General features: G+C 38.1%; 13 protein-coding genes, 1 non-coding gene and 2 pseudogenes across 17 annotated transcripts; 8 read left to right on the plus strand and 8 right to left on the minus strand.

Annotated features, from left to right (window-relative positions):
- The first annotated feature begins 7,283 nt into the window (after positions 1 to 7,283).
- On the plus strand, positions 7,284 to 14,913 carry LOC121794435 (ARM REPEAT PROTEIN INTERACTING WITH ABF2-like). The gene is made up of 19 exons (XM_042192594.1): positions 7,284 to 7,603; positions 7,963 to 8,126; positions 9,057 to 9,229; positions 9,303 to 9,423; positions 9,500 to 9,574; positions 9,665 to 9,759; positions 10,748 to 10,823; positions 10,951 to 11,058; positions 11,775 to 11,903; positions 12,036 to 12,104; positions 12,220 to 12,279; positions 12,536 to 12,659; positions 12,791 to 12,930; positions 13,210 to 13,273; positions 13,354 to 13,433; positions 14,053 to 14,117; positions 14,224 to 14,341; positions 14,433 to 14,557; positions 14,641 to 14,913. Exons 1-19 carry the CDS (start codon positions 7,333 to 7,335, stop codon positions 14,732 to 14,734), a joined length of 2,151 nt encoding a protein of 716 aa, XP_042048528.1. The 5' UTR covers positions 7,284 to 7,332; the 3' UTR covers positions 14,735 to 14,913.
- A 101-nt stretch (positions 14,914 to 15,014) lies between these two features.
- LOC121794434 lies at positions 15,015 to 18,769 on the minus strand. Its single transcript, XM_042192593.1, has 9 exons — positions 18,144 to 18,769; positions 17,676 to 17,822; positions 17,502 to 17,591; positions 17,342 to 17,419; positions 17,150 to 17,239; positions 16,805 to 17,029; positions 15,879 to 16,336; positions 15,467 to 15,798; positions 15,015 to 15,405 (listed from the first exon to the last, which is right to left on the minus strand). Exons 1-9 carry the CDS (start codon positions 18,661 to 18,663, stop codon positions 15,135 to 15,137), a joined length of 2,211 nt encoding a protein of 736 aa, XP_042048527.1. The 5' UTR covers positions 18,664 to 18,769; the 3' UTR covers positions 15,015 to 15,134.
- A 1,304-nt stretch (positions 18,770 to 20,073) lies between these two features.
- LOC121794437 (DAR GTPase 3, chloroplastic-like) lies at positions 20,074 to 24,880 on the plus strand. The gene is made up of 10 exons (XM_042192596.1): positions 20,074 to 20,274; positions 21,046 to 21,188; positions 21,305 to 21,422; positions 21,929 to 22,072; positions 22,162 to 22,248; positions 22,898 to 23,013; positions 23,292 to 23,473; positions 23,676 to 23,733; positions 23,906 to 24,025; positions 24,740 to 24,880. Exons 1-10 carry the CDS (start codon positions 20,134 to 20,136, stop codon positions 24,747 to 24,749), a joined length of 1,119 nt encoding a protein of 372 aa, XP_042048530.1. The 5' UTR covers positions 20,074 to 20,133; the 3' UTR covers positions 24,750 to 24,880.
- On the plus strand, positions 24,787 to 26,496 carry LOC121795613 (dnaJ homolog subfamily B member 8-like). Its single transcript, XM_042194150.1, has 5 exons — positions 24,787 to 24,885; positions 24,996 to 25,073; positions 25,151 to 25,226; positions 26,269 to 26,369; positions 26,425 to 26,496. Exons 1-5 carry the CDS (start codon positions 24,787 to 24,789, stop codon positions 26,494 to 26,496), a joined length of 426 nt encoding a protein of 141 aa, XP_042050084.1.
- A 401-nt stretch (positions 26,497 to 26,897) lies between these two features.
- Positions 26,898 to 28,908, minus strand: LOC121794436 (cyclin-U4-1-like). Its single transcript, XM_042192595.1, has 3 exons — positions 28,614 to 28,908; positions 27,500 to 27,948; positions 26,898 to 27,408 (listed from the first exon to the last, which is right to left on the minus strand). The coding sequence occupies exons 2-3, from the start codon at positions 27,895 to 27,897 to the stop codon at positions 27,150 to 27,152; spliced, it is 657 nt and encodes a 218-aa protein (XP_042048529.1). The 5' UTR covers positions 27,898 to 27,948; positions 28,614 to 28,908; the 3' UTR covers positions 26,898 to 27,149.
- A 4,242-nt stretch (positions 28,909 to 33,150) lies between these two features.
- LOC121794014 lies at positions 33,151 to 35,470 on the minus strand. The gene is made up of 5 exons (XM_042192025.1): positions 35,336 to 35,470; positions 34,181 to 34,549; positions 34,034 to 34,111; positions 33,876 to 33,947; positions 33,151 to 33,511 (listed from the first exon to the last, which is right to left on the minus strand). The coding sequence occupies exons 1-5, from the start codon at positions 35,390 to 35,392 to the stop codon at positions 33,302 to 33,304; spliced, it is 786 nt and encodes a 261-aa protein (XP_042047959.1). The 5' UTR covers positions 35,393 to 35,470; the 3' UTR covers positions 33,151 to 33,301.
- An 8,656-nt stretch (positions 35,471 to 44,126) lies between these two features.
- On the plus strand, positions 44,127 to 50,502 carry LOC121797124 (preprotein translocase subunit SCY2, chloroplastic-like). Its single transcript, XM_042195854.1, has 13 exons — positions 44,127 to 44,287; positions 44,553 to 45,068; positions 45,168 to 45,256; positions 45,801 to 45,880; positions 46,006 to 46,095; positions 46,368 to 46,459; positions 46,815 to 46,898; positions 47,533 to 47,674; positions 48,845 to 48,961; positions 49,227 to 49,356; positions 49,452 to 49,575; positions 49,655 to 49,761; positions 50,034 to 50,502. The coding sequence occupies exons 1-13, from the start codon at positions 44,242 to 44,244 to the stop codon at positions 50,121 to 50,123; spliced, it is 1,707 nt and encodes a 568-aa protein (XP_042051788.1). The 5' UTR covers positions 44,127 to 44,241; the 3' UTR covers positions 50,124 to 50,502.
- A 1,309-nt stretch (positions 50,503 to 51,811) lies between these two features.
- Positions 51,812 to 51,884, minus strand: TRNAF-GAA. The gene has a single exon. It is a non-coding gene; the product is annotated as a tRNA-Phe (tRNA).
- A 926-nt stretch (positions 51,885 to 52,810) lies between these two features.
- On the minus strand, positions 52,811 to 56,614 carry LOC121795634 (annotated as a pseudogene).
- Positions 56,615 to 60,038: 3,424 nt separating this feature from the next.
- On the plus strand, positions 60,039 to 60,572 carry LOC121795637 (annotated as a pseudogene).
- A 3,126-nt stretch (positions 60,573 to 63,698) lies between these two features.
- On the plus strand, positions 63,699 to 70,957 carry LOC121794438 (DNA-directed RNA polymerases IV and V subunit 2-like). Of its 2 annotated transcripts, XM_042192597.1 has the most exons (8): positions 63,699 to 63,878; positions 64,237 to 64,752; positions 65,308 to 65,535; positions 65,882 to 66,762; positions 67,052 to 67,349; positions 67,920 to 68,867; positions 69,660 to 69,931; positions 70,346 to 70,957. In XM_042192597.1, the coding sequence occupies exons 2-8, from the start codon at positions 64,237 to 64,239 to the stop codon at positions 70,845 to 70,847; spliced, it is 3,645 nt and encodes a 1,214-aa protein (XP_042048531.1). In that variant the 5' UTR covers positions 63,699 to 63,878; the 3' UTR covers positions 70,848 to 70,957. The 2 variants fall into 2 exon arrangements, with proteins under 2 accessions (XP_042048531.1, XP_042048532.1); XM_042192598.1 differs by lacking the exons at positions 63,699 to 63,878; positions 64,237 to 64,752 and adding an exon at positions 64,845 to 65,225.
- Positions 70,958 to 71,533: 576 nt separating this feature from the next.
- On the plus strand, positions 71,534 to 72,709 carry LOC121794441 (probable phospholipid hydroperoxide glutathione peroxidase). Its single transcript, XM_042192602.1, has 5 exons — positions 71,534 to 71,590; positions 71,882 to 71,958; positions 72,037 to 72,098; positions 72,218 to 72,332; positions 72,424 to 72,709. The coding sequence occupies exons 1-5, from the start codon at positions 71,534 to 71,536 to the stop codon at positions 72,698 to 72,700; spliced, it is 588 nt and encodes a 195-aa protein (XP_042048536.1). The 3' UTR covers positions 72,701 to 72,709.
- A 386-nt stretch (positions 72,710 to 73,095) lies between these two features.
- On the minus strand, positions 73,096 to 79,564 carry LOC121794439. Of its 3 annotated transcripts, none has more exons than XM_042192601.1 (9): positions 79,416 to 79,564; positions 78,918 to 78,974; positions 78,567 to 78,726; positions 77,598 to 78,409; positions 77,171 to 77,344; positions 76,943 to 77,056; positions 75,809 to 75,988; positions 73,958 to 74,004; positions 73,096 to 73,577 (listed from the first exon to the last, which is right to left on the minus strand). In XM_042192601.1, the coding sequence occupies exons 2-9, from the start codon at positions 78,963 to 78,965 to the stop codon at positions 73,271 to 73,273; spliced, it is 1,842 nt and encodes a 613-aa protein (XP_042048535.1). In that variant the 5' UTR covers positions 78,966 to 78,974; positions 79,416 to 79,564; the 3' UTR covers positions 73,096 to 73,270. The 3 variants fall into 3 exon arrangements, with proteins under 3 accessions (XP_042048535.1, XP_042048533.1, XP_042048534.1); XM_042192599.1 differs by having other exon boundaries at positions 76,943 to 77,059; XM_042192600.1 differs by lacking the exon at positions 79,416 to 79,564 and having other exon boundaries at positions 76,943 to 77,059; positions 78,918 to 79,397.
- Positions 79,565 to 82,769: 3,205 nt separating this feature from the next.
- LOC121795639 lies at positions 82,770 to 83,204 on the plus strand. The gene has a single exon (XM_042194181.1). The coding sequence runs from the start codon at positions 82,770 to 82,772 to the stop codon at positions 83,202 to 83,204; it is 435 nt and encodes a 144-aa protein (XP_042050115.1).
- Positions 83,205 to 84,596: 1,392 nt separating this feature from the next.
- On the minus strand, positions 84,597 to 97,405 carry LOC121794442 (protein HUA2-LIKE 3-like). The gene is made up of 12 exons (XM_042192603.1): positions 96,972 to 97,405; positions 94,989 to 95,065; positions 89,235 to 91,241; positions 88,727 to 89,138; positions 87,546 to 87,654; positions 87,333 to 87,442; positions 87,050 to 87,234; positions 86,513 to 86,969; positions 85,961 to 86,402; positions 85,699 to 85,875; positions 85,088 to 85,140; positions 84,597 to 85,011 (listed from the first exon to the last, which is right to left on the minus strand). The coding sequence occupies exons 1-11, from the start codon at positions 97,089 to 97,091 to the stop codon at positions 85,115 to 85,117; spliced, it is 4,122 nt and encodes a 1,373-aa protein (XP_042048537.1). The 5' UTR covers positions 97,092 to 97,405; the 3' UTR covers positions 84,597 to 85,011; positions 85,088 to 85,114.
- Positions 97,406 to 108,034: 10,629 nt separating this feature from the next.
- Positions 108,035 to 110,332, minus strand: LOC121795640 (extensin-3-like). The gene has a single exon (XM_042194182.1). It carries the CDS (start codon positions 110,330 to 110,332, stop codon positions 108,035 to 108,037), a length of 2,298 nt encoding a protein of 765 aa, XP_042050116.1.
- Positions 110,333 to 122,033: the final 11,701 nt, after the last annotated feature.

Below are 122,033 nucleotides of genomic sequence, written 5' to 3' on the forward strand. Positions count from 1 at the left end.
AGTTTCTTCGTGTATGAATAGATCAAGGAATTTGATGTTTTTTTGGCTTCTTTTTATTGTTTGTTCTACTTCATAGATACTAGTACTCTGCTGTTGTGTTAAAAATGGACTTGAATAATACTGAAAATGTAGTAGTATTTCTGTTTCATATCACATTACTTTCACAATATCTGTCTATTCATAGATAAATCAAATATACAAAATTCTTAAATACTAGTAGTAACAATTACAAGATAGCATGTTTCTATCAAAATTCAAGATGATCACCATCACTTCCACAAGCTAAAGGTATATCTCTATCATCAATATCTTCACTTCCACAATCTGCAAACTGCTCAAACTAACATCTTCAACGCGTCATCTATCTATCTTCCCGGATAGGATAGGATAGGATAGGATAGGATAGCAGCATTATAAGTAGACGCATGCATTCGACCTCAGCCCTAAAGAATGAGCAGGATGCGGCGTGAACGCCCTGAATGGAGCTAGGCAGGAGTCGAGAGCTGGCGATGACTCCGATTAGAGAGAGAGAGAGACAGAGAGAGAGAGAGAGAAATCGTGAGACGTGAAGAGTTTTCCCTAATTAAATAAGAAAATGGGCTTCTTTAGATTGGGCCTCTTATTTATTGCGTTGGGCCAATTTAAATATTCCTCTTGGGCCTAAACTAATTAATTATTAAATTCTGATTAAAATAATTGCTGGTACTTCAGTTTTCTTGAATTAATTTAAAGTACTAAGTTTGCTTGATTTGATTTAAGTAAATTCTCTGATTTATTTAATTAATTTCGAATAATTAAATTTCATGATTTAAATGAAGCAAAAGAGCTATCACTTAAAGAACAAAAAGAGATAGGATGCATATTATCCACTTTTATTTATGTTTTGAAGCAAAATAGCTTATTACTCTCCCCATTCCTGTCAGGATGTTCATCTTCATTTTTTTTTAATTTGTCCCACTTCAGGTGTTCATTTCCACATTTGAAAATAAATTTCTCTCTTTTTTCACCTTATAAAAATATTCAATCACTTTTTTCACTCTACTTTATCACACTCAATTAATTCGCCTAAAATTTCGTGTCATTCAAGAATGTGGACATCTTGAATAAGACGGAAAGAGTATTACTTTCTCTAATAAATGCGAGTGCAAGGAAATTATATCCCAAACAGGAAATACTATATCAAAGTTAGAAGGTTTAGAGGTGAACTTTTATTAATGTGGAAAAACATGTGAAATATTTTTGAGATGGTATTTATTTATGCAAATATTGATATCTTGCCATAAATGATTTGTTTTAAGTAATGATGCATATTTGTTTGGGTTATACTGAAGGTGTTAAGCTTAAAATTACTAGTCGAATTCGGGTTCCAATAAGGAGAGAGACTATATTCATAATATGTTACATGTGGATAGTGTGTCATTGAGTGAAAAAAAAATTTAGACTACCAGTTGAATTTCAGCTCATAAAGAATTTGGACCATGAAGGGAGTATTGAAGTATTACTATATTTTAAACATTTTTTGAATGTTTAATATGATAATAAAATTTAAGGCAGGGTAGAATTTTTTGTTATTTATGCATGTGAATATATAAAAAACAGTTTAAAGCATGTCATGAAATCCCCTATCCCTATCGTACATACAAATAATATAATATGTGAGGACCGTATACTTTGGGGAAAGTTTCCATAGTTACCGATAAGGAATATATTTAGATTTACGTTCATTAATTTTCATATGTAGGTATTTCTACATGGATCCACTTGTCAAAATATTACTATTGATTATACATGCCAAATTATATTGACATTTTGTATATAAAAATGTAAGTTGACTTTTATACTAAACTCAAACTCATAGTAGTGTAAATGTCGTTTACCAAATTATATTGACATTTTGCATATAAAAATACTAAACTCAAACTCATATTAATGTAAATGGCATATCAAATAGTGATTTTACTCCAATCACACTAAATTCAAACTTAAAAATATTATTTATCTTATTATTTTTTTTACTCATAAAATTTGAAAAAGACTTTGGTTTTGTTTTAAAGTAAACCTAAAAATAGGATTAGTTTTGGAGTACCATTAAAGCTAATTGTCTACTTCATATTAGGTTTTAGTGTACCATTAGAGATGGTTTAACACTCAAATAGTTTCAGGGGTGTATTTTCATTTATTTAACATTAATTACGTTTAATGTTTTTGTTGTAAAACATCAATATTAATTTTGCAGTATAAGAATAATGGTTTCAAATTAAAAAGCATTGCTCAATACCAGAGTCCAGTTGAGATCCTCGGCCCATAAATATATGGCCCAATATGTGAGCCCATTCAACTAACTGACGGATAACGATCTCATTACGTGGTATAGTAGGGTGGTGTTCAGTTTTCAAAATAAAATAATACCAAGATACCATCTAGGATTGAGTTGTGAGATTATTTTAGTCATAAGGGACTAGCTATGATTAATTATTCCATGATTATCCATCTAGGATTAAGTTGTGGGGTTGAATCTCATGAACCAAACACACTACAAATTTAATCTCGGATACAATCTTGCAAACCGAACACCCCCTAGGAGTACTAGCTCAGATAGAGCAATTATGATCCTTAAGAGCAATTATGATCCTTAGATAATCTCAAATCATACATCAAATTTCATTTTTTGTACAAATTTAATCTCGGATACAATCTTGCAAACCTAACACCCTCTATGAGTACTAGCTCAAATAGAGCAATTATGATCCTTAGATCATCTCAAATCATATATCAAATTTCATTTTTGGTGTAGAAAACTTATTTAATTATACTACAAATTCAACTTTATTTTTGCATTTTTTTTATGGAATAGCATCAAATAAGGGTGTATTGAATTTTTTTTGAGATGTATACTAAAAAATGGTAAAAAAATATATATATACTTGATGTAAATAATTGAAATAAAATTACTTTTTGTTGTGACCTTTGGTGTAAATGGTTTAACTCATTTTTTTGGTTTGATGGTTTTGTACCATACTAAAATAGTAGGAGTAACTTGGTTGATGATTGATATTGTTGGTGCCGTGGGATATAAGAAATTTTAAATGAATAAGTTATTAGTGAATTATTTAGATTTTTGGTTTTATAGATCTTGTTTGAGTTTAGTTGAAAGTTGTTAGCTAAATAAATTAAGTTGAGTTTGACTATATTTGGTGGTTAGATCATGAGAAAACTCGTTAAGTATTTTAGTTTTGATAAAATTAGACTGTATTGAGTCAGTAGTTATCATATTGGGAAACTATTTAAGACTTCAAGTAAAAAATTGTGCAAGTTTATGAGCTTGAATTATTTGGTGAATAAAAATGCCAATAATGAATAAATCGTCAATATTCGATGATTCTGGTATGGACAAAAGGGCTTTGAACTAAAATTATGGTTAAACTCATAATGTTTATTGAAATCAAGGTTTTATTACTTGTCTGGTTTGTATTATGTCTCTAAAATCTTCGAGCCACCCTTCATAAATTATTACCATGGGTTGTTTGTTTACTACTACTATTAAACAAGGCAGATTATCACATGTTGTCTTTTTTTTTTGTTATTTTTACCCACCTAAAATTGGTTTTGCCGAAGTAGTAAAAAAATTCGTAGCTTATGAATAGCAATTGCCACATCACAACCATAGCAATTGCTTGAGCAGATAAAAAAATCAATTAACAAATTACTAATAACAATATGTGAGAAAATCACAAAGAAAAATCTTTAAAAATGATTGGTGCTTTGTAGTAGGTAGAATGATTTCATTTTTTTTTATATGCAATAAGGCCATCCACAACGCTGTCACTATACCGTCCCTTAAAACACTATTTGCAGGCTCCATTATACTTTCTTACTCCGTCTCTTAACTAAGGAACGGAACCTGCAACCCTCCGTCTCTTAATCGTCCCTTAAATTACTATTCATTCAATTTCATTTTTTTTATTTTTTTCCACCAAATTCAATTAATAAAAACACACTTCATTAAAAATAAAGTAACATTACAACATAAAATTCGTAAAAAATTTAAAAAAACATAATTAAAAATCCTAAAAAAATTTAAAATACATAATTTAATTTCCCCCACCAAAGTTTGCCCAAATGTGCTCCATGAGATCATCTTGGAGTTGGGCGTGGGCGGAAGAGTCATGTGTCCTTACCCGAATAGACAACCGTTCTTGTATAGACGGATGCACTCCACTTCGAGACGGACTACTGGCGGTTGAGCTTCCGGGGGCTACAGGGTCGAACCAATTTCCCGCCTCGGGTCCTTCGTCTTGGACAATCATGTTGTGCAAGATTATGCACGTATACATGCTGTCGACCATGTTCTCCACGAACCACGAACGAGCTGGGGCTTTGATAATGTTGAAGTGCGCTTGGAGAACCCCGAACGCCCGCTCCACATCCTTCCGAGCAGCCTCCTGCTTTTGCGCAAAAAACGTCTGCTTTGCGTTCACAGGCCTAGCGCACGTCTTCACGAAGGTTGGCCACTTCGGGTAGATGTCGTCGGTAAGATAGTACCTCATTCTATAGCGCCGGTTGTTAGCGGTAAAGTTGATGGCCGGCGCTTTACCATCCAAAACTTCGGCGAAGAGGTCGGATTGCTGGAGCACATTTGTGTCGTTGTTCGAGCCGGGGACCCCGAAGTACGCATGCCAGATCCATAGCCGGTAGTCGGCGACGGCCTCGAGTATAACGGTGGGGTGGGTGCCTTTGTGGCCGCTCATGTACGACCCCCTCCACGCCACCGCGCAATTCTTCCATTGCTAGTGCATACAGTCGACGCTGCCAAGCATCCCGGGGAAGCCATGCACTTGTTCGTGAAGGGGAGAAGGAACTGACAATCTGTCGTGCTTGAATTCCGGAGAAATTCGTCGGTGAAGGCTGCCCGGACGCCTTTGCAGAATTGGAGCAAGCACATTCTCCCAGTGCTGTCTCCAATGTGGAGGTATTCGTCGAACACATCCGCCGTTTGTCCAGTCGCAAGCTGACGGATTGCTGCAGTACATTTCTGCAGTGTCGTGTGGCTGGGACGGCCGACGGCGTCGAACCTTTCTTGGAAGAACTCTTCCTGGCCAGCCAATGTATTTGCGATGTGGAGAAATAGCGGTCGCCGCATGCGGAAACGGCGACGGAAGTAAGTATCTCCCCACACCGGATTATCGCAGAAGTAGTCACGGACTAACCTTGCTGCGGCTTCCTCCCGGTTACGATGGATGTAAGTCTGGGAGCGTCTTTGGGGCGGCGCGGCTTCCTCCGCTTCCCGACGTCGATCTTCTTCAAGTGATTCTTCCATTATTTGACGCATTTGCTCATATGGATCCATGAGATCGATTAAATTTGGGGGAAGAATAAAAGATAGATGATTTGAGATGAAAATTGGAGAGGAAATGAAGATGATTTGGGAAGAATAGATGTGTAGTTGTGTGTGAAATAAGGATGAATTATGAGTATTTATAGAGTAAAAAAATGGAAACGGCTATAAAAAACCGTAACATTACCGTTTTCACAATTTAATTTTTTTTAAAAAAAATGAATTATTGCGTCAACGTGACGAATCCCACTCGTGGGCCGGCGAGTGGGCGTCACGCATCGCCTGGGAGCTCGCCACGTCGCCTCGGCGCGTGGCGAGACGTCACGCGATTGGTCACTGAGGGACGGGTTGCGGGACGTGCTGGGGGCGGGCTGGTGACGGGACGAGACCCTGCAATGCGTCCCGTCCCGGTTCCGTCACTGCGGAACGAAACACGGGCCACTCGCGTAACGCGTTGCGGGTGGCCTAATGATTTCAATGTTAACTTAGAAGACAACTTTATTTGAAACAAACTTTTTGATATATTGGTACGTAAAGATTGACGCGATCAAATTATTTGAAATTTAACAGTGATCTCATTTAGTCACCTTTAGATTAAATTTAGTTGAGCTTTAATAGTGATCTCGAGACACACATAAAAATAAATGATAGATCTCATTGTATTAATATGTGAACAACCACATAATTTCGAAACTTTCACCCCAACTCTATCAAACATTCAATTATAGCACTCGGATTTATATTCCATGGGCATCAATAAATGTGATATCTCTCTATAAAAAAGGTTGAAATGTATATAGTCTAAAAACAAAAAGTACGATTAATTTGGACAACTTTTTAGAAGTACAATATTGAACAATTTTGAGTTTGTTTAGTACATCTAGATTATATAATACTCCCTCCGTCCCTGAAAAATATGAACTTTCTAATTTTGGAAGTTCATTTCTAAGTGAGAGCCATTCTCCATAAAAAATACTTTAAAAACTTTTTTCTTTCTATCTCTCTCTTATTTTTCCAATTATGCGTTAAAAGTTAAAACCCGTGACGAACCAAATGTTTATACTCTCTGGGGAAGGAGGGAGTAACTATTACCGTGGACGAGTAAAAAAGTACAACTTTGAAATAAAAATTATTGATGATATTTAAATTCTTAACCTCTCGTTATCACATCATTGCGCGAATTATAAAACAAAGATGCAATGAAAACCAAATTGAATCAAGGATATATGCATAATGATTGAAATTCTTGTAGAAGTTCAAACTTCAAATTATATGCTAGCCCGTGCTTCATCAATTAAGAGTTTTTGAAGCCCTAATTAATTACTACTTCTCAATAGTCTAACTCTAATTTAATTATTCCAATCATGAATTAAGCTCAGTATCAAATTAAAATTATAAGATTAAATAATAAGAATGAATGAAGTACCGATCTTCCAACTAATTATGCAGCAAATAATACTTCCACTTAGATTGTACAGTGATAGAGTTATTATTGTCACGTGCCACATTGCTTATCACATGGGAAAAAAAATTGAGTTTGCTATAATAAAGGAAGCCGAGGCCACAAGTCAATACCTTTGTCTTGTCAATCACACCTCAAAATATGTTTCTCTTACATTAAAAAACAAGTCATTATTAGTAGAATTGAAATTGAGATATTTTTCAAAATTCAAATATCCATTCAAAATATTTTTAGATTTTAGATTGTAAATATGTAAACATATTAGAAATGGAGTGGTAATAGTAATATTTTTGCCTAGTTTTGAAGCTTTATATCTCCGCTTACGCAGTAACGCGGGAGAGAATGTTTAAATTATCTAAATTAGTTGGGTTTGCTCTATAATCATAGAACGATTTGTTAGATTAAAAAGACTTTAATTCCGAAAATACCCCCACGAGAACCCCACCTCATCAAGTAGATAAAATTAAAACTATTTCTTTCACTAATAATCAATTTTCTCTCTCATCAAATCCATTCTTTTTCATTTTTCCCACTGATGGAGAACCAGAGCCAGAACTCCGGACGGCGCCTCCGCGAGCAATCATCCTCACCGTCCTCGCGACGTAGCCTGAAGAGGAAGCTCGAAGAGGAGTACGGTGAAGATCGTGCAAGTGTCGGCGGCGAATCGCCCGCAGCTTCGCAACAAGATCTCATCCGAGATATAAAAGCGCAAGTTGAGATCCTCGATGCTGTTTTCTCAGCCGCCGAGCAGGATCGCGCGTCGGCCAAACACGCCATCCACGTCCTGTCGGAGCTCGCGAAGAACGGTACTGGAACGATGGGGAGCGGAAAGGAAATGAAAAAACAATTAATCAAAGCTTACTTATCTTTTTAAATCTAATTTTGTGTAATTAGCCGTTTCGTGCGGTGTGGTGGTTTAATTGAGTGTGCATGTGCTGGATTTTTAGCTTAGGGCTTAGATCTGTGGTGGATTGATCCGTGTGGTGATTGTAGGTGATAGAGATGAGTGGAGATTATATTTATGTTCGGTTTATTGTGATAATAAATTCAACGAGGTCTGCTTGGGCGCGTCTCAGTTTTGTCCTTTTGCTTTTCTAGGGTGCCTGTGCTGGATTTTGAGTTTAATTCTATGATTCGTGATGAAATTATGTGTGCTTGGTTGCAGAGGATATGGTGAATTTGATAGTTGACTGTGCGGCGGTTCCTGTATTGGTAAAGCATCTTCAGGCTCCGCCTCCTCTGGGGAGGGACGGGGAAGGTGGTTTGAGCTCATACGAGCATGAAGTGGAGAAAGGAAGTGCGTTCACTCTGGGACTCCTAGCCATTAAAGTAAACTCCAGTACTGCATAGTTCTGAGTCTATATGCTTTGTTTTGTTTGGTTATTTTCCTCTCTGAATCAAGCAACTTTAATTGTTGTCTAAGTTGTCGTTTGCCAATTACTTATGAATTTAGTCTTGATATTAAGATATTTGGCTGAAATTGGGACATTCCTTATTAGGTAATATGCCAAAGATATGATTACTTTGATTCAATGAGTCTGATGACTTCACTTTTCTGTTAAGTGAATTAGTTTAATTTCTTTTATGGAAAAATTTCCTGTCCTTATTTTTGCATTAAAAGGATAGTAGCTCCCCACCAAATGACAAATGATCATGGACTAACATGTAGGGGCTTGCAAGTGAATGATCCATAGAGGAATGCTTGACTGTTTAAGGAATGAACTGGCCTTTTGCTATTTCAGCTTTTCTGTTTTTGGGTTATTTTCTTAAGTGATCTTGTAGGGGAATGATCATGACAAATATTTGTTAGCTTGTTAATTATTGAATTTGGTGATGTTAGCGCCATGCTGCTGATATCTGTAACACCCTATACGTTCATTTGCATAGAAGTAGGTTTGTGTATAATTCTCAGAAAACAATAGTACTATAAAAAAGTGTATAGAATGAATATTGGAAATTTATTACTTAAGCAAATAAGTGTTGTTGTAAACTTTCATTTCATTGAGAAGACGGCTTATTGATAACTAAGAGTAAACAGTCAGTATAGAAATGCTTATGGAATGGCTTGGGAAACTGATGTTGGGTTTTAACAGAAGGTTTGTTCTCCTGATATGGGAAAGTTTTTCGTAATTGTGTTTTCATGGAAGTATGATAGAATCATAAAGATCTCGTGACATTTATTTATCGTTACCTGAATCCAATCTTCATGACATATACTAACTTATAATAATTTGTTGATCTGTCCCTTCTGTTTGACAGCCAGAGCATCAACAACTAATTGTTGATGCGGGAGCCTTACCCCATCTCGTGGATCTCTTGAAGAGGCATAATGATAGTCCGAACTCTCGGGTGGTAAGTGGTGTCATCAGGAGAGCGGCTGATGCAATTACTAATCTTGCTCACGAGAATAGCAGCATTAAAATACGCGTTAGGTTGGTACTCTTGTGTGCTTTGTGGTGGAGTATAAAAATTTCTGCCTTCTAAAATCTGGAATCATGATTTCAGGATTGAAGGTGGTATCCCTCCTCTTGTTGAAATGCTTGAGTTTTCTGACTCGAAGGTGCAGAGAGCAGCCGCAGGAGCCCTTCGTACTCTTGCCTTTAAGAATGACGAGAACAAGAATCAGGTATTTGTCTTCTTCTTTCTCTCCCTCTCTCAACTCATGTGTTATGAAGTCTTTACTAATTGCTTGCTAATTTTAGATTGTGGAATGCAATGCTCTACCTACACTTATTCTAATGTTGCGGTCCGAGGACACTGCTATACATTATGAAGCGGTTCGCTCCTATCTTATATTTCATTTATCTGGTTATATTTAAAAGTAATTGTCATGTTTACTCATCCTTATAGTCCCTGCAAATTGTCAGGTTGGTGTTATTGGTAATCTGGTCCACTCGTCACCAAATATTAAGAAGGAAGTTCTTGTTGCTGGAGCTTTGCAGCCTGTTATTGGTTTACTTCGGTATGACCGAATGAATTTTAGAAATGCTGTTATCAACTCAATACTTATTTGCAGAAGCCTTTTCTTTTCTCGTAACTTTATCAGTTCACTTTACTTAGAGAATCAAAAAGCTACATAAGATCAGGTATTTTCTTAGTGGAAAAATAAATAATGAGTGGAAATTGTATCATCATGTTTAGATGTGCTCATAGATGTTCATCCCTGACAAACGCTCTCATTATGCCCCCCTCCTTTTGTGAAGGGAATACTAGACATTTACTAAATTGAGTATCGTTTCTGCTTTGGTATTTCTATCTTCAGAAACATTTTCCCATTTGAGTTCAAATTTTAAAGAAAGAGATTTGGGGGGGGGGGGTGTTAGATATAACTAAAATATGATCAAGTGTTCTTTTTTGGTTGGTACTTGACTTATTATAGCTCCTGCTTGTGTGAATTGATTAGTTAGCTAAACAGATTTGAGCCCTGGATGGATTTATAAGATGCTATTGGGTTATAAGAGGTATTTAGACCAGGTAAATACACTAAAGGAATGTAGCGGCTCTTGAATATGGTTCTCATATAAGGACTTAGCCACCTTGTGGAATACACTGTTCCAAAATTGAATGTTGTATACTTGCATTACCACTTTGTGTTTTTATTTTTATTATTATTATTATTATTAATTTATTATTGTTATTGCTATTTTTGTTGTTGTTTTTGTTGGTGTTGTTGTTGCTATTATTATGAGGGACGAAATATAATTTTCCATAGATGTGTAATCAATCAATTTGGCTGATTCCTTTGGCTAAACAAGCTGGAGTAACTCTGCCTTAAGCTTTTTCTTTGAAATCCAGTGTTTGTTGGATGTCTGTGCTCCTACTATATTCTGCATGGTTATACTAATTATTTTGGCCAGTTCTGATCTAGTATATATGTATAAGGTCTCAGTAAAGTAGAAAATGTATTTATTTATTTGAATTTTGATTTGGTTGACATCCATGAATAACAGCTCCTGCTGTTCAGAGAGTCAAAGAGAAGCTGCTCTCCTTCTTGGGCAATTTGCTGCAACAGATTCAGACTGTAAGGTTGACAGATAACTAATCTTTCCATTTCACCTGTAACTTTATTTATGAAATTTCACAAAAAATCTTTCTCTAGAGTAAAGTCCCTAATTTATGTATTACTAAAAAATCCGGTGTGATATCTCTGTAGGTCCACATTGTTCAAAGAGGTGCTGTTCCTCCACTTATAGAGATGCTCCAGTCACCAGATGCTCAATTGAGGGAAATGTCAGCATTTGCCCTAGGGAGGTTAGCTCAGGTAACATTTTTCTCACACCACCAACACTAGCCTAAGACAATCTTTATATATATAGGGTTGTGATCAAATAATAACTCATTTCCAGTACAGAACGCATAACTTCCAATTCTATATATTAAAATTATTAACACAGAGACATAACTTTATCAACATAACATGTAAATTTGAATATCAACACAAATACATAAGTATATCAACACAAGATAGATGATAAAGTTATGTCTTTGTGTTGATAATTTTAATATACAAAATTGAAAAAGTTATGCATTCTGTATTGAAATTAATTATTATTATAACGCGAACCTATATATATATATATTATTATATATATATATATTATTATATATATATGTTTGTGTGTGTGTGTGTGTGTGTGTGTGTAGGGAGGTGTTGTTCTGCAAAGAACTCTTAGGCTATAAACTAGGAACCATTTCCAACCCTCAGACCATGAAGATCTATGGTGGATTCATCTCCCTGTTGAATTAATTCATGGTCCTAGGTTCAAATCTCAAAGTTAACAAAGTTTTTTATGCTTGACTTCATAAATTTTTCCAGTGATTTCATACATGGTCAAGTCATGGTTTGTAGTTAATAGTTATCTTTTAAAACTAGTTTTAATTTTAGCCGCACTATGTATGTATGTATGTATGTGTGTGTGTGTGTGTGTGCGAATTATTTATGTCTTTGGTGCTTAACACTATTTGTTCCTCTTGCAGGATCCTCATAATCAAGCCGGTATTGCCCACAGCGGTGGAATAATGCCGTTACTGAAGCTTCTTGAATCAAAAAATGGATCTTTGCAACATAATGCTGCATTTGCTCTTTATGGGCTTGCAGATAATGAGGTATAGCAAAATCGCTGAGTTATCTAGTGGTTGTGCTCGTAAATCTTTGGCCTTTTTTATAAGGTCATTTCTTATTTGGTCACATGATCACATTGTTTCTTACTGTTATGTTCGGCATTCTTGTTGTTGTAGGATAATGTTGCAGATCTTATTAGGGTGGGGGGTGTTCAGAAACTTCAAGATGGTGAATTTATTGTCCAAGTACAATCCTAAGCCTGACTGAAATTTCTGTTATGGAATATTTGTAATTGGGTTGGACAAATGTTACTTTTTTTTTCAATCAGAGATATATGCCCGGTTTGTTAATTTTTTGCAGCCTACTAGAGATTGTGTAGCCAAGACACTAAAAAGACTTGAAGAGAAGATTCATGGGCGGGTAAGCTACTTTTAGTTGTTTGTAGGATGTGAGAAAACTGATTCCCTAATGCTTCACTCAAAAGACTAGATTTCATCAGCATTGAGTTTGTAGAAGCAGATGATGGTAGTATGTAGAATATTTAAGCATGAATTATTTGAAAATGTTTATGTGCTTTTGGTAGACTGACACTGCACACTTTTAGCTCTAGACGTGGCCTGCTCTAGGTGCCATTTTAATATGGATATGCAATTTGGTTAATAGTTTTTTTGTACAGGTATTAAGTCATTTAACATACTTGATGCGTGTGGGAGAAAGAAATGTTCAGAGACGCGTGGCTTTGGCTCTTGCTCATCTTTGTTCTTCAGATGACCAAAGAACCATTTTCATTGATAACAATGGTACATGATTTTCGAAACTACTTCATAAAGTCAGTATAACATCTACCTAAATCAAGATTTTCTGCAGCGAGCATGCCACATAATCTTGACGACAGCTTTCACTTTCCTGCCTCACTCTTGTATATTTGTAGGACTTGCTTTGCTTTTGGAACTTCTGGAATCAACTAACTCAAAGCATCAAAGAGATAGTTCCATGGCATTATGCAGGTTGGCTAATAAAGCAAACTCACTTTCTCCAGTCGATGCAGCTCCTCCTTCCCCAATACCTCAGGTGACTGCTATTTTGTGTTATTGTTGTTGTATCAGTCAATCAGCTGATACATTGTCATCAAACAATTATTTTGAACTAAACAAGAAAAGGGGTTTATAAGGATTCAGTTTTGGCTTCTGGGGGTTTGAAAGTGTGGGTATTTTCTGTATAATCATTTGGCCACAGAGTAGGAAATTAAGTGGAAAAACAGAATTCAATTACTTTTCTCTTGAAGTCACAGATGCACTGAATGTGTTAGTATTGTTTCCGCCTACTAAGTTATATGGAATATTACTGCAGGTATATCTGGGGGAACAGTATGTAAATAATCCAACATTATCTGATGTAACATTTCTGGTTGAAGGTAGTGATTTTTGTCAGATCTTGAAATTTCCAAAAATACGTATCGCTGCTAATATTTTCATTTCCATTTTGGATTACCAGGAAGACGGTTCTATGCACACAGAATTTGTTTGCTTGCTTCTTCCGATGCATTTCGAGCTATGTTTGATGGTGGCTATCGGGTGAGCATGCTATTTGATTCCTGTTACTATTTTTTTTTCTGTGTGCTTGGTTGCTCCCCTTTATGGCCTCACTCTCCATGATGGAAGAAGAGACTTTTGTGCTGGACACTACGTTTAAGGCCTTTCATAACTGCTATTTCCCCCTCCTTAGTAGTGCGCATATCTTATTGTAGAGGAGTATGATTCCCTTTTGTGAGTGCTGTTATACGATTGTACTAGTAAATTGAGCTGTCCCCTCTGTGGTCCCTTGCTCGACACTAAAAATAATTGATCAGTTTGAGTCAAACGTTTGTCTCATTAGAATTACACTATTGACATCACTCCATACTGTTTACTGCCACTGTTTAGTGTTTACTGTTTACCCATCAATTAGGAAATTTCCCTGAAATTAGAATCTCCACTTCCATTAGATCTCCACCTATTTAATTTCATTTATGTGTCTTTATGTCTTTCATCTCTGTTTGCCCATAGCCCTTAAGCATCTATTTGAAACAAACTTCCAATGCAAAGCTGTACTCAGGCCTCAGTGTAAATATTATGGATATGTGAGACTGAATAGCAAGTAAGTCCTTGTCTGGTTGGTTTGTTAATACTCTAAAAACTTGACATAATGTTGCAGGAGAGGGATGCCAAAGACATAGAGATCCCAAATATCAGATGGGATGTCTTTGAGTTGATGATGAGGTAAATACTTTGGATTGTACCCTGACAAAGTCCGGTCATTGTAAGTTATGAATCAATTATATCATTCTATAGATAGATACTGAAACTGGTCTGTTATTGGACTTAGATACATATACACGGGCTCTGTAGACGTCAACTTAGAAATAGCACAGGAACTTCTACGGGCGGCTGATCAGTATTTATTGGAGGGTCTAAAGCGTCTGTGCGAATATGCCATTGCACAGGTAAGTTCACATGAGAAATTTACTGATTTTTAATGGATTTTCTTCTGTTTGTGATGCTATCTCATTTACCTCCCTCTCTTTCTCTCTCTAGGACATTTCAGTTGAAAATGTATCCCTCATGTTTGAGTTGTCGGATGCATTCAACGCCTTTTCTTTAAGACACGCTTGCATTCTATACATTCTGGATAACCACGACAAATTGTCTGTGATGCCCTGGTATGTTTGGTCCTCAACCTCTGGTTCATTGGTTACTACTATTTTCTCTGTGCTTTACTTTATCTGTGAATGAACGAACGCAGGTACTCGCAGCTGATCCCTCGCATTCTGCCAGAGACGAGAAGTTACTTTGTGAGAGTGATGACCAGACCTAACCATGCTGAATTAAGACGATGAGTTTTGTGGTAGCAATTTTTGAGACTGATCATTGACCCATTAACGACGGTGAGAATGAATGTACAGAAAAAAATTGATTAGGTACTCATTTGAGTAGCTGTGGAGTCTCCATTTGTTGTCTTGGTGTGAAAGCACCGTTAATGGAAACGCCATATAATTATGGTTTATTTTGTGTTCAACTTCTTCTAGAACTTGAATCTCGCACAATTTTGTTGTAGTACTTTGTGGTGCTTCAAGAAAAAAAAGTAAAAAATGAAGAGGAATTAACGAGGACAACCGGTAGATAGGTGAGCATAAAGTATTTCGTAATATGGTGTGCACACATTATGGAATGCAGTTACAGAGGTACTAGTATTTATTCCCAAACGAAACATGGCAAACGGGCAGGGAAAGAAGGAAACTAGTCGTGTTCGTATACTCTCTGAGGCGTGGACCTGGCAGTAGCTTTAACGAGCTCATAGTACATCGGAATCTGCCAAAAGGCGTAGAGTGCCACCGGAAAAAGTGTGGCGGCATAGAGCGAGAAGGCCGTGTATTTGAAGGTATCCTTTATCACAAAAAAATGTGCTGCGCAGAACGATACCAGCACTGCCGCTATTGATATTAGCAGCGACGTCAACTCTACCAGCAGCTTCGCCGGCAGGTTCGTCCCGTAATCTTTCTCTCGATGCCTGCCAAGAAAAACTAAATTAAAACATGAAAAAGAAATAATAAGTAGGACAATTTGTATACCTTGAGGTGAAGAAAGCCATGAACATGACAACCGAGGCTATGGAGAAGCAGAGCGCAACCAGTGAAGCAATGGCGAAAACATTGAATGCGGGCTGTTTCTTAAGCACGGGTGTGCCATTGGACTCGATGCCTCCGGGCACGGTGCTGGAGGCAGTGAAAGCCACAGTGGCGATGAGCACAGCCACGACGGAGCACGATTCCGACGTCTTGTACAGCCACTCGCTAGCTTCCTTGGCCAGCTCTTTGTGGTTTTCGGTGAACATTTCCCAAGGTGTTTCCCCATCTTGGTTACATGGCATAAAGAATTTCGCAGGCATTGATTTCTCCACAAACTGCAACAAATTATTCAATTTCATATAGTTTCACATTTATATTCACTGCCTAAGTTCTTTTGCAAGATGGGCTTAATTACCTCATACCACTTGACCTCCCACTGCATCTGCAAGGCGGGGCCAGGGATGAGCCAGTTCCTCCGGTTAGCGAGCATGGCGGCAAGATGCAGGGCGCTATTACCGTCGTTGTCCGTCTTGTAGAAAATGGTTTGAGTTAGAATCTTTTGTTTGAGTAAGAAGTTGTAGACATGTGGTTGCCTAGATTCCACGGCCAGCAAAACTATGTTCTTCCCATCAACGTTCTCGTTGTGAACGGCCAAAGGGTACTTCTCAAGTATGTATTTCACCATTTCTATTATACCATGCTTCGTTGCAAAGAGCAGAGGGGTTTCCTTTTTAGGGTTTTGCTTCAATGTCTTGTTTCCTTTCTTATCCTCTTTGTCTCGAATAGTTATTCCGAAATTTCCATTCGTTTTTTCCACCATTATTGTCACTTCTGGCTGCGATGCAGCTGAAAATGATATCTCCTCTCTTCCATCTGCATACAATATTATGTATAGCTAGTAAGTAGTTACGGCCGGATACATAAAAGATGATAAAACTGTTAAATAAATCACAAAAGTTGGTCAAATCCTAGTCATCTTTCCCTTTTTCTGAGGAATTACATGTTGATTTGACAACCAGTTTAAAACACCCAGACCATAGATTGGGCAAAATGACATAAGCTAATTAAGTTTTACCAACTGGCACGTCAATGTGTAATTCACCGGAAGAGGGAAGGATGAGATAATTGAGAAAATCTCAAACTTCGTGATTTATTTTTCTGACTTTGAAAATTGTGGGGCAGATTAGAATTCGACCATCTTTCGTGATTTATTTGATAATTTGTCCATTGAAAAAATAGAGACAGACACCAAAAGTGTGAATAGGATCCCATGTTTAGGAAAATTACTAGTACAAGATTCCTACTTAATGAGAGTTGGATCGATGAATATGGTTAATTTACCTTTTTGGACAATGTTGGACTTTTGATGCTCAAGATCTTGCAATTTGACATCACTAATATCAAACACTCCACCATCTCCATCTTCGTTGATCGATGGAGGAGGCGATCTCACTTCTATTTCAAAATCGTAAGAAGACATTCTGTTAACCAATTCTTTCATGATCTGGACCGTCCATTTATGCTGTCTCTTTTCCTCTATAACCTTTTGTATTTGGTTGTTCATCCCTAACCATCAATACAACATTAATTAATAATTACATAGTCATCAAAGGCGATATTAATATTTAATACTTTCTTTGGCTATTTTATAGTGTAGGGCTTGATTTGGATTAAAATCTGGGTTACCTAAGGTTAAACATGTTACAAATTTGTGAAATATAAGTGATAGACATTCGCCAATGGGTGCGCAGAAGGAAGCATAGTCCGAGTCCAAGCCTGGATACGTAGTAGTATAATCATTAATTTTCAAATGAATATATATATATTCTCCAGTGAAGAATGAAATTAATAAAAACTTAATTAATTGAAATAGTTCACCTCCTTTACTACCAAATTCCAGGGGTGGTCGTCGGCGATCATTGTTTGGATTCTCTGTATCCTTTTCTTGGCTCGAATCTGTAAAAGAAATAAAAATATATTGGATTATCCATTCATATAATTAACATATATCTAGCTGAAAAATATGTTTAATACTTACAGAGCCATGAACGAATGTGGCCGCAAAAGGTTAGAGATTGCTTAGGATCTTCTTCGTCCTTATGAAACTGAAGCTTTCTAATGTATAAACCTTTGAAAGATAAGTAGATTTGGTTGTGTTGTGGTCACAAATATATGAAAATAGATGATAGATTTTTATAGTTATGAAACTTACAGTGATAGACAATAGTTCGAAGAATTCCCATGCGGGTCCCACTTTTAAAGGCGGATGGCTTGGTAGCCAGAAGATGAAGCGGAGTGATTCCATTTGCATCGTTCCGGTTTAGCTTCGGATACATATGGATTATTTGAAATGCCAATTCTGCCCACAAAATCATTCACAATTTAGTAGTAGCATAAGTACGTACTCCCTCCGTCCCAGATAATTTGTCCCATTTTTTTATTTTGGTCCGTCCTACATAATTTGTCTCATTTCACTTTTTACCATTTTTGGCAGTGGACTTCATATTCCGCTAACTCATTTATACTCGCATTTTATGATAAAATTAATATATAAAAGTAGGATTCATATTTTACTGACTTTTTCAACTCACTTTTCATTACATTTTTTAAAAGGGTCAAAGTGAGACGAATTATCTGGGATGGAGGAAGTATATTTGTTTATGAAAATGAATGAACTGACCGAAATGCCCTCCCGAAATGGCGGAGTGGAGGATGGTCCTGCCGTCGTCCTTGCCGCAAAAGCCCAAGCCAAGGCCGTTCCGCCTTATGATAGTGTGCATGCAAAGGAAGGCCTGTTTGCGGCCGTGGGCGACGGCGAGGAATATAGGCGTCTCGCCTTGTTTGTTGCGCTCACCGATGAGGTGGGGGTGGGCGTTGGCGATCCAGCGGCACACCCTGGCGTTGCCGAGGTAGGCGGCCACGTGGAGCGGCGTGTTACCGTGATCGTTGGCGATGCGGAGGGCCTCTTTGCTGGCGAACTCGAGGAGGCGTATGACGGTGAGAGAGTAGTAGTCGGAGTCGGAGATGGCCATGTGGAGGACGGTGTCACCGGAGCGGGTGATCTTGGCAGTGGAAGCTTGTTTGTTAAGTTTGTAGGTACGGACCACCTGCCACCAGTCGCGTCTCATGGCGTGGTGCAGCAGCTCCTTCTTCACCTTCTCCAACTCATCATCTTGCCCGGACTCCATTGCTGGCCTCATCTCTCTCTCTCAATGCTTATTTGCTTATACTAATAGATATTGATTGTTGTTTGGTGGTTGCATGGAGATGGAGTCTCAGTTTATATACATGTGCTTTCTCTGTCTCAGAAATCAGAATATATGGTCTGGGCCATATGTATCATTTTACAGCTAACTAATATTCTTGTACTAATATTACTCACTCGAACACGCCATTCAGTAAAGTACTACCACTACACTTTGTGTATCTTACATAATATAGTGTATAAATATTCTTTTTACTTGATTTATGGTATAATTATATTTAAGTATACATGTGTAACATGACATTAGTAGTAGTATATCTTTATATAAATTTAAGCTGTCAAGGCAACAAATAAAGATTCCAATGGAATCGACAATGTGTTAGGAGGCGGCATATAAATTAAAGAGGGAAAAAAATTAAAGTGTGTCGATCTATGATAGGATAAACCTCCTATCGGGCTGATCGATAAATGTCTGTGGCGGGTGAGTGCCCGACTCGCCCGTCGAGCACGACGGTTGTCTCACTTTGGAGAAGATTATGTTCTGATTTACTCTCCATCTCTCTACTGTACTATGTTTTCATTTATTTTTTCTCTTTACTTAATACAATTTCCTTAAATCTCATGTTCAAAATAAAAGTCTCTACAACAGAAGAACAGAGAGTCTTATTTTCCATTTAGAAAGTATTTTTTAAAATCAAATACTCATGTAAATATTCCATTTCTCACCCCTCCATTCACACATCATTACATCAAGATCATTTTCTACCTTAAATTATTAAAATATCTTCTTCTTTTTTTCTTTTCTTTTTTAATTTTGTCGAATTAGTGAATATGATCCTGGAAAACCATGAATCACGCGTAACGGATGAAATGGGTCAAAATATGTTTAAACTAAAGTTGATAATGGATACCACTTTAACTCTATTTATGACCTTTACGCTTAAAAAGAGAGTGATAATACCAAAAACAAACTACAATTTGCTCTATTTTGTGTTCAATACTCAATAGGGCTAAAGACCTCAATTTTCTTGAATCTTTGTTGCCGTGAGAATTTCGACGTATGAGAAAAAGAGAAAGTAATCAACTTTAGATTTGATTCTTTCGTTAATTTTAAAGAAAATAATTTCAGAAATACTTTTAACTAGAAATAGATATTTACCTAATTTCATAATTTGAAAAGGAAAAAAGATGGTCCTATTTTTCTCATTGTTATTGTTGGATAAAACATTGATACATCAACGATTTAATTTATGTGTTAAGCTAGCCCAATTGAATATGGGCCTTATCTACATAATTGATGGCGGCCCTAATTTTGACACCTTGGCCCAGCTAGTCTTGGACGAGCAAAATCGTTGAGATTTCATGAGCGATTCTATTAAGACATTAAGCTGAACGCGTTTCTTCTCCACAATCAAAGATATGAACAATGACTGCCTAAAAATTATCCTTTCGCAGATAATCATTGATGGCCGCTCAGCTCTCCGGCGTCTGGCTTAACAGCTCCGCCGCCTCGCTCACCGGCGAGTTACTCCACCGCCGGTTTAGCCGTTCTCCGTTACCGCTGGTCTCCGCCGTCCATCCTTCTACTTCTTCGCCCACAATCCAGGCACGACACATTGCTCAGTCTTGTTACCCTATTTTTCTCGTCAGTTCATTTCTGATTTTCATTGCGTATGTAGTGATTTGGCCTGCGTTTTGATTTTATTGAATAAAAGCGTGTAGCTACTATATGCTACGCAGTATGTTAAATTACTAAATTGTTCAATAATATGTAAATGCATTCAATTTATTAATTTTTTCTCTCAGTTGTCTATGTTGTCCGAACTGTGGAGGTTTTAGGGATTTTAAGTATTTTCCCCCTCAACTGTCATATGAACTACTCTCTCCGTCCCAGTTAAGATGGTCTCTTTCTTTTTTTGCACGTGTTTAGGAAAATGATACTCCACCGTTCCGCGTTAGTGGAGGCGTTTTCTTTCGGCACACGATTTAAGAAAAATTATGTTAAGTGAGTTAAGTAATTGAAGAATAAAATAGAAAATGAAAAAGGTAGAGAGAGTAAGATAAAATAAAGTAAATGAAAGAAATGAGTTTACTTTTACTAAAAAGTAAAATGACTCCACTTGAGAAAATAAAGTAATTGAGAGAATAATATAGAGGAGTCTCTTCTACATCATTCTCTCTTACTTTAATTTCTTCCCACTTCAACTATTTATTGTTATTTTTCCAAAATAAGAGCAAAAAAGAAAGGGGTCATCTTAACTTGGTCAGAGGGAGTAATACTTAGCAATATGCAATCGACATATGGATTGTCCTTTAAAATATTATATGGATCTATTTTGTTGAAATACCTATCACTTATAGCAAAAGATGCCTGCAGATTGTTGGTGGAGGAAATTTGGGATGGAATGGAATGGACAGCTCAAAGCTCAGTAGCACTTTAGATGTTGATTCTGAAGAATTTGACTGGGCAGAATTAGAACGAGACCTTTATCACTGGACAAAAGTGTTACGTCCAGTTCAGGTAGGAATAAGGTGTGGTCTTAACAACCAATCTTTGGCAACTATGCTTGATTCCCATGGCATCTATTGAGGCTGAATTTTTTTTTGTGTGTTTGTAATACTGTTGGAAAATCATTGTGGTATCCTGGTCACATTGCGAAAACAGAAAAAGAACTCAAGGGCCAGCTGAAATTGATGGATGTTGTGATAGAAGTCCGAGATGCTAGGATTCCAATTTCCTCCAGCCATCCACAGGTTAAGATCTTCGTGATTTATTGTGTCTTGGGATCCAGGCTACTTCATATATTTTCTGCTGATTCTTAACCTTGCAGACCTATGTGAAGAAAATTATCTGCCTTTGCTGTTAAGTCTTCACACCACTACACGTTTACTAATAATATGAATGGAATCATAATGTAGAAAATGTTTATGGTTATGACAGATGAAGATGAAAGATGTATGGCTGTACCATTTTTGCACGACCAAGTACCATGATCTTTTGTGGCATATGGTCTCTTAGTATATGAAGAAAGACATTCTAATGTTACAGAAACTTGATGAATGTAAGGTCATAAAATATTGTGAACGTAATGAAGCCCTGTCTGGCTGCTCTAAATTACTAGTATAAAATTACAGCACCTTACAGCCTTAATATTAGTATTACTAATGCAAACCTTCTCAAGGCTGATTTTTCGAGCCTTGCTGTATCGTTCCTGTGTTTCTGTGCTAGGTATTCATTTTTGTTAGACTTTGGTGAATAGATGGATTCATGGTTGGGGAATAGGAAGAGGATTGTTGTTTTGAATCGAGAAGACATGATTTCTAAAGCCGACCGAGATGCTTGGGCTAGTTACTATGCAAGGCAGGGGACAAAAGTTGTCTTCTCAAATGGACAGTTCGGATCGGTACTATTGAACTATCCACCTAAAATAGCTGACCTATATCACTGCAACAGCTCATTTTTTAATGATTACTCTTAATTTGGGAACATCAGGGTACCTTGAAGCTGACTAGGTTAGCGAAGGAATTGGCAGTTGGAGTTAACACAAAGCGCAAATCCAGAGGGCTGCTTCCTCGTCCTGTGAGTTTTTTATAATTATTCTATTTTCTATTGCTATCATTCTGTTAAAAATTTTGGTCATTTTTGTAGCAAATGTACAAGCTATTATTTCTAGATGGAGTACTATGTTTCTTTGGCAAATTTGTCTTGAGTTGAGCTTATATTGGCCTTTTGTTTAAGTCAATTATATAACTGTAAATGTGTATGGACTAGGAACTCGAGATCGGTCACTGAAATTGATGCCTATTAGTTGTAATATCTCTGGCCATGATTGAACATAATGTGCTCTCATTAGTGGGTATTCAATAGTAATGCTCCTTTCATCTCATAATAATTACCATCCTTAACATTTGAAATTTACAATCTTTCTATTTTTTATGAGTACACAAGGATATACGATTAATTTTTTATAATTACTTTTCCAAGTACATTAGATCCATTTTTAGTTCTTAATATGCATGAAAAGGGAACAGATTATATTTTTGGGGCAAAGGGACTACATCCCTTTTCACCTATTTCTTTAACTAGTAGTATGTTAGATGTGATCTAGTATTTAATTCAGTTACAAGAAGACATAAGTAAACAAGGTTCTAACTCTTTAATTTTATAGCATCTGTTATGCATGTATAATTAATTACTACTATCCGAGGTTCATGCATTTCTTTTACAGGTTCGAGCTGGAATAGTGGGCTATCCAAATGTTGGTAAATCATCTCTGATAAACCGGTTGCTCAAGCGTCGGATGTGTCCTGCAGCCCCAAGACCAGGTGTTACAAGAGAGCTCAAGTATGTTCTATCCTTGCGGTGTTATCTATATAAACTAGACTCTGGAAAAATAAAAAAAAGAGTACATGTGCTTTGGTGAAGTTTCAGAATCTTGACTGGCTATGATGAAATTCCAGGATCAGGCTCCATTTGCTGCTCCTTAATATAGAAAATAGGGTAGCTATCATCACCACTATCGCAATACAAAGTACAAATAGTTTCAAATTAATAGAAAACACAAGATGCCAGTCTTTTCCTCCTATGTAACATAGATTCTAATATTAATTTTGGTATAAAAGGTGGGTTCGGTTTGGGAACGATTTGGAATTGCTGGATTCTCCTGGCATAATCCCAATGAGAATCGACGATCAGTCAGCTGCGGTTAAACTTGCCATATGTGATGACATTGGAGAGAGGTCTTATGATGTTTCTGAAGTCGCAGCCATCCTTGTACAGACTTTGTCTAGGCTGCCTGAAGTGGGTATGTCATGTATAATTATTTCTCATAAACACTGACATGCTAAGATTCTGATTAAGTGATTAGGAAAAAAAGTTAAGATTTCTTATGGAGGTTTTCTAGATGAAAGAGACGTTTTCACATCACTCTTCATCAAATATGACCTATTAACTTGAAAAAAAAAGAGAAGTATCTGCTGTTTGCTCATCTTATTCGTTTGAAACAGGAAACAAAGCTCTTCAAGACCGTTACAAGGTGGAGACAGATGGTCGAGCTGGTAGAATGTAAGTTGCTTTGCATGATATGTAGTGCGTATCACATTCTGTGCTATGCTTGTTTGCCATTTCTGCAGAAAACATGCAATATTTGAGAGCCTTTGCCATAGTTTTATGTCAGAAGTAGTTGTTGATTGCTGCAACTCCGTATTTTGATGGATTTCGTATGGCTTGATTGCAGTTTTGTTCAGAAGCTTGCTCTTCGACTGTTCAATGGGGATACTAACCAAGCATCATTCCGCATCTTGTCGGATTTCCGGAAAGGAAAATTTGGTTGGGTAGCTTTGGAGAGGCCTCCAAGGTAGATGATTATATTTTTATAAGTAATCTTGAAGCTTGATTGGAGTAGAAGTTTCTGTATAGATAACATATTTATAGCTTGTATGTAGTCTTGTACTAAAATTTTATGGAAAATTCATTTTTCGGGGTGTTTTTGTCTTCGCTTAAATCTAGTAGTGTATTTTGTTGGTTGGAATCTGATTATTTGAATCAAAATAAATCTAGAATTTTCGTGTCATCCTTAAAGCAGCAATATAATTGAATTTTAGGTTTTTATATTTAAACTCGATTTCTGAAAATTAATTCATTCAAACTAATCTAATATTAGTACATATCATTATTCTGCAATAATTTAGATAAATATCAACTTAAATACATTAAAAAAATTACTTTTTCATTAGATATTTGTGTGATTATATCCAGATCAAATTGATTTATAAATTGGAAATCATGTGCTAATGTATCATAATCTTTTAATTTAAATCTTTTAAAATATAATAAAAGCATTTTAATAAGAGCATTATATAATTAATACTCCTACTACTAATAAAATTGATTTATGTAAATTGATCTGATTTAATTTAAAATTTTTGGTATATTAAGTACAGTAGTATAATTTATCCATGTTTATCTCTAAAATTTATTTTATCATGTATATATAAAAAGGGCATTCATTCATCTCATAATTTTATCCGTTTCTTTTCCGCCTTGTTTTTGGCTGTAAAAAAACGCGCAGGCGCAGATAGAGCTGAAAAACTCAATTTTGTACTGCTTCGTGGAAAAATGATGTGCGAAGAGTCGTATGATTTTAACCACAAGGAAGAACCTGAAGATAATTCTCACTTCAATTTCGGTTTTTGCTCCCTTGTATCGAAACCAAAGGTTTAAATTTCCCCCTTCTACCTTCGTATTGGTAAATATCAAAATATAGATTTTTGCAAGCAATGTTTTGTAAACGATTTTTGTTTTCGCAATCCCGCCTTGCCTTGCAGGACTATTACAAGATTTTGGAAGTGGATTATGATGCTTCTGACGAAGCTATTCGATCCAACTACATCCGTCTTGCCTTGGTACCTCACTTTCTACATTCTTCTTATTTCAGTATATTTTATTTTTTTTATTAACTTTTTACTTTTTTATTTCCCAGAGATGGCATCCTGATAAAAAGAAGAGCGAGGAGACTGCCACTTCAAAATTTCAAGAAATCAGTGAAGCTTATCAGGGTAATTGCAAATATGAGTTTATTTATTTTAAAGAAATTTAGTTTTACTGTCATTATTATTATTAGTATTTGGAAATTTGGGATTCTGATTTCGGTAGTATATATCTCGATCTCAAGCTTTTATAGTTTTATATATGGGTTGGCGAGAACTTCATAATATGCAAATTGTAGTTGGCTTTAATTTTTTATTGAAAAGCAGAATAAATAGGGTTCATGCTTCAGAGCTTATTTAGATACTACTACTCCCTCCGTCCCCTAAAAGTAGGAACTTTAGAAATGGCACGGGTTTTAATGCAAAATTGATATAGTAAGAGAGAGATAGAAAGAAAAGTGTGCTAGCTGAAAATGAGTCTCACCTCATTCGAGAGAAAGAAAATTCCTTAAATAGAAAGTTTATATTTTTAGAGGACGGACCAAAAAGGGAAGAGTTTCTATTTTTAGGGGACTAAGGGAGTACTATACTGTTGAAGTGCATGATTGATTAATCTCTCAGGTTACAAGCCAAACACTTGACTTAATATTGAGCCAAAACTAACTCTGAGAGTTGAATGGCGATATTAGGAAAATGTCAATGCACAGAAGCTCATTATGTAGATTCCAACTCTTTTTGGATGAGAAAATATGGTTATGTCTAGAACTGTTGAAGAAGAATAACCAGTGTTGGCAATAGTTGGAAAAGGCTCCAATAGGAGAATTTTTTACCAATTTAGAGATTGTGGTCTGATATTTTCACCAATCACCGGTAAGAGTCATTCTCTTGATGGCTTATAGTATGATAAGAGTTTTCCAAGCAACTGAATTCTGTGTACATGTGGTAATGTGGTGACCTCTAGTGAGCGCATCGTTCCTTTCTGTGCAGAACATGTTTTAAGTCTTAACTTGTTTTCAACCAGAAAAGATATGTACTACCGCTTGCTCCCATTGCTAAGGGAGTTATAAGATGGGATATGTATATAACCTAAAACCTGACTTCATTTTCTTTATAAAAAGCTACCTGTATGCTTTGAAATCTCACATCGTTTTTTGTTAACCTTGTTGAACAGTGTTGAGTGATCCTGTAAAACGACATGAATATGACAACATGGGCATGCTCTATACGCTTGACAGCAACATAGCGGTGACCTCTCAGCATCCATTCGATATAGTAAATCCTCAAGAATTTTATGATGCTCATTCATTACTAATTTTGGGGAATGCAGGATTATCTTAATCGCTACAAGGGCCTCATTCTCACGTGCAACGGCCTTGGTATGAAATGCTCGATGTGGTGATTTTAAATCTGTCCTCCCCAGTGGATAGACTCCAGGACCCTCTTGAATGCAGCAGGCTTTTTTCCATAACTGGAAGCAGAGGTTGGATCAGAATGCAGTTTTATGCAATTTTAACAACCCATGGCCAGGCGTAGAGTAGTGTAGAAACCTCAAATAGGCATCATGTGATATGTTTTTTGATTAAGTTATGGAATTTGTTAGTGCTTAGTGTAGTTAGTACAGGACATGTGCCTTTTGCCATATCTATCTCTAGATGAAATGACCAACAATGGTTATGGCCTTCGATCGTTGTTAATTGTTACCTTCAACCTCGATCATATCGGCTGTTGTCTAGTGATATTTGGAAGTAGGATTCTTTATCTTAACCTTGAGGTATTCACATGTGCAAAATTGAAAACATCTATCAAATGACATTATCAATTAAAGAATCGTAGTTCCAGTTTTACTTTCAAGACTGAAGAATACAATATATGGGACCACCAAACAACACGAAAAAAAGGAGGGAAGCCCAGAAAAATCTATGTGCCAACAGAAACTACTATCAAGCCCTCATTTTTATCAAATAGGGGTATCTGTTACAGTAGGCTGCAATTAACAGGTGGAATGAGCCTTGTCTCCTCGATGCTGAATGTGCATCAGCATGTACAAGTTTCTCATCGAGAGACTGAACCAGAACAGAGGGCGCCATCATCATTGCTGCTTGTGCAGCTGTCTTCCGTTCCACATATGGGGATGGAGCGTTCAATGAGTCCACATGAGGCTTCCTGCTTCAGAATCGAGCAATATTTCTTAAACGTCTGCACGGTAACATGAAGCTGGAAATCCACTCCAAAGAGAAACTTCATCTCTAGCTTGTTCAACTCTCTAGTGGAGACGCCTCCCACTCTAGCATAATATGCATTGTTGAAGAATCTGTGGAAGTCATTTTACATTTACTTTACATAATGATTTAGCTTAAAAGGTGGAACAGTTCCTCAAGCTTGAGTGAGTGAAATGAACTTACGCGTCATCAATGAACTTTGCTGCCACCATTACACTGGTGATAAGAAGGCGGTGGATGTTGAGGGAATTCAGGCATAAGTTTGTCCGTTGAATGAATCTGTCCAAGTATATATGTGCAATAACGAAGCAGGAAGGGCTGCAGTTGGAATACCTAAAAATGCGATCAATGTATTGCTGAATGCTCAGAGAAGGCGCTCTCGTACCATGGAAAACAGTTATGACATCTTTGGCTTCTGATGTCACGAGCATCTCATTTTCGTCGACAGTTTTATCCAGAATCACTGAAAGAAGTGAAAGGATCCGGGGCTTTCCCAGGTAGTCCTCGATGGGGTCCTTGAGCCCTAGAGTCACATAATCAAGTGGGCAGAAGATTGTTGGTTCAAACGACAAAGCTCCCATCCTCAGTTATAGCAATGCTCGGTTTTAAATGTCAAAGATTTGCAAGCAATGCTGCAAGAGGTGATAGACTAACATCAAGCACTAAACAACTTACTATATCATTTCCTTCACAAATCACAAGGACACAACACAAAGATTTCTTCTAGCAAATAAAGAACACTAACCAAGAAGTGATGCAGTGGCAATAAAGTAAAGCAGGAATTCTATCTAGCTCCAGTTCAAGTGAATCAAAATGGAATTTCAAGACAGGAAGAATGCAAGATCTTACATGCGGATTCTTATGAATCAAAAGATAGGTCAAACTTATGTTTTTTTAGTAATGGAAGAAAATTCTGCACATGCACAGAGATTTAGTCTCGAATTTTCTACTTTCCATCTAAGTCTACAGTCAATTTCTGCAATTAAACCGAAATACTACTAGATTTTACCATGCATGGACTAAGCATTACTAAACTTAGTTTCTATCTAATTTTGCAAGAATCCCAATATCCCATTAGTAGATCCAGCTCAGAATCACAATATTTGCAAAGAGCGACAAGAAAAACCCAACACAAAGTTGCGGCCTTTTTTTAAATTTCTAACCTTTCATAACTCACAAAATCACAAGCTCTGTGGTGTGCATACTAAATCTAATTGTCCAAGGCTTGAGTCGAAAATTAAATCATAACAAATCAGGAACCCACAAGAAGAAGAAGAAGAAGAAGAAGGAATGTTACCTCAAAATGCTTGTGGTGTGAATTGCGTCATCAGAGCTACTTCTCACTAACATCAGATGCAGCAGTTACTTATCCAACAGAAAAAGGGAGATTCATTCAATGAAGAAGCAAGAAATATGCTATATCCACCTCTAATTTTGGTAATCTTTCAAGTCACTCCACATGAGAAATAATGCCCCCAACTTCCCTCTTCTTTAGTTTCTCTCACTAAAGCCCCCAATTGACATGGTAGATGGATTTCACACTCAGTGTGTGGGCTTGTGCGGGAGAGGACAGAGGAGAGAGAAGAAGCCTGGTGTCGGTAGAAATATTTATCTGCTTGCGGTGCGGCGTGGGACCCGTAAATATATAATTTCTTTATTTTTTGTTTTCTTCCCTTTTCATTATGTGGATAATTCCTTTTCTTTTCCAATTTAGGGCTTATTTTGCTGCACACTGGGCTATTTTGATGTTATGCGTTTAAATTTGCGGTGAACTTTTTTCATTTTGGATTAAAAAAAACTGAAGTTAAGAATATTAGTAGGAGTTAAAGCCATTAAAAAAGTAAGACTACTAGCTTACCCTAGTTAGTAAACATAGAGGTCAAACGTCAAATGGAATAATTAAAATAAGATATGTGTGTAACTCCTCAACCTTCTCTAAAAAGGGACAGCTATGATCTAACTAAAACACAAATCATGAAATAAATAAAATTGTCACTTTGTTTTAGAGCATCCAAAATGGGCGCCCTATGGTCCACCCTACAGGGCGCCCTATGGTCCACCTTACAGGGCGCCCTATGTTCCGCCACATCATTATTCTATTCTCCTATCCTTCCTCTTGTAATGAGACGCTCTATAGCCCGCCCTATAATTTTACCTTCTATTTTATATTTATTTTTTATTTTTTATGTTTGTAAATATATCAATTAGCAATAATAAATATAAAAACACCACAAATAAAGGCAAATCTTATTGTCAGTATTTATTTTTTATATTTTATGCTTGGAAATATGGAAAATCATCGGAATTCATTATTGAATTTAGAGAGAAATTGAGATGGGGAAGAGAGTGGAGTGAAAGGTATGAAATAAAGTAAAAAAATTGGTGATATATATAGAAGAAAATACAAAAAAAATTAAAAAAAAAAGTGAAAATGTGTGCATCGTTCGGATTATCCTCCTTACCCCCGCAATGGGGCGGAGGATAGGCCGGAGGATGAAAAAAATGGTTCATCGTCGACGAACTATACATAGGGCACGGAGGAAGGAAATGGCATAGGGCGTGGTGCTGCAGTGGGCGCCCTAAGACGCGCCCGATGCATCAGGTGGGCTTTAGAGCATCCGCAACGGTGGTGGGGAAGAAGGCCGCCGTCCGTGCCAGCGGCGAGGACGAGGCTCGCCGCCGCTGCGCCGTGCCAGCGAGCAGTCGACGTGGCGGCACACGATTGGGCAACGGCATAGCCGTTGCCTTTGAATATTTTCTTTTTAAATTCGTTAATTAATTTTAAATAATGAAAAAAATTAAAAAAAATATTTTCCAAATCCCAAAAATATGGCCGTTTTTTTGCCCGTTTTTCTGAATTTTTTTATTTTTTTCCCCAAAATCATCTATAAATACACACATTCATCATCCATTTATCACATCAAATCATCTCTCATTCATCTCTCATTCATAATTCTCATACAAACTATCAACACATTCATCCCTCACGCAAAACCTCAAATGGATTTCACCCATATTATGGCGGAAGCGGAGCGCGAAGAACAAGAATACTACGAACAACATCGTGCCGCTTACGAAGCATATGTCGCGGCGAATACCCCCGCTCCTCCTCCTCAACAAACTAGATCAAATCTCCGCTACATCCATCGTGACCGGGAGGGAGCCCACGAAAGGCTCGTTGCCGACTACTTTGCCGACCAGCCGCGGTTTCTGGCAGATTACTTCAGGCGCCGTTTTCGCATGTCAAAGCGCTTGTTCATGCGAATTGTCAACACATTGTCCGCACGTGTTGGATTCTTCCAAACAGGTCCAAATGCAGCCGGCCGGCAAAGTATCACGCCGTTGCAGAAGTGTACGTGTGCCATCCGACAACTCGCTACTGGGCAAACGACCGACATCTTCGACGAGTATTTGCATATCGGTGAGTCCACTGGAATCCTTTGTCTAAAGAATTTTTGCGAGGGCGTTCGTTCAGCTTTCGGGGATGAATTGCTTCGGGCACCCAGCACCGATGATTGCCAACAGTTGCTTCGTCTTCACGAATCAGTCCATGGCTTTCCCGGAATGCTTGGCAGCATTGACTGCATGCATTGGAGGTGGAAGAATTGCCCGAATGCTTGGAGGGGGCAACACTTAAGTGGTCACAAAGGCGACGACCCAACACTTATCCTTGAGGCGGTCGCCGACTATCGCCTATGGATTTGACATGCATATTTCGGCGTTGCCGGAGCCAACAACGACTTGAACGTGCTCTATTCTTCACCACTCTTCAATGATGTGATGAATGGTGTAGCAGCGGCGATCGACTTCACCATCAACGGAAATACATACCACATGGGTTACTATCTCGCCGATGGTATCTACCCAAGGTGGTCGACGTTCGTGAAGACGCTCCACAACCCGCAAGACCCGAGACGGGTTCTTTTTGCGCAGCGTCAAGAGTCCGCGCGGAAAGACGTCGAAAGAGTTTTCGAGGTTCTTCAAGCCCGATTCAACATTGTGAAGGCCCCGGCTCGACTGTGGTACGTGAATAATATCGCCGACATCATGTTCACGTGTATTATCTTACACAACATGATTATAGCCGACGAAGGGCCGAGGGCGGCTAGCTTCTACTACGAGGATGAAGCCGGAAGCTCAACAGCGAGGTCTCCCCCACGCCGAAGTGAGCATACGACGGTTGGCCAGAGGATCGAGACAAGGCACACAATGCGCGATACCCGAACCCACATTCAGTTACAAGAAGACCTAATCAACCACATGTGGATGAAATTCGGCAACGGGTATTGATTTTTTTAATTTTTAGTATTTTAATTATGTAATTTTTAATTTTTAGGCTTTTAATTATGTCGTTTTTATTTTATTTGTCATTTGTAATTTTATTTAGGTTTTTTTAATGAATTTTATTATTATGGAAATGTTATTGTTTAATTGAATTTTAAATTAATTGTGCTCATCCTTACGGAAGAGCACAGCTGTGGGTGTTGTGCTCTTACCAGAGAGCATGCAGAAAAAGTGGGGCCGAGTCCACAACCGTGCCGCTGGCAAGAGCACGATTGTGAATGATCTTACGGCGCCCACTGGTCTTAATAGTTCTGACAATCTCAAAGGGAGATTGATTATATTTTGACTATGAATAATTTTTCAGGTTTCTTCTTCTGTCGATGGGATAATAAATCATGTAGAGGTGGCAATGCCTTGGTAGTAAATGCCAATACAATTAAATACTTAAATAGTAAGTAATAATTAGGTCTGTTAAATACGCAGCAGCTGCCACTTTATGGTAGTTTATCAGGGAAACTGCAATAAATAATTGAGTAATACCAGACTGTCCATGAAAAAAATGTACTTTGACTTCATAAATTTAGGGGTAATTAATTTTTTTGGTTGAATGTCACGAATTAATTTCGAAAGTGAGTCCATAATAGATAGCATCATATTTTTTTTGGTTTACCAGTTAATTGACACTTTTACTTTTTTACAATTTTTAGTAATGAACCTCGCGATTTATTAATTTATTACAAACACATTTTATTATTCATATAAAATTAATTGTATATAAAAGTATAACTCACACTTTACTAACTTTTTCACCGACTTTCTAATAGTATATTTCTTAAAATTCGTGTTTTATCAAATGGTATACCAATCAATGGGGACAAGGATACTAGATAGTCTTCATAGTGCAATATGCCTTTTATATTCGTTTTTTTGGGTAGTATTTCGTAAAAGCCAATAATATATAAAATTCATAGCGCGAATTTCATCGTGCAAAGTAACCCATACAATACTTTGAAAGTAAATGACAATTCATTGAATCGGACTTGAGATTTATCACACAAATTATGATACGTACACCGCTAGCTAACTGCTAAGAAGATACTCACTCCGTCCCATAGTAGATATCACATTTGGGGATTAACACGAAATTTTAGGAGGTGTTGTTTTATGTGTTGAGTGAAAAGAGAAAATAATATATTTATACTAATGTGAGAAAAAACTTTTTCTAAAAAGGAAAAGTGACATCTTTTGTGAGACAAACTAAAAGAGAGAGTGCGACATCTACTATAGGACGGATGGAGGGAGTAATAAAGAAACGCAGAACATAAAATGGTTGTAGTTTAGTGGCAAGAATTCCACGTTGTGGCTGTGGAAACCTGGGCTCGAATCCCAGCAGCCACACTACAATTTTTTTAATTAATTACTACTTATCTGACATTTTTATGTTATTTAATGGTGCCAAGGGAATTTTGCTAATGGGCTGATTTAATTTAATGCCAACTAAAATTATCATTTTCTCTATAGCGTGGATAAAAAGGCATGAGCAACAAGCCTTAAGGAAACAGTTCAAAATACTAGTAGTACAAGTTTTCATAGTCACTCTTCTCTTCTACTAGACACAAAATAACCACAAAGTCTAACCCCAATAAAGGTAGAATCCACCACCACAAAGAGATGTCCTACTTACGACGACCAGCAGCAGCATCAACACCTCGCCCGTTTCTGGCCACTTTGCTTACGAACATTGGGAGATGGCAGGCCACTCTTTTGAACTGCTTCAGGCGGAGGAGACGGGCTACTCTTTTGATCTACTTTAGGTGATAAGCTTGCAGTGGCAACGCCTGTAGCTTTAGCCAATTCGGAGACTAGCACAAACTCCTTCTGACCTCCCACAGCAACCTTCATCTCCTCATACTGTCAATATGTCCAGTGTAAGGAAAAAGACACAGTCACAACTCACTAGCTATTTCAAACTAAAACAATTCAAATCCTAAAGGTAAACAGACATAGTGCACCAACAGATTAAAACGTACACAAATCCAAATCCAATTTGTACATATTATGATAATAATACTCCTACATGAACTAATAGCCTCCTCCATTAAACACATGTATATCAAAGATGCCAGACACAATCCAAGGATGTTAGGCAGTTAAGCTAAAAAAACATGATCTTGTTTTTGTAATTTTGTTTCACATTTTCGATAAATATGAGATATTATCAAAAGAAACATATCTTGCAAACACAAAGATAAAGTAGAGTATAGTTTAAGATTACTGCTGCAATTTTTCCACGAGCGAATTCCAGCTTCTTGACCAGCTTATGTTGTTCATCTATCAACATCTGAATCTGCAACAAAAGAAAATTCAGCCTTCCACATAGGTAATATACGATCATCATTGATCAAACAACAAAAACCCATAAGCCGTCATTGCCTGCTTTTGTGAACTGATGTACAAGCTTTTGTAGCTGATATCAGGAGAAGGGACCGCCATTGCATCTCGTTTACAAACCTACCAACAACCAGATTCATTAATAAAGGAAATTCATGGAGATTGGTAGCTCAAACAAACTTATGCAACCTTAAACTTCAAATAATCGACAGCTTCAACAAGATAGTCGACTTTCTCTTCCAGGCTTCCTCCGTGCGCATCTGGAGGATTGCTACCTGGCTGAACCTCTTGTTCCTGTTCCTCTTCAACAAGCAGATTGCCAACTGGCTGAACCTCAGGTTCTTGTTCCTTTTCCTCTTCAACAAGATCAACATGCTCTGGAACATGTTCCAACTCAGGGCTATTAGTAGATGGGGTCAAACTCTTAATACGAGATGATCGTCTCACAACCACAGTCCGGGCCCTTGAATTCTTCTCCACATTCATAGCCTCCTTAGCTTGCGGAAGCAGTTTCTCCACACCGGTTTTTGTTTCTGAACTAGCATTGGAGGCTTTATCCTACCATACAATTATAATACATTCAACTTCTAGTTTGAGAACTTTCAAATGTTCCATCTCTCTCAAAGATATGCAATCTCTCTCATACACACACACACACACACATGCATTTACAACAATACCATATTTGCAACATAACTACAAACTTTTGCTTTCTTGTGCCTACTTGGCTGAATATGCCTTGTTTTCTTGATAAAAGTGGTGACATAGATAACAAAGAATGAAAACATCAAATAAATGCGGAACAAGAACCCCAAGAGAAAAAACATACTCCCTCCGTCTCGTTAGTGTTGGATCATATTCCTTGTCCCATTAAAGTTGGGTCATTTCATTTTTTTGTTAAAACAAAACACACTTCATTACTTTTACTTTATTCTCTCTCTTAGTCTAGTATCTAACTCTCTCCTACTTGATTACTCCTCATCTCTTAATTTATTATACTCTCACAACTCTCCTATTTCATTCTATATTTTACTTTATTCTCACTCTACTTAAATCATTGAATATTTATTTCTTAAGAAATGCTCCAACACTAATGAGACACGGAGGGAGTACTACAACGCTTATCCTCTAACAATCAAGTCATTTTCGGCCATCAATTAAACACCAAACATGGACAGAATGTCATCAAGCCACAAACCAACAAACATCAGCGTTCATAAAAAAAAAACTAACCAATTAAAAATAGCTTAACAAGTAATAACCATGATGCATGAAGCATAAATAGAGAATAAAATAGTAAGTTAACATGCATAGAAAGAAAGGGGGAAAAGAGAAATGTTAAACCTGCTTAGCAGCATCATCACGTAACTGGAAAGAGACCGTCATTTTCTTTCTACCCATTCTCCTTCAGTTTGAAACACAAACTAGGGCAGAATGAACAGCACCCCCTTGTGTATGGTGGTGGAGGTCTGGTTTTTTTCAAGTGTTTTAGTTTCTCAATAAACGAATAGTGGCGGTGCGTTCAATCCTGGCCGTCCATTTGGGTCCCACACTGCAATTTGGCTCGAACGAGAATGATTACTTGAATCCAATCATATCTAATCAAATTTAAATCGTTTTTAATTTCTGATTTAATGGAGTATAATTTTAATTTTGGTATGTAACATTTCAAAATATCATCTAAGATCCATTAATTTTAATATAATTTAGTTTGAGCTACTTTTTCATTGTTTCAAATTATTTTTAGACGAAAAAAACTCTCAAGCCCATGAATAATATATTATTAGAATATTACAATATATTTGTATTATATTGATATATAAATATATGATTATTTACTTGAAAATATTGTAAATACATATGAATATTTGTTTCAAATGTTCAAACTAAATACATATGCTATGATTCTTATTCCATATATATTTTCCATAATAATGTCATCCCTATCCAAGATCTTGAGAAAAAACTAGATTTTAAATTTCGTATCATTATTGTACAGAGTTGGTTATGAAATTAACCTTAATTAAAACAGTACAAATGAATGAGATTAACCAAAATACAAATTTAATTAAAATTAATTATAATGTAAAATTTCTATTTAAATCTTATTATTATGGTAATGCCTTAATGTCAAAAAATCAAAGTTCTATTTAAAATGCTGATGCAATATTGTCAAAAAATCATTTTCCTATTTAAAATGCTGATGCAATATGTTAATACTACGATCTCACCAAAATTAGGTGTTGGTTTTGGAAATTATAAATGGATAGAATAAATGAATCAAAATACTATGTAATTAAATCAACTACTACTATTATTATAATGAAATTGTCCCGAATCAAAATTAGGCTATCGGCTTCATTTGTAATGTTGACTGTTGTCCTCGTCAGCCTATCTGGTATGGAATGTATCGATGTCTATTTTTGTGGAGAATAAACCAAGCAATTTAGTGGAATTTTATGCGACAAATATGGCCATAATTTTATTGGATTTTCTTGTTTGTTGTATCCCCTAATTAAAATATGTGTGGCCGAGTAAAAGCTACTAAGATTCCAACACTTTTTGCACCTATATATTCACCCTCGTCCCCTCCCACAATTATTTCCCACCACCTCTGTCTATCCTCTGTTTTCATCCTCTAAAAATAGGCAAATCTCCCCTGCGTCTCCCCTGTTCCCATTCTCTTCTCGTCTCCTTCTCTCAAAACTCTCCTTTTAACGACCGATAAATGTCGTCTATCTCGAGAACATCCCAAATCTCAAAATTTTCATGGGCTCACCCGGACAACCAGAGTACTGGTTGTCCGGACAGCAACATGAGCAGCACAAAGGCCATCGGGTGCTGGGATTTCTTGCAGAATGCCAAAAACACTACTACACATGGATTCAAACAGACAGCCTCAAATCCATCAATATTCTTACTAAGCAATAAAGGCTTGGACATGTGCACAGAGATATTAGGGAGTGAAAGTGGAAGCTACATTGATCCAAGTTTCGACATATGCTCGGACAACACACAAGAGCGACAATATTCGAGCAACATCAAGCCTCGGGAAATTGGCAAGAAAACCAAACAGAGTAGCAGTTTCCCACCACCGCTCACCTCCATCACCAGTGTTAAAGTGGAGGCTCAGCGTGGAGGCGGCCGGCTAGTGATCACTGTCCTCGCCTCCTCATCCGCCTGCAGCGTGGAGCGCGAAAATGGAAGGCTGAGGGTGTTTCTGCACAAGGATTATTACTACATCCGTAGTGACCAACGAAGCATAAAACAAAGTGGAAGGAAAATTAGGCGCAATTATAAATGTGGAGATGAGAGTGGCAACAAAAGCCTAACTAGTTTGCCACTTTGTGTCGCCTTTACATAAAAATCTATTGTTAGATCTTATTTCAGGTGTTCCCTTGTTACAAGTGTAAAATATTGGAAGTACTTAATAGATAATATTATTAAAGCATCTGTAATGGGAGAGGTAAATGGAGAGGTAAAGTCATATAACTACTATATTTACCTTTTTTTTATGAAAAAATCTTTCTCCAAGGGGATGGGTATATGAGAAAGTATTATACCTTTTCCCATTCTGAAGAGGTATCTTTACCTCTCCATCAATGGAGATATAAAATCTTATAACTACCAAATTTGTCTTATTTTCATGAAAAATCATTCTCTAAGGGGAAGGTATTTGAGAAGATAAAACACTTTATATTTTTTAATACATTTTATACTATTATTTTATTAATTTATCTTTCTATGTACCTTTTTCCTTTGGAGTGCATTATTTTTTGGAAATATATATTTCACTTTATTAGAAAGTAAATAGATAATCTACCTCTTTAATTTACCTCTCCTTGTTGGAGATGCTCTTACTACTGCTATTGTTGTGTTAAGCAAATAATAAGCTCAACCACATTTTGTGTGTCTATGTAATAGTAGTTGTAAATTTGTAATAGTAAAAGAAAAGAACTGGTTCATTTATGAAATTAACCATTTTCATGTACCATAATTGTAAATTTGCCTAGGTCTATATTTAGGGGCTGTCAAATCTATTTTCTCGTATCTTTTTCCTTGTTTTTTTCCCTTTTCGTCATTTTCACGATCACAGGAATTTGGAAGTTGAGAATGACAACACGTATAACCAACTAAAAAAACATGTTGCTGATACGAGCCTATTATATGCCCACCAACATAATCCCATCCAAATATCCAACACTCCCTCGTTCCCATAAAACATGCACAATTTTTTTTCACATGAATTTTAAGAAATCTAGTGATGTTTCTATCATGGGTGAATCAAGAATTGACTATACTATTGTTTGCGTCTAGTGAATGGAGAAAGGAATTCCACTTCCTAGGCATTATTATTTAGTGAGTAATTAATAGATTGTGATGTATATGTACTATTCTTATAATTTGTTGTGGGATAGTGTTAAAAAATGAATACGGAGACAAATGAAAAAAATGAAAGTGTGCATATTTCAATAGAAAGGAGGGAGTACAACAACACAATCTAGTACTCCCTCCGTCCCGTCTTAATTGAAATGTTTTTATTTTTGACATGAGAATTTAGGCAGTGGTCTTAGTTAATTAAATTATAAATTGTAAAATAAAAGAGAATAAAGTAAGAATGGGAAATGGAGAATAAAGTACCAAAAAAAACATGGAAGAAGAGATGATAATGTAAAAAAGATATGCGGATAAAGTAGAAGAGATGAATGAGTTGATTATTCTTAAAAGAGGAAACATCTTAATTAGGTTGAGCAAAAAAAAGCATCCCGACTACCAAAAAAGGAAAACACCCTACTTAGACTAGGAAGGAGGGAGTAAGTATACTATATACACATAATTACAAACTCATGTTTTATTGAAAGCGAGTAAGTATTGTTTTTTTTGTTTGACCACAGATGTATCAAACTCGCCTTCGACGTAATCCGACTAATCCTACTTGACCGGGAGCGAGTAAGTATTGTTTTAGTAGGCATGTTAACAAAGTATAAAAAATTACAAGGTGCAATGTCGAGCCCAATGCATCTATTTTGCTTGAATTTATCATATTAATAGTATATGCGCAATGTGATAATGACATAATGTCATGTACCTAAATTTGCGAGCTCAATATTTCTACATAAGCGTCTGTTTTAATGATCTATGTTAATGTATCATTCAATGATAGTAATATAAAAGACTATAAAGTGGCAAAAAAGTTCTTGATTCATAGCAATTTTTAATCAAATCATATAATTGTGACCAACTTCCAATACTTCATCCGTAGTAGTCTTTTTTCCTATTTTGATTGGTCCTATAAAATTGATTTATTTTTATTTCTAACAAATTTACTTGCTCATAAGATGAATTATATTTTTCATTAATAATACTTTAATTTTTTTTTCTATCTCTATTATTCTATATTTTATTAAAATCTTTATTTATAGGATGGAGATTGGAGGATGTATATTGCAAACCCGTATGAGAGTTTTTATGAAGGAAGACCCTTGATTTAATTTGGTAGTATAGAATGAGAATTATTAAATTTTATATTTGAAATAAAATATAGAAACATTTTCAAGAGAATCACGATAGATGTATATTCCTAGATGATTGCAACACTAGGTTTGTATGATTGTATCACATAAGACGAAAATTTCATTTTAATTTTTCGAGTATAGTTACTTTTACTGTGAACACATTGATTTTAATGTAGTAACATTTTTTATTTTATAATACCACCAATTCTTTTTCTTCACATTATAGGTGAATCAACACAATATTTCAAAAAGAGAACTAAAAATCTAGTTTCTGAACTATGTAGTAATACTAAATATGGTCCCTATTAATGCCTTTTCCAGTTTCCACTATTTCTTGGTATTTTTAACCTATGAGACATAATTGTACTTTACAATTAAGAAACTACAAATTTGCCCCTTAACCATCCGATAATATTAGATGCGGGTCTTCACGCAGCTTTAGTATTTGATGTAATATCGCTGAAATGACTTTTCTACTATTTCATGTTCTTTTTACCAAACGGGCAAAATATTCACGAAATAGTGAAAAATGATTTTCAGCAATATTACATCAAAAGTTAGATAATTCTGAGATATTTCTAAAAAATGGAAGATCACATTAGATATTATACCACATAGTACTTCACAAACTAAATAAATAATTACTAGGAGTCGTTTAAAGTAGTGAACTTTAGATTGACGAGAAGACACTCTTTCTTGTTTATTCCATCTTATAAGAGTATTCGCTTTCTAATTTTGTAAACTAATTTTTCTCTAATAAGGTGTGACTCATTCTCTACTAATAATATTTAATTATTATTTTTTTCTCTCTTACTTTACTAATTGTGTATTAAAATATGTGCCCAACCAAAAGTGTATATTTTTGTGGGATGTAGCGAATAGTAGTATTATTTTGTGCATCAGTTCATGCCCATAAAGACAGGAATTGATGCTTGAGACGATCTTGAGTGGTGAGACTCATCTTGCCACGGCGGTAATGAAATGGATTAGCAATTACTTGTGGTGGTGCTTCACCCTCCCCACCTTTGTCTCCTACTTGGTTTTGGATGTATTTCATTGCTTTCCACAAATACTCACCACTTTCTCTCTCACTATATATAAATATATATGGATACATTTTGCACTTTTCCTAACTCTTGGGATTATAGCCATCCATATTTATACATAGACCCACTATGGTGTCACCTATCTAATCCGTTTCTTTTCCTAATTGATGATCCATTTGTGAATTGTGTCATGGTCACTCCGAGTATCTCATCTTTCATCGTGGACTAATATTCTATAGCATCTGGTGTGTTATGTTGGTGGAATGAAATAGTAACTATTTTTTTTTTTATTTTAGATTGATATAACATGAGTAACCACATTTCTCTTGTATAAATATATACCATTAGTTATCACATACTCACTCCGACTCATAGACATAGACTAAATTTTTATTATTATTTTAGTCTGTCCTATAAAAATTACTCCTAATATTTTATTTTTGTGACCTTTTTTCCTAGTGAGGCGTGTCTCATTTTCACATACTTCAATCACTTTTTTTTTTCTATATCTCTCATATTTTATCAATTATGTATTAAAACTCATGTCATTCCAAAATCAATATGCTATTCTTATCGGACGAATGAATTATAAAATATTCTATAATTAGTACAATACTTGTTCTATTAATTTTAGTCACACAACTATTGAGACGCAACGATCGACTTTACCGTTTTTATACAAATATGTTTCGTTATATCATATTTTGAAATTTGAATCATGGTAATATGGGTCTTTTCCGGTTTAGCTAAATTTGATTCGGGTGCTATCAAGATATATTACTCTTTCCGTCCCATAAAAATATATGCACTTTCCATTTCCGTCTTATTATTTATATACATTAATTTATTTACAACTTATACCACTATAATTCACCATCACAACTCATTAAACATTAATAATAATATGGATCTCACTATTTATATATACTAATTTAACTTCCATTTTCTCACTCTCATACTTTATTAATTAATTGTGCATTAATTCTCATAATTTCACATGCACATTTTTTGAAAACTCTATTAAATGAATTAGAACCTAGAGGTGGAGGGCCCACAGTTGTCTCCTCCCACAAATTCTATCTTCACCACTTGACCAAAAAATTGTTGTTTGGACCATTTCAACAATATGCATGCATGATTATGGATAGTCTTCGGATTTCCACTCGTCGAATATTGAAATATTTTCTGACTGCATATCTATATATTCAGAACGAAATCCTGCTCAAATAAATAGGGCATATATGATTATATTCACACTCACATGTCACGTGTGTATGTATATATATATATAGATTCAGTGTGCGTGTGTGTGTGTACGAATCCAAGTTGGATTTCCTTTTCCAGACCTGGCTTCAGTAGTATCCTGCACTTTTTCAATCTGAAGATTTCACGACAAGGATATCGGGATTTCACGCACCCATGGCCAGTTATTAATCGCACTTACAATTTAGTTTATACACTGCACACCGTAGAATTCTATTCCGAAATGACTTATCTACCCTACCAAACATATTATCATAAAATTTCCAATAAAATTAATTCAAAAAACAAATTCTTAAATATTGTGAGAAAGTAAATTTATTTGTGTTCATTCGATTGAAATTCTATAGCAGATACACATCATTGCAAGTAAATTATAGAGGTTCAGTTGATTAGAGCATAACGGTTATACCGATGGATCTACAATGATAGTATTTTTCTTTGTGCTTTAGGTTGATTACATCTTGTTAATTCGAAACAATAAGAAGATGTTATCAGTTTATTAGAGCTTAGCTGTCTACACAAATTTGCAATAAAATATTGGAGAGATAGATGCACACATTGTTCGAATCAAAGTTTTCCACATTCGATCCACAAAATTGTTGTGTTTTTCCCAGAAATCTTACATCTTACATATATATAAATATATAATGCTCAAGCAGTTTTTAGCTTGCATTATTCCATAAAAGGGTGGAATAATTCAATCTCAAAAGACATGCACCTGCATTAGATGGAGTAAATTAATGAGAATGAAAGATAAAAAACACTAACATAAATAAATTAAGGGGAGGAGAGCCATGCATATAAGGTGAAAGAATTTGATGATACCCTTCATGATTGGAGGGTGTTTGAAACCCAAAAAAGTTAAAACTCATTCCATTTCTGATATTATATCAAAATTTAGAGATATGCATGTTAGAAATGTGGACTTGCACGTGACTAATTTAATGTGTATGACTATCTTCCAGTTGCCCAATTAAAGTGATCCAATAAATATTAAGATTGGACTAAAATCGTATTTATTTGTTATGTAAATAAGTGTAGATACCGTATGTGATTTTCTATTTGAAGAGGAACCGAATAGAAAATAAAGGGTCTTATATTTATATTTATATACATATAAAATTAGGGTTATGGTCCCCGGATGTCAGAAGAACATTCAATATCTCTGTATTATCTCGGCAGACTATTGGGAAGAATGCGAAGAATGTCTCTGATAGTTTGGAAGATCTATAGCCGCTGCAAAACAATTCCACCGTTCAATTCTAGATGAATCAATGTACACTTCCGCTCTACAGTTTATGCTCCTTCTCCATCGTTCTTGGTTAATCATCATAAAGAGTTTTATGTAATTTTTCACTCAATTATTCTAACAATGCATTGATATTGTTAATTAAAGGGGACAGTAAATGTGCAAGTTGCAAAATATAAGGTATTGCACATGGCTATAACCCTATTTTGGAATGCCAACTTGAATTATAGAAGACATGAAATGGGGCGAAGCAACAAGCAACAATACTTATGAGTTATAATAAAAGGACAAATTACCCAAAAAATCATCTAACTTTGGTAAATAACTTTGACAGTTTTCTTAATCATTCCTATGACCAAAAAATATAGTGTTGTGCGTATCTGATCCATTGTCGAATCTATATTAGTAATTGACTATTTTGAACGTTGCAGACTTATCAGAAATTGACTTAAACTTGATCCAACAATTTTCCTAAAAAAGAGTTGGGTTTAGAAATGAAGAAGTGCTGATAGTTTGCTTGAACTATATAGTGAAGCCCCCAGTCTTCTCTATCTCCCATAGTGATCTTAGTATTTCACACGTCCCCTTCAAATTTCCGATAAAAATAAAAGCTGCACTTTTGATCAATTAAAGCAAGATATTTTTCGTTTATAAAATTATCATAAAAAGTGTCAATTAATATCTGTGCCTGATTTATCCACATTTTATGAGCATATACTCACTCACATAAGTCCATCTCTTACTAAAGAAACTTATTTAAATCCAAATTTTTACCGCCTATCTAATTATAATCCAATACGTACTTACATTATTTTATAGTATTGTATATGTAGAATCTCCATGTTCATTATGATACAATATGTACTTGCGTTATCAAATTAATTGACACTACTATACAAACTTAATCGTGTGATAAGAGTCATAAGACGTGCAAGCTAAATAAATTTATATAATTTGCATTTTTGTTCACGATTTAATATTTACCTAAATAGAAAAAGAAAACTAAAACCCTAAAACCCCCGCGAGCAGAACGATGTCGCTTCACTGCTAATTCCATTTTCCAATTTTGAACCTTTTTTATTTTGGGGAGCACGTACTCCAGAAGCATCGGATTACTTGAACAGATAAGTAGCCGATTTCTTCGATTTCTTCCAATTCCAAAAGTTTGCCAGCTCCATGGAAGCCACACTTCTTAGAACTCAACCTCATTTCTACGTTCAAGGTTAATTCTATTTTCCAAGATTGTATTTTTTTAAAAATTTATATGACAAATAAGGGGCTGCAAATACTGGACGAATAATTTGCTTATACTGCTACTTTAACTGTGTTTGCTGATATAGTTTATTGCGGACTCATGGTGTTCTTGGCCCTTTGCTTAGCAATATTTATATTTTTTTATATGGTGCTCGGTTTTATTATTGAATGTTGTTATGCTCTCCCTCAGCGCTTTGTTTGTAGTTAATTTGTTGTTTAAATGCTTTTTGCAGCTGGGAATTCGTCGTGCAATTCCCAATTTCACAACACAAGATTATTCGGAAACCGTATATGTGCTAAACCAGTATCTCCGCAACTAAGCAGAAAACGGTTTTGTTCGTCAAGAGATCATGTGTTGCTTAAAGAAAACAAAGGGTTTTTGTCATTGGATTGTTTTCGGCAGAATTCAGCAATTCTTCGAGCTGCTTCCGCGGATCCAATAAATTATGAACAGTTTACTGATACATCAGGGAGCTGCGAAAGTGCTTTGAATGTGAACGGTTTCGAAAATTCAGTAGCCTTGGATCTGAAGACCGAGCCATTCAGGAATCGGTTTTTGAATTTTTCACGGTTTGGTGCAATCCTTAACAATGCTTTGGAATCCTTTTTTAAGAGTGAAATACGGACAAGGCTGTTTGTGACTGCTGTCTTGTTATTTGTGAGTCGTCTTGGCTACTTTATTCCCTTACCAGGATTCGACAGGAGGTTGATGCCTGAAAATTATCTCAATTTTCTCTCTGGTTCTACTGGTGAGAAGAATACCGCCTTCTTAGTTTCAGACAGTTGAATATTGACGTGATCAATCTTGTCGGATTTTATAACATTAGTTGTGATTTCACTATTTGCAGAGGAGCTTGGTAATCTCACACCGGAACTTGAGCTTTCTCTTTTTCAGCTCGGGCTTAGTCCTCAAATAGCGGCATCTATCCTTATGCAGGTTAACATTTAGAAGTACTCACTGTTAAGTGAAAACATAAGCCTATGAATTGCTAGATAACGTCCACCTTAAAAATGATCTTGTAACATTTGCAGAGTCTCTGTGCTCTGTCAGATAGTTCACTATATACACAAAATCTTTCCTACCCTCATTTATTTGCAGAGAAACCTTACATAGTCAATGTTGCAAAGATGTCACCTTTTGGTAGATAACTGTCATGCCCAATCCCAAGATTTTGAAAACTTGCAAGAATATTTTCTCATTACTATGCATGTAAAAAAATACATATTTTCCAAGCTGGCTCCTTTGTTACAGAGGAAAAGATGGCTCTCCTAGAATCCATGATAACTTGAGGAACATGTTGATAAAAAAAATCTGCGACCTTTAAATTTACAGATCAGTTTTTATAAAGAGGTGGAATAGCTAACGTCATATTGGCTCCTTTGTATGGATCTAATTATTTTTAGCGTTGTCACAATGTTATGTCACCGCCTCACTTTGATCTATCTCTTATATCATGCTAACTTCAGTAATTTTGGTTCAGATCTTATGTGTCCTTCTCCCTCCCTTAGTGAAGCTTCGGAAAGAAGGCTTAGATGCTAATGAGAAGATCAAGAGATATATGTGTGTCTAGTTATTCATCTCAAGCAGTGAGACAAGCCCTTGTGAAATATTTTGTTGGTTTCAGAACATATTTTAATTTCCACTAAATAATTTGAGTGTTTACTTGTTTCTGATCTATTTTTCAGATGGTGGATTTCACTAGGATTTGCTCTCATACAGGCTTTTATTCTTTCTTGTTATTCACTTCCCTATTCTATATATGCAGCTAGCCACAGGTAATCATGAGAGAAGACATTTTCATGTTCTTGAGCTCTATATTCGCAATATAACTTAGATTTGCTAAAACCATGATATAATGAAACTCAGTGTTTACCTCTAAATGGAATTTATCTTTAAAAAATCTCAAAAAGGTGACATATCACCATCATATGATACTCCTGACTGATCACTTCATGCTGTAATCAGTCTTACAAGTTGTGTTGACACTAGCACAACTTTTTTCCTTGTCCTTGAAGTGATGGGATTTACTCTGACCAAAAATATGCAGGGTAAAGCATGTGATGATCACAACTTTATTTCTGGTGTGTGGTGCGATGACCATGGGTTGGATATCTGACAAGATATCAGAGTCCGGATTTGGTATTTATGTTCCTTTATGATGCATTAATACATTTTGGATATCTGCATCATGCAATTCATTATGTTTTCTACTATTTCTATTTAAGTATCTTCTCTTCGTCTGTTATTTGAAATTTTGAATGCACTTTTTCATTTGTGGAGTTCTTTAGGCATAAATCATCTAATGACACGTAAAAGTCCTTTGACCTAAAACCATAAAGAAATAAAAGAAACCCAATAACTAATAGTGAAGCGCATTATAGTATCATGATGCAGACACAATATGTTCTGATTTCTTAGAGTAGTTCAGAAATTAAATATTTACATGGCTTAAAATTATGTTTCACTGATTTTATAACCTGCTATATATGGCCAGGTCAAGGATCATCTTTAATTATCTGTGTCAACATCCTGACTGGTTACACTGATACATTGTACAAGATGTTGGCTCAGCTCTCAGGTGAGCCTGGAGAACAAAATCACTAAGATCTATAATGCTCTCAGTTCATTACGTTTTGGTTTCTCTCTCTAGTTATCTGGTATTATCATATGACACGTCTTTCCGTGAGTCTTTCCTGTTTTGTTTCGTCTTAGTTCAAGAATTCTCTTAAATTTTCTTGTGAAAGACTAAAGATATATACTTAGGTGCCGTTTGGTTGCTATGACTCATTATCATATGATTATCCATCTAGGATTAAGTTGTGAGGGGATGACTATGACTCATTATCATATGATTATCCATCTAGGATTAAGTTGTGAGATTATTTTAGTTGGAGGGGATGACTATGACTCATTATCATATGATTATCCATCTAGGATTAAGTTGTGAGATTATTTTAGTTAGAGGGGGATGACTATGACTCATTATCATATGATTATCCATCTAGGATTAAGTTATGAGATTCAATCTCATGAACCAAACATAATACATATTCAATCATGAGATAAAATCTTTCAAACCGAACGGGCCCTTAGGAGATCAAATCATTTGGGGTGACACACACACACATATATATTTATAGTATATGTTACTAGCTGATGCAACTTAAGTTGATAACGGTGATTACATTTTGGGGCTTACTACTCAACTGCAGGAAGTTCTGTGAGCTGGTGGCCATATGTCCTTGCACTATTAGGTGTCTTCACCATAGTTACAATGTGGGCAGTTGCTGTAACTGAGAGCTACCGAAAGATCAAGTTACAATATTATGGTTTCAAGCTTGCTTCCGCCACCAGGTAACTATTGTGTTTTTTCAGAGAATAAGTCTTGATTTGGGTTGTAACACAAAATATTGTATTTAATTTAATAAACAAGAAATTGGAGACAGATCAATATTGTTTTGATAAAAAATGTGTGCTAGTTCGATCTCTATCTGTCATCTGATTCTTCCCTTCAATTTGCTTCTTGGACGATCTTCGAATACTTGCTGAGATGCTTGAATTTGACTACATCAATTAATAGGACTATCTTGTTTCCGGACTGAACGCTAGAGTTGATCAACAACACATTGATGATCTTCAAATATTTTGGATTTCACAACGTCTATCAAGAGAACTTTTGTCTTGTTTCCTGATTGAGCTTTGGATTTGGTTTAGTTAGAATAATATAGATGGTTTTCACCTTACTTCCTTGTTGAACATCATTCTTTATTTCTTTATATGATTTTGAGAAGACTTAAATGAATAATGTGATGATTTGCACGAAGAATGCCTTGGATGTTGGAGAAAATACTTGAGTATTAGGTATAGAGCTCCCCCTTCAATTGGAGAATAAGGTTGAGTATTAGAGAAAACTTGTAGAGGATTCCTTCTTCAATATTTCACCCCCTTCACTTATCATTTATGCTCACCCCAACACCCCTATTTATAGACGCATAAGAGTGGGGGCTTGTGGGCTTTGGCCCACCATGTCATGGGCCTTTAGGGCTTATATGACATTTGGTGCTTAGTTGGCACAATTTTCAATGGTTCTTCTTCTCCAAGTTTCATTGCCACGAGACGCTCTCCCATTGGTCAATAAAAATTCATAAATTAAATATAAACTATATATTCTTTGGAATACATTCCATTAATAAAATAGAAAATATGATTGAATATTTAATGCCGCAAACAAATCTTGATGCCTGACCCGAGTCACCTGACCAATGTCCCAAACTTAAGATGAACCGAAAATCTGTTGGTGACAATTCTTTTGCTTTCTATTTCCTTATTTTATCTGTTTATGGCAGAGCTACAGCTACTCAACATTGCTATCCATTATTTTATTTAGTTTTATTTCATGTAAAACAAATGAAACACACAATACAGTGATATAGAGAATGGGTTTAGTTTGAATCCTATATATTCTGAAAAAGTTCTGGCTACTAACTGGACCAGTTTTTTTATTTTTCTTCCTTCTCTTTGCAGAGAAGATTCTCCTATAACCGAAGTTGAGCCTTATCTTCCGTTCAACATAAATCCTGCCGGGATGCAACCTGTACTTACTACTTCATATTTTCTGGCATTTCCCAGCTTGATTGCAAGGTAGTGTGGCTTCTAATTTCTTACAGTTTCTCCTATTTTTTGTTTGGTATGTCAATTCAATTAGAAAGAGGTGTCTAAGATTTTTGTTGATACTTCATGTTAGCATGTGGGGTATTTCATGGATTCAAGCAATTATCTTATTAGACCATCATGCATTGCATAAATATGCCCGCATACATGTTTGTTGTTCTATCCTCTCCCTGCTTATGTACATTTTACTGTTTTTACAAGTTTTAAAAAAACTTAAATGTGGTTTTTTTCTCAGTGTTTTTGGCTCGCGCTTATGGGAACACGTGAGAGATATCCTGAATCCTGATACATCGCGCGGTGCAGATCCTTGGGTTTATTATATGATATATGCATTTTGCGTCTTCATCTTTAATATAATCGACATAGTAAGCAAAATTTTAGGACCTTTCCACACATGATAATTTCCATATTAGGTTGTTTGTATGGCTTTTAAATAACGGAATGTTACAATCTCATTCAGGCCAATGTGCCAAAGGAGATTGCTGATTACTTGAATAAGATGGGTGCAAGAGTTCCAAATATAAAACCTGGAAAAGCCACTGTCGACTTTCTCACGAAGATCCAAGCTTCAACACGTTTTTGGGGTAAAATGCTTTTACTACATTATTCAGTGTGCATGCTACTACTAATCATCTTAACTGTACTCTGTCAATTATATTGCAGGTGGTGTGTTGCTAAGTCTTTTGGCGACTACATCAGTCCTTCTAGATCATTACTTACGCAGTATCAATGAAGGGTTTCCGATTGGTTTCACTTCAATTCTCATCATTGTAAGTATGCATATCTCAGATGACTTCTCTTTGCTGGTAAATAGATGTTCTTAATCTTTCTCTGAACTTTGGCAAATGCATATTTAGGACCTCTTACTTTTGAATTAGTTGGTGTAAAATCTGAAGTCCCCTTAGGTATATTTATGTTGAAATTGGGTCCTTGTACGACACGAGAAACAAAGACCTAAGTTTAACAATTCGGAAAAGTAGATGGGTTAATTAGTGTTTGCAACAAAATAGATAGTTGATGTTCTTCGACATGGTATCTCCAGGTGGGTTCGATCATTGAACTGCGAAGATCCTACCAAGCATACAATGTAATGCCGAGTCTTGCTAAGGCATTGCAGCGCTATGGACTATGATTATCAAGTTAAGGAGAAGGAGGCCTTGTGATGTTGAAAAATTCTTGAATGCATAAATGGATGGCGAGATCTGCTGTTTCAACGAGATTAGAATCAACGGTTAAATTGAGTACTCTCGTTGCAGCAAGCAATCACCAGAGAATGGCAGGTCAGTTTTTGAACAAGGTAGCAAGTTTGGGAGATGCATTGTATTGATTTAGAACTGTAGCTTCGATTTGAGAGTCTACAGATATGTATTGGATATGTAGATGTACAACAGCTGTGGAGAAAAAAAAGCTTGTTAGAGTCGCATGATTTTTACAACACTAAATGTGCGATGCACATAAAATTACTGAATGTAAATAATTAACATACATGTAAAGGGTTGCACTATGGTCAATAAGTGAAATCCTGTCAAATATCAAAGCAAATCTCAGCCATTGGATCCTTAGATCGAATAGTTGTGATAATAATATCCGAGCTACATTATTATTACACTAAAAGCGGTACATTATTAGACTACACAATCTACATTATTAGACTAAAATGCGTTACATTATTAGCCGAGCGACATTATTATACTACACAATCTAAATTATTAGATGACATGTGACATTAATTTAACGGTTACATCACAAGATCCAATGACTGAGATTTGCTTTGATTTTTGACAAAATTTCACTTATTGATTTGATCACACCCCTACATGTAAATAGTGGTAACAGATATACGAGATATTTTAGGTATAGTTAAAATTTTATTAAAACTAGATCATAAATAAGTAAGTACTATATTGCATGGAGTGTATGATAGGGACATGATGCGCCAATTATGTTTTGAAATAAGGTTTTTTAACATGTGTAGAAGACCTTATTTTAATAAGGTTTTATGACAGAAGAATTAATCTAAGCAGAAGTTTATGTAATTAGGGTAGCATTTAAAGCTTAATTCACATTTGATAAATACTTTCACAAAATTACAAAAGAACACTACAGCTACATGTGAATCTGTAAGGTTCGCACATTGAGATTTTTCTCGAGCATAATTCAGTACAGTATTTCGTTATAAGCAATTAGGATTCTTGTCTTAGAAGGTCAAATATAAATGAGATTTTTCTCAATATTAAGTATTTTTTATATTCAGTACACACTGAGAAATGAGAATTGCTCAAACAACACGAATTAGGAAATCTCAAATTAACCCTAATCAACACCTCATCTGCCATAAGCCTTAACGAAGTAAATCTGCAAGATATGCATATTTTATTTTTGGACACTACTTCACAAAAAAAAATCACTATCAAATTCAATTTACGTTTTACATAAATACAATTGAAATATTTTTAGTGGTTGGAGAAATATAAACCCCATATGGAGTGCATGCATGTTGTCTGCTTTGATAATAATTATTGCTTAAGATAGACACAGCACGTGTTAGGAAATCTCAAACGCTAATTTTGTCAGCGCATATTAAGACATGAAATTGATTGATTAATATTAATTTTGCCGTCATTAGATTGCAACAAAAAGAAAACGAAAATTTTGTTGAATTATGCAGTTACATATTTTAATTTATGAAATCATACATTATCATAAAAGGATAAAAAAGAGAAAGTGGAAAAGAAAAAAATAATAAACAAAACTGGGAAAAGGGAGAAAAAATAGTCTAACTAATAAGAAAAAGGGAAAAATCAATAATAATTTGAAAAATGCGGTGAACGTGGATCGAACACGTGACCTTCAGATCTTCAGTCTGACGCTCTCCCAACTGAGCTATCCCCGCTTTGTTATTATGTTAAATATATTTCATATATATCCTCTATTAACTCCGAGTATCAAGGCCTTAGTTGTGTGCTTAGTAATTTTCTGTATCATTGAATCAAATTTAGCTAAGTGACACATGTAATGACGAATATTCGGAATATGTATCAATGGCTTCTTTTTTTTTTAAAAGAGAACTTCAATCGTCGAGGTATCACTTATAGAATTGTACTACTACAGTACTACAATAGATTGATTTGTAGATTTTGAGAATATTACAATCAAATTAATTTTATTCACATTCTAGTTCAGTTATTGTCGGTGTACCAAATAAGGTGACCCTAGTACATTTTTGGATGCATGAAAATTAAGTAAATATTAATAGTAATTAACTTTTAACTGACTCCTAATCAGAATAAAACTCATAATAGGACTATGACTCTGTCAGTTATTGATCTATGTATGTTCTTTATTGTAGTCATTTTTTATTTACTGAATCTGTATTAAATTGCTACACATAATCGACTAAATGAGATTTCAACATATCAAAATTCAAACAAAGTTCAACAACATAAATTCATAAATAGGACTCAACTAAAATTTAGCTCTAAATCTGTGCATTTCTTGGCCATCAAATTTGTATTTATCCAATAATGCAACGATAAGAATATATATTTACTTAAAAAATAATCTCAAATTACTCCCTGCACATCTCCCTAACATCAAAGCGACAGACCTAAACCAGTGGCGTGCGCTTCTTTGCAGTGTCGAATGCTCAAATGATCAATCCATGGAAGAAGCATCCCCCATCTTTCATACGAACAGCACAGATCACTGCATCAAACCTCAAGTTTTCATCACTTGATGGTTTTGCATCCAAGGCCATTTTGATCTTGTATGGCACTAGCCAGGGGAATGAGGAGTTTTTGTTGAATTCCACCCCTCTCGTTAGAGTAAAACAGCATACAGAAGCTCGTTCCACGAGTCAGGGAGGCACCAGTGGCTGCAGTCTTGATGCTGAAGAGCAGAGGGTTGTGCTGCAGGACCTAAGTAGTAGTATGAAGAGTGCATGTCTCTTCTTTGGGACGTCATGCTAGTCACGTTCAATAATTCTTTAACTGGGAGTCTCTGACGTTCGGACAAGGCATCAACAACGGTTTTGAACCCCACCAGTGTTTCAGGTGACATCGGAGATGCAGTCAAATCTGGGAACGTCTCTAGGTCACAGCCACCACCGGTGTTCCAATCCCCTCCGCTGTCGAAGCAACAAGACATCAAACAAATAGTTCTCACTGCATCATTGTGCAACATCTCATATTACATGTATGGATGATTACCAACTCTCGAAGAATACAAAAAAACTAGTAGCAAATTTCGCTAATGGGAATTCTTAGTTATTCTATTTAGATGCAAAATCTAGCACTCATCAGTAGGTTTGTGAAAACCCTATTTATTCAGAATGATGCAATGAGAGTACCCAACTGAAAGGCTAAGAAAGTACGTGTTAAGTGGGAATTATAAGATTTAGTGTATGATTGATACCTGAAATGTACGGGAGCATAGGTTCGGAAGATGATATGTTTTGTTGAAACATTTACTTGACGATAGATCCAGTCCATGCATTACCGTAAATATAGACCTACGGAAGGCATCTTCGACGCTCATCTCCATCTTAATCTCCATCCCTTCTTGGAAGTAACATCCCCTACGCGTAATAAGAATTTTTCTGTTTCAGCCTTTGATCTAATAGGTATTGAGTCATATTATCTCGTTGAGATTGTTTTGTAAACAAAAATATTGAAATTCAAGGTATATGTAGGAAATGAAACAAATATTAACCAAATACCCGTTCCGGGGCTAGGAACCAAACGCAAACATTCAATTAGATGATCTAATGACTAATAATTGATTGAAAAATACTTGAACAACTTCCAAGGATACCTCAAAATAGGGAATGTGATGTTTTCTCTTTTGCACTTTTGTCGTTGTTCATCAGATAATGTCAAAATCAAAATAGAAACAAGATAATAACAAGGAGAGCACAAGGCGTACACTTTGATGGTCTTCTCGTTATTCCACCAATGTCCGGTGTTGAAAATCAGTATGTCCGACGAGCTCTAATCCATTTGATCCAGCTTCAATGTCATTTTCACATTTTTGGAGGCACCAGTGGGCGCCCGGCTCTGCAACACTAGAAACGGAGCTCTATAGTACTCAATTGTGCAGTTGTAGTCTTTAAATTTAAAGATCAAAAAGCCCATATGCTTTGTGATAGATAGGGTTCCCATTCACTTCATAAATCGAAGTCTTGTTTGGAACCGCTGAGGATAGCATGCAAAGAAGCGACTCCCATTGGTTCCGACCAATAGAGTCTCCAACAAATGCTAGGCGCTTGCCTCGTAGCTTCTCCAGCATCACTTTGGCATCAAATTTACACCAAGCCAACAAACGATTAATGCTGCCTTGCACCAAATGCTAGAACCCTACTTGGCTTTACAGTCAAAATCTACAATAATCATGATTTTACTGGATTGCATTACCTAGCTTTAAAAAAGTGTATATCTGGTTTTAAGAGGCTCCAATCGATGTTTAACAATTGAATGAAGTGGGATGCATCTAGATGCCAGCCTAACTATATGCATGTTTTGTGGGGATGAGATGGACACCAAAATTCTTTTATTCATACAATATAAGACAATCAATAAGTCTGAACCCTTCAACAATTTTGTCACGCATTTTATTTTATTTTTCTTTATTTTGCAAATATTAGTATTTATTGGACTGGCTTATGGCCCATAGATCACAAATATTGGACCGACTTCTTGATAGACACCGAATCTCCAACGATCTCCAATTATCCAATCAAAATGATGCATCCATGTTATAGTCTTGACTCCTGAGAATAGTTTTCAGTTGTTATTATAAAATAGCATAAAATCAAATCATGTAATCTAATCCACAAAAAGAATATTAATGGAAAAGTGGTTATATTATATGGTTTAAGAAATAAAAAGTGGACGGAGAATGAAAGGAGATGAGATCCTATGCTGGATTGTATGCTAACTTATGAATCTATTCAATTTTAGTGTATTTTTTTAATAATTCATTCTCCCCTCGCTCGTCTTTCCTCTTCGTCTACAAGACTACAACTCTAACTCTAGAATTGTTTTCCAACAATAAAATGGACGTCACTAATCAGAGCATCCGCAATGGCGGCGAGCCCACTGGCTAGCCGATCCCTGGCGCTCACCGGTCCGCTTGCCGAACCATTGCAGTCGGCGAGCGCACGCCGATCGGCTGACCGCCATTGCAGGCTCCCGATCGGCGAGCGATCGGCAAGTGGAATTTTTTTTTAATTTAATTTTCGAAACACTATATATACACGACTTGCACGTCATTTTCATTTGCACCACTTGTTATAACGGGTACTCTCTCTATCTTAATTTCTGTATAAGAGCAACAACGCGAAATGGAGCACAACACGAGCCTACTCCAGGGACGAGCGGGTCTTAAACTTCCACGGTACCCGAGGGAGGTGGATGGGGTCCGATGGCCGGGTACTACAACATGTACAATTGGCAGCAGATGATGCCCGGGGGCGGTGTGCCGGGATGGCAGGGGATGCCGGGGGGGCCGGCGATGCAGGGCGGGCAGGGGGTACCGGGGATGCAACCCGAGATGAAGATGATGCTGGGGTACCCGGGGATGCGGGGGACGCCGACGCCGGGGGGGGGACAACGTCTATCGTCCTAGTCTTGATTTTGTTACTGCTTCTTCGGACACATCGACCCCAGCGGAGAAGCAGTACACTGGGTTTGAGACCTTCTTCTTAGAGGAGCTGGGAATAGATCTCGGGGATGCGGGCACTCCCGTTCAAACGGGGGAGTATGGCGGGGTCGGGGCGCGCCCAAGAAGAAGAAGGGGAAGAGGGTGGTCGGCGAGTCGTCGCAGCCGGCTGGTGACGACAGTCCGGCACAGAGGAAGTGGACTGACGCCGAGAACGTCGCGTTGTCCTAGGTTTGGGTGAGTATTTGCGATGATCCTCTCACCTCGAACAACCAGAGGAACGTCAACTTGTGGGCTAAAATAGCAACAGTCTACAAGGCATTTTGCCCAGAGGGGCGGCCACGCAGCGGGGAGGAGTGCCGGAAGGCGTGGGACCGAATCAGGGCTGGGGTCTCCCGATTTTTGGGCTTGTACACCAACGCCCTCCGCATGCAGTCCAGTGGTCAAACTGACGAGGACTGCAAGAGGATGGCGGGAGAAAGAGTTGCCCATGCCCGGGCTTTACAAGGAGTTCACCTACTGGAACTACTACGAGGTGCTGATGAACTCCGAGAAGTTTCGGACAGGTGTCGACGCTGGCTGGCCGAATAAGCAGCGCCTGAACTATACCGATGATTACAGCGGCGGCAGCAGCGGCGGTTCCCACGACCTCCCCGAGGATGCCAAGGCTCCGAATACAATCGCAGCCGATTTCGTCGAACTTGACTGCGCCATTTACGTCATTTCGTCTGTTGCAGAAGATCTCATAGCATTTACAAGCATCATTCCAAAAGGGTTAGTTATGCAAGCAATGGCAAGATCGCGTATGCCAGAAGATATCACCCGGATTCGTAACTTACAGACCTTTACATGAAAGCAGACTAATATGAGATTCTTTACTGCACCTCTACTCTGGTCAACCATTTTACGCTCATATGGAGATGTTGAAAGATGGAAGGCTTTGCTTAATTGCTTGCTTTTTGCCATTGATTCAATTTAACTATTGTAAGATACTTGCATCCTTTGCATGGCGTAATTAGTGCCTTGATATCATACTTTCTGTCTTATCATGGAAACTTGTATAATTGCATCTAATTACTCCCTCCGTCTCAAGGTAGATGTCACACTTGGGAGATTGCACGAGATTTTAGGAGATGTTATTTTATGTATTAAGTGATGAGACAAAATATAATTTTATAATTGACATGAGAGGGAACTTTTTTCAGAAGAAGAAATGTGACATCTTTTATGGGACAAATTAAAAAGGAAAGTGTGTCATCTACCTTGGGACGGAGGGAGTACCATTTTATCAATTTATTACTGCATTTTTATATGATAGAAGCTCTATAGTTAAGTTTCTGATGTTTGGCTTCATCCAATATATGGACACTTGAATATCTGCTCCCTACGCCTTTCTCATCCGAGACGACACGAGCCCGCATCGAGACAGCGATGCGGGTGCTCTTAAGTGATTAATTATCATCAAATACTATAATTTGAAAAACTGATACACCAAACTGTTCAAATGGAACTTGGATGAGAAAATCGGCGAGACGAGCCCGCATCGAGACAGCGATGCGGGTGCTCCGTCTCGTCCCGTGTCACTCTGCCGAGAGGAGGCTGGCGAGCCAGCTCACCACGCGCGTCGGCCATGTGGAGAGCTCCTGTGCGTCCGTGACACCCACTCACCTGCCCGCCAGTGAGCGTCATTTATATCCGTTGGAAAATGTTTTTTTTTAAATCTGAAAAAAATCGGAAAGAAAAATCTTCCAAAAATACTATCCGTTCATAGCCGTTTTTTCTAATATTATAATTTTTTTCTATTTTTTTGTAAGCCCCCAATCACTTCTATAAATATCAAATCATTCTCACAAATTATCCACCATAAAAAAAACTCTCTATTCTCACTCAAACACTCTACATTTCATCTCAAAACATTATTCTTCTCCCAAATTTAATCAATTCATGCATCCATTTGAGCAAATGCGTCGAATAATGGAAGAATCGTTATAAGCAGATCGACGTAGTGAGGAGGAGGAAGTCGCGGCGCGTCAAAAGCAACCCCAGAAATACATCCATCGTGACCGGGAGGAAGGTGCCGCAAGGTTGGTACGAGATTACTTTTGTGAGAACAGTATGGGGAGATACCTACTTCCGTCGCCGTTTCAGCATGCGGCTGGAGCTATTTATGCATATCGCAAATACATTGGCGGCCCGGGAAGAGTACTTCCAAGAAAGGTTTGACGCTATTGGCCGTCTCAGTCTCACGACGCTCCAGAAATGTACTCCAGCAATTCGTCAGCTTGCTACTGGACAAACGGCGAATTTGTTCGACGAGTACCTGCACATTGGGGACAACACTGGGAGACTGTGTTTGATGAACTTCTGCAAAGGCGTCCGGGCAGCCTTAACCGACGAATTTCTCCGGAAGCCAAGCACCGCAGATTGTCAGTTTCTGCTCGAACTTAATGAAACAGTGCACGGATTCCCCGGGATACTTGGCAACGTCGATTGCATGCATTGGCAATGGAAGAATTGTCCTATGGCATGGAAGGGATCATACACGAGCGGCCACAAAGGCACCCACCCCACCGTTATACTCGAGGCCGTTGCCGACTACCGGCTATGGATTTAGCATGCGTTTTTCGGGGTCTCCGGATCGAACAACGATGTCAACGTGCTCAACCAATCCAACCTCTTCAGCGAAGTTTTGAATGCTAAAGCGTCGGCCATCAACTTCACCGCTAACAATTGCCATTATAAAATGGGGTACTATCTTGCCGACGGCATCTATCTGAAGTTGCCAACCTTCGTGAAGACGTTCAACAGGCCGATAAACGACAAACAAGCTCTTTTTGCGCAGAAGCTAGAGGCTGCTCGCAAGGATGTGGAGAGAGCGTTCGAGGTTCTACAAGCTCGATTCCACATTATCAAATCCTCAGCTCGTACGCGGTTTATGGAGAATATGGTTGAAATCATGTATACGTGCATAATCTTGCACAACATGATTGTCGCCGACGAATGACCTAATGCGGGAAATTGGTTCGACCCTAAAATCCCGAGAAGCTCTACCACAAGTAGTCCGCCTCGCAGTGGAGTGCATCCGTCTTTGTAAGAGCGACTGTGTGTTCAGGCACGGACACGTGATTCTATCGCCCACACCCAACTCCAGAAGGATCTAATGGAGCACATTTGAGCAAAATTTGGTAACCGTTAGACGATCACCGCATCACTTTCCATGATTATGCGGATTTCAATAAATTGTAATATTAGGATTTCAATTATGTATTTTTTGTATTTTCGGATGTTGTAATTTTTATGGTTTTTAATGATTTTATGAATTATTAGTATTAATTTAATATTTTAATGAAATATTAATTGAATTTGTTGGAAATAAAAATAAAAAATGAAATTGAATGAATAGTTAAGGGATGAGATGGTTAAGAGATGGAGGGTTGTAGGTGATGTCTCTTAGTTATGAGATGAGGTAAAAAGTGTAGTGGGACCCATGAATAGTGAAGGGATGAGACGATAAATGGATGGCCTAAGTTACATGTATGGTTAAATACTTAGAAAAAATTATCCAAGTGGTCTTCAGAAGGAGTACATATGAACATTGTGGTGTAGCAATATTTTCATATTACATTATTTTGATATGTGATCCTCATTATAATCAATCCTCTAAGCTTATTGGATGGTAATTCCTCTAAAAACTGTTGTTGGAAAATCATGATCAAGGTGAACTGATAGATTTATTGCATTAAGTAGACTGATGACTGGCATTTTGTGGGATAAGAACATTTTGCAGGAACCTTACATTGTATATTGACCTCACTGGAGTCTTCGACTTGGACCGGTCACCCACTTGTTGCGTTTTGTAATGGAGGTGCTGCCATGATACTACTTTCTGGCTTCTACATTTTGCATTTCTTCTATATCTTTACCATACAGGAAGGAGTCAATGCCAATTTGGTTGTCTTTTCTTTCATGCCCATCACGATGAAATTCATTGAGCTTCTATCACAAAAACGAAATGCTGCACGGAGGATAACTCATGTTTGTACATCGACATAGATTTGGCCGGACAATTCAAATATGGATTACAAAATATTGTCTTGATCGATAAAAATATTAACACAAGACTAAAGTCCCAAAATGGTCCCTAACATTTGGCGTTTTTTTTTATTTTGGTCCAAAACATTATCTTTTGAATTATTCGGTCCCTCACATTTGAAATCGGACCACATTTGGTCCTAAATTGACGGAATCGTTAAAATTTGACGGAATGTAACAGTCAACGATATTTTAATCAATTTTGACCAAATTATAACTATGTTTAAACGCGAAAATACAAAAAAAAATATCTAAAATTAATTAACAATGGCAAGAATCCACCTGAATCCATCGGCAAACACTTGTTAATCCATCGGCAAACACTTGTTCGTCATCATCTTCTTCTTCTTCATCGGAAAAGGAAACGTTCACGGTGTGGATGAAATCATCGTCTGCCACGGAAATGGCTGCACGGTCTTCAACTCCAAAGGTCAAGTCGCTTTCCGTGTTGATAATTATCAGCAGCGATGCAGCACAAAGGCCTTTCTCATGGACTCCACCGGCAATATCCTCTTTTCTTTAAACAGAAAGGTAATTAATTTTGTAAAATATGTGCTGAGACGATTGAGTTGCGAATTTGCAGAAATTAGGGTTTGGATGGTGGGAGGGCTTCAAATGGAGCGATTCGAATGTTAGGACGGAGAAGGTGTGTTTTCGAGTGAGGAGAGATCAAAGGAGAGGGGTGTGCTGTGTGGTGAGTGATGATGGTTGCTGCAATTACACGATTGAAGGGTTTGAGGGGAAATCGAGTTTGAAGATTAGAGATTTTGAGAGAAGGGTTATGGCGGAGGCAACACAAATTTTACATTCTGTCATAACAAATCGAGTTTGACTGTTACATTCCGTCAAATTTTAACGATTCCGTCAATTTAGGACCAAATGTGGTCCGATTTCAAATGTGAGGGACCGAATAATTCAAAAGATAATGTTTTGGACTAAAATAAAAAAAACGCCAAATGTTAGGGACCATTTTGGGACTTTAGTCTTAACACAATAAAAGTAAAACTTAATAATAATCCATTAATTATCTAAATTCGCAGTATCGAAAATTGTCAAACCCAAATCCATATTAAAATCAATTTGATAACGGTTTAAATAATGTTCCTAGCTAGCTATAGGTCCAAATTTGGCCTAGTCCAATTTCTTATAGTGACTAAATTGAATGCGATTAGGCATCCTACGACTCCTTCATTAATAACGTTTATCTTCCCACTACAGAAAAATGAATAAACCAATATTTAAATTTCAAATTAAATGTCTCCAAAATAGAGAATTATATATAGAGAATGGAGATAATTAGAGCATCTGTAACGCAAGGGGCCGGGCCGCATCTCGCGAGTCCCGGCCCATCCCGAGCGTTGCACGGAGGAGAGTCACGGCCCAGGCCCGTCCCGGGGCCGCGTTCCCGGCCTGTCGCGCGTCCCGCGTCCCGGCCTGGGACGGCGTTGCACGGTGACGGGCCGCAACTGTAGAGTCCCGGCCCAGCGTTACACGCTCCTCGGGCCGGCCGCAACCAAATTTTTTTTTTTTATTCGAAAATTTTTTCTATAAATACTACTCCATTTTCATACACATTCAACTTCAAATCTCTTCCTAGAATTCGAAAAAATGCCTCCACGTCAAAGAATATTCGAAGATCAAATGTCCCGGTCGTTAGCAGAGGCGCTACCGGCAGTCCAAGAAGAAATCAACAACGAAGTTGAACGCTACCAAGCTGTTATTCAAGCTTGGAACGAACAACAAACCCGGGTACCACGTACCCGGATGTATATTCACCGAGACCGTGAATAAGCTGCCTTGCGGCTTTTCACGGATTATTTCTCTAGAGATCCGCGATGGAGTGATCAGATGTTCCGTCGCCGGTTCCGGATGCGGAGGCCGTTGTTCCTACGCATTGTCAACGCAGTTGTAGCTCGTGACCCGTATTTCTGCCAAACTACCGATGCTGTGGGCCGGGAAAGTCTATCGACGTTGCAGAAATGCACGTCTGTCATTCGTCAACTCGCTTACGGAACTACATCAGATATGTTCGATGAGTATCTCCATGTAAGCGAGCCTACTGTCCGGGAGTCCCTCGCTAGATTCTGTCGGGCAGTCGTCGAAGCATTCAAGGATACGTACTTGCGAAAGCCAATGACCGACGACGTTAGGAAGTTGGTCGACATGCACGAGCGGGCCCACGGCTTCCCGGGGATGCTTGGAAGCATCGACTGTATGCACTGGCAGTGGAAGAATTGTCCAACGGCTTGGAGAGGACAATACACTAGCGGGCACAAGGGCACACATCCCACGATTGTGTTGGAGGCCGTTGCCGATTGCAGATTGTGGATCTGGCATGCCTACTTTGGTGTCGCGGGGTCCAACAACGACCTCAATGTGTTGAACGAGTCTCCATTGTTCACGACTTGTGTGCTGGGCGAGCACCGAACGTAGAGTTCACGGCCAAACACCGTCGGTATAGTATGGGGTACTATCTGGCAGACGGGATCTACCCTCGATGGCCCGTGTTCGTGAAGACTATCACAGCTCCGACAACCGATCGGAGGGCAATGTTTGCCCAAAGGCAAGAGGCGGCTCGTAAAGATGTCGAGCGTGCATTCGGAGTCCTCCAAGCGCGGTGGGCTATCGTGAAGGGAGCGGCCCGTGGTTGGCAGCGGTCAAACATCGCCGACACAATGTATGCATGTATCATAATGCATAACATGATCGTTGAGGACGAGCAAGATAACGTCACTTTGTGGAGCGACGATCCGCTCGCCAGCACCGGGAGCAACTACGTTGTCACCGAGCCGCCCGTGCAGGGCCTTCCTCACGACATCCGCAATGTCATGGCCCGTTCAGCTGCGATGCGCCAAGAGGAACAACACACTCGCCTTCAAGCCGATCTAATCGAAGAAATTTGGACTCGCACCAATGTTTTCCAGAATTGACGTTATATTTTTATGTATTTTATTTTCAGTTTTAAAATTTCTATGTTGTAAATTTGCAGTATTTGATGAAATTAAATTTTCCATGTTATAAATTTCTAGCGTTTTTTTATTTTACGAGTTAAATAGGTTGGAGTTGTGAATAGTGTCATTTATTAGTTACGGCCCGGGCCGCAACCTGCAGGGTTACAGCAGTTGGGGCCTGGGTCGCAACTGTAGAGGAATGATGACGTGGAGGGGACTTGGGGCCGGAAATGGGGACGGGGTTAATGATGCCCTTATAGAATCGCACACTCATTAGGTTATCCACAGTGTGGTGATAGCCCAGCAATAGCCCAGCCACAAACTCCTCCTGCCACATCATCAATATTAAAAATCCTCCTGCCACATCAGAAATAGCCCAGCCATAGTCTAGTCATATCATAAATAGCCCAGCCACATCAATAGCCACTTCACTAATAACACAATATACGGAATTTAATTTACGAGACATATACAGGAAACATTAATAATACTATTTTAATTTAAAAAAAAGTACAATAAATTAAAAAAGTACAATAAATTTAAAAAGGTACTAAAATTTTGAAAAAGTACATTAATAATAAAAATTACATTAAAAAAAAGTACATTACTTAAAAAAAAATCGTTAATACAAGTGGTGCGAATGAAAATGAAGTGCAAATCGCGTATATATAGTGTCTCGAAAATTTTTAAAAAAAAAAACAAAAAAATCGCTGGGCGATGTGCTGAGCGATCCTGACGCTGCAATGGCGCCGAGCGGATCGCCCAGCGCCCGTCGACCGCCTAGCGCTAGGCGATTTTTAATTCCGAAAAACCGCTCGGCGGTTTTCGGAAGCTGCAATGGTTCGCCTAGCGACCGCCTAGCGCCGGCGCTCGGCTAGGCGGTGCGCTAGGCGCCATTGTGGATAGCCTTATTGTCGCTGGAAGCGAATCTAGCTTTTCCCAATTTTCGTTTGCTAGAATAAAGAATTCGACATTTTTAGAACTTTTCCATATTCATACTTTGCTAATTATTAACCATTTAAATTACAATTTCCAATGATAGTTATGTCGATTCAGGAGAAAAGCTCACGCTTCCCAACAGCCCCAGTACTGAACTAAAAAAACTTAGCTATGCTTATTTGAAAGCACAAGAAAAAAACTCACGCCAAAATTGTGAAAATAATCGGTGCAAATACTCTGGAATCAAGGTATGTTTTCTCTTTGGCGATCGTTCATCGACTTGAAGTGTTTTCGATGTTGTTGTTGTATATTTCAGCTAGAAAATTATCCAAGTATTTGTGTAGGAATGTGCGTTTACGCAATGAAATGCATGCTTCTGTTGCACGAGGATGATGAAACTGTGATTTTTTTGTGTGGTTGTGGGAAATGGGAATTGCTCGGGCGTTTTGATTTTGGTATACTTTCACTAGTGGTTTGTGCGATTTGCTGTGACTTTGTTTGAAATACTATAACTTTTGTGATGGACTTTTACCATTCCATATTTATTATATTGAGGACAAAAAACTGGGGTCTGATATATGATTTGTTCATCTGATTCTCATACAGATGGATGGGTGGGATTTTATAAATGAAGTAGGACCTAGCGGCGTCAAGGATAAATTTTCTAACGGGTCGACACAAATGGAATTTGATGATGATGTAGACTTCAACTATTCTGATTCTGAAGATGAGGTGGATTGTGCCCTGCAAGAACTGGACAAAGGCTTCTTGAAAGGATTCTGTAAGAAGGCTTCAACGGCATTCTTCGAGAAATATGGTTTAATAAGCCACCAGATCAATTCTTACAATGACTTTGTTAAGCATGGGATCCAACAAGTCTTTGAATCCATTGGGGAGATTAGGATTGAACCTGGATATGATCCTACAAAAAGAGGGGATGGTGAGTGGAGACGTGCAACTCTTAGGTTTGGAAAAGTCACACTTGATCGCCCAACATTCTGGACCGGTGAAAAGTTTTCTTCAGTTGATGGTGCTAAAGAGTTTTTGGAGCTTTTGCCCAGGCATGCACATCTTCAAAATATGACCTATTCATCCAGGATTAAAGTTGAGACTTATCTTCAGGTAATAGGTGGTTTCTTTCTTCTTCATTGTAGTATATTCCTCTGTGGTTGTGTAGATCAGTTGCAGTGTGTTTTATTTTCTAGTTTTCCGAGTTAAGCAACCGATTCTCCACTTAATGTGGTTAGTACTCGATTTTATAATAGTTAAGGGTTCATAAATGTTATAGCTTTTTTATGGGTGTTAGGGAAATCCACTTGCATATTGGACAAACTCGTTGTGATATACTAGTAAGCAGTTGATTTGCCGTGCAATTAGATTCTTGGTTTCATTCTCATACACTCAAGTGTTTTGATGCTCCAATTCCAAACAACTAGTTGCTTTACTTTACCAATGGAACAGTGTAGACTAGGATCTCAGCTAAATCTAGCTTTTCCACTTGGAGGAGCAACACAAACTCATGCTAATTTGTAGATGTCCAGAAGTATTCGCAAACCTTTCAGTTTATTTCCATTTGGAGGAGCAACAAAATGAAGGTGGCGTTCTAACACCATCTTTATTTTGTTTCTCTTATGTTCTTTCAGATATCAATCTGTTTTGATAATCTCAATATTTCAGGTGTACACAGAAAGCCCCTCGAGAAGTGACAAATTCAAAACTGGTGTAGATATAGTTGTTGAGAAGACAATACTGAGTGAGACTCAAACTGATGTTAACTTTGGGAGGCTCCCTGTCATGGTGAAATCGGACTTGTGCTGGATGAGTTCACCTGAACCTGATGGTAAAGAAAAAAGAGATTGTGAATTTGATCAAGGGGGTTATTTTGTTATCAAGGGTGCTGAGAAGGTAAGACTTATTAGGTGTCACTGTTTCATTAATTATTAGTTGGGAAATGTGATAATGAGTAGAAAGTACTGAAATCTGATTTTTTGTATTGCTAAACCTTATTATTTCTGTCTCGTATTCCAACTGATAGATAACTTCAGTAACACTTGGAAATTCCATTATAGTCACTAAATATGCCATGACTTGGTTGATCTTAGTAGCCTACGTTGTTGGCATAATCTGTTACTGTTGATATTTTGCTACTCTACTTTATTATTACAAAACCCTTTGACATTAAGTTGTACAAAGGTCTTTCTGTTTTCTGTTAGCTTAAAGTTATTGATATAGTCTTCAACTATTGTCGTAGACATTCATTGCTCAGGAGCAAATATGCCTTAAGAGGCTGTGGGTGGCTAAGGATCCTACATGGACAGTTGCATATCGTCCAGTGGCAAAAAGGAATCGAGTGTATATAAAGTTGGTTCCAAAAGTGGAGCATTTGACTGCTGGAGACAAGATCCTCACTGCCTACTTTTATGTCACGGAGATTCCTATTTGGCTTTTGTTCTTTGCTCTGGGTGTTCCAAATGATAGAGAGGTGGTTAAGCTGATTGGTCTGGACACTGATGAAGACTCTACAATTTCAAATATACTCGTGCCATCGATATATGATGCTGATAAGAAATTTGATGGTTTCCGTAAGGCAGGCAATGCTATTGAGCACATCAAGAAACTGATGCAGGGCTGCAATTTTCCACCTACAGAAACAGTGGATGATTTGATTGATACCTACCTCTTTCCCAATCTGAGGAGCCGGATGCAGAAGGCTTCTTTTCTTGCCTATATGGTGAAGTGCCTGCTGGAGGCATACAGAGGGCTCCGCAAAGTTGACAATAGAGACGACTTTAGGAACAAGAGGGTGGAGTTGGCAGGTGAACTCCTTGAAAGAGAACTGAGGGTCCACATTAAACATGCGGAGAGGCGAATGGTGAAAGCCATACAGAGAGACCTGTACAAAGATAGGGAGGTGCAGACCATTGATCACTACTTGGATGCCTCAATAATCACCAATGGTCTTTCCAGAGCCTTCTCAACCGGAGCTTGGGTGCACCCTTACAAGAGGATGGAAAGAATGTCTGGTGTAGTTGCTAATCTGAGGCGAACAAATCCCTTGCAGGCAGTCTGTGATATGCGAAGAACTCGACAGCAGGTCTCATACACAGGCAGAGTCGGTGATGCTAGATACCCGTACGTTTTCATTATCACCTGGAAGCTAATGATGAATAGAAATTTCTTGCCCTATGTTCAGTAACAAAAGTAAATTTTATATTCTCTTTAAGGCTGAACCTTATTAACTCTAATATGCTAACTGGACCTGTTCTGAGCCATATCCTGAAGTTATAGGTGATTTATCATTTATTTAATTATGTCGCAAGGGGTGATATTCTTCTTTATTTCATTATAAGGAGCATGTATCAGCATTCTTATATTTGGTATGAAAATAAGTATCTTATGATTGTCGAAATGGTTATTGCAGGCACCCATCTCATTGGGGTAAGGTCTGCTTTCTCTCTACACCAGATGGAGAAAATTGTGGTCTGGTTAAGAATCTGGCCAGCCTGGGTCTTGTCAGTACTAAAATCCTGGAACTAGAAAGCATTCTAAAGAGGTTTCATGAGTGTGGAATGGAAAATTTGGTTGATGATGGTTCTTGTTTGCTTGATGGAAAGCACAAAGTTTTTCTGGATGGAGATTGGGTTGGAGTATGCAAAGATTCTTCATCATTTGTTGCTAAGCTGAGACGCAAGAGACGCAAAATGGAAATACCTGATCAGGTGATCCTTAACTCGTATAATCTTCTCTTCTATCATTTATGTGGCAGATGATATGTGTTGAATTATATCATGTCCCAAAGTTGTAGAAGGTTTAATCACTCCGGAAGCCCAGAATAAGTTAGACTTGCTGACTTTGGCTTTACAAATATGTTATCATTTTTATTTTTCCATGTTAATCACTCAATTGCCCATACAAGTTGCAAATTCCTTAAGTTTATCATCTGTGCTATTGGATCCGTAGTGCTGTCTTGTCTTCATTCTGTCTCTTATGATACACTTTCATCAACTCTAGATATGCTTGATATTATTATGGTTCTATCTTGAGATGGTTCTCTCTCTCTTTTAATTTGAAGCATCCTGAATCCAGTAATAATTAAAAGCAAAAAACATAAAAATAATGCATGTTTTCTTTATGGCTTCCAAGTGTGGTGTAAGTCTATAGGTTTCAACATGGCACATATTTTTGTACTATTATTAGCTTGAGCTTTCCAGCAGTTTCCTTCTAAGCAGGGACATGTATCTGTATTAGTATGTTATTTCTTGGATACTAATTCATGTTGTCTGTTGCAGATTGAGATCAAAAGAGACAAGCATCAGGGTGAAGTGCGTATATTTGCTGATGCTGGAAGGATACTGCGACCTCTCTTTGTTGTCCAGAACTTGAAAAAAATCAAAGATTTGAAAGGAGAGTTTTTGTTTCAATCTCTTCTTAATAATGGCATAGTTGAGTTGATTGGACCGGAAGAGGAAGAAGACTGTCAAACTGCATGGGGAATTGACTATCTATTCACTGCCGAACTAGATAACCCACCTGTGAAATATACCCACTGTGAGTTTGATAGTTCTTTCCTTCTAGGTTTAAGCTGTGGCATAATTCCGTTTGCCAACCATGATCATGCTAGGAGAGTTCTTTACCAATCTGCTAAGCACTCTCAGCAAGCCATTGGGTACTCGACCACAAATCCTAGCATTCGAGTTGATACAAACTCCCATCAGCTGTACTATCCCCAGAGGTCTCTTTTCAGAACCATGCTTTCAGATTGCCTTGGGAAGTCTAGGTATGCTGAGCATCACAAAGGGATGATGCCACGACCTGACTTCTTCAACGGCCAGTGTGCTATTGTGGCTGTTAATGTTCATCTTGGGTATAATCAAGAAGACTCACTTGTGATGAACCGTGCTTCTTTAGAGCGTGGCATGTTCAGAACTGAACATGTTAGGAGTTACAAGGCTGAGGTTGAAAATTCACAAGCTGTGGGGAAAAGACCCAAGACTGATGAGTTTGTTAGTTTTGGGAAGATGCAAAGCAAGATTGGGCGTGTTGACAGCCTTGATGATGATGGCTTTCCCTTTATTGGTGCAAATCTCCAAACTGGTGACATAGTCATTGGAAAGCATGCTGCTTCAGGGGTTGATCATAGTATCAAGCTCAAGCATACTGAAAGGGGCATGGTTCAAAAGGTTGTGCTGTCAGCCAATGATGAGGGAAAGAACTTTGCAGTTGTGTCTTTGAGACAGGTAAATTTTTATTTCAGAACTTTAACCCCACATTCTCTCTCTAAAGAAGGTAGCAGGTGACAAAAACAAAAGGGCATTTAGAAATGTTGATCTGTTATGAGGAATGTAATTGCCTTCCATATACTTGCCTAAGGCATAAAAACCTTTTGCTTCTGTGCATACAATTTCTGCTTGTTCACACTATTTGACTTGAAATATACTCCTTGTAATTGTGTTTTCTCCTAGTGTCAGTTGATGGTATTTCCCTTTACTTTATTATTGCTCTCTGGATACTCTCTTCATTTATCTGTTTCTTTTGCTGATTCTCTGGCGTCACACTATGGAGTATGTATTTGTACAGATATTGTAGTATTTCTACCTAAAACATTGCCTTTTACAATTTCTATTATGGGATCACCAAGTGAATTGCTCTTTGAGATTTGTATTCTATGACCCTGTTTGCCTTTTAGGAGCAGGCTCTTTTTGTGAACATAATATAGAAATCTTGGCCTTAGTAACTACATGAAATTAGATGCTAAATAGTAAGATACACTTTTCCAGCTCAGTAAGTACTAATTACATTGTGTCTTCCTATTTCACACTTCGTTAAACACTCTTTTCCTTAACAATGCATTCAAAGTATGCTCAGACACATGCACTGTTTTAAGGGACTACTACTGCTATTTATGTATATGTTGGATATAGAATGCATTTCTGTGGTCGAGCGTACTGACCCAATCCCTTATACACTTTGTGTTAAGTTTCTTAACTTTCCCATGTCTTGTTGCTGGGTACACTTGGGGCTCTGCCCAGGTTCGTGCTCCATGCTTGGGGGACAAATTTTCGAGCATGCACGGGCAGAAAGGTGTTCTGGGGTTTCTGGAGTCTCAGGAGAACTTTCCTTTTACCATAAAAGGAATAGTTCCAGATATTGTGATAAACCCACATGCGTTTCCTTCTCGACAAACACCCGGACAGCTTCTGGAAGCTGCCCTTGGCAAAGGGATTGCACTTGGAGGTGGACTGAAATACGCAACCCCATTTTCCACTCCTTCGGTTGAAGATATAACCACCCAACTTCACAGGTATTTATCTTTGATGGTGGAGTTTTATATTATTTGACTTTGATTCTTTGCTTCAGTGTTAGAAATAGAAGTGGAGTACTATTGGGCTTGGAAAACCTTTAAATGTTGTCCTAAGTACCGCCTTATTTATATATATAATTCTATCTGACTCCCAATTTTTGCATTTCATTGTTGGCTGTTGAATACATCATGTAAGGGCCAAAAAAGTTATGCTTATTAGTTAGGACTGTTGTTCAAAAAGTTGGTTATATATTGATCCATTATAAGTAGTCAGATTTCTAAATTAGTGCTAGTTTGAAGATCTACTTCCCATAATCAAACAACCTGAGAAAAAGGTTTCTAACTTTCTATATAGAATTGTCTTTCCCTTGATATCTATATTTTCCAACTTAAACGACTATGACATCTTGTCAGGCTCGGATATTCCAGATGGGGAGGGGAAAGAGTATATGATGGGCGTACAGGTGAAAAGGTTGAATCTCTCATCTTTATGGGGCCAACATTCTACCAGCGTCTTACTCATATGGCTGAGGACAAGGTGAAGTTCAGAAATACAGGGCCGGTTCACCCTCTTACTCGTCAGCCCGTTGCTGACAGGAAACGCTTTGGTGGAATCAAATTTGGTGAGATGGAACGAGACTGCCTTATAGCCCATGGTGCAGCAGCCAACCTGCATGAGCGTCTATTCACCCTCAGTGATTCATCACAGATGCACATATGCAGGAAGTGCAAGAACATGGCTGGTGTGATCCAGCGATCAGTGTTTGGTGGTCAGAAGGTTCGTGGCCCATACTGTCGATTCTGCGAGTCTGTGGAAGATGTGGTGAGGGTGAATGTGCCTTATGGGGCTAAATTGCTTTGCCAAGAACTCTTCAGCATGGGGATTTCACTCAAGTTTGAGACTGAGTTATACTGATTTTCTATGTAAATCTCTTCAGACAACTATGCTTTTAGTTCTTCGCTTATGTATGTAGATGAAGATGTATGTAAGAAATTTCTAACTTGTATGCAACTTTTCTTAGCTAATGGCTGCTGTGAAAAACTGTGTTTTGTTGCCAAAGAAATTCCCCTTTTCCTAGCAGAAATTTCTGAATATCATATCATATCATCTCCAATAACATCATACTATATTGATTTATGGACACTTGAAAATTGATGTGTAACCTTGAACTGGGTTTGGATTTTAGACATAATATCGGATGCAAATTATACTATTTCATGGCGTTAGAGTACATCCTAACAATATGTTTGAAATAGAAGGTGATTGAAGGTTAATTGGATTTCAATATTGTGATTTTATGGAGTGCTTGTATCATGGGATTACCAATACACATTCACTGATTCGCACATTACATATATAAGATTGTGTATCAGGGGATTACCAATTACAATTCACGCATAACATATACATACATAGGATTGTGATTACCAATACACATTGACTACACATTACATATGCATACATATTACACAAAGTAAGCAAAAAATGATTAAGCATGCACACCGGAGATTGATTATAAAAATTTATTTGCATATTCCCATTTCCTCTTTCAATCCAACAACAATTCATTGTAAGAGAAACAATAAATAACAACAGACTCCATGGGGAATTCTTCATCATCAATCACAGAGGGATCCATCCATGATTTCGTCGTCAAGGTTCGTTATCTCTCATATATCTGTTCGAAGTTAGAACACAAGATCAATATTTGATTGAAGCATATGGCTACCTTGCATTGGATTGAGATAATTTCTTCTTCTAGTACATAGACTAATTCATGTGCTAAATCAATTATAATCAATAAACACCAATCTTGATTTTTGTACACTTTCTAAGAGATGAAGCCGAATTTTCTTCTATATTTCTTTCCAACATTATCTACTCGTATGCATACATGTGTTTTTTGACAAGTAAAATTTTGTGTTATTTCGTATATGTGGAGCAAACAGGACACTAAAGATCAAGACGTCAGCCTCGATATATATAAGGGGAAAGTGTTGCTTATTGTCAATGTCGCCTCCCAATGGTCTTCTCTCTCTTTTATTCTTTGTGTGCGTGAGGTGTGGTATTTCCTTGAGACTCTGATCTTTATTGGATGAAACAGTAGGTGCACAAACTCGAATTACACCGAGTTAGCTGAGCTTTACACTCAATTCAAGGATAAAGGTATGTTGTTTTATGCATTAGTATAACCTCTCATGATCTGAATTCTTTCTGTTGCTGTTAATGTTGTTTATGTTCATTTTGATTCAGAAAAGGTTTTATTTTTTTGGAGTGTATATTAGGTTTGGAGATATTGGCATTTCCATGCGAACAGTTCTCGAAGAAGGAACCGGGATCAAGCCAAGACGCAGAGCAATTTGCATGCACAAGATTCAACGCCGAGTTTCCCATGTTTCAATACAGTGAGGAAATTGGAAGCATTGCTATATACTTCACAAGGTTGTGTTGTACTTATTTTGCATATTGACAGTATCATTGCCTCATAATTAAAGGTGAAAGTGAATGGAGCAAATGCAGCACCAGTTTACAAGTTCCTGAAATCAAATAAAAAAGGGCATTTTGGGGGTAGCATCAAATGGAATTTCACCAAGTTTCTTGTTGACAGAGATGGACATGTCATCAATCGTTATGGAACAACGACCTCCCCAGTGGCTATCGCGGTCTCTCTCTCTCTCTCACACACACCTCTTTCCCTTATTGATACTGCCAAATTCTGTATTGCATTGCAGGACGACATAAAAAAGGCTCTGGGAGACGAAACTTGAAAGGATTTATGTACAGTCCTGACCGTAGCCACAAATATCGTTGAAGCATGGCGTCAACGGGGAAGCATTTAGGTGCAAGATGTAAAACCTTGAGGGACTGGAACTCTACCATTTTGCCTTTCTTGATATTTCTACTTGAGATAATATTGGCCTTGGCAGCATGTTGCAACTTTGTAATTTGTTTTTCTGATTAATTCTGAAGCCGATAAATGAATCCAGAAACCTTGATCAATCGCTTCAGAATGCCTGATTATTAACTAGGCTGATAAAAGTCAAATAATTTTCTAATCACGAGGCTTATTTCAAAGCCAAATAACTTATCACACTAAGAAGGTTTCTTATCCCCTAATCTCAGGGTTTCTAGCACCACAGTATAGAAACTGAAAAGCATTAAGTTTGAAAACGAACACCTGGAAATTTTCGCTTTATTATATTACATATGAACAAAATGTAGAGGCACAATCACCTAATTTACCGGCGTTTAAGGTTCCACATAATCTTAATAGCTAATAAACAAAACCAAGCAGACGCAGAAGTATCAGAAGTGGAAGATATACACGGATTGCAAACTCAAGCAAGCAACATTTCCCACTCGTCGTCTGAAAGTGCCTTGTCATCATTCCCAGCAGCTTCATCTTGAGATGAGCTTTCAGTCGAACAAGAAACGGTACCTTTCTTGTCTCGAGTGTCCAGTGAATCAGTTCCTTCGTCAGGAAGTAAGTCCACCTGCTCCCGAATCAAGCTTTTTGAAGACGAAGCAGATGAAGCTAAGATGCAACTGGTCTGGCTGGATGAGAGTGACTTGCTAAATGGAATATCCTCATCGAAAGTCTCCTTCAGCATCCTCACATCCTGACATATAACAGATATTTCTCCCCTGGACAAAAAGGAAAGAGGGTCGTCAGCTTGGGAATTGTTATGTGCTACGGACATCCAAAAGAAATCGAGCAACTTCACTAGCAAAAGATTCTGAAACTATTACCACCAACATTGATACCCACCAAAGTATCAAAAAAGTCACATCAACAAAACAAACACCCACCCACTCCAACTTCAACAATGATAACCACCTTTTTTGGGCTCACACAAAATTAATACTATTCCTCTTCAAAGTAAGATTTCGATGAGCAAAAAAATATTCAATAATACCCCTATGGAATATACAGCAGCAGGATAACATTTACAGAGAAAAAATAAGGGTGGTCAGCAACTTGGCAGATAACGGAAGGAAGATTTGTTAAGAACATGTGAACTTACTGCAACGTATCTACTGCACGGCCACGGTCCACAAGAAATTCGCGCAACTGCAACATATTATAAAAACAAGATAAATTAAAAATAAAGTTCAAGAAACAATGGAGTTGTTGGTATGAGGGAATGAAACTTCATACAATGGTAAAAAAGCATTTTAGCATTATGTCCAAATTAATTTACATTTGAATAAAATAAATAACACTACTTTAAGAAAGATAAAGGAGTATATAAATGACAGTGAGATGTTTTTCCTGATTTTGTTTTAGAAAATTAATTTTTTTCCTATGAATGCCATTGTAAAAAAATTAAATCAGATCTCTACAAAATTAATTGTGGTTTCACTTTCTCATTTGGTCAACTTTTTATATATCAAATGCATAATTATTTTTAATGTTATATACACCACTTACGACAGCTACACCATAACCTAAGCATAATTGCAAATAAGTGCACAACATTTTTGAAAATTCAGGATTGTGTCCCAAAAATTTTCTGGCACCCAAGTGATAATGTGGCACACTGGAGCTACAGGTGGCCTTTCTTACGTCCTCAATTGCTGCAATCATCGTAAGCCCAATTTGAACATCTCCAGAACATTCTATGTGGGTTATCGAGCGCAAACACACATCATATTATTGTGGAAACGTAAGAAATGTCACATGTGAATTTCAGCATGTCACATCATCCAGGTGCTGGATTATTTTTGTTGGGACACAAACTTGAATTTTTTAAAAATTGAGTGCTTTTTTCAATTGTACTTACGTTGGGACACATATGCTGTTGGCAACAAAAGATGAGACAAAGTGATATTTTCCCTAAATTATTTAAACTAGTTGTCAAACTATGTTTCGAAATATGAGGGAATAATATTACTCCGTATATAGCATTATTTATGTAAAAATATCATAACCATTAGTCAGTGGTGGAGCCACATGGGAACAAGGGGGTACCACTGTACCCCCAAATATTTCGTTCTTAATGTATTATTGAAGTAACATTTCACAAAAGCTCTTGTGGTCGGGTGGTTTAGAGTTTGGTAATCCTACAAGTTGGACAGTGTGACCCCTCCTTATTAATATATTTTACTTCTAAATGCTGTGTTTGTCCTTTTACTATTAGACATATCAGGGAGTTCAATTATTTTAATTTATTTTGTCTCAATGATCTTATTTAATATTACTTATATCTCTATATAGTTTTTTAATGTATTTTACTTTAATTTGATTTATATTCTTAATGTGCTATAAAAATTGAAAATTCAATCAGCCTAGAATATTTATAAATAATTTATTGCAGTTTATTTTTATCTTGTGTAGTTTTTTTATTGCATTTTTACTATAATCTGAAATATAGTAAAATTTGAAAAGTCAGTTAGTCTATTTTATTTTTCAAAGATTATGAATGTATTGCATTTTTTAAAAAAAAAATTTTTCAATTATATTCTTAATAGTAGTTCTGTCAGTTTGAGTTTCTTTCAAAGATTAGATATATATTTATTTTTTATTTCAGTTGTATTTTTAGTGTATAGGTATGAATTTCAAAGTTCAAAATCAAATAATTTGCTATTTTTCTTATTTTGTTTTGTGTTTTTTTTTACAAATACAAACTTGTTTAGTTTAGTTATACTACTATTTTTTATATTATTTCTAATATGGAGTAATATAATTATTTGTAGTATACTCCGTACCCCCATATTAAAAGTTCCGGATCTGCCACTGCCATTAGTCATTTTGACTCGATGAGAATGGTGATTCAACAGGAAAATGTACTTACCAGTTTCATCCAATCAATAGGATTGGGAGCAAACATACCAATCACCATTTAAGTACAACAATATGAGACAAGTCACTTTACCTTGGAGTTATCTTCTGCTTGTTGGTTTAGGATCTTTGACTCTTGCAACACTTTCTCCATTATCAATTCCTGCTCAGTAAGGGCTTTCATTGCAGCATTTTCCTTTTCTGTTTTTTCTAGCTCAGCAGATTTTATTACATTCTGAGCTTCAGTTAATCGCACCTCCAAGGTTTGTTGCATCTGCAGCAGAAAATATAAATAACTGTGACAAATTGACAATGATCAACCATTGAGGAACTTATATGATTCTCTTCACCTTGTTAGCTAGCACCAGATATAAGCTAATAGTATCCATGTAAAAAAAAAAATATGGTGTACGGTATAGGATTATATCTGGAGTAATTTATTATGTAAAGCCTAAGATACATTGATATAGCTAAAACGGAACCAATGTTAGGCAGATGTTGAGATACATATCCGAACATATAGATTTAATAAATTGGCTGACGTCATAGTATAATTCATAAGATCCTCATAAGAGCACTAAACAAGCGAGCAGTAAGCAAAATAATTCTCACACAGTCACCAATCCCTCCAATAAGCTATGACTGCTGCATTATTCTTTTCATCGCCAAAAAAAAAGGATCGACTTTTGACATGGAATTAGGAAGGTTTCATACCCATATTATAGAGGAGATTGGTACCTCTTCAAAAATGAGTTGAAGCATTACACAACTCAAGTTTTGTTGGTCGTAATATTTTAAAATAACTAGCACTTTCAGATAAACCTGAGGTAAGTACAAGACAACACCCAGGAAAAACCTCGAGAACTTCATGAAGCCACACAACTTTATGTTAAATTCAAAAGAGGTAAAGAAGAAGCTTTAACTTGAAATAATCCAAATTAGTAACAAATGAGAAAATATTACATAGTGCAAACGCTTCAAGATGAATGAGCCTACAATGTTACACAAGAAATACTCAAGTAAGGTCACCCGAGAAACAGATAGAAGTCGTCATTACACTTCTTCCACATCTCCCTATTTTTGTTAGTTTGCAAAACAAATATTACTAAGGAAGGTACCAAGTAACTTGAAAATGTCAAAAGAAGCATGTAGACTTACTACCACAGTACTATACGCAATAAATGTAAGAAGCATTAGCACTGAAAATGAAAGTGAAGCTAAAAAGCACCGCATTAAGAACAGCAAGATATTTGTCTCTTTCAACTGACAACGAGAGTGCACGAGACTGAAGCTCTCTCAACTCAGTTGCTAGGATGGCCTTCTCACCATATACTTCCCCAGCCTGCTGGAAGAGGAAATATATTTAGCCAAAAACATTCATTTACTTATTTGGACAGTTCAAAGTGCTTTAAATACTTGTAAACTATATAGGTATGGTCAGTAATAGCAATACAACCATGGAATTTGTTTCCTCTGCTAGTTTCACCATGTGTTTAAGCTCTTCAGACTTGACCAGTATATCTGTTCCACCCATAGCAGCTTCTTCTCTGGCTTGTTCTGCAGCTTTCTCTTTAAGCTCCACTTCCCTCATTAAACTTATTGCAGAGTCCATTGCTGAGAACAACATTTTCTGCAAAATGTATCAGGCATCTGATCAATTTTATGAAAAGTGTGGATAATTTGATTATTGGTAAATCAAAACATCAGAGATTAAAATAATAACACTTGGAAGCTTGAAATACATGTCTAATGTAAAATGAATATAAGGGCATAAAGATACAACAATGTAGAGTAAATCGGTCAAAAAAAGGAAAGATAGTCATTTCAAACATTAGATTTTTATCTAGATTCAAATAAAAAGAAAGAAATTGATTCTATCATACCTTATTATTTCTTGCATCAGCTATAATATTCGCAAGAGCATCAATCATATGGATTTTGCTAGATTGAGACATGGAGCCACTTAAGGTAGACTCATCATCAGAGTCAATGATGTTGCTACCAGCTTCCATCTTGGGAGCACTGTTACAAGGCAAACTTACATCTAATTCCCCTGAATCATTTACAGACTTTTCACGGAGTGCTAATAACGGAAAATTGTTTTCTGGAAGGCTTGCTGTTAGATCACGAACAATAAATGAAGCAGGTCCAACCACACAAGTCCTGTCATCTCCATAGGATTTCCCCTGTTCACATACGTCATTGGTAGCTGTATCAAACTCAGTCTCTAAGCACCTAGAGTCTGATCCTTCACTTAACATATTCAAATCTTGAATGCTTCCAGAATCTTTTCCTTGCAAGGTCCACATGGTATGACATGCATCATCAGATGCAAGTTGGATGCTGCTATTTGAAGCTGTCTTGTCAGTTTTGGGTTCTACTGACACTTCAATCTGAAGAGTATCTGCCCCATCCTTACTAGTCAAATGAGCAACTTCATCATGAGAGTAAATATCAGTCTTCAATTGCATGTTGTTATCATGTACACTTCCAGACAAATTCAAGTAAGCCATAACACCCTCTCGTTCATGATGTTCAACATTGGTATCGGATAAGGGTTCGGTATGGCCATCATTAACATCACTAAAAGACTTCTGATATCCAAAATTTGCAACATAACTGCTTTGGGCATCAGTTGATCCTGCTACAGCATTCACAGATGTGCAATCCGCAGTTTGGACAGTGGTAACAGCACCTGCAAGAGCAGTTGGGAATTGGGATCAAGAAACAGAACCACAGCAACAGGGCCTGCCCCAGATATGCAGTAATTCATCATCTGGAACTCAATAGGAAAGTAAGCGACCAAGAGACAGTTTGGGTATCTTAATCAGATAAAGTTTCCAGCTTGATACCTCCTGATGATTCTCCAACAGTAGTACTCCCAGTCGATGGGGTATGTGGTCTCGATCGTTCAGAGAAGAAAGGTATAATCTCCACAAGCACAGCTTCAACAGCTGCATCAGCATCCTTGCTATGCTCAATAGCAACAGCCCTAAGAGCCCGAGCATCTATCTGTTGCCGAAAAAATGACAGAGCCGCAAAAGTCACATTAATCTTTCTTAGGGAAAAAAACACAATATAACAACCAAATTTTCAGAATATAATTAAGAATCGCAACAGAATACGAGAATTTAAAAGTATCCTGTACCACCCGGAAACAACCATGACTGAAAAATAATAAAAATTGGGAACGCCAAAAGCACCTGTGGGAAAATTTCCTGTAATGACTTGTAAACTTTATTGAATCCCATCACCGAATTCTGAAAATCAGATCAGCAAATAACAAAAAACTTCAACCTACACGATCATACTGAGATATTCAAACTCAATCAGCTCACCAAGTCAGTACGGCATGCTGTTAAACCCAAATACAGGGAACGTTTAAATAACTTTCTAAACCTAACGCTCAATCACCTTTACATATAAAACGACAATTGAACCAAAATTTGAAAAAGTGAAAAAGTAATTCATGTAATCACAATAACAACAAAAAAAACTTGTCTTCTTCAGCCTCTGTGGAGTGTGAGTGAGAGAGAGAGAGAGAGCCATGATACGAAGACATCGGATTCGTAGTTTCTTTCCGTAATCAGCAGAAAAACTAAACTAAAGGCGGAAATGAATGCACAGAAACAGAAGCAAACAACGAGGGGAAATCAAATTGCAAACCGCTATAATTAAGAAAATAGAAGCTTAAATCTTACGAAATTGCGAACGAATTTCTTCGCCGGAGCAAAATGAGAACGATATCTCAATCTGATTTGCTCTAACGAAAGATGGAAAGTTGTACGTAGTGAGTAGTGACCTTTGAAAAGGGCTACGTCATTTATATCAATTCATTTAATGCTTTAGATGATTGTACATTTGAGATAAAGTGGTTAGTTTTGACTAGAAGGTACAACGTGTTGTAGCGGAAGACTATACCCAAGTCGGCATAAGGGAGAATACTATGGCGCTAAGAAATTGGGTATTTTGGTCATTTTGTATGAAAATACCTTGGGATGATGGTTGGAATTACATAAGATATGGAGTATGTCAATAGAACTAATGGGGGTTGGGTTCTTTGTTTAATCTTCAATTTCACAATTTTCTTTAATATTACTAATATAGTTCCTCATTTTTCCTTCTTAATATCAGCCATTAGATTAGAGAAATGGACGGTCAAAATCAACATTGGGTAATTAATCCCGTGTTGCATTATTTGTCCTATTTTGTGCATTATGAGGGTACAATAGTAATCTAATAATGGCTGGAAACCGCTACGAATAATGCACCACATGGTCACGAGTAATGCATATAATTGCCTATATAATGCACAATATGTGAACTGCAATGCATACGAACAAGATGTGCTGTGTTATGATGTTTGACACACGTTTCTTGTTTCCCCTAAGGGTTTAATAAGCTTAGGGCTAGGGTATAGTACGTAGACATGTATGTAATCTTCACATGGTAACGAGTAATGGATATAATTGACTATATAATGCACAATTTGTGAACTGCAATGCATACGAACAAGATGTGCTGTGTTATGATGTTTGACACACGTTTCTTGTTTCCCCTAAGGGTTTAATAAGCTTAGGGGCTAGAGTATAGTACGTACGCATTAATAACAAATTATAAAACGATACGAATAATTCACCAAATTGTCACGAGTAATGGATGTTATTAACTATATAATGCACAATATGTGAACTGCAATGCATACGAATAAGATGTACCATGTTATGATGTTTGACACACGTTTCTTGTTTCCCCTAAGGGTTTAATAAGCTTAGGGGCTAGGGTATAGTACGTAGACATTACTAAATGCACGTATGTAATCTTCAATCCGTTGATTAACCCATATACACAATACCTCTAATAATGCATAATATACTGAGATAATGACAATTAACAGCTACATAATGCACTACCTAAACCAAATAATGCACATACGTATATTCCAATAACAACAATTTGTTAGTAATGTCTACGTACTATACCCTAGCCCCTAAGCTTATTAAACCCTTAGGGGAAACAAGAAACGTGTGTCAAACATCATAACATGGTACATCTTATTCGTATGCATTGCAGTTCACATATTGTGCATTATATAGTTAATAACATCCATTACTCGTGACAATTTGGTGAATTATTCGTATCGTTTTATAATTTGTTATTAATGCGTACGTACTATACTCTAGCCCCTAAGCTTATTAAACCCTTAGGGGAAACAAGAAACGTGTGTCAAACATCATAACACAACACATCTTGTTCGTATGCATTGCAGTTCACAAATTGTGCATTATATAGTCAATTATATCCATTACTCGTTACCATGTGAAGATTACATACGTGTCTACGTACTATACCCTAGCCCCTAAGCTTATTAAACCCTTAGGGGAAACAAGAAACGTGTGTCCAAACATCATAACATGGTACATCTTATTCGTATGCATTGCAGTTCACATATTGTGCATTATATAGTCAATTATATGCATTACTCGTGACCATGTGGTGCATTATTTGCAGATACCAAAATGTGACAGTTATTTTTCCGTCAAATGTCAATAATAACCCTGTAATGCATACAACCACCTTCTATAATGCAACACGGAACTAGTTTTATAGAATCAATCTGATCCGTTGATGCCTTAGATCTAACGCGTAATATTAAGAAGGAAAAAGGATCTAAGATGTGAAAAGGAGAATAACGCTCCCCTACTAATATATATATATAGGGTTGTGATCAATTGAGATTTTTTAGCCTAATTGAGAATTGAGATGCATTATAAGCCACTCATTTTTATTAAATGAGTGGTCCAGAATTTGTCACATGGAAAAGATTTTTACATTAATTAATTGTGAAAGGGCATATTTGTAATTTCATCATATATTTTATTTAATAAATATTTTTTATTTTTTTTAAAAAAATTATTTTTTTTTCGATTTTTTATTTTTTTATTTTTTTTTATTTTTTGTCAACTACATATACAATTCATGTCAACTACACACATGTAATGTCAACTACATATACAATTCATGTCAACTACACACATATAATGTCAACTACATATACAATTCATGTCAACTACACATATATAATGTCAATTATAAGCTGTTGACATTTGATGTGCAGAGCTATTGACATTTGATGTGCAGACTACACATCGTAGTTGACATAATGTCTCAGTAGTTGACATCGCGCGAAAATTTAAAAAAAAATTTAAAAAAATTAAAAAAAATTAAAAAAATTAAAAAAATTAAATTTTTTTTAGTTGTTGACATTTTAATACGAGTTGTTGACATTTGATATTCTGACTATTGAAATGAAATGACGATAATACCCCTTAGTTGACATAATCTACTTGCAGTTGACATTTCAAAATGAGTGGCTGAAAATGCATCTCAATTCTCAATTAAGCTAAAAAATCTCAACCTAACAAGACCATATATATATATATATATATTCGTTTTGCCCCTCCTGTAATTAGTAATTTAACCTTTAAACGTCATGCAACTATTCCTTTCTTTTCCCTTGCTGTATTGTAGAGAATCTTAGTAGATTTAGAACTAAATTAAATCCCATTTCATGTATAGTGAGCTGAGCGTCTGCATTTAGTTTATTTTATGTCTAATCAAAAAAGGTTTTGTATATCAAGAATTAGTAGCAAGGCACACAGATGATAAGTGATATCCTAGAATTAGTATGTTTTTGTTTCTGATTTTATTTACATAGCTACCTTATCCTAAGTGATATCGTAAAATGGTTTTCACAGATTTGAATCCGAATCCTCCAATTCAAATGCGATGCAAACTGTTAATTTGTAACAAGTAAATAAAAGAAGCTTACATTTAAAGAAAACGATATATAGTCCCAGAGAATTCTCAACTAAATCATAACCCTCATTCAACCCTCATTTTCTTGATCTTTACAATAATGTAGATCAATAGCTCGAACCAACCTCTTTCAAGACAAAGAACCATGAGATCCCTGTCAACCAACATTCCCCTATAAATACACACAAACAACACCAATTATTTCAACAATCACCCCAAAAACACAGATAAAAAAAATGGCCATGAAATTACTAGCAGCAACCATCCTCATCGTCTCCCTCAGCACCTCACAAGCCCATTGGCACCCCCGCCGCCCCACACCGCTCTGCGTGTCCCAGCTGGCAATAGTGAACCGCGCTTGCGGACGTCTGCCATACGCACGAGTCAATCCACCATCCCTACCATCACCTCCCGCCAGAGAAGGCGAGGGAGAGGTGGAGAGCGGGCACCACCACCACCACCACCACCGGCAGCCGAGGGAGGGGTACGTGGAGACGGCGCAGGAGGGAGAGTGCTGCCGGTGGGTGAAGGAGGTGGACACGGAGTGCGTGTGTGATCTGCTGGTGCATCTGCCGCCGTTCATGACGAGGCCACTCCACGAGTACAAGGTGATCGTCGACGACAGCTGCGAGGTCAGCTTCAGCTGCGCCTCCAGATTGGTCAACTTCTGAGTTTTCTTGCATCAATGCAATAATAGTTTGTTCAACAGAAGGGTATATTCTCTTTCTAGTTAATTATCTATAGATTAATATCTAATCTAATGTTCTCCGTCGTTGCAATATAGCTATACTTCATTTTTTAAGTGTCATAATTTTCATCATGGTAACATGTATCGCCATATTAATACATGAAATATTCCTCTATAGTAAATTGTATCATGTCTCTTTTTCCATATTTTCTAACATGGACATGCTAATATTGTTATACACGATAATTAACATTTATTCATCAACGTTGATCTACCTTAAAAAATCATCTGTTCGAATTATAAAATAATCATTAATCCTGATAATCAATTACTACCTCCATCCTCCAGGTTTTATATGTGATGGTATTTTGCAAGGTAAGTGATTAGAGAATAAAATAAATAGAACACTCTTTTTTCAGAAAATGTTTAAATTTGAGTTGGACATCCATGCACAATTATTTCAATAATAATTTTTTCAACTAACCCCAGACCCTTAAATTCTACCACTAATTATTTACCTAGTCAGTGATATAATTAATACGACTCCGCACAAAGTAATACAGAATTCACATATTATTACATCTTACTATTTAGATTTTAGACGATTACTTTCTCCATAAGATGCGGTTTCCTTTCTCGGAAAAGAACAAACAAAAGGAGTTGCCAAGAATGGCAGAAGATTGGAGGAATGGATTGCCAAGAACAATGCAAAAGAGAAGTCATTTTCTTGCGTATAATTTTATTTATTTATAAGGGTGTATTATACAATATTCATTTATTAGGTACATTTAACCTGGAGTGATGTCTTTTAATTAAAAAAAGGACATTTATAATTACTATAACTTATAGTGAATAAAATATGGGCTACAAAATCACACAAAACACAAAATGGCAAATGAATGACGAAATTAGTATCCAAATTAATTATACTAATAATACCCGCAATAGAATTCTAAATACAAGCGTGCATACTTTTTCATTAATCCCTACAACTAAAATTAAAACATCAAGAAAATGAACAATTCTATATAAAGGATCGGTCATACTCTTTCATCATTTACACCTAGAAAACAAGAAAAAATAACACTGAAATAAACTATGAGAGAAATTGAGTTCTTACCAGCAGAAATTAACCATATAAAAACTAGTGAACAAAAAGTCAAAAACTGAGTGTTTTAAGTCCACCAACTTAACCGATAATAGAAATAAAGTTAGGCAGATTCGTCAGATAAAATATTACTCGACTTAATTCGTAGAAAACCTACTTAGTGGAATCATATCATCAATCCAAAACATAGGGCATATAAAAAAAGAGATTGCCAATTACAAGCCAGATGCAAGACGCAATACATTGCCATTATAAAGGAAAAATTGGTTAAAGACATGTAACCTTGAGATAGATTAATTATAATCGGCTGAGGAAGTCGAACAACTCACAATGTACATGGTAATCGTGATAATTATACAACGACAGCCACCTATTTAGAAGGAAAGAGAATGGGACAGAAGATACATATCATTATCAGATGTTGAAGGCAGATCAGATCCTATATTGTTGCTCCAAAAGCTTATAGATTCAACATACGTAATCATAATTTAGCGCCCCGGGGATGATACTACATCTCCCACTTACCAAACAACCTCTCATTCTCTGTTCATAAGGCAGCGACAAACAGATTGACAACATATGTATGTACAACCACCGGAGGAGCACAGCCTCTCTTCTTTGTGGCCACAAATCAGTAACCCTCAGACAGTTCCAGAAGAGTTATCTCTGTTGAAATACCGAGCTAAACATATAGTACATGGCAAAGTCAGCAAACAGGATTACATTAATGAACATTTTCATAGGACACATTGAAATACCAGTTTGCTGGAGCTGATGCAAAAAAGTTATCCTGGCTTCCAAAAGTTAGGGCCTGAGAAACATAACATAGAATAAAAATGTGTAGCAGCTAAGTAATTCCAAAACACAATTCCGGGTTGCCATCTATTTCTAATCTAAATAAGCCATAATAAGAACACACATATTTAACAGTAATAAACTCCCAATGTATCTAATTGTCAGGTTACTGCAGAGTTGATGATGAAGAAATTGAAGAATCTTCAAGTTTACATCATTTCAAGTTTCAACAGTAGATTGATCATTCAGCTTTCCGGAAGAAGCTAGGATTTTATTAGGCTGGATTGCAAATGTCTGCATCATTTCAAGTTTCAACCAGTTCTGTAAACAGAATTGCTGGTGCAACCATATCCAAGAAGGAAAAATACAGATCTTCCTGAGGGGAGTTATAAACTATCAACTTAAATTGTTAGAGAACCCAAAAGGAACAGAATTTTCTACAGGGAAGTTACATACTATCAAAACCCACCCACCTGCTTTTCCTTCAATATTCACAAATAATTGAGCTTATGAGCGCATCAGCAAAACAAAGACCAGATAATTACTTTCTTCATAAGAGAGAGATATTACAAACCTTTATTTGCCACTGGAATAGGACCTTCAGATGGTGGCCCATAAGGATTCATTTGTCTGTGATTCATGGAACGTGGAGGGTAATTCCACCTATTATTAGAAAAATCAGACTCATGGACTGGGCCATGGTATGGCATTGGTGCATGAGCCATTCTGGAACCATCACAATGGTATGGACCTGAGAAATAGTTGTATTATTCACATGATCTGAACATAATAAATGACAGCCTGAGAAAAAAGTAAACTGAGAATGCTTTAGTCACCAGAGACAGGTGGCATACGCGGCCTCCAGCGCTCTCCAATATTATCCCGCTCACCAGACTTATATCTGTCTCGATCCCTGTAAAAATTTCCATTTTCTGTGCTACGTGATGTGAATCTATTGGGATGAGAAGGGGGTGGAATATCCCTTTGTGATTGGCTGCGTGGCTCTTGGACATATGAGAAATGATCTGAAGGAGCAGGGTGTGGTGGGGGCAGATGAAAACCCTTGCTGAAAGCCCCATCTGCTGGCTGGAAGCCATTTGATGATCTACCAGAGAAATGGGGAATATGCTGATCATTGCAAGGACGATTATTACTGCCATAAGGAATATGTCTTGCCAATTGGGCTTCAGAGTCTCTCTTGTCATAATGCCGATGATGCACCATGTCTAAGGTTCTTGACTTGATTCTTGGCGAAGGAGACCGCCTCATAACAGGTTCCTGATCAACAAATTTCAATTACGAAGGTACATGGGTAAGTAAAGTAAATTGAAAGATCTCAATTAGCCATTGATCAAAAGACTAAGAATATGAAATAGAAGATTGAAAACCTGAGAATTTGAATGAGAAAATTTTGGAACAGAATCAAGCACAGCAGGAGGAAAACCCGATCGAGGTAGTGGATGAGCTAGAGGCGCAGGTGGAGGTGGTGGTGGAAGCGGAGAATGAGGTGGAGGCAGAGGCAGAGGCAGAGGCAGAGGCAGAGGCGGGGCAGACCCCGGAAATGGTGCTCCATAATGGCTATCAGCAATACTACCGGTAGAAGTACCTTCAGCATCACAGCACGGAGCCACATCTTCCATCTCAAGCTCACCATCAACATCTTCCAAGATATGGCTCCGTTTCTCAGCTGTAGCACTCACATTTGGTTCTCCATCAACATGTACATTTTCCATATTATGCTCAGGAGTGACAGCCTCAAAGTTCTCTCCATCAGAATCACTGCCTCCATCATCATCCCTCAACATAGGAGGCATACAGAAACCAGGAAGCTGGATGCTTGAGTTACTAAATTGATAAGAAGAAGTTTGTTAGTCATGGTATAAAAACAAATGCTGAAACCTAAGGAAGCCAGGAGAGAAAATTACCTTCCATACTCATCAACCAACATCCCTTCCATTTCCCTAATGGGATCATCAAAGGGCCTTTCAAATTTACAAGATCTCCGAGAGCCACCACTAACATGTGAATGGTAAAGAGCATCAAGTTCTCGAATATGGTGGCGAACTAAGGTCTCTGGAAGAATCTTCCTCTCTAGCCAAACTCTCAAAACCTATCCAGCACATAGTAAATTAACCATCAGTTACTGCAAAATATGCAATAACTGTGAGATGAACAATGAGAATACATTAAAAGAGAAGCTTAACTCACTTTCAAGCACTGCCTATGATTGTCACAATAGCCAGTACCAGAAGGGGTAGCAGCCAACAGTAAACGTGACAAGACTGCCTGAATTGCTGAGGGATATACACCAGCATCACCTGACCAGGTATATTATATAAATCATCATCGGAGAGAATTCAGTACAATTAATAAAGTAAGCAAAAGCAGAGGTACATAAAACAGAACTAGGACAGAAGCTACCTTTCATGCCACCGGAGCACTGAGCGATTGAGTCAACAAGGAAAAACAAGTCAACCTTTTTGTGTGGACTCGATTCACTTTCCAAATTCTGGGCCAGTAATTCAACCACCTAAGGAAAATAAAATATCAGCGCATCGAAGAGGTTATGCAGAACTGAGAAGAGAGAATAAAACAAAGGGTTTAAGTACAGTCAGTAAAAACCAATCTCACATGCTCATTCGTTACTGGGAACTAACATAACTGGCATGTTCATTCGTTAATATGAACTCATATAAATCTCGCATAGATGTTCTAAGTCAGAGAAGTTCCAGGTCATTTACAGTTTACACCACTATTTACAATTCCAAACATCTTTATTGCCATAAATATCCTTTAATATATAGGCCGTGGAGGAGAGGGCCAATGCTAAACAGAACCCATATGAGCATTGAGCAAGAGTTTCCAAGTAGTGTAATCGGTACCAATCAAGTTCTCATATCAGAGATTCAGATGCATAAAAGATGCACCATACTTTTCCCTTGGGCATTTAGATGCATGAAAGATGCACCGCCTACTTATCCCTTGGGCATTCAGCTCACGAGAAAGCTATTTATATTGATTTTACACATACTTAAAATATACTCCCTCCATCCCAAGGTAGTAGAGGCATTTCTTTTGGGTACAGGATTTAAGAAATTGATGTGTTAAAGGTAAAAATAGAGAGAATAAATTAAGAGAGGGTTTAAAGTATGAGAGCAAAAGAGAGTAAAATATTAGAGAGAAAAGTTTTTGCCAAATAAGAAAATGACTCAACAACCTTAGTTCAACCCAAAAAGGAATACAACTCAAGTACCTTGGGACGGAGGGAGTATAAAATATCAGTTGTCACATAATCATGAAAATGGATGTTGATTTCAACTTCAAGCAAGTAACGGATTATAAACTACTCCGTTTGTCTCATTAAAAAATAACGTTTGGTTGTCCCATTAAAAATGTAACGTTTCCTAAAATGGAAATACCATCAGCTCTACTTTTTCCCTCTCTATTACCTAATTCTCTCTTCATTAACTCACAAAACTACACTACATAAAATCCCGTGCCAAATGTTTCATATTCAATGGGACGGAGGGAGTATATAACATGCAGGTTTATGACATAGAAGAAAGGTTATAAAAGCCATGCATTACAGTGGACAAGGCTACCTTAGTTGCAAAACCAAGTTTTGCACAGTCAATAGCAACCCGCGTTGCTCGACCAATGCTCTCCTTAGTCCTTGTCAAAGATCGGATGGCAGCTTCAAGTGATGACAAAAGTTCCACCATATTGCTTGACTTGACCCCAAGTTTAGCTTTTTCAGGATGCAATTGAGCAGTAATGCAAGAGCCTCTCTTTTCTTCAACATAACTATCAGATGAGGAAATGCCGCACATGGAAGAACTGGGAGGAGGTGATTTCGTAGCAGATCCTGTTCGATCAGATAAATGTGAAGAAGACTGAGCAATTGAGACTGTTCCGACTTCTATATGATTGCTATCCAGAACTTTCAAGGGACTAGCTGATAGTACAAGATTAGAATCTGCACATGATAGGCTTGCTTCTCCGATAAATTCAGGCCTAGAGATACATCAAGCCCGAAGAGAGTAAGCGTTAGGCAGACAGATTGAATGGGACTAGGAAAAGTGAGAGTAAAGTACATAAGTCTAATTTTACCTTCGACTCCCTTGGTTCTTGGATAGAGAAAGGATTGTTTTCTTTTGTAATTCATCACCACAATCTGAACTGTCAATAAGTTTACATTTCTCAACATCAAGTGAATCACCAGTAGTCTCTTCCACCAAGAGAGAATCTGAGTCCATCAGGGAAATCTTGGCATCAGTTGTTTTAGTCGTCTCCTTAAACTCTGGAGATTTGATCTTGCAGTTATCAAGAGATGAATCCAAGTATGGCCTGCCACAGTCTAAATGAGACAAGCTGGGAGTGTTCGCTAAATCCAGATTTGGATCTAAATGATGCACAGAATAAGGGAACTCAATCAAGCTAGATAACTGCAGGTGTTTGCTCTCAACACCTTCAGCGTGACAAAATGAATCCTTGCATGATTCTGGATTTGAGCTACCAACACCAGAAGTTTTACAAGAATCCAACACCACTTCAATGGTTTCCCCATGTTTTTCTGGGACATCCTCGTTTAGCTCAGGACAGGACCCAGAAACACTTGACAGAGGAACTGTAGTACTGAGCTCCCCCACTGATCCTAATCCCGAATCGACCACAGCTTTTTCTTCTGTGGACAGCTCAAAGCATTTCGCAGAAGAACAGCCTTCATTAGGAGTATCCACCTTTGAGGAACAACTAGAAGTTCTCTGACTGAGGTCAGCTTCATTAGCAGACATTGCCTCCAAAGCACGAGTTAGACGCTTTGATGGAGGTAAAGCAGACTCACCATCCACAAGATTCTTTCTAGTTTCCCAATACTGAGGCTTTCTATCAAGACTATCAAGCGATAAAGGTGAAATATACGAATCTTCTTTGACAGATATTGCTACAGTACCAGGAGGAACATGCACCTTAATATTCGAGAGCCCATCAGACTGTATAGAGGTTTCAGGAACTTTCAGACTTTTGTCTTCTTCATGAGCTAATTCGGTATCTTCATCCCCAACAGGTGATGACTTACCCAAACGAACTCTAGCCCTTTTGCTTAATGGTAGATGCTCATCCCCATCTTCTTTCGGACATTTTTCAGCCACATTTTCATTATTACTAGGTGAAAGGCAGTCAGTCTTAAGTACTTCAGTCTCGGAAACAACCTCATCCGATTTAGCCACCAGATCACTTCTATGTCTTTTTCGATTAGGCTTCCTTTTCTTCTTAGTAATATTAGCATTTGTTTGAAAGTCAAGCCGGTCACTCAACTCTGTTGCTCCTTCGTTCTTTTCAGTGAAAGGGTCCTCCTCTACTGGTTTGCATCCCGAGTCCACAGAGCTGCGACCATTGAGACTATCAGAATCAGAGTCTGCTGTCATAATCTCAGAATCAATCTCTTCCACACTACAATTAGACGGGAAAAAAGGTGAGTTGGCATTGTTCCCCTCGTAATCATCAGATGATTTAATGATCCTTCTACTTCTTCTAAGAGATCTATCCTGTGCCTTAGCACCCAACTGCCTAGAGCTCCTATGATTGTTGGAAGGAGGCAATGTTAGCTCCTGCAGTCCGCCCACATCCACCCTTGAAGAACTTCTCAACTTTCTAGCAGATAACCTCCTCTGCTTACCAATAATTCGTGATTGAGCGGCATCAGTTTTGCTTCTTGTTGAATAAACATGTATTTCAGTAAACCCGGAATTTGAATGTGCCTCCTCCAGTTGCATCTCCTCATCACGCAGAGCATCTTCAGCTGCTGCCGCTACAGCAGCTTCAGTTAGCGAGTTCAAATCATTAGTGGATCCACCAGAAAGTTGTTTAACTGTAGTCATGGCAGCCTCATCATTCACAGGTCTAGTCAAGGACTCGTCTGAGTTGTTTTCATTTGTGGTAACAGTTTCCTCAGTGACATTATCACTAACCAGGTCCTGTTTCTTCAGCTTCTCAAAGCAATCAACTATCTCTCTTAATGCACGAGCAAAATCAGAACCTTTACCGTGGCGTTTTCCTGACAGAGATATTTTCTTCTCTTCTGTGAACTCTTCAATATCAGCATGATTACAGAAAGCACTGTACAAGAGAACAAATACTGATAGAATTCAGGAATCAAAACTATAATAAAAATTTTACAAAAATACTACCAATTATATGGATACAATACAAAGATAATGAAGTGTTTACATTGCCACCCAGTTCCAGTTCCTCGTTGTCAACTTAGAGATGCAACTAAAGTGTGCCAAGTGCCAACAATATGACTCAAAACACATTTGTTGAGAAGGCAGAATGTGCTGGCAGAAAGTTAAAGCCCTTAAACATTATTTTGGATTGTGATGATGATAATGCATAAATTTTACTCTTCATCTATTATTCTAAGTTGTTTACTTAAGCCTGGTTTTATAACTAGATAGTTTCCATTATTTGACTCTTATTAGAGTTTAATTTACACTAGTTCAACAAAAATAGTCTTCAAATGGAACTTGTGATTGTGATGTTGATTCAAAAAAAGCTTACAAGAGGCATTAAGAAGAACAAATCTCCAAACATGTGTTAGTACGTTTATTTCATATTTACATATATTTAGTACAAACAAAATTATTGCAAATTTACTAAATAAGTTATTTCAAAACCAAATAATGATATACTATAATAATTCTAATCAAATACTAGTTGACAAATACTTCCTCCGTTCCATAGTAGTGGAGTCATTTTTTCATTTAGAGGCATTCCATTAAAGTAGAGTCATCCTATTTAGCAAAAAGTAACACTTTTTCCCTCACTTACTTTATTCTCTCTCCTACTTTATTCTCTCTACTTTTCTCTCTTTCCTACTTTATTATCTCTTCACTTAATATACTCCCTCCGTCCCACAATAGGAGTCACATTTTGTGTGGCACGGGTTTTAATAAATGTAAAGAATAGTGGGTTGGAAAAGTTAGTGGAATATGTGGTCCACTTTTTTATATTGGTTTTATAATAAAATGTGAGTGAAGTGAGTTAGTGGAATGTGGAATGTGGAACCTACTTGCCATTTATGGTAAAAGTGAAGTGTGACTCTTATTGTGGGACGGACAAAAATGACAAAATGTGACTCTTATTGCGGGACGGATGGAGTATTTAATATCTCTTTCTTAATCTCTGTGCCGAAAAGAAGTGACTCTACTACTATGGAACGGGGGGAGTAATATTAATTCCTTATCTAAACAAAACACTCAAACTAATTCCCAGGTAACTTGCATCAGCCATGGGCAGGATAGCTCTGGATAATCAAAAAATTGGCAAGGAAATAAGAATATGATCTCTAACTGCGACATAACTAAAAGTAACCGCTCGCCTATAAGCACAAATATACCAAATGCAGCTCCAATACAACGGTTCTAAAAAACATTTTAAGATCAAAGGCATTTCCCTTCCATCTCACAAGGTGTAAGCCTCGAGGCAGTCTGAGTGTAAATACTGAAGAATAAATCATAAATACACACACATATTAGCTAATACAAGAAGAACGAAAAAGCATAACAAATACATGAAAAATGAAAAATAACATCAAATATAAGTTCATAAGTCATAACACGACATAACAATCAGTGTTGTTGGGACTGTGGGGCGCACTAAAGGCGACTACGTAAAAATCCAGGGCGCTCGTCGAGGGGGGGCACCACAAATAAGGGTGTACTAACTACTAACCATTTAAAAATCAGTCAACCTACACTAGACAGTTCAATAATAGCAAATAAAACATAAAATGGTTCATATAAACAATACAGATCATACTTCATATCACTCAAGAAATCAGAAAATTCTCAAAAACAAATTGCATGACAAAACAAGTTAATAATCAGAAATTAAAAGAATCAAGATTACATATAAGCAGATAAAAGTATATTTATCCACTTAAAACCTAATAAAACAGCACAATTACACTGATACAAATAATTACAAGTTATTAACTGAAATTACATGGCAATTTATCAAGAATTAAAGGATAATTATCAAGGATTGAAATTAGAGCAAATAAAACACTAACTCAATCCTGATTTAAAATTAAACCTTAATTTCCAATTCAATCGCAACTGACAGAATTCCAGTCAACCACCGCCCGGACCTCGGTTGCCAACGACTCACCGTCGATGCTAGGGTATCTTATCGCTGTGAAAGGGTTGTTTCCAGGAGTAATTTACAATTTCCATTAGAAAAAATTTGAGGGGTGGTGGTCGCTTCTTCGGCTCAGTTCACAGCCACCGCCGCCAATTGTGGCCTGAAAATGGGAGAAAGAACGGGGAGGGGCGGCAAAGGGTCATCGATACTTGGAGGTTTTGTCAACCATCACCGCCCCGATTGGCCGGAATTAGCGTTTATCTCTTATGGTTTCCAACAAGAAACCTAATCGCCCCAAGTCGAGCCCCCATGTGCACCCCGCACCACAGGGCATTGTGGTTTTGACAACCTTGACAACTATGAGACTTTAATTGGGGTTTTAAGTAATTTTTGTAGGTTTTAGGCCTTTCATTGGAGAGAGCGGGTGAGAGAGAGCATGCGGACCAAGAGCATGAAAGACTGACGGAAAGAGCACCGCGCGCAAAAGTATAAGCCTTTGGGCAATTTGTTTGATCTTTTTATTTGTTAATTAGGAGTTTTTTTAAAAAAATCTATAACAAATTGAAGTTAATTTATTGAAGCCCGTGGGCATGGGTCTATTCTAATCACCCCGACCATACCAGAGCGGGCGAGTGATATTCTAGGGGCCTGGGTTGCAGGGGCCATGGTGTAGTGATTAGGGTTTCTGGATAGGAACTATAATTCCAGCCATTCGGGGCGTCGGCGGTCTACGAAACCTCCGAGGATAGACGGCCTATCACCTCCCCGGTCTTTCCCCTCTATTTTACAACCACAATTCGCTGTGGCTGGTCGGAATTTTGGCACTGGCAGTGGTGTTCAAGCTGAATAATTAGGGTTGGCATAAGGAGGATGAAGGGCATACGTGATTCTCTGCACATCTAGTTTAAAAATAGTGTTTTATTTGTGCATGGAGTATAATAATTGGTGTGTATTACTCCCTCCGTCCCATAGTAGATGTCACACTTGGTAATAGGCACGAGATTTTAGGAGGTGTTGTTTTGTGTGTTAAGTGGAAAGAGAAAATAATATATTTATATTAATGTGAGAGAACTTTTTACAAAAAAGGAAATGTGACATCTTTTGTGGGAGTGGGACAAACTAAAAAGGAAAGTGTGACATCTACTATGGGACAGAAGGAGTATATTAATATAAATGAGGAAGATGAAGGGTTGCTGAAACATTTGTTTGTGTGCATTTATCAGTGCATAGTCTATTAATTGATGTGCAGCTGTACTGTACACCTTTTAGAGGCATAATTCGAGCTGCCATTACATGCGTTTCGACTCTTCATTAAATTAATTGCTCAAATTTTGTTAATTATTAGTGTCAGCGCAATTGGTTTGTGTTATTATTATCTTAATATACAGCATGTGTATGTGTGTTCTATAATTTAGTGCACCCCGTCACTCCATCGCCCCAAGATTTACCTACCCGCCTCAGTGCCCCACGCCCCTAACAACATTGATGAGGAGTTAATCAAACACAATAAAACTGTGCAGTTAATCACGGGTTTCTCAATTTAATCTAGCATGTAGCATCACCAAATAAATAAGGACACTCACTCTGTCACTCGTGATATACCATATAAAACCAAAACTTCAGCCCAAAAGGAAACCTCAGACACTTTTCTAATGCAAGCCATTGGAAAACCAATAAAACCTAACCATACATTATCTACGGAAAACATAAAATATAACTTACATTTGTTTAGTCCCAAAAAAGTGAACAAGTACTTTCTTCAGTTCAGAAGGGTACCCCCACTTTTGTGGCTCGCTCACCTGCCACGGGGAAAATGAAGAAACAATAGTCAGAACAGCAACTTGAATGAGAATTGAGAATGTAACAGAACAGTTATGGGAAAGGCCATTAAGGCATGGAATCAGACAACATATAGTGATTCTACCACTATCAATGAATGACACAGTATTCTTTCAGTTTGGTCACGTACTGAGACCAACTACCAAAATCAAAACGTGAATTAAACTTCAGTAAAATACTAAAATTATGCAAAACTAGGAAGCCAAACCAAAACACTAAGTTCGTTTCAGCCGCCTAAACTAACTGCAGACACCCCTAGTCATATGAGAGTATATGATGATATCATATTCCTCAGTTCAACCAGCTCCTTTCCAGTTCCTCAAAGCGTGATGAGGAAGAGTTCTAAAGAAAGCTTCCTCACCTTGAAAATAGTGATATACTCCCTCTGTCCGCCATTAGGAGTCTCATTTCTTGGCGGCACGGGTTTTAAGAAATGTTAAGTAAAGTGGGTGGAAAAAAGTTAGTGGAATATGGGTCCCACTTGTATATACTGGTTTTAAATGAAATGTGAGTGGAATGAGTTAGTGGAATGTGAGACCCTATTGACATTTATGGTAAAAGTGAACCGGGACTCCTATTCGAGGACGGACTAAAATGGAAAAACGGGACTCCTATTCGCAGATGGAGGGAGTATCATGTAATAACTTTAACAAACAAAGAAAAATTAAACATGTCTATTCAAACACCTTTTTTCCAGACTAGTTCAACATAACCATAATTTTAGAACACTGCAGAGCTTAACGAGTATTCATAAATAAGGCAAGGTGCAGTAGGAGCTTAAAATGATACACCACAAAAGCCCCCATGCGCAATTCAGGGAAGCTGAGGGCATCATTCTGAAAGAATTTTCTATATATTATATGTATTCTAGTGAAATAAATCAAAATCTGCATGATGGAACAGTAGTCAGTTGAAACTGGCATCAAAGATTTGGAATGCAACTAAAACCTTCCAATGGTAAGAGGTTTTAACATCTAGAAGGTAAATGGGCGGGTTTTTTCTATTATATGCTGATGGAAAACAGAGGAAACATGATCATATAATCCAATTCAGCCGATATCTTTTACCCAAAGACGTGCTCTATAAATAGGATTTATGACAAGCCAATGAATAAGCTTAAATACTGATTTGTTATCATTATTTGTCTTAAAACTAAAGGCCATTCTTTTTTTTCTGAATCCTGAAAGCCCAGTTACTTTTTCAATTAAATGGCAGAGAAGTATGTGCCTGTGCAGAACCTCTGCAGCATTGCACCTGGTGTGCCAAACAAACAGACAAGTACTATTGGCAACATAGAACTAATCAATATTTTACCCACAAATCACTCCGACTTCAAAATAGCCCTGTTTTTGTACTTCTTATGATTCCCTGAAGGTAAAGAACACCCAAATTCCAACAAGGCACGCAGACTACAGAGACAACAGGGTATAGACATCAACACAAATACTAAATCAGGGATAGTTACGAATTCATATAAGAAACTAAAGTGTACCAGCGCCATTGCTATGTATGCCTTGACTGCACTTACTTCACGGTTAGCTATACTCATAAAAAGTATGTAAAGCACAGCTATACCAATTAACAGAATCTATACACTGTAGCCAACAAAAAATAACACCTGCGCTAGTCTTCACTATCTAAGTGAAACTCAACTTAAACAGCACCCACATATACAACTTCAGCAAGCAAAAAAATGCAAAATCAATCCAGACTACGGCACTCACCCAGATCCAAAGATAGCAAAGTATAAAAGGCGCATATAAAGAAACCGAACACTAAACGCAATTAAACTAGCATGCAACACGAAACCCTAACTCTTAGAGAGAGAGAAACTAGAAAACAAAATAAAAGGCTAAATAGACTTACAGTGGCAGGCCAGGCCGGAAACCCCTTGACTTTGGCGAGCACGAGATCGCCGACTTCCCACTTCCGCTGGGCGGCCGCTGCCGCCGCTTTACCCGCACCTCTTCTCCGGCTCGGAGCCATATGAATGCTACATAAACTAACTACGCCAAAGCATTGGATGGTCAAACAATAAAATATCACAAAAAAGAACCCTAATTTCCGAAATTATCAGCATAGAGCACCCCAGCAAACGATATTCGAGTAGGCGAGCTGCACACGAGTTCGATTGAACAAAACCCTAGTCCTAAACTTTATTCAAAATCGGTTTTTTGGGAGTGAGTGGGTGCTGTGTGGTAGAAAAGAGTTGGGCAAAAGAAATGGAGAGTTTGGTTAGTTTCTGGAAGGGGCGGCGCTAATTGCTAAACGGCGCAGGTGGTGGGTGTAGTGTAGGATAGAAACTGCGACAGCGCGGGCAGCACGTGGCCCGCATTATTACTGGCCCATTTTCAAGAGTAGGCCGCGCATATGACGGGCCTACTTTTATTTTCAAACTCCATATACAATGGTAACTAAGATTAAGGTTGTGTTTGTAGGCCCTCTTCTTCTTAAATATTTGGCCGGCCAATCGTAGAAAATTCAACTTACAAATATGAAATCATGGACAAAGTAAAAGGTTAATATTTTTTAAAGGAACAAAGTAAAGGAAAAGTGTATGGTATTGAGCCCAATTTTTTTAATCATAATATTCATTTAGAGCATTAGCAATGGGCGCCCTAAGGGACGCCCTAAAGCCCGCCTTATGCACCGTCACGTCAGCATTTTATCCTTATACCCTTCCACCTGCAGTGGGGCGCCCTATAAGCCACCCTAAAGGCCGCCCTAAGCATTTTCTTTAATTGAATATTTAAATAACTACAAAAATTGGAAAAAAAAAACCTTCATTTCATTTAAAATTAATACATTACAATACGAATTAAAAAATACGCATTCTCAACCACGGCGGTTACGGGCCTTAACTTCTTCAACCATGTCGTTCATGAGCTGAGCATGGTCTTGTTGGTTGCGCATTGAGGTATGTCTAGACAAAACCTCATTGAAGCCCGTCGGTAATCCTCGAGCGTGGGGCGCGGTCGCCGTGCTGGAGCTAGATCCACCTTCATCATCGGCCCAATCGGTGATACTTCCACCTTCATGTTCGACTATCATGTTGTGCAAGATTATGCATGCATACATGACATCGGCGATAACTTCCTTGAACCAGAGACGCGCCGGTCCTTTCACTATTGCCCACCGTGATTGGAGCACACCAAATGCCCGCCCCACATCCTTCTGCGCCGCCTCCTGTTGGCAGTGAACTCGATGGCTGGGTCGTTGCCATTGCATTGCTTGGTGAAGAGGGTGGATGAGTTGAGGACGTTGATGTCGTTGTTGACCCCGCTACACCGAAGTAAGCATGTCAGATCCAGAGCCGATAGTCAGCGACGGCTTCGAGGATCATCGTCGGGTGGTTGCCATTGTATCCACTAGTAAATTGGTCTCTCCACGCCCTCGGACAATTCTTCAACTCCCAGTGCATACAGTCGATGCTCCCTAGCATCCCAGGAAAGTCGTGCGCCGTCTCGTGCATCTTTATCAGGCCCTGGCAATCCACAGCAGTCGGCTTTCTCAAATATGTGTCGTTGTAAGCCTCCACAACTCCCCTACAAAATCTCTTCAGGCACTCGCGGCCAGTTGTCTCCCCAGCGTGAAGGTACTCGTCGAACATGTCCGCCGTGGTGCCGTAGGCCAACTGCCGGAGTGCAACCGTGCACTTCTGCAACGGCGTAAGTCCGGGTCTACCGAGGCCATCTTCCCGATACTTGAAGTATTCATCACGTGACTCCAACGTCTGGACAATGCTGAGAAAAAGATAACGATGCATTCTAAACCGGCGGTGAAAAATAGTCTGGCCCCACCGTGGTTGCTCGACAAAATAGTATGCAAATAGACGTTCGTAAGCTACGGCGTGTTCGCGGCGGACAAATGTCCGACGTCGAATAGGCCTGGGGATCTGCTCCGCCGCCGTCGCCTCCTCCTCGCGCTGCATTTCGGCTAAGCAATTCGTCATTGCGTCATTGACGACATCGAATAAGGCTCGCGTCAAGGTCCGACTAACGCCCTCTGAGGTACTCCAGTCGTCGTCGTGGTTCATTTTTGTTTGTGAGAGATTATTGAAATATTCGTATGGAATGTGAGAGATGAGAGAAATGTTCGTATGAAAAATAGAATGACAAACGAGGTTTAAATAGACAAAAATTATAAAAAAAAATGAAAATGCGTTGCATCGTTCGCGTCGCCCACAATGGGCGGACGATGCCCTATCGTCCGCGTATCGTCCGCGGACCATCTATAGGGCGTGGACGATGCATCAGGCATCGTCCGCGCACCCAAAGTGGGCGGACGATGGCGCGCACGAGGCACCGGACGGCCTATCGTCCACCCCATTGCGGATGCTCTTAGAAACAAAAAATACCCAATTTCAAGACCATTTAACAATTCCTACTACTCCCTTCGTCCCAAGATAAGCGAATCATATTCCTTTTTGGAATGTCCCACTATAAGTGAGTCATTTTCCTTTTTAACAAAAAATCATCTCTCTAATTTATTCTCCACCTACTTTATCCTCTCTTCACTCTTATACTTTTCTCTCTCTCATCATTTACCCTCTCCATTTTAACTATTTAAATACCAATTTATTAAATCTCGTGCCAAAAAGAAGCGTTTCGCTTATCTTGGAACGGGGGAGTATTTATTTTACTTGAATTCAATTTATAAGACACATTGTATAGAACATATATATCCAGTTAAGTGGAAGTCGTGTTTTCATTTTAATAACATATCCCTATAAGCACTAAAATCATCGTATTTGAGGTTATAAAGTTATTGCATTCACGATAGAAATTAATTAAACTCATTAAAATGAACGTAATGTGAGAATATATAAGCAAAAAGTATCATTCTTCACCATTAATGATGGGGTACGAACTAAACAAACCCAACAGCAGTGACGGCCCATCAGCCCAAAGCCCAAGGAAGAGTATGAGTTCGGCATTACCAAAGAGTTCGGAGGAGTTCGGCATTACCAAAGAGTTCGGCCTCAGCCTACAGCTCGGTAAAAGCCAACCAATCAAGCTCTGCTCTTAGGTCGGCATCAAGCTCTACTCTCAGATCGGCAACCAAAGCAGTTCGGTCTCAGTAAGAGTTCGGCCTCAGCCTACAGCTCGGCAAAAGCCAACCAATCAAGCTCTGCTCTTAGGTCGGCATCAAGCTCTACTCTCAGATCGGCAACCAAAGCAGTTCGGTCTCAGTTTTCGACCGAACAAGGAGTTAGTGGACCCATGCAGGATTTCCACAACTTCCAACACACCCACTACCACGTGGCGTCAACTCAGGCCACGATCTTAGGCCATGACCTACACGACCTCCACGACCTAGAGTGATGATGTAAGCCACGATCTTAGTTCAATGTATAAATAGAACTTAGATCTGGTAGAAAGGGGTTAGAATCTCTCTAGAGAAATAATCATATAGCAAGTCTGTGTTGTAAGCTGTAATTCGCAGATCAAGCAATACAAACCTGCCCCCATTTCTCCCCGTGGACGTAGATTTACCTCAGTAAATCGAACCACGTAAAATTCTCTGTGTCGTAATTTATTTTTACGAGCATTTATCATCATCGAAAATTCGCCGATACATCACTGGCGCCGTCTGTGGGAACCAGAGAACCAAATTTGTGATAAAGCGAATTTTTGACCATTTTTTCAACCCAAAAAATGCATACCAGATCGCAGAGTACCCGTATTCCTGCCCGTGAGAACCAGGAGGAAGCCAATCCATCCCATAGGTCTGGAAAACAGCCTAGGGATAAATCCACCACCAGTTCTCATGGCGGAGGAACAAGCCGCTCCAAAAGCCGTCACACCGAGTCTTCCCAGCAGCCCGATTTGAACGGGGCTGTCAAGCTGTTTTTGGCTGAAAAGCAGGAGGAATTCTTAACCTTCCTGCAGAGAAGCCAAAAGCAGCCGGAGGCGAAAACGGCGGATTCTCTCTCTCCCTCCATACGAGACAGTCACTACCCGCAGTAGTATCATGTCTTCCAGAAGAAAGAATCCTCGGTACCGGAATCACAGGAGAACTCCATCTCCTCCATACCGAAGAAATGTCGGGTTCGCCATGTACGGAGCATTGAGGACTCCGTTCTCGGAAGATATTACCCGAACTTCCCTACCACAGAACTACCGAACTCCGTCGATGACCTATGACGGACTCGTGGATCCTCATGATTTCTTGGGACGCTATCAATATAACATGGCGAACCAGGGTCTCAACGAGGTCCACATGTGCAAGCTGTTTCCCGAGCTGCTTATCGGGAACGCAAGAAGGTGGTTCGATAGCCTCCCCCAAGGCAGCATTAGATCCTACCGAGATCTAATGGATGCTTTCCACAGGAGGTTCTTTCAGAAAGCGGAAGCCCGGATCACTTCGGCTCAGCTGCTTTCTATACGTCAAGGTCGCGACGAAAAGATCAGCGATTTTATGACGAGATTCCACAAGGAATGCCTACAAGTAGATAATCTCAATGATCTACTTGTCATTTCGGCATTCCAAAATGGAATCCTGCCCGGAGCTCTCTACAGAAAGCTCGTGGAGTGCGGTCCGCAAACAGCTCAAGAGATGTGGGACATTGCGGACAAGTTTTCTCGTGCCGATGAGGCAGACCGTCGAAAACGGTCTTTAGACAGCTCATCCAGAGAAGACAAAAAGAAGCCCGGTCATAGCGATCAGAGGCATCCTCGCCGAACACCTTCTCCACTAAAGGAGAGATAGCGGTCATCCGAGGTGATCGAAAAAGAGCAAGTGTGTTCGCAGATTGCGCTTAAAAGTGCCGAGCAATCAGTTCGGCACCATCAAGCATAGCAATCACAGCAGCCGGAATCAGAGGCCGGCGAAATGACCGAAGTCACACCGGAGCCGAACTCGATGGTGTACGGCACTGAAGCCGTGATTCGGTTGAGATCGGCATATCCAGTCCCCGAACTCAATTTCTCCTCAGAAATGAATGGTGATGGACTGAGCCGAACTAGATCTTGCCGAAGAAAGAAGAGAATTGGCCTGCCTAAAAGCAGCCAAGTACAAGGAGCAAGTAGCCCGGTATTACAACCAAAGGGTGAAGAAGCTGCAATTTCAAGTGGGAGATCTCGTCTTGAGAAACAACGAAGTAAGCCGAGCAGAAAAGCTGGGCGAACTCGAGCCCACATAGGAAGGTCCATATCGGGTGTCAGAAGTCCTCGGCAAAGGGTCTTACAAATTGACTCACGCGTCAGGAGCACAAGTACCCCGAACATGGTACGTTTCCAACCTCAAAAAGTTCCATTTGTAAGAGACAGTCCGGTCAGTCAGTCTTATGTGTTTTCTTTGTTTTTTACTTGTTCTTGTCTCTACGTGCGTTGTGTCTGTCTATGTGAGTGTCGTCTCTTACAAATAAAACTGAGGTATCTCGTTCTTCAAAGGCTGATCCCCTTTTTAGAACATACAAGCCAACGATTGTGCGTCAAAGCTTCTAAAGAGGATACAAGACCACAATTCAGCTTAAACAAGCAGTTCGTCTGAAACGAGCTGCAACAAGCCCACGATTGTGTGTCAAAGCTTCTAAAGAGGATACAAGACCACAATTCTGCTTAAGAATCAAGCACTTCGTCTGAAACGAACTGCAACAAAAGTCCGATTCTCGCGATAAAACTTGCCTGAATTAGGACAAGGGAAAGTCCAATCCACGCGATAAAACTCGCCGAATTAGGACGACCAAGTTCGGTCAAAGCAGTTTACCTCATAAGACCGAGGACGACCATGTCTAGTCAAAGAGGTTTACTGCATAAGACCACTTCGGTTAACTGGGAAAGTCCGATCCACGCGATAAAACTCGCCGAATTAGGACAAGGGAAAGTTCGATCCCGGCGACGAAAATCGCCAAATTAGAACACAAAGACGAGTCCGGTCAAAGATGTTTATTTCATCAGACCAAAGACGAGTCCGGTCAAAGATGTTTATTTCATCAGACCAAAGACGAGTCCGGTCAAAGATGTTTATTTCATCAGACCAAAGACGAGTCCGGTCAAAGATGTTTATTTCATCAGACCAAAGACGAGTCCGGTCAAAGATGTTTATTTCATCAGACCAAAGACGAGTCCGGTCAAAGATGTTTATTTCATCAGACCAAAGACGAGTCCGGTCAAAGATGTTTATTTCATCAGACCAAAGACGAGTCCGGTCAAAGATGTTTATTTCATCAGACCAAAGACAAGTCCGGTCAAAGAAGTTTACTTCATAAGACCGAGGACAAGTACGATGAAATTTTTTCGCTAAGCTGTAAATACAGTGTTAGAAGCGAAAACAAAAACAAAATTTCATTTTCAAATCTTGTTCGGCACACAACTCCGCTACCCTACAAGATGGCGTTACGCTATTACAAAGGACTATTCTACTGTCCAGGGTTGCTAAAGTTGAGCCATCTATTCACAAAATCCTCGTGAAGCTGAGTACGGGCGTTCCAGGCAGCTGCAGAATAAGCAGGTCGACGAGATGCTCTAATCGACCTGCCACCTCTTCTCTGAGCCCGGGAAGCCCTAGCACCTCGGCGGCGAAGAGTCTCTTCACGAAGCATTTGTTGATCTTGCTCACTCATAATCACAGCTCCTCTACGAACTTCAGCCTGTTCTCGTCTTGACGTTTCCGGCTGTTCCAGAGTTCGTTGCTGACTTGGAGTACGGTTTTGAGCAAGTGAATCAAAGGTTTGATCTGGAGTGCGAGCATCTGTTGGCACGATATGCCGAAGGAATCTTTCTATGGAGGGGCGCCGAGAAAGAACAATGTTGTACCGAGAAGCCCAGCGCCGCAATGATGTCACGACTTGTTGGCAAGCCGAGCTCTCCAGCGCATTGTTCCTCCGGAGTACATTATATTCCTCCCACAGTTCGTCAACTCGACTCTGAACATCTGATATGGTCATTCCCCCGCGCACACGGATGTAATCCTCGTACGCAGTCCTCTCAGCAATGGTCGTATTCAGCTCGGCCTCCAGATCATTCTTATCGGACTCTAAGTCCTTATTATCGGCATCCAGCTTCACTAAACGAGCCAGAAGCTCGTCATTCTTCGTCTGATCGGCTATAGCTCTTTTCTCAGCTTCGTCTAAAGCCGAAGAGTACAGCCGCTTCCAGTGAAGTACCTCCAGCTCCTTGAGAGTTAAGAATACAAAGCAGCTACGTCAGTTCGGCATTTCAGCTTACCGAGCAGGTAGTAAACCACAACAGGAGTAAGAGAGTACGAAAGGCTATACGAAGACACAAGAGCAGAAAGAAGAATTTTTTCATTCATAAAAAAAAAAAAAAAAAAAAAAAAAAAAAAAATTTCTATACAAGGAGGGCTTCAAGGCCATTTTACATAAAGGAAGAAACTAAACTAAGAGAAGGGAGACGAAATCATACTTCGCTAGCTTCGTCTCCACCTTCTCGGTGAGGTTCAGCTTCCTTCTCTGCTTCAGCTTCAGCCTCTGCCTCCTTGCTCTCCCCAGCCTGCTCGGCGCCACCGTAGCCGATCTGCTGCGTCTCCTGATCGGCTTCCTTCTCCGGATGCCCGGCTCGCCCGACTTCGGCCTCCCGCTCCAGCGGCTCGGCCTCACCCTCTCCGTTGTAAGTCGAAGCGGGTGAAACGGGTCCCACGGAGGCAAAGATAGCCTCCAGGTTCTCGTCCCGATCAGCTCGACAACTCCGGACTCGGTCTGCAGAAAGCAGGACCGAAGATGAAGCGAGCTCCTCAAGGAGCGGCAGATTCTGAAGCCGAGCTGCTATCTCTCGGCTGTACAGAGGCAGTACGACGTCGGCCCCCTGCTCGCCCTTATCGGCAATTAGCCTTACCAGACTACCGACAAAAGCCGAGAACTGGCTACTCAAAAAGAGTTTCTCCGTGTAAACACGGAGAGCCTCCCCCTGGGCAACCACGGCGGCAGCATCACTCCGTTTCGTCTGCTCTCGCTGGATGACGAGCTGGTTTTTGGCAAACTGAGCTTCATCCTGGGCCGAAATCCTAGCAGCTCTGGCTTTCTCAAAGTTTGCCTCGGCCTGCTCGGCCCGGTGACAAGCAGCCGCCAATTTCCTCTGCATCTCAGCATAGTCGTTGGACGCTTTGGAGAGTTCGACGGCGACGAGCTTGGAGAGCATATCGTTCCTCTGAAAATGGATAAGGAAAAAAGTCAACAGAGGGCACCAAAAATACAGGACAGAAGCCAAGCCAAAGAATCGAGAAGACAATTCACCTCGGCGAAGTCCGTGGGCCATAAAAATGGCTCACAGATATGCTCCGAAGGAGGCGCCAAGACCACGTCTTTCTCTGGCGCTCTCGGGGGCTTCTGGGTCCTCCCCTTCCTACTTGCCGAAGTCGACTCCGGCTTCTTTGGACCCGAAGAGGTCTTTTGCCTCTTCGGATTCTTCTCGGCATCAGGCGCCGAGCTGGTAGCCTTCTCTTTCTCCGGCTCCTCAAGCTCGGAGGACTTTCGGATAGCCTTATTCAGCATGAACACTGCCAAAAAGCAAGAAAACAAGGTTAGTTTTCTTCGTTAAAGCAGTAGAGCATAAAGATAAAGAGAAATCCTCACCCTCGGCCTCTTCGTCCGAAGACGAGATATTGAACACGAGGTCGCCCTTGACGAGCTCAGTTTCCGAATACTGTTTCCTAATCATAGGAATCTTATTGAGCTCGCCCTCGAGCTCGGCCAACGGTTCTAACCGAGGATGGGGAATCACGGACTTCGGCCTTCTCCAAGGAAAGCCCGGAGCCGAAGTCCTATTATAAAAAAAGAAACGGTTTTGCCATTTCGGCCACTTGGTTCGGCAGAAGGTCCTAAAAGGCTGTAAGGGGATCAAGTAAAACCAAGATCCCTTCCTTTTAAACTGGAAAAAATTAAGGATTGCCCTCAGAGACAGATCCTTATCTAGCCTACGCAGTTCGGCAGCAAAAGCCGATAAGTGCCTCCAAGAGTTCGGAGTCACCTGACCTAAAGGGAGTTGAAAAAAATCAAGAAGCTCTACAAAAGGTGGGGGAAGAGGAAAACGAAGCCCGCATTCTAAGCAGGCTTCGTAAACGGTGGCATAACCCTCCGGCGGGTCGTTAGCCCTATGATCATCGTCGGGAACCACCGCCTTCCCCCCAGGTAAAAAATATTTCTCGTGAAGGGATATCACAGTATCCTTACTCAAGATACTGTGAAAATACTCTACGGTCTTCTCCCCGGATTCTTTCCGGCTAGAAGACCCCTTATCCCCTTTCCTACCGCTACCCGACACCGAAGAAGAAGAAGAAGACATTTTTCTTACTTTTTGAAAGTGAAGAAAGTCTGAAGAAGCTCTTGAAAGCGGAAGAAAATTTCTCGAGAAAGAGAGAGTATAGAAGACGCAACAGCAAAGGTGTTCAAATGAGGAAGAAAGAGCATATTTATCAGATTCGGCGAAGATTTCAAAATCGTCGCACCGTTTCGAATCCCACCTTTTCAGGATTCAACGGCCGGATTTTACTGTCGCATTTAATGCAGTCACATGCAAGGCATGTCCCCTGACGTCAGCCTCCCCCGTACTTTTATCCAGAATACCGAAGTGACTCGCTTCGCCGAAGTGATTCACTTCGTCTTTCGGGGGGGGTAGTGATGGGGTACGAACTAAACAAACCCAACAGCAGTGACGGCCCATCAGCCCAAAGCCCAAGGAAGAGTATGAGTTCGGCATTACCAAAGAGTTCGGAGGAGTTCGGCATTACCAAAGAGTTCGGCCTCAGCCTACAGCTCGGTAAAAGCCAACCAATCAAGCTCTGCTCTTAGGTCGGCATCAAGCTCTACTCTCAGATCGGCAACCAAAGCAGTTCGGTCTCAGTAAGAGTTCGGCCTCAGCCTACAGCTCGGCAAAAGCCAACCAATCAAGCTCTGCTCTTAGGTCGGCATCAAGCTCTACTCTCAGATCGGCAACCAAAGCAGTTCGGTCTCAGTTTTCGACCGAACAAGGAGTTAGTGGACCCATGCAGGATTTCCACAACTTCCAACACACCCACTACCACGTGGCGTCAACTCAGGCCACGATCTTAGGCCATGACCTACACGACCTCCACGACCTAGAGTGATGATGTAAGCCACGATCTTAGTTCAATGTATAAATAGAACTTAGATCTGGTAGAAAGGGGTTAGAATCTCTCTAGAGAAATAATCATATAGCAAGTCTGTGTTGTAAGCTGTAATTCGCAGATCAAGCAATACAAACCTGCCCCCATTTCTCCCCGTGGACGTAGATTTACCTCAGTAAATCGAACCACGTAAAATTCTCTGTGTCGTAATTTATTTTTACGAGCATTTATCATCATCGAAAATTCGCCGATACATCAATTAACATTAGTTAGCAAACGTATTTTATAGTTCAAAGCTCTTTCATGGAGTATAACAATGGAGAAATAGTGAGTGTGTATATCAAAGTTTCATCTTTGAAAGATGAAATACTGACTTATTCCATATACTATTTCTTAAACAATAATGCAACCAAAAGTAAGTACTACTATATGTTACGGACACAACAAATTTATTATTCACTAAATAGACGAAATGATGAAATGAAAAAAAAAGATTGATACAGTCTAAAATAGCTTAAAATACCTTTATATGTGTTTTAATAATCAAATCAAGGAAATGATCATTCCCATATTAAATTAAGCGTTTTGTTCTACTAAATATTAGGTATTCTTAACCAACTTAGTCAACTTTTTAAGATTGCAAGGTATAACCATTCAATAACATTAACAGCGTAAATTTAAAGTAGTCGTCCGACATGGATGCTCATAATTCATAAAAAAGAAACAATTTTTCATTAGAACTAAAATTACATAATACAAAGATACGTAAATAATCAAATTCACTCATCATTTCTCATGGATAAACAAACAACCATAAGATGTTGAAGACAATCAAATCCGCACGAACTCAAATTTGAACATGAAATTGCAATTGAGACATTGTTTTAGTATTCCTTAGGAGGAGGGGGTGAATTGTAGTAGTACGGTGGAGGTGGAGATTTGTAAGTGTATTCAGGATGTTCTATGTGTTCTGGAGGTGGTGGTAATGATGGTGGTGGAGGCGAGTTGTAGGAGTACTTCTTTGGAGGGGGTGGAGATTTGTAGGTATATTCAGGATGCTCTACATGTTTGGGAGGTGGTGGTGACTTATACTGGTACGATGGTGGTGGAGGTGAACTATAGGTGTACTTCTTTGGAGGAGGTGGAGATTTGTAGATGTATTCAGGGTGCTCTACGTGTTCTGGAGGTGGTGGTGACTTGTACTGGTACGATGGTGGTGGAGGCGAGCTATATGAGTACTTCTTTGGCGGAGGTGGAGATTTGTAGGTGTATTTAGGATGGTCTACGTGTTTTGGAGGTGGTGGTGACTTATATTGGTACGATGGTGGTGGAGGCGAACTGTAAGTGTACTTCTTTGGCGGAGGTGGAGATTTGTAGGTGTATTCGGGATGCTCTACGTGTTTTGGAGGTGGTGGTGACTTGTATTGGTATGATGGTGGTGGAGGCGAGCTGTAGGTGTACTTCTTTGTCGGAGGTGGAGATTTGTAGGTGTATTCAGGATGCTCTACGTGTTTTGGAGGTGGTGGTGACTTATATTGGTACGATGGTGGTGGAGGCGAACTGTAAGTGTACTTCTTTGGGGGAGGTGGAGATTTGTAGGTGTATTCGGGATGCTCTACGTGTTTTGGAAGTGGTGGTGACTTGTACTGGTATGATGGTGGTGGAGGCAAGCTGTAGGTGTACTTCTTTGGCGGAGGTGGAGATTTGTAGGTGTATTCAGGATGCTCTACATGTTTTGGAGGTGGTGGTGACTTGTATTGGTACGATGGTGGTGGAGGTGAGCTGTAGGTGTACTTCTTTGGTGGAGGTGGTGATTTGTAGGTGTATTCGGGATGCACTACTTGTTTAGGAGGTGGTGGTGACTTGTATTGGTACGATGGTGGTGGAGGCGAGCTGTAGGTGTACTTCTTTGGCGGAGGTGGAGATTTGTAGGTGTATTCGGGATGCTCTACGTGTTTTGGAGGTGGTGGGGACTCGTATTGGTACGATGGTGGTGGAGGCGAGCTGTAGGTGTACTTCTTTGGCGGAGGTGGAGATTTGTAGGTGTATTCGGGATGCTCTACGTGTTTTGGAGGTGGTGGTGACTTGTACTGGTATGATGGTGGTGGGGGCGAGTTGTAGGTGTACTTCTTTGGCGGAGGTGGAGATTTGTAGGTGTATTCAGGATGCTCTACGTGTTTTGGAGGAGGTGGTGACTTGTATTGGTACGATGGTGGTGGAGGCGAGCTGTAGGTGTACTTCTTTGGCGGAGGTGGTGATTTGTAGGTGTATTCGGGATGCACTACTTGTTTAGGAGGTGGTGGTGACTTGTATTGGTACGATGGTGGTGGAGGCGAGCTGTAGGTGTACTTCTTTGGCGGAGGTGGAGATTTGTAGGTGTATTCGGGATGCTCTACGTGTTTTGGAGGTGGTGGGGACTTGTATTGGTACGATGGTGGTGGAGGCGAGCTGTAGGTGTACTTCTTTGGCGGAGGTGGAGATTTGTAGGTGTATTCGGGATGCTCTACGTGTTTTGGAGGTGGTGGTGACTTGTATTGGTATGATGGTGGTGGGGGCGAGTTGTAGGTGTACTTCTTTGGCGGAGGTGGAGATTTGTAGGTGTGTTCAGGATGCTTTACGTGTTTTGGAGGTGGTGGTGACTTGTATTGGTACGATGGTGGTGGAGGCGAGCTGTAGGTGTACTTCTTTGGCGGAGGTGGTGATCTGTAGGTGTTTTCGGGATGCACTACTTGTTTAGGAGGTGGTTGTGATTTGTAGTGGTACGGCGGTGGCAGAGGCGAGCTGTAGGTGTACTTCTTTGGCGGAGGTGGAGATTTGTAGGTGTATTCGGGATGCTCTACGTGTTTTGGAGGTGGTGGTGATTTGTAGTTGTACGCTGGTGGTGGAGGTGAGCTATAAGAGTACTTCTTTGGTGGAGGTGGGGATTTGTAGATGTATTCGGGATGCTGTACGTGCTTTGGATGTGGTGGTGATGGCGGCGGCGGCGAACTATAGTAATACTTGTTCACCGATGGAAGTGGTAAGTTAGGCAAGTATTTTGGAAGCTTAGCATGCTTAGCTGGTGGTGGTGGTGGTGATGAATAAATGTAAGGCTTATAAGCTGATGCATGAGAGATAATGATAGAAAGTAATATTGTGCATACGAAAAATGGCATTTTCCTTGCTTTTTTGTGTTTCTCCATATTTAGTGTTGGCTTCTTCTTTGTGTTTGATGGTAGAATAAATATTGCATATATATTGTGATTAATCTTTAAAATAAACCCAATTATTGAGTTGTATGCATCATAATTAGTGGGCGACTACTTCTATATATTTTTAGTTAATTAATCCATGAATCGGCCATATATAATCTGATTCCTATTATGACACTGCTTGCACTACACATGTATGTTCAAAGACACAAACAATTTTAGAATAAAAAAATGTGTATTAAAAAGAATTTTGCAGAAAATGTTATATTTATATGCCCCTTGCATTATTTAATTATTAAATTGAGTTTACAGATTAAAGGGAAATCTGTGGCGGCAATAAGACATTTTTGCAGGACAAGTTACCCACTAAATTGCACGTATTAATTTGTTAATTATTTGGATATTTATTTATTTTATTAGAATTTGGACGTTTGCGTTCTTAAAACTTTGTAAAAGACAAGAGACATTTAAAAAAAAATCAAAGGTCTAGGAGTGGCAAACCGTGCGTGTTGGGTCGTCAACATCGTCAATATGTTCCTTACCCAATAAGGATAGATACGAACAAGATATGTTAAGAAAACCTCAAATTCGAACTCGATACGAACCGATTAACGATACGAACCACGTTGGGTCAACACGACACGATAAATGATTTAAGTACAAACAAATTCAGACTTCCGAAATCAAAATTCACATTTCACTCACGCTGCGTACCCTAACTCAAATTTCAAAATAATAAAAATTAATAATATTATAAAATTATTTCTTAACGGGTAACTCGAACTCGACACAAAATTTTCGTATTCTTAACGAGTCACTCAATAAGGACACGAACCCAATAAGCTTTGACTCAAACCCATTAATTTCGTGTAGATTCTTGTCGGATTATGGTATCGTACCAAAAATTACCAGTTCTACGATGATCCGTCTTAGCATGATTTTAAAAGAAGTTCTAGAAATAAATTAATATCTTGAATGTATGAATCGTATAAACCAAACTAGTTAATGAAAATGAAAATTAAGATGAAACACGATTAATATTATATTCATGCAATATATATAACGAAAGTTTGAATTAAATGAAATTTTGAGAGTAAAATTACATTGATTCTATTGCAAACCACGACGAACAATATCAAGATAGTATAGTTCAATTACTTATCTCATGGATAAACATATTATTATTATTATTACTGAAACAATAATAACAACTTACTACAATTTATTTAATCTAATTAATAAGTTTATTCTCTAATCTGTATCAATTTCAAATTAATGTAAAACATACATTTACTATTTTTACTCATTCCGTTTTACTAGTAGTGACACATTTTCCTTTTTCGGATGTCTCACTTTAATCGACACATTTACTAAAATGGAAACATCATTATCTCTACTTTATTCTATTTTACTTTATTCTCTCTATACTCAACTCACAAAATAAAGCCGTGTATATATATATTTCGTACCGAATAAAAAATGCTCCACTTAAAATGGGACGAAGGAAATATTTAAAAATAATAATACTTCACCCGTCCCATAAAAATATACACTTCTGAGATGACACGAGTTTTAAAGTACAACTGGTAAATTAGGAAAGAGATAGAAAGAAAAAGTGGTTGCAGAATTGTTGTAGAGAATGAGACTCAACTAGTTTGAGAGAGAAAAGTTACAAAAAATAGAAATGAACTATTTTATGGGACGAGCCAAAATGAAAAGAGTGTCTATATTTATGGGACGGATATGGTCCCACATTCCACTAACTCATTCTACTTACATTTAATTTAAAACTAATATATATAAATGAGACTCATATTCTACTTACTTTTCTAACATTTCTTAGAAATCGTATCATCAAGAAATGAGACTCTAATGGCGGACGGATAGAGTAATTATTAACTCAATAAATTAAATAATTAAATAATTCATTAATGTAATTGTGTATAATTAGTTTTAAATTAATTATATAGTTTTATTTATAGTATCCCTTCCGTCCCTCACAAGTATGAACATTCTAAAATTTTAAAGTTTTTCTCTCTAAAGAGGCGGGACCCATTATGCACTAACAATACTTTCATTACTTTTTTTCTCTATCTCTCTTACTTTACCAATTATGCATTAAAACGCGTGTCGAATCAAATGTTCGTATTTTTCAGGGACGGATGGAGTAGTAAATAACAGCTCAAAATTGATAGTCAAATTAATAGCTTTCAGCCCAAAATGCCGGCCCAGCTTATAATAGCAAATGAGTTAGTAAAAAAGTATTCACGTTCTAAACGTTCTCAACTTCTGTACCATATGAATTTACTGGACTATATGCTTTGCTTGTATCCTTTTGTCTGTATTAATTAATTTAAAGTTCAATATCATAATCTAGTCTATAGTATATCTTTCTCGTTCTTGACATTGCCATATAGCTCGCTCTTGCTTACTTTTGTTAACTTTTCATTCGATGCCTGTCTCCAATCTTCATCGAGCTCATGGATCATCGGCTTCTCGCTTGTTGCTTCTTCGGTATTCTGGTTTTAATTTAGTTATCAATAGTTGTTAAATTTGATTATTGGTTCTTTCATGCCAAGAAATGTTTGGGTTTGATGTTCAGTTCTACTCTGTCTAAGCAGCTTTAACATTAATAGTCCAGCTTTCATATTAGTTCAAAGTTTTAGAGTTTCTAGATTTTGAAATTTGATAGTAGTAGATTATAATACATATACTACTATAAAAATTTGTATCTGGATAGTGAGGGATCTAACAAAACCATTGAAAATAAGCCGTGCCTTTGAAATATATGTCTCCTTTTATTAGTTTATTTCACCAAAATAAAGCACACCAAAACTCTTTCGGACTCGGTGGTCCCACCTTGGCCTAATTTTCCAATGTGGATTCTTCACATTTTGATTGGGTGCTTTTTTATAAATTTTCTTATGCTACTTCATTTCTCTATTAATCAATTTATTTTTGTGATTCCCATAGTTAATTCATTAGCTACTAATTAATTTATTTATATATTTTTTATTTTCTCACGCTAGTAATTTGATGTTACATTTTTTTAATAAAGAATATTCCGTACATCTTTAATTTATATTGCTCATTCTTCAATTATTTCTATCATCATCATCTCTATCTCATATCTCAATAATGTTCTTGTCGAACTTTTTATGACGTCGTTGACGCTAACAATATACAACAATTTGGTAATACTTCCGCATCTATGAAAAATATTCTCACTAGTGGACGATACGAGTTTTAATTCGTAATAAATAAAGTGTTATAAATTAGGAATGACTTTCCATTTTTAGTATGAGACTAATTTTAGTGGGGGACGGAAATAGAAAAATGAAACTATTTTTTTGTGGACGAATGAAATACTAACAATTTGGACCCCCAGTATCAAAATCATGCGTCCGCCACTGGGTATAGCATAGGCGAGACTCCAAAAGTAGTGATTCGTTTGAAATTGTGTTCAATTTAAAGTAATGGAATATGTTACGAAGTGAAAACACGGTTTTGAATTTTTTATGTTGCCTAATTTTCTACCCCATTTCTTTTTATGTTGCCTAATTTTCTACCCTATTTCTCCAACAATTCTTCACTATCACAACATAGATTCTTGACAACTCCAACAAGTCTTGACAATCATATCACTCGTGATTCCCACATCTAATAGCTTAGCTTATTCGACTAAATGCTTTAGACTTATGTGACACATTGGGAATCCGATTCTGTACTGATAAATGATGAGTTTTATATATGTAGAACAAGAAAAATCCATGTTAATTTAACTCAGACACATGATACCTCCATGTGTTATATAGAACAACTCAACAAGGCAAGGAGAATATAAAGGGCCAGTGTTGTTGACAAATTTGCACTGCAACAAATATTTTCTTCGTCACAACCAAGTCTTTCAACATTAGTTGAAATCTAAAAAGGAAGTGCTACTTAATTACCTAAAATTATCACATAAATTAAATTTAATTTGGTCGTGTAAAGCATGGGCCAGTTCACACCAAAAATCAAGCTAGCACTCTTCCATATAAATTGAGATAGTATCAACACCAAAAAATCAAGATTAGTGAAGCCATCAATCATCATGGAACACAAGAAGAAATCTGCAGGGCTGTGCGAGAGAATCCACAACGCTGTCAGCCCTTTCCGGCCAAGAACCCCGAGTATTTCAGATCAGCCCCGAGCTCCAATCTCTGTCATCGCTGATAAAAGCTCAGTCAAAAACACTTCACCTCAATCCAAAACCATCCCGGTCGAATTCAGACATTCCGCTGCACATTTCTCACCTCAAAATAGCAACAATGGAGAGGGAGAAATAGCCATTTCGGGGAAAGAAAAACATGCTCCGCCACCACCACCACCACCACACCATGTTCATTTTGGCAAGAGCAAGGATGAAGATCATCATCATCATGAAGGTAAGTTTACTGATTACATCACCAAGTTCAAGAACAGGATGGTGAAGACTGCTTCACATATCGGTGGAGACGGCGGAGGAGGAGGAGGTGGCGCTGGTGGTGGTGCTAATCCAAAATCAACAAGGAGAGATAGCTTTAATGATAAAGTGTCCAACTACATTGATCAAGCCAAAGTCAAGATCAGAACTACTACCAATGTTGGGATTGATCATAATAATAATAATAATAATAATAATAATAATAATTAAAAAAACTACTAGTAACTATCGTATTATATTTGCAATTTGTGGATTTGCTAAGTTTTAATTAATTTGTGATCATCTTTGTGTATGCGTGTGAGAGTATTCACAATATCTGTTCGTGTATAGACTTCAATTATTATGTACTACTATATGTGTAATTAATATTTTTGATCATTCATTGTTTAAGTTGCTGCACTATATTAATGAATATATTCATTCCTATTGTCAAATCTGGTGGAATTACTTCGGACTATAGTGACACGCTTTACGAATGAATATTATAGAATCATTGACTCTAATCAATTTTTTAATTATATCAATTTGGATAGTGCTGTACCAATGAAAATGTTGAAATATGGTTATTTCTTCTCTTTTTTATTTAAGTGATGATATTTGTTTTCGCAATGAATTGATACTGAAACAATAAATATATTAAAGATATTATGTCAATCAGGTCAAGTAATATTACACTCAATTTTTGGATCGTCGAATAATTCAATTTGGGCAATTAGACATGCACATAGCACATTAATGTCGAATCGCTCTAAAAAATAACCAAATATATTCAATAAATGAAACCAATTAAAAAAAAACTCAAGTTCCTAAATATCAGTTTATTAAATTTTCCAAAAGCTATCATTAAAATTTTAAACTAACAATCCCTTAAAGGATAGAATTAATTATATCGAAATTCAACTTCTAATTCTAGTTGTAAACGGCTGCAAATAAATTCATTTCCATATATAGGGATAGAATTTGACACAAACAAAATAATTAAAATTACATCTAAAATTCGAAAACAACAAAAAAATAAACTCCAACTCAAGTCTTAATCTTTATCACAATATGCCTCACACATCACTCGTGTTTTCAGAAAAATGAGTATGTTTGATCAAATAATTGCGAAAAGTTCTACATCAAATATTAGTATCAAACTCTAAATTTTACTACAACTTTTTAGATAATCTCAATTATTTTAGAAATCGTACGAGTATGGACAGAGTTTAGAAGATTAATCTGATCTGGATAATCATAGCCATCAAATTAATATATAAATAGAGATAATACCTTCATTGCATTCTAGTCACACCCAAAATATAGATTATTCATTTTATAAATGCTACGCACATAAACTTTGTTATACAAAAGAACTATTACCGAATAGGTATTCTATTAAAAAAGTTATAGAACAAATTTTTGGACATATGACTAATAAAATATACTACCATATATTATGCTATATCATGACATCTAACTATATAAATAAATACATTAAACATAAAGCACTAAGTATATAATTGACTATTTTGAACATGTAACCTTCATATCTTCAATTTGAGCTCAGCAGTTCAAATTAAAATGTTCAGTTTGAGCCCGCAGAGGTGTAGCGTAGTTGGCAACGGAGGGGCAGATCTTGCTGCAATAAAATGTTCAGTTTGACGCTATCCCAACTTTTTATTTAATAAGCACTAAATACTAATAACATAAGATTCAATGATCGCGATTTGTTGAAAAGATTCCAATTAGTAATAATTTGGAAACAATAATCAAAATAATAAAAAAAGATTCTTTAATTAGAAATGAAGTAGAAATGCTCAATTATGAATAATGATGAAAATATTTAAATTACAATATTTTTTAATTATTTTTCATATAATAAGTTGCAAATAAGACATTGTCAATTATCTGACTAAAATTTTCTAATGTATAGTAGTAATAGGTAGTAATAGAATCAAAATTTCTCTAATGTATAGTAGTAATAGAATCGTATAACTTTTCAATTATGTACTCAATCATTTAATGTATCAATCCAACATATTTGCAACAGTTATCGATTATTTTTCTACTCGATAACATTTTAGTCTCAATATATTGTTAGTGATATTTTTAAATATCTTTTTTATTTAAGTTTTAATTTAAAGTTAGTTTCTAGCATTGCAAAAAAAAGGAGTTTAATGATGAATTTGTTTGTTAAAATTAAAAATGCTATTGATAGTTGTCTTATCGATAGATTGTCAACGAAAGCAGCACGTCACAAAGAAAACATCGCTGAATTTCAGGCCATTGGTAAATATTAGAGCATCCCCTACGCGTCCCGCGCGCGGCTCGCATTCCGTCTCGGAGGGACTGTTCCGCCGCGGGATGCGTTGCAACGTTCGTCCCGTCCCGTAGCTCGTCCCCAGCCCGTCTCGTAGCCCGTATCTGCGAGACAAGGGACGCGCCGGCCCGTCACGCGCCCGGGCGACGTGTCGCGCCCCCGATGCATGCGTGACGCCCACTCGCTGGCCCGCGAGTGGGCGTCGTCACAGATGACGCAATAATTCATTTTTTTTAAAAAAAAATCGAATTTTAAGAAAAAAAAATTTAATTTTCAAACGCTAATATTACCGTTAATTTTTTATTTTCCTTTTTTAAAATTTTTTTTACTCTATAAATAATCCTATTTCATACTCATTTCAAACACAAACATACATCTATTCCTCTCAAATCCTCTCTATCACTCCAATTTCCATCTTAAATCAACTCAAACAAATGGATCCTTTTGAGCAAATGCGTCAATTAATGGAACAATCACTTGAAGAAGATCGACGACGAGAGGCGGAGGAAGCCGCGCCACCCCCACGACGCTCCCGGAAGTACATCAATCGGAACCGGGAGGAAGCCGCCGCACGGTTAGTGCACGACTACTTCTGCGATAACCCAATTGGGGAGATACCTACTTCCGTCGCCGTTTTCGCATGAGTAAACCGCTATTTCTCCACATAGCGAATACTTTGGCGGCCCGGAAAGAGTTCTTCCGAGAAGGGTTCGATGCGGTCGGCCGTCCTAGCCACACGACGCTGCAGAAATGTACTGCAGCCATCCGTCAGCTTGCGACTGGACAAACGGCCGACATATTCGATGAATACCTCCACATCGAAGACACCACTGGGCGCATGTGCTTGCTCAACTTCTGTAGAGGCGTCCGGGCAGCCTTCAGTGACGAATTTCTCCGGAGGCCAAGCACGGACGATTGTCAGTTCCTCCTCAACCTGCACGAATAAGTGCACAGATTCCCCGGGATGCTTGGCAGTGTCGATTACATGCACTGGCAATGGAAGAATTGCCCGGTGGCTTGGAGGGGGTCCTACACGAGCGGCCACAAAGGCACCCACCCAACCGTTGTACTCGAGGCCGTTGCCGACTACTGGCTTTGGATCTGGCACGCGTACTTCGGGGTCTCTGGCTCGAACAACGACGTAAAAGTGCTCCACCAGTCCGACCAAAGTTTTGGATGGTAAAGCGCCTGCCATCAACTTCGTCGCCAACAACCGACTGTATAAAATGGGGTACTATCTCGCCGACGGCATCTACCAGGAAGTGGCCGACCTTCGTGAAGACGTGCAGCAGGCATGCGAACCCAAAGCAGACTCTTTTTGCGCAGAAGCAGGAGGCTGCGCGCAAGGATGTAGAGAGGGCGTTCGGGGTTCTCCAAGCGCGCTTCAACATCATCAAAGCCCCGGCTCATTCGTGGTTCATGGAGAGCATGGTCGACATCATGTATACGTGCATAATCTTGCACAACATGATTGTCCGAGACGAAGGACCCGATGCGGGAAATTGGTTGGACCTCGAATCCCCCGGAAGCTCAACCGCAAGTAGTCCGCCGCGAAGTGGAGCGCATCCGTCTATACAAGAACGGTTGGCTATTCGGGCAAGGACACGCGACTCTAGCGCCCACACCCAACTCCAAGAGGATCTAATTTAGCACATTTGGGAAAACTTTGGCGGAGAAGATTAAATTATGTCATTTTTATTTTTTTAGAATTTTAATTATGTCTTTTTTTCTTTTGTTTAAAGTTTAAGTTGTAATGTTGTTTTAATTTTAATGAATTGTGTTTGTTTAAATTGAATTGGGTTGGAAAAAATAAATATAAAATGAAATTAAATGAATAGTAATTAAGGGACGGAGCGTTGCAGGTTCCGTCCCTTAGTTAAGGGATGGAGGAAAAAAGGACAGTGTGGCCCTCAAATAGTGGTCAAATAGTAGTTAAGGGACGGTATAGAGACAGCGTAGTGGATGGTCTTATTAATGGACCAACAATGACATTCTCATTCAGTGAGTTATCATATGGAAATCATCCTCTAGACGTGTTCACCAATAACACACTAAGGACATTTTTGATTGCCAGAATTCTGTCTGGGAAAGTAATTTGATTCCTTCAATTTTAAATTCACGTGTTTGTTTCGATTTTTAATCAAACTGGGAAAGTAATCAGAATCCCAAGAAAAAGGAAAGTTAGTACAACTTTCCAGGATTCTGAATCCTAACTTTTTTTAGGTATTCTTTTTCCCAGTTTTAGAATTCTTACATATTTAATTATTATTATTATTATTATTATTATTATTTAATTACAATGTTTTAAAAATAATTTTAAATTACAAATCATACTTAATTTCAGAATAATAAATAACTATAATTAAAATGATCATAATTATAACTTTGTATTATAATATTTATACATAATTTTTTGTCACGACCGCCCTTACTAAGGATAGTAAAGACGGGGAAATCGTGACTAGGGAAGGGACTAAGGAGCGGGGAAGAAGAAGGAGAAAACAATGAAAGACAACATCTTAAACAAAACTTCAAAAGAAAAGTTTTAATCATTAAATAATTAAGCATCGGGTTAATATCGCAAGGTAATTAATGTCATAAAGCAGTATTAAATAGTGCGGAAGACTTCTAGAAATCTATTTCAAACACGGCAGCGGAAAAACAAGTATTCAAGAGAGTCAAAGGGAGACGCCTATGTATGAAGACACGACGCATCCGGGAATTCCTAAAGCTCACTCAACATCCGCCGCAACATCACCCCTCAACCTGCACATAAAGAAAAAGGATATGCAGGGCTGAGTACTTGTTGTACTCAATGGGCTCATGCCGAAAACATTTTATAACAGTTATGTCATCCATACCGGTGAACTCGAGTTTTTACGTTTATTTAAGAAATATCACGAGTATCACAAAAACACTTTTCACAGACCGGCCGGTCAAAACAAAGTCCCCACTTTCTCAACAATCAATCAATCACATCCTCTTACCATAGTGCGACGAAAGTGTGGCCACACTATTCGCCCACGAGACCGGCCGACTAGCAAGGACGGCTCACGATCTCCTCTGTGTACACAGCCTGATAGGGTTTGCGGCCCTACTCAGACCCGAATTCGTTTATCCTAGCCCTTTAGCCTAATGGAGCGAACTCACAAACTAGGCATCAAGCACAATCTCAACATAGCCCTATAGCCTAACGGAGCAAACTCAAACGAACTAGGCATCAGGCAAAAATCTCAACATCAAAACAATCACGGCATGACATAACACTTTAAACCACCCTTATAACACCACATCATATTTTCGGAAAAATAAAGAGGTTTGAAAAGAAAACCCACCTCGTTCGCTTAGCAATTCACAACCCAACTTAGCAACTCTCGATCCTCGAGTTCACGAATACACAACACCCTTGTCAACGACAACACAAGTCAGCCTCACACATCAACATATTACTATGCATGTCCTATCGTTTCTCTCTCATCGTCTTTCTCAATTCCCCAACCCAGCATACGTCACAAAGGTGTAAAGACACACGTATCACATTTCAACTTATCACACGTGATCACATCATTTAAACACGTTCCTTGGACATACATGCATCATATAACACTTTTAAACTTGAAACTAGATGTCATTTTAACAAGGCAGAAAACTGACAGTACTGCGCGACCGTTTGGTAAAAATCACTATAAATTCATCCGACCTCAAAAGAAGCTAAATTTTGGTCACAATACAGAAGACACATTCAAGTTCATCCAAGAAAATTTTCACACCGAAATCACGTCATTTAGTCAGTCATATCACATATTAAACTCTCTGGTCGGAACATACAATTTTTGACAGTATTGCGCAGTTCATTTGAAAAATTTACCGTAATTTCATCCAATGCCCAAAAAGGATGAAAATTTAACAAGACTTGGAAGACACTTCAAATTTTCATATAGTTCAAGAATCACATTAATCGGAGGTCATTTGGTCATTCAAACAGAAAACGAAACATTCATGGCGAGAACTCAAGTTTCTGGCAGATTTGCGCAGTCAACTTCAAAAATTTATTAAAAATTCATTTTTAGATAAAAAAGGGCTGAAAATCACACGAGACACAGAAAACACCTTGAAGTTTACTCAGTAAAAATTTCATAGCAAAACTCATTCGTTTGTTGGGTGAATTACAGATCATAAGCCACTGGTCGTGCACCACAGATTTCAGATTCAAGTTCGTAAATAGGGTTTTCATCTTACATCACACAACCACCGATTTCTCATGCTCGAAAACACATAACCATGCTTGCAAGTTCCTCATACATATATTTGCACATAAACTCATATTATTCACCAAATATTCCAATCCAACAACACGTGATTTCAATCAAAACACAATATCATCCAAGTTCTTACGAAAACACACTTTCCCCGTTAAAACTTGCGATCTATCAAACCTACACCCACTACATGCATGTAGGACTCAAGAACATGTTTAAAACGGATAGGATGAGGAAAAGTGAACAATATACCTTCCTTTGACAAAATGAATCGGTAGAAACGATGGACGATGCAATTCGTCGGAGACTCTTGAAAATAAACTTCAACGGATTGCAATAACAAGAGTTGGATGGAGGATTTTTGGAGATGGGAGAGTGGGAGAGGAGAGAAGACGTGTGGGAGAGAATGAGGGAGAGGGGGTGGCGTTTTTTTTTTGAGAAAGGGGGCTAGGGTTTGTTTAAGTGTTTTTTTGTAGTATTAGGTTAAAGTTTTAAGGAATATTTACTTAATTATGGGGAAATAAAATAATGGTCAAATGAAATAAAAAGTCCCATAATTAAAAGAATAAAATAGGCATGTGGGAGATGAGGAAATTTTCGAAAACTCCATGTATACACAACAAGGAATTTATTTGGTATTTACTTGAAGGATATATTCATAAATTA

This window comes from Salvia splendens, chromosome 3 (assembly GCF_004379255.2).
Source record: "Salvia splendens isolate huo1 chromosome 3, SspV2, whole genome shotgun sequence".
In the NCBI taxonomy this organism is placed as follows: Eukaryota; Viridiplantae; Streptophyta; class Magnoliopsida; order Lamiales; family Lamiaceae; genus Salvia; species Salvia splendens.

Excerpts from the sequence above, each read along its gene's own strand:
- LOC121794014 (XM_042192025.1), bottom strand. The coding sequence starts at position 35,392 with ATGGGTAGAAAGAAAATGACGGTCTCTTTCCAGTTACGTGATGATGCT. Across the intron at positions 34,112-34,180 it reads TCGATTATTTGAAGTTTAAG|GTTTGTAAACGAGATGCAAT; the intron begins GTTGCATAAGTT and ends GGTTGTTGGTAG. Across the intron at positions 33,948-34,033 it reads ACATCAGTTCACAAAAGCAG|ATTCAGATGTTGATAGATGA; the intron begins GCAATGACGGCT and ends CTTTTGTTGCAG.
- LOC121794438 (XM_042192597.1), top strand. The coding sequence starts at position 64,237 with ATGGATGGGTGGGATTTTATAAATGAAGTAGGACCTAGCGGCGTCAAG. Across the intron at positions 64,753-65,307 it reads AAGTTGAGACTTATCTTCAG|GTGTACACAGAAAGCCCCTC; the intron begins GTAATAGGTGGT and ends TCAATATTTCAG. Across the intron at positions 68,868-69,659 it reads CAGTTGTGTCTTTGAGACAG|GTTCGTGCTCCATGCTTGGG; the intron begins GTAAATTTTTAT and ends GGCTCTGCCCAG.
- LOC121794441 (XM_042192602.1), top strand. The coding sequence starts at position 71,534 with ATGGGGAATTCTTCATCATCAATCACAGAGGGATCCATCCATGATTTC. Across the intron at positions 71,591-71,881 it reads TCCATGATTTCGTCGTCAAG|GACACTAAAGATCAAGACGT; the intron begins GTTCGTTATCTC and ends TGGAGCAAACAG. Across the intron at positions 72,333-72,423 it reads GCCGAGTTTCCCATGTTTCA|AAAGGTGAAAGTGAATGGAG; the intron begins ATACAGTGAGGA and ends TGCCTCATAATT.
- LOC121794434 (XM_042192593.1), bottom strand. The coding sequence starts at position 18,663 with ATGAGGCCAGCAATGGAGTCCGGGCAAGATGATGAGTTGGAGAAGGTG. Across the intron at positions 17,030-17,149 it reads TGTAACATGTTTAACCTTAG|GGATGAACAACCAAATACAA; the intron begins GTAACCCAGATT and ends ATTGATGGTTAG. Across the intron at positions 16,337-16,804 it reads GTCCAACATTGTCCAAAAAG|ATGGAAGAGAGGAGATATCA; the intron begins GTAAATTAACCA and ends TATTGTATGCAG.
- LOC121794436 (XM_042192595.1), bottom strand. The coding sequence starts at position 27,897 with ATGGGAGCTTTGTCGTTTGAACCAACAATCTTCTGCCCACTTGATTAT. Across the intron at positions 27,409-27,499 it reads GCAAAGTTCATTGATGACGC|ATTCTTCAACAATGCATATT; the intron begins GTAAGTTCATTT and ends TGACTTCCACAG.
- LOC121794439 (XM_042192599.1), bottom strand. The coding sequence starts at position 78,965 with ATGGGATTCAATAAAGTTTACAAGTCATTACAGGAAATTTTCCCACAG. Across the intron at positions 77,345-77,597 it reads CTGATGCAAGAAATAATAAG|AAAATGTTGTTCTCAGCAAT; the intron begins GTATGATAGAAT and ends TACATTTTGCAG. Across the intron at positions 77,060-77,170 it reads CAGAGGAAACAAATTCCATG|CAGGCTGGGGAAGTATATGG; the intron begins GTTGTATTGCTA and ends TTCCTCTTCCAG.
- LOC121795639 (XM_042194181.1), top strand. The coding sequence starts at position 82,770 with ATGGCCATGAAATTACTAGCAGCAACCATCCTCATCGTCTCCCTCAGC.
- LOC121794437 (XM_042192596.1), top strand. The coding sequence starts at position 20,134 with ATGGCCGCTCAGCTCTCCGGCGTCTGGCTTAACAGCTCCGCCGCCTCG. Across the intron at positions 21,423-21,928 it reads TTTCCTCCAGCCATCCACAG|ATGGATTCATGGTTGGGGAA; the intron begins GTTAAGATCTTC and ends TTTGGTGAATAG. Across the intron at positions 23,474-23,675 it reads GTCTAGGCTGCCTGAAGTGG|GAAACAAAGCTCTTCAAGAC; the intron begins GTATGTCATGTA and ends CGTTTGAAACAG.
- LOC121795640 (XM_042194182.1), bottom strand. The coding sequence starts at position 110,332 with ATGGAGAAACACAAAAAAGCAAGGAAAATGCCATTTTTCGTATGCACA.
- LOC121794442 (XM_042192603.1), bottom strand. The coding sequence starts at position 97,091 with ATGGCTCCGAGCCGGAGAAGAGGTGCGGGTAAAGCGGCGGCAGCGGCC. Across the intron at positions 86,970-87,049 it reads TTGGTTGATGAGTATGGAAG|TAACTCAAGCATCCAGCTTC; the intron begins GTAATTTTCTCT and ends TTATCAATTTAG. Across the intron at positions 86,403-86,512 it reads TTTCTCATTCAAATTCTCAG|GAACCTGTTATGAGGCGGTC; the intron begins GTTTTCAATCTT and ends TTTGTTGATCAG.
- LOC121794435 (XM_042192594.1), top strand. The coding sequence starts at position 7,333 with ATGGAGAACCAGAGCCAGAACTCCGGACGGCGCCTCCGCGAGCAATCA. Across the intron at positions 12,660-12,790 it reads CATTTTCATTGATAACAATG|GACTTGCTTTGCTTTTGGAA; the intron begins GTACATGATTTT and ends GTATATTTGTAG. Across the intron at positions 13,274-13,353 it reads TGTAACATTTCTGGTTGAAG|GAAGACGGTTCTATGCACAC; the intron begins GTAGTGATTTTT and ends TTGGATTACCAG.
- LOC121795613 (XM_042194150.1), top strand. The coding sequence starts at position 24,787 with ATGATGTGCGAAGAGTCGTATGATTTTAACCACAAGGAAGAACCTGAA. Across the intron at positions 24,886-24,995 it reads CCCTTGTATCGAAACCAAAG|GACTATTACAAGATTTTGGA; the intron begins GTTTAAATTTCC and ends CTTGCCTTGCAG. Across the intron at positions 26,370-26,424 it reads CTCAGCATCCATTCGATATA|GATTATCTTAATCGCTACAA; the intron begins GTAAATCCTCAA and ends TGGGGAATGCAG.
- LOC121797124 (XM_042195854.1), top strand. The coding sequence starts at position 44,242 with ATGGAAGCCACACTTCTTAGAACTCAACCTCATTTCTACGTTCAAG. Across the intron at positions 46,096-46,367 it reads ATATATGCAGCTAGCCACAG|GGTAAAGCATGTGATGATCA; the intron begins GTAATCATGAGA and ends AAAAATATGCAG. Across the intron at positions 46,899-47,532 it reads GATGTTGGCTCAGCTCTCAG|GAAGTTCTGTGAGCTGGTGG; the intron begins GTGAGCCTGGAG and ends ACTCAACTGCAG.